Here is a 144179-nt window from a genome sequence, read left to right on the forward strand (position 1 = left end):
AGACCATTGGGTATATTCAGAGTGTGTGTAGTTCTGATAAACTGTTTTATATAAACAATCTATAAATACCCACATCGCCAATTAATTCTCTCCTCTCATCTCTGGTGTACCCCTGGTAGAAAAAAAAACAGAGAAAGAGGAATGATAGGACCTAAGAAACCCTATATATATACATCCTGGTGGCTATCTCTCCTAAACAGCAGAGAGAATCAGTATAGTAGGGCTTTCATAACATTTCAGAATGTGGGTTTGGGCTATTCACAAAATAAATTCCTTTAATATGTAAATCTTCAAAAATGACATTGTATTTATTAAACTGTTTTAATAGATGTCTTACGATTTGAACTGGAAATACTAAACACAGAAAGAAAATGCTGTTAAAAATTGTAGAATTTAATCCTTTTCTGAAGAATCTAGTATTAATGTTAAGGTTAAATGCTGCCTAATTTAAATGGAATGGCACCCCTGGCTTCTCGGTACTGCAGCTTTCCATTTCTACAAAGTAGCTGTGTACTGAAGGAATGACAGAAGTTTGGAATACTGAGATAACTTAATCTTCAGAGCTTGGAAAGTAGTAAACAAAATAACTTCTTTTAGTACTTTTCAAAAAGAAATCAGAGTGTTAGATCCAATGTCATGCAATGTGGCATTTGATTTTGTGTCATTATCCAGTCTTCCATTAAATTGTAATGTTCCCACTTATGGAGACATTCAGTGAAATTAAGGTTCATTTCCTACTTCCAGGAATATCAGCCTAGAAATTCATACTCATGAAGATGATTCTGTTTGACTGAGTGTTAAATGAAAATGTTATTGAATGAGAATTCTTCAACACTAATTTTCATAATTTTCTTTCATAGCTTACCCATTTGGTTTCTGTAAATATGGTTTCCCCACAGGCTGGTTGTGTTTCCAGGGGTGAAAAAAAGCAGTTTGTATCAGCTTTTGGGTGATAGAAAGATGAAGATAAACATACAAGTTATAACTAAGGATTCACAAGCATGTAAAATACTTGGTAGAACTTTTGTAAGAAAATGATAAAAACACATAGATAACTTTTTGAAAAAAAATATGAAGTAAAGGGAGCAGTGTACTCCAAATGGCTATAAATAGGGCAAAGATAAAGAGCCTAAAACATGTGTATTTTAATAGTTAACCAGTACATGAATTAAATTAAATACATCAAATGTTTTACCTAGTGGTTTCTGAAACTAAATGTACTCAATTGTTTAAACTCAGAATTCAGATTTTTTAGAAGGCAATTCATGCTTTTTATATGAGTTTTTGCCTTATATTTCATTTATTAGTCATGCATGCATGAGTCGAGTAAATACTTATTGTGTATCAGTTATGTACCAAGCCTAGTTCTAGGTATCTGGCATATATTAGTAAACAAAACAGGCAGAATTTGCCTTTATGGAGCTTACAAGCGAGTAAGGAGAGACAGACAATAAAGAATAAACATAACGAATAAGTAAATTATATAGTATAGTAGAAAATGAATAGTATACAAAATAGGATAAAAGATTGGGAATAGGAATTGCAGAATATAGTATTGAATGCAATGGTCAGATTAAGTCTCACTGAGAAGATAATATTTGAGAAAAGACTTGATGGAGGGAATGGAGTTATTTAGAAGAAATCACACTCACACTCAGAATTTAACTATAAAAAATTTAAAATAATTTCAACAAGATATGTATTACATAATATGATATTGATATAATGTTTTTTGATGTATCCTTTAAGATTTGCCATGACATTTTATTATTTCTAACTTGATATAACAAAATTGAGTGTAGTGATTGACTCTGTAAGACAGGTGTTTTACTATTATAATATACTTCTAAGACACAGGTTAATTTCAACAAGATGTTTGAAAATACACATGGAAAAAAATTGCCAAACAATGAAGTCTTTAAAACCACAAGAGCATATATCTCTCGTGTGATTCTATATTCTCTTCCAAGAATAGACCAGATCAATAGTAAGTAAAATTACAGTGTCTTCCTCAACTCCAGGAATGCATGTGTTCAAACATATACATTACTTAAATATACCTGAATATGAATCTGAAATAATTCTAAAAGTAAAAATTCTATTTCTAATATTCTTTTATGCACACCTAGAGTAATACATAGTCTAACTTAAAGTACCTGTCCTAAAAAAATGGAAAATCCTTAATTCCATGTTTAATTTCTCTCTCCTTTTCTGATACTTTAGAAGTGTTAGGCTGAATTACAAACTCATTACCTCAGAAGTCCAGGGATTGAATTTCTGCTCTACCACTTACCAGATGTGTGTCCTTGGCATATAACTAAGCCTAATCAGGCCTTTTCCTCAAGTGCAAAATGAAGGCTCATAACTCAAAGTTGTTGAATAAAACGTGTTCAAAGAGGTTGCTATATTATAGGTAATCATTTATATTAAAGTAATATTTTATGCTTTTTTTAACTGGTCAGTATTAGAATAAATACTGTTTACAATATAAACAGCTAAAGACCAGTCCAACACCATATAGAATATCAGGCATTATAGTATGATGGTGAGTTTTTAAAATAAAATATCATGGTGATTCTGAGAAAAGAAAGAGCTTTGTGGCACTCTGTGCCAGGGAAGTTCTAGAAGCTGTTAGAAAAAGGTGCATAACTTTAATTGGACCAAAAAGGAAGAGTAAGATTTGGGATGGAAGAAAAGATGATCCCCAAAGTAAACTAGTGATTATGGTGATGTCAGTGAACAAGGGATTTGTGGGATACAGTTTTGAAAGTACCTGAATTGTCCATTCTTTTGTCATAATAGAGGAGTTCAGTATGTGTCATGGTGCTTTCACTTGTTGCTATATTCCTAAGACACACTGTTTACTTTGGAGTCACTATTTATTTATTTAAAGCCCATAGAAAATGTCCTGTTCTTTCTAAGGCAAGTATCCCCTTAGGACTCATTTATTTAACAAACACATAGTCATCATAAGGCTTTCACTTAAGCAGCTATGGTTACAGGACACATTTGCAAAATATATATTCATATAAGAACCCCTTTGCATATTGTTCACTGTAGATCCTAGAATTTGTGGTAAACAGAGTTTCTAAACCAATAGCACAATAATCTTGTTATTATGATTATTACTGAAGTATAACTTACATTAATTAAATACACACATCTCCATTGTGTGCCACCCCACCGTGTCAATCATGAATCCCGCATTAAGAAGGTTGTTGTACTTCCTCCTAGTTAACACTGTCTTCCAGCTTAATCCTGATAGAGGTAAACAATATTCTGATTTCTACTTTTGAATATTAGTTTTGTCTGTTCCTGAACTTTATACAAATGGAATAATACAGTATGTATTCTGCGTTTGGTTCTCTTACTCATCATTATGACTATGAGACTAATCTATGTAGTTGTATGTACAGTAATTTTTGTGTGTTTTTCTTCATTTCTTTTTTCTGAGTAGTAATCCATTATGTGAAGGTACTACAACACATTCTATTGTTGATGAGCATTTGGGTGGTTTCCAGTTTTATGCCATCATGAATAAAGCTACTCAGAAACATTTTTGTAAATGTGTTTAGGTACATATATGTACTCAGTTCTCTTATAACTCTCTTATTATTTCTTTTGGACTATGAAATCATAAGATAGACATACATATAGTTTAACTAGATATTGCCAAGCAGTTTCAAAAGTGTTCATGTTAATTCACATTCCCACCAGCAATATATGAGAGTTTCAGTTGTTTTACCATCATAGTTTTCTTTTCAAAACCTGGAGAGCTCTTTATTCCCAACATAGTTCTTCAAGTGTAATGAGATTATGATCTGATTAATTTAACTAGAAATTATTTTTCATAATAGCAATTAACATGACACTTTCTAAAAAAGAAGTTTGGTTCAGTTTACTTTGGTGAAAGTATGTGAGCAACACAGAACTTTGGGTACTGTCATTTCCTACGCATACTAGGTTGTAATGGTATACAAACCTAAATGTGGTCTTTGAGCTACCTATTTCACTAAGTTGCTGCACCCAAAGTAAGCACCCATATCTCTCTTTTTCCACTTATATCACTAAAATAAGTCCTGATGAGTAAAATAAAAGCACTGGTAGAATAAAGAAGAACAAGTGTATATTATTTTTAACATTACCTGTGAAAATTTCCAGTGAAATACAAATATTCTTGAGCTTGAAAACCATGCACAATCCAAAACTAATTTGAAAAGTATTTTGTTCTTACATTTGGATAAGAATATAAATTAATTTTAGAGAAAATCATCACCATAAGATTTAAAATGAAATTGTGGAACCAAATTTTGATGAAGATGACTCAGAAGGATTAAAGCACGATTCAAGAGCAACTGGAAAGTGGTCCAGTTAGTTTATCTCACTTTTCACCCTACTTGCTTAGAATACATTCATCCTTCCCACTGGAGGCCAAGTCTAATCAAAATCACAGTGAAGATGTTAAAGGTGATGGTGGTTGACCCATATATCAGTATGCTCTTTGCTTCCTTATAAACATACTTAATATTTGTCATTCATTCTCAATCTAAGTTCAATTTGGGGTCAGGAGTCAAGTGATTCAAAGCTTTTATTTTTGAGGGAAACTTTTGTACTTCAATAATAAATCTGCCCATCATCTGTTCTCAAAATCCTTTACATGAGTTTCTCAACATTTTTGTTTTATTTTTTATAAAGGAAAACTCAGCTTTGTTAATGGTATATAGTTAATTTTCATAATCTGCTATGAAAAAAATAATTTACATAAACTTATCCTTTTGATGCTTTAGTGATTGTCTTTTAACTTCTAACCAGTTCTTATTCATCTTACAAAATCAGAGATCCCCAAAGTATACGCGTTTTATTGATATTATTTCGTATGTATTTTCTGAGGAAAAAAGTTTGTAATGAGATCTAGAGACCTGCTATTGAATTTGTCAAGGAATTCAAGAAACGTTTGTAGAAGACTTTCAGGTCCTCAAATGTACCATACATAGAACCTTGTGGTTTTAGAAGAAGTCAATAGCTTTTGGAAGCATGCTTCTAATAATTTTTAATATTCTGAAGGGTGCCACAGATTAAATTTTAAACATCATATTTCAATTGGTGGTCATTGAAGACTTGCCCTGGAGACTGAGATAGTTTGTATAACTTACTCTTCTCAATTCTGCATCCTTCTATAACTTTCTCAGGTGTTAGATTGAACCATTTAAAAAAAGTAATAGAATTTCAACATTTCATATAATTTAGACTAATATGCTAATTATGACTCTTTCATTCTTTGTTTGAAACGTATATCACAGTATACTTTTGTGTGGACCAAATTTGTTGGAAGAAAAGATGTCATGTATGGTAAGCAAGGCAAGACAGTGTTCAGTGAATGTGAGTATCATAGCAATTTGTGAAATACTCTATTTGCCAATTATATTTAGAATAACAATTTCAAGAGTACTAGGTAAAAGTGTAATTACTTCTATTATTACATTTTTAAAAGTACAAATTATAGTAATTATAGTCAATTTATAGAAAGTCATGTCAAAGCATTTTGGCCATGAGGCAATATTGATTTATTAATCTAATTTTTAAAAATAATCCAATGATTAAAATGTAACATATTTTAACACTAATACAAGTATAATTTATCAAACAGGCTCTTTCTCAGCATTTAAGAGCTGATAGCTCCCTGCTAAGTGCTTTGCAGAATTCAAAGGAAGTAGGAGACAAGTCCCTATTTTAAATAAATGTCTATCCATTAATGGAAATTACAAAAAAATACTGATTCCATGGGAAAAGATGATTTATAGTACAAATAAAAAAATATTCAAAAGGAAGACTGAATATATAAAACAAGGAAGTCAATACAGAATTCAAAGACTTCCTTGTGCTTAAACACTTCTAATTCATCCACTAATGTCGTGATTTTTCCCACTTACTCCCTTAAAAAGATTTTTGAATGCTAGTGTTTCAGGCTCTGTTGTAGATGCTTTGGATATACCAGTGTTCCAAACTTATAAAGAGGACTTCCCTCCAGCACACTGAGGCGTAATAAATAGTGAAATGATAAATAAAAATGTATGGTATGATGGAAATTGGTAAGTGCTAAGGAAAAGGGAGAAAAATGCAACAGGGGATGAAGGGCTGCACGAGGGATATTGTTGCAGTTTTCATTGTGGTAGTCAGTTGGGAAGACGATTATATGACCAAAGGCAATAAGTCTATTATTCGTTCCTAAAGAGCATAAAGAGTGATGTGCAAATATATATACCAATATATTTAAGAAATGAAACTAAGGGTCTTATGGAAGAACCACAAAAGTGAGCTAACTGAATGCAAGCATAGAGTTAATCCGATTTTTAAAGATCAGGATCTTAAACGAAGCAGATATAACAGGGGGAGAGACATAGTGTTTCCTCAGAGAGAAAAAGACATGTGAAGTTAGGTTCCATGTCCCTTCCACTATAATTGAAGCTCCCCAAGGAGGAAATATTCCTCTTTTTCCCACACTAGGACCTATTGAATCTCTGAAATATATATGTGTATGTCATCAAAACTGGTTAAATGAACTGGCAAGAGGTCCTAAGCTAAGGTCTAGAATCTTGTCAAAGAGGAAGAGTAAGGAAGACAGTTTAGGTTCATAAGCATAAATATACAAAATATAAAAAATCATGAAAGTCTATCAATTATCTGCCATCTTCCATTCTTGGAATATAGCATAATTAAATGTAGGTATTACAGTGTTTATTGTATAATGGACATGTTTAAGTAATAGTTCCTTATACTAACAAATGGAAGAAAAAAGAATATACCAACTCATTTTTATTTACTGAACCAGGTTTCTCCAAATATTAAGTGACTCCCAAAGAATATGACATTTATTTGGAAGTATGCTTCTTTAAACTGACCAGGACCACTATGTGTGCTTTATGCATCTTGATAAAATGCAATCCATGCTTCAAGAAATGACAATCTTATGCATCATTTTTTGTACTCAGAAGTGAATAATATATTAAAACAAAATATTTGTTTTAAAAAGTAACAGTGTCCAAAATCACTGAAGGAAAATAGACAATTAACAGAGAGAACATATTTAAAGGGACCCTTTTTGGAGAAGAATCATCACCAATAGTAGGATTAACTGAAACCTGAAATCTCTTATAATTTACCTAGGGTAATCATATTTTTTAAATGTGATTTATTTATTTGACAGCTGACATGCTGGAGCAGAGAATAACAGGGGTGACAGCAACTGTACTTTAGACATCAAAAGAGGCAAGATGACCTTACCTACAGATGAATTAATCTAAAGGCAATGAGTCATAAAAACTGAATATTGAGAGACTATTTAGAAAGGAAACAAAAATTAGAACCTCAAGGTCAAAATCCTAACACAATTTTTCCAAACTCAATTTTAACAAATATTGCGCCACCCAGTGGTTTTTTTTTGAGTGACTTCTCTCTATCTCTCCTTTCTCTCCCTCTCTTTCTCTCTCTTAAAACCTGGGTTCCAATTTCCACCTTCATTATTTTGGGTAGCTCCAGGAAGGTTTACATTGTCTATAACTAGGAGAAATCTTGGGAGGGCAATTCAATTTGATTGCCCGATTTCATCATTGCAGAAAGAATGATGGCAGAGATGATAGAGTGCCTAGTATACAATGATTAAGTTCAGGCTCGACAACTGGGTTCACAAAAGGGCAATCGGGGTTGCTCCATCTGATTGCCAGACTGGAAATGAAAGAAAAGCAGTGACATGATTACCCCATATTTGCCAGACCTCCAATATAGTGCAGCACACATATATTAAGCAAAGGTGGTCCTCAGAATGATCACAGTGCATTTTAAAGAGGAATATCACTGCTTTAGCAAATAAAAGAAGGCTCACCAGATCAAAGACAAAGTATGTTTCTGGAATCTGCTTTGCTTACAGAGAGGATGGGAGACAGCATGGAAAGTCACTCAGTGAGAGAAGAAAAGCAGGGAACCTGAGTAAGGAAACTGGGATAGTGTCTCTGCTGGATTTCTAGCCAATTTGGTGACCTTGGTCAGATTCCTGGTCTTCAGCTTTTTCACCTATGAAACAAAGGATGTGGATAGGCTGAGTGGTGTCCGTAAACCCAGGATATGGACAGAGGCAAGGAGTAGCAGTAGGGCCATCACGTACAAAAGAACCATACTTTGAATATTTATGAAAGCAAAATTAGCTAGTGATCAAATAATGGAGAGGAAGGGTGGCTAATGGAGAATGTAAATTTATCTTAACGCATTCTAAATGTAGTATAAAACTGGTAAAGATGATTCTTTCCAGAAGGAAAAGAATGAAGCATAGCCTTCTGTCTTTAAATTTCCTGCACTGTAGTCTCCTTTCCTCTTCTCTATCATCACCTTATTTTTCTCCTGTACTTTCTGTTTCTAGTAACCATGGTGATGCTCCCTCCCAGCAGCCTTCTTCACAGCCAGCCCTTTTGGTACACTTGAATTTTGTTCCATTCACTGATGCAGGCTGCTGACAATGCTGTAAAAATTGACTTATTTGTTGACATTTTCCCCAAACTTTTTGTCCAGGAAATAAATGCAGGGAGTCATTCTACACTTACCCTCGCTGCATAAGGGGCACTGTATAACAGGGATATTCCAACTGCTAATTTCAGCTGCTAACATGAAGGGGTACTGATTATACCAGAGATTCAATTCCCTGCCTTTGGCCCTCCGGGAGTGTAAAGTCCCAGTGCTTGAGCTGGTTGCCACCTCTTTTTGCTTTTGTATATAAACGGAATAAAATAGATTACCTAGAGAAATGACACATTAACCTTGGTTTCCTAATCTTCTTTGTTTCTTGCTGCATTCTCCCTTGTAAGAAAAATATTGCCGAGTATGTAATTATCACAGTTACAAAGGGATTGAATTTTCCACCAGAAAATATACGTAAATCTACAGACGTCTCTAATGAGCACAGTTGTTTATTTTAGAATATAAAAAAGGCAATATGGGAGATGCTCAGTTTTAAAAATATGTAGTTATTTGCCAATGATAAAACATCAAAGAAATCTCTGATGTTATTAATGCAGATAGTAATAATTCCCATAAGCTGTCATTTAGTCATGTCCAGTTTGTGTACCCTAACTTATTTGTAATCCTGTATGCTGGCAAACTCTGTTTAAGCCCTGTGTGTGTGTGTGTGTGTGTGTGTGTGTGTGTGTGTGTGTGTGTGTGTGTGTGTGTGTTTGTGTGTGTGTGAGTGTGTGCGTGCGTATCTGGCATTAACACAAAGGAGACTAGATGATGACATTCATAGGCTTATAGACTCGACTCCTGGGGACACACTTGGATGGAGGCAATTAAAATGCCTGTCAGGCATTTGATACCAGAAGCCCCTATTGCAAACCGCTAAATCCTAAGCTAGGGGCTGCATCTTCTGTCAGTGAATGATGGCGGAGCCGGGTGGCTTGTCATCATTCTCAAAAATTCTGAGGCTAGTGAGCTCTCTCCCTCTCCCACTCGCCTTATTTTCCTTTTCGCCACTGTGGGGACTTTTTCTAATTTGCAGCTTCCTTTTCCCCGACACACACAGACAGGAGCTGGTGGCTTGCAGACTGCGTCTGTCTGGAGCTAGAGAACCAGCAGAGATAATGCTCTGGGAGAAGGATTCTGCAGCAGTCCTCAAAGGCTAGACTTGGGTATCGCTGCATAAGCGCTGGTAATGGATTGGGGCTTTAACATTTTTGTTTTGTTCTATTTAAACATTTTTCAAAGGACCTACCTTATGTGATCTTGAAGTGAAATGCTTTAAAATTCATTACTGAGCTTCCTAAAAATTCAAGTACTGCGTTTTTTTGTGCTACAGACCTGAAGACATAGATTTATTATCTGGATAGAAAGAATGCATTTGCTTATTGGTGAGTTACAATTTTCAATATTTAGTTAACAAATCTATATATGTATTGTTTTGTTTTGTTTTGGTTTAGATTTTGATTTGTTTAGATTCTTCAGCTTGTCTCTAACCGAGGAAGCTGACTGGGAACTACTCATTCAGAAAATTAAAAGGTACCACATGTTTTGTTTGGTTGTTTAAATGAGGAAAAACCAGGGAGGATTTCAAATGTTTTTATTTAAGTCCATCTTTCTGTCGCTGGTCTTTTATCGTTAAGTCTGTGTTGATAATTGTCCATAGTATGTACGATTTCCTATGCAAAGAATGCCATTATCCAAGGCTGTTTTCCTCAAAAGATGTCTAAAGAATTATGTTTTTTGCCTGTGCTGCAAGTTGTTAGCAAACATCAATATGCTTGGCTTATTTTTGCATTTTTATCATTGTCACAGTTAAAAATATGTTGAAAATTCTGTATCATAATGAAAATTCAACCATTTGAATTTAAGAGACATGTACTAAGTAATGATTTTATCTTAGGGAATCCTGCTAGGAAGTGATATTTTAAAATGGCTAAGTGAAATGGCTTGCCCTACCCAGGCAGAATGAGCCCTAGAGACGAAAGCCCAGCCATGACTCAGTATTGTCAGGTTTTGTAAATAAAAAATTGTAACTTCTTCACTGAAGCTTTAGTCTTTAGCACAGGATATATTTAAAGGCCAAGGTTAGTTTAAAAAAACAAACAAACAACTGGTTTACATATGCTTTATTCAGCACTGACAGTATAAGAAAGTAGTCCTTCATCTTGCCATGAAAGCAGTTGAATCCATTGATCCTGGGCCATATGCCTTACATGAAAAATATTAATTTTCAAATACAGCATCAGGATGTCTGTTACTTGGAGATGGCAATCCCGGGTATTGCCGTTTCTTTAATTCTTTTACATTACCTTTGACTTCAGTATATACATATGTCAATAAAACCTGTATTTGTAATTTGCCTTTAAAATAATGAAAGACAGTTTTTTCCTTGCTGAGAACATCAATAACATCTTTTATCTTTCCTTGGCATTCAGACAGCATTCCCCTCATGACTATAGGTCCAAAATATTGTATGCAGTTAAGGTTAGTTTTTTTCTAAATGTACTTTAAAAATGGCCAATGTCCAACAACTGATCCTGAAATATCAAAAGTATTGAGTGTGCACCTGTGAATGTGAATATTTGTAGCAGTTGAAGGAGACGAATGCGTGGTCCTTGTTTAATTTTGTCCGCAGTGTGTAATTATGAGAACCTTAATTTATTCATTCCACAAGCACTTATTAAGAGCCTTACTGCTGTGGGTAGTTACTGTGGGAGAGAGGGAAGGGCAGATGCCACTGGCACCACCCTTCCCGAGTGTAGGAAGCAGTACATATTTTTGAACAGGAGTATGAATTCATTAAAATAAGCCAGTGTGTTCTAAAAAAGGAAATTGCATTATTTCAGATACTGAACAAAATCTAGTTAACTAGTCTCAGAGATACATGAAATATATTGCATTTTTTCCTCAGAAATTACTCAGTGGAATCATATATGAAATCTCCAAATAGGACTTTATATTCCACTTGGATATTCTAAAGCCCTTGGGAAGATTCTCCCTTTAGGTTTCACTCAGAGTAAGTGATACATTTCATATTTGGTAAAAAAAATTCTGATATTTTCACACCTGACTTAATCCACATGTTACATATGTGAGAATCTGTTTCCTAATCTTCAGGATCATTTAGCAACTCATTATATTAATTTTGAACTTTGGGGTATTTACAGGAGTTGGAAAAGAATGAAGTTATTATTTAGCCACTAAAAAAAAAAAGATATATTCAGTATCTTGTCAATAGGAACTAATCAGTTCTGTGGCAGTTTATCTGGGTACTGGAAAAAATGACTTAATACCTTACCAAAAGCCTCTCGGTACCTAAATTTTCTAGGACCATTTTACAATTTGCCCAGGGGTCTGTCGACAGATTTTGCGTAATAAACCAGAATTTATTCAAATAGTCTGTTACATCATTAAATCAGAATTCAACTATTAAACTCTTAGAGGGTCAGGGATCAGAATCACGGATTTTCTAATCAATGTCATCTTCATGTTAGTTAATTCCTTTACTGATTTTTCTCACTCATGTATTCAGAACATAGAATAGTGCCTGGACCACAGTAGGCATTCAGTAAATATTTATTTAATTATTTGATAGATGAATGAATTCATCAGCATTTTCCCCAATAACTTTTTTGTTCTTACTTTTCATGAGATTACACACTTATAAAACAGACATTTGGTACTTTTTAAAAAAAGTTACTCAACATATACACTATATATTTCTAATTAATAATGATTAACTAGATAATTATTATTGGGTAGAAAATCAGGCAAACCATGTGTAGAAATTCCTCCAGGCTATATGGAAAAGGATTTTTCCAGTTTTAGGTTAAGATGGAAAGAATTTTTGAAATGTCCCTTTTCACTTTCATCAACTAGGGGAAAGATGCCAAACTGCAGCATGAGTTTTGTTTTATGGATGCTTCCTAACTGCTACTCCCAGTCTTGACATTGTTTATTGGTCTTCATGTCTTCAGCCAAGATTTTGCTGCAGCAGAGGGGAGGAGGCCTCTCTCTCTCTCTCTCTCTTTCTTTCACTGTAATACTAGAAATGATGTCATAGTTTTCATAAATGCTTTGTTGCTCATTATGAACTATTAAGTGTGGTATCATTTCATACATATATATATACACACACGCATAAGGGTACTTATTTATAATGTGTAAAGAAATTTCTAGAATCATAATAGCTTTAGAGGATGCTATTCTTTCTTGTTGTCATTTATTTTTATTAATAAAGCTATAGGTTTTTGTTACTAACTATGTACCAGAGAATATTCTAAGCCCTTAATGTACATTATCTTACTTTAAGTTACCCTACAGTCTTGAGATGTGGGTATGGTCTCCATTTTACAGATGAATGAACTGAGATTTCAATTGGTCAGTCGGAACAAATCTGGCCACAGTCCTTTATATTAATTACAACATACTACATTTTTTTCATGTAGGTTTTTTATGTTTATATTCATTGTTTTAGTGTCTTTTTTATGCACATGATATATATTTTATTGAAATAAGGTTAAAATGGTATGCTTGTAGATTCTTATTTTCATTATACATAAGGTAGGAGTAACTATATCTTCTAATTTGCAACTGTCATAGTCAAATTCTGGTGTATCTTATATTTTAATGTATATTTTATATTGAATCTGAAGAAGTTTATTCTTTTAGGAGAAATGTCAGGGGTAAATTAGGAAGTTTTAAAACAAATGAATTCATAAAGCATCCCTTTTTTCATTAGGATGGTGTCGTATTACTGAATTGCGTAATCTAAGAAAATTCAGGTGCTAACTGGCATGACTGATGCTGTGTCTTGCAAAAGTTTTTAAAAATCGACATAATGGGAGAAGTTTCAAGTGGCTGAAATAAACAAGCAGGGAACAGTGTCCTATACAATGTGAAAATACCCATTAGAACTTAAATACATCTTACTTAACCCAGAAAAATAACTGAGGGCACTAACAACTACACAAACATGTATGAAGATACTCTATTTGCAAAAAGTATATATAATGGAACACTCTCAGAGCTCAGCTGGGTGCAGCAGAATAAACCAAGCAAGTAGCACCAAGGTTCATTGGTATGATAAAAGTCACATGAATGATTTCTTATAGGACTTCATCTCAGGGCAGGATTACCAAAAATTGGGAAGGGACTCAACAGGAAATATTTCATGGCAGATGAGCCTTTTCAGGTGGAACTTAGGGATGAATGGAATTATTCAAGGGGAGCTCCAGGAAGAACAAACATCATGAGCAAAAGAACCAAAGGAAGTGAACGTGCATGGGAAGTGTAGACTGATCTCATCTGTATTCCAGAGTGCAGGGCAGAAGAAAGGCAGCCTTAGAAGATAAGGATGGAAAGGTGTATGCATACTATCAGGTTGTGCCATATGAAGTGGCTAATTGCCTACTCTTTTTGAACTACAAAATAAAAATTTCTTTTCGTTCAAACTAATGCATTGGAAAAGGATCTTAAATGCCAAATTTAGGAAATTTTTCAGATTCAATGGGAAGCTATTGGCTGTATTTTCAGTAGGAGCCCACAATGGCCTAAACTGTGTTTCAGATGACTTATTTTATAGCTCTGGGTGAGAGACAGTTGTGTGTGAGAGCATGTTAAAGAAAGCATCACTGTGGAACCTGTCATAGGATAATCTGAGGGGAAAAAAGGGCTCAAAAAGGGTGTTGAAAGGGGGCATAAAAAAGAGGTCACGAAAATGAAAGATGTTTGTGAGCTCAAACTCACTGACTACAGCAACTGCTTGATTGGTAGGAGGAATGAAAAGCAAAATGACTCAGTGGTGACTGTAACATTTGATTTTGTAACTGGAAAAATAGGGGAGAAAGGTAGCTAAAAGCTGCTGGAGGAAAGAGGCCCTCTTGCTCTTATTGTATTCCTGGTCTCCAGCAGACTGCCTAGGATGTAGTAGACAGTCAGTAAATGCCAACTGAATGAGTGAGAGAGTGAAAAAAAAGTGAAGAGCAAGTTTAGGCCACGATGGCTGGATTTGTAGGTGGACTGCAGAACGCATAGACTCAGAGCTAAGAGAAGAAATTAGGCATATGGGACATGGACGCCATTATCAAGAAAGATGAGAAGAGGACCAGAGAGAAGATTTTTGGCAGCACCCACATTTAGGATGCCGAATGAAGGTCAGGAATTGACAAAGTTAAAGAAAGAGTTTTATTTTTAAGCCAATAAAAAGGAGGGACAGTCAAGTAATAGAAAGCAAGGCTGAAACTCAGATTCTCTAGAAACAAAAATCAAAATAAATAAAAAACTGCTGAATTATTTATTTCACTAATGTCTTCTGTTATTAAAACTGTATATCCACATTTTATAAAATTTAGAAGAGTATAAGGAAGGAAATAATAGCCATCCATTACACAATTCAGAAATTGTGGTTAACACTTTATGAATCATTTAGCTTATTTTCTTTCATCTATTGCTTTTAAATTTACGTAATCAGGATCAGAACTATGCAATTTGAATTCTGCTTTTTTTCCACCCAGAGTATCTTAAACATCTCGTACATTTTGCCACCTACATAATGTTCTATCCTGTAGGTGTTGGACATGTTTATTCCTTACTGTTCCTATTTTTTCACTATTATATTGCTACAATGAAATAGTTTGTACATTACTCATATAAGGTATTTGAAATTATTTCCAATGGGTATTTCCTAACAACAGAGTCATTGCATTCAATATTGCCAGATTTCTGGTCAGATACAATGTGGTGGTTTCAAAATTGGCCTGAGCTTTTAAAGGGAATCTAAGATTCCGTTAGCACCTGCATGTGCCAGCCTCTGTGACAGGCACTTTAATAATTATCACAGTGATTCTGATGTAGATTCTATTATCTCCATTTAACAAATGAAGGAATGACTGGAGACTCAGAGAGTTGCACAAATTTTAGGAGTAGTTTTTAGTCTGGGGCTGACTCCAGACAAGTCAGACTCTGGGGATAGAAGCAAGATATTGAGAAATGAATAAGTAAGGATCTGAAAGCAATAGGAAAACACTTTTATAGGTCCAGTTTTAAAAGGAAAGAGAGACTACAGGTAAGGCAAGAAGGGCGGTAACTACAGCAATAAGGGTTTTTCTCTTATTAACATGGGATATCCTAAGCCAAAGGGAGGGGTCAGAAAGAAAGGGGTACTATGTGTATAATAAGAAGGATAAATTGATAGAACAAGATCCTAATGGAAAGGAGTTAAAGAGCACAGACAAGGTTTGGGCTTGGAAAGCAAAATTCATCTTCTCTGTAGATAAAAGCAAGAGGAGAAAAGAGAGTGAGATCTTTTTTAGTGTTAAGTAGGATATGGGGGACCCTACATATCAGCCGGACTTTATTTCAGACTGTAGGAAAATTCATTTATTCCTTCAGCGAATATTTATTGAACACCAATTTCATGTCCTTCCCCTGACCTAATGGAACTTTCCTTCTAGAGGGGAAAGCAATCAGTAGATAAACAAAATTAAAAGGTGGCTGAGGCAGCTATGCAGAGACTAGGTGATAAGGTGATAAGAGCTTCTCCAACTTTAAAGCAAAAATGAATCAACTGGGAATCTTACTAAAATGTAGATTCAGAATCAGCAGGTCTGAGGAGAGGCCTGAAATCCACATTTAACAAAGCTCTCTGTTGATGATGCTGCTGGACCACAGACCGTGCCTTGGTTCCCAGGAAGTTAGATAGCAAGTGTCGAGGCAAAGAAACTTAGAAATCACTGGAGAAGTTGTTACAAGGAAGTCAAATGTGAGCCCTTGGGGGTGCAGAACTACATACTTCTACCCCTCTTTGATGGTGAGAGAAAATCATCTCTATACCTCTGAGCTTTTTCAGTTCCAACCAGTTGTTTTATGAAAGACCCACTAAGCCAGCCCTAAGGAGTTACTGGCATTTCATATTTTCTGCCCATGCACAACGCTTATTATGCCAGATAATAAATTCTTGTGGCTCATGCTTGGGGATGTGATTCCATATAACACTGTGCCAGTTTCTTAACTCCAATTCCATTCCCTGCTTTATGATTTCTTTGGACGTTTTAACCTCCCCTTCCTGGATGTTCAGCACCCTACCAATCTGCTGAATTCTCTGGCCTCCTGGCTTATGAGGCCCTTCACATTCCTCTCTACTTAGCGGCAATGCTTCTGGGTGTCCATGTCCCATGTTTGTGTCACCTACATCCTAATACACACCTTGGGGGGCTCTGCTTAAAGCCACAGTGGACTATCATGGATAGTTTCTGCATTTAAAAAAAGAATGCATTTTTTCCAATAAAATCATTTCTCTGGTGGACTGTCTCGGTTGGTGGCTACAACCTGCATTCCTCTGAAGGAAGAATGCATGTGTTTGTATATGATTAGAATGTTCAGAGGGGTCTGTTCACAGGAAGCCTTGACAGACTGTCTGGAGCAGTGTTATCTTTCTGCCTCCACTGCTAGGCTTTACCTCTCAGCCTTCCCCAAAAGCTACAGGAACTTGAGAGCATTTACCTGTTTGATTCCTCCCACACCACACTTTGCAACTATAAAATATCTTAAAAAATAAGAAATCAAATAAATATGAAATACTTATCCATCAAGGAAAAAAGGCTTAAGTGCATATCAAACATCTGCAGTGCCCTCATACTTGTTAGCATTTATCCTTTGCTTAAAGGTCTGGTTCTATCTCTAGGCCATTCCATGACCCGATCTCTGGACCTTTTCAGAATCATTTTGTAATTTGGTGTTTACTTAAACAGTCAAGTAGATGTGAGTGGTGTCATTAGAAATTTTAAATTAGCAATTCTAGGAAAATTTTAAATTAGTTTTCGTATGAACAGAAATCAGCCTCAATTGATAAGCACATTTCTTCAAGGAGAATGCTTAGGAAAGGTCCTTGAGGAGAGAAGCTGTGTCACGGGCATCATCTTTGCACTCCCTATGCTCTCCTCACAGAAAATGTCCTTGATGCATATGCCAAGTTAAAGCTAATAAGTGTGCTGTGTGTGTGTGTGTGTGTGTGTGTATAACTTTCTATAATGGATAGCACTAGGCTTCTCTGCATAGTCATTCTGAAATTGACAAAATTTTTAGAATTTGAATACTATGTCTATCCCTTTACACCATTCATTCAATAGTTAAGAATCTCAGAACCCTACATGATAATCTTTGGTCTTCCTGACAATTTCTCCCTTTCTTTCAAAAAAAGGTCGAGTCAATCCTCGTTTTTTGTGGATCCCATGTGAGTCTGCCTCAGATGGTTCAAATTAACCTTTCTTCAGGTTCTGTCCTGGTGTTAATGACTCTGGATTATGACCATTTACTGCAGCCAGATGTACATTGATCCACATCTGGCAATTGTTAAAACAAAACTACTCTATTTAACACATTACAACCAAAATAAATTTTTTTGCAATGGGCAGGGCCTTAAAAAATTATGCTTTTTTCCAGGAAGAATCTTATGTTTTATATCCAAGGTGAACAATATATGCACTTAGTTTTCTTTAAAAATATTTTCTCACCCATAGTAGGATTTTCTCATGATAAGATTAATATTTCATAGTTATGTATATACAGAATAAGATACAACATGTAGGCATTAAGGATTATTTTCACACAGTGATTAAGAGCAAATGGCTAGTGTGGTTCTGAGCATAGCTGCAGATGAATTTGATATTATAGAGTTAAAAAAAAACATAACTGGGCTATCTATCCTTCAGTGAGTGTGGATACAGAAATCCTGAAATGACTGACTTTCCACAATTGCACAGGTACTTGAGGAAATACAAAAACTAAGAATAAAAAATTTTAAAAATCGTACAAGAACTCATGGTCTTGAGTAAGTTATATGACTTTGATCAGACTACTATACTTGTCCTCTGCAAGATGGTAGATAGTCTGACAGATCAAAAGGAAGTAATAAATGTAATATATAGGTTAATGTGTATATGCCCTTTTAGTTCTGCTCCTATGTTACGCTCACAAAAACACCCAGAGGTAGACTTTGGATTATAAAATTGTTGGAAATACAATCAGTTAAGAAGTAGTATTTGGACTTTAAGAAAAAATTATTTCTATAGCACTTTTTAAGTCATACAAAGCATTTTCTAATATACGACACCCAAAGCTCATAATAATCTCTGATATGGAAGTGGCAGATCTTGTTATATTTATTACAGATGAGAAAATTGAAATTTGAATATTGCAAATGACCTACCCAAGTCCCTCAAAAATGGTCAACCAGGAGCCCTTATCCTTATTCTGACTTCAAAGCTTTTTCTTTCTGCTACTATGCCCCCAAAGCAGATAAATGACTGTTTTGTCCTAAATATGGAACTTTTTAATGCACTGATTTGATTGTTCAAATAAAGAACCCATTCCAAGGCAGTCCTTACCTCCAGTATAGTCCTATCTACCAAAGACTCCTGCCCTTCAGAGTCCTGGAGTAATGTGGTGTGGAGCTCAATACATACGAGTACAAATAAAAGTTATTACTGAAATGTTTTTAAACTTTTCAATTTGAAAAGGAGATAAGACTAAATATGTCACAAAGAATATAATCTTACTGATTTAAAAAGCATTTGACAGAGAAATAGATTGGTTAAGAATCCATTGCTCAGTTCCAAGTTCCAGAGAACTTTAAGCAAGTGGTAAATAACTCAGAAGGAATCCAGAGTGACAAGGAAAATGATTAAAGCTTTAGAAAATTGGACTTACGGAGAAACATTTTTTAAAAGCAGGCATTGTGTCTCGACTTACCTATTTTTAAGGTGATTATAAGAGCTTATAAAGAATTTTGATTGGAAGCTGTGGAATCCTGGTCATGAATTCAGATGTAGAAACTGAAAAGTCACATATGTAAAGAAAATGTTGACCTCAGAGGTCACCAAGTAGGGTTAGGGTTGATTTAGGTGTCTCAAGGCAGACACCAGTAGGAATGGGTCCAGTGGGGATATTGCCTTTGTGGTGGCCCACCTCTTCCCCAAATTCTCCTTCCACCAACTTCATCCAGTCTCTGATTATAACATGCCAGAGTTACTGAAATGCTCTTAGATGTCTCCCTGCCCCAAACACCATCACTCTGTTCATCTCCCAGACAAACAGTGACACACACCGTTCTTTGTTGCCATTTTTTCCCTTCAGTTGCTCTGGTTTGCTCTCTTGAGCTGTGCTGTCCAGTAAACATGGTAGCAGTTAGTCACATGCAACGATTTAAATTCAAATTAATTAAAACAAAAAAATGATTAAAATGTCAGTTTCTTAGTCCTACTAAGTGTATTTCAAGTGCTCCATAGCTATATTTTTTTACAGAATGTTATATATCCTAGTACATTTCAATTATCAGTTAGTCCCATTGGAGAGTGCTGATCAGGAGCATAAGCAGGCCCCTCACCCAAGCATGTAAGACTTACACTGACTTCTCCTTATCCTTCACTACCCTTAGCACACACCGTACTCCTCTCTTCACCATCAGAACTACAATTATAATTAAAATAACAGCTGTTATTTATTTAGTGCATATTATGTGTCAAGTACATACACTTCAAAAGAAGAACAAGAACAAAAACAAGAAGATGACGAGGAGGAGAGAGAAAGAATAACCCTGAGGAGTAGTTTTTTTATTTCAATCCCCATTTCTCTGAAGTGGAAGATAAGGTTTAGGGAAGTTAAGTATATTTCCCAAAGATAAATAGCTAATAGTGACTGGAGCTTAAAGTGAAACCCAAGGCTGTCTGGCCCCAAAGCCAAGTCTTCCACCCTGTACCAGTGGTTCTTAACCATGGGGAGTTGGCCTCCTTTGCCAGGGCACATTTGGCAATGTCTGGAGACATTTTCGATGATCAAAACTGGGCAAGAACTACTGACATCTACTGGGTAGAGACCAGGGATAGTGCCAAATATCCTACGGTGGTCAACCCCCTGCAACAAAGAACTGTCTGGCTCAAACTGTCAATAATACCAAGGTTGGTTGTTTTCTGTTTTCTCCCACAAGAGTTTAAAGTCTGAAAGTATTAGGACTTTGGTTTGTCCTCTATGTACCAAGCACCTTGAAAACTACTTACCATAGAGTAGGTATGCCATGTATATTTTTGCATGAGTGGTGAATTCATTATTTTTTACTTAAACTAGTACCTGCACAGGGTCAAAAATCAAGTCAAACAAAGGGGCCAAAATAAAATGAAAGTCTTCCTTCCTAAACCCATCCCCAATCTCACATCCCAGTGAAAACCATTTTAATAATTGCTGTTTTCTACAAATTCTTCTGATTACCATTGTAGTTATGTATAATAATTCAATTTCTTAACTTTTGACAATATCTATTGACTTATGACAATAAAAAGTGAGGAATTTAGCACATTAACACTATCCTCATGTTCATCTGCAGGTTTTTTTTACAGTTCACTTGATCATATTTGACTTTATAAAATTACTTGTTTATTTGTAAATTTATTTTACTTTTATATTGCATAACAGCCACAGCTACAAGGAGTTGATAAATATGTACAAATATAAGATATCTGAGTAAAATAAAAACAGTTTTTCCAGTGGGACCCCTCTGGGCAGCTCCCACATCCACATCCTTGGGTGACCTCACAGTCGTTGAGCACATCTTTGCTTGCTGGTACCACTTGGTGTTCAAAGCTCACCTGTGCCTTCCTTTCCCAGGACAGTAATAAGGCATTTCTCCAAAGATGAAATTCAGAAAGCAAGATCTGGGCACTGAGTAAGGTAATTGTTACTGTGGTGCCATTGCTTTTATATCCTTTTATTGGACATAATTAAGAAATATATTTTTTAAACATCATAAATTCATACTGACATCTCCAATTCAAGTCCGTTAACACTAGATTCTTCCTTACCTTCTCTATTCGCATTGTTCTTGTTCCTTTTTCCTGTAGCAAGAACCCTCATTCCCTACATCAGTATACACCCCCTCACAAACACTGTTTCTAAATTGTCGAGGCTTGTAATGTTTGTATTCTGTCCTGTAATTAAAATTAAGTAATCCGTGTTTTGTTTAAGTTTGTTCAGAAAAGTAAACCCGTATCAAACAACATTACAATTTTGCTTATCGAAGTGTATTTCCCTATTGAATGAAATTCTGTTACCTGAACCACCGTAGTCCCATGTTTTCCCAACTCCTGTTTTCAAGGGCAAATAACCTGAGTGTCAAGGTTTAGGGGCTTTAGTCTTCTGCAACCTGATTTCTTTCTGGTAGGAGGGTCAGAACACTTTTTCTATAAAGGGGCAGATAGTAAATATTTTCAGGTTTTGGAGACCACAGAGTCTCCATTACCCATATATACAGTCTTTCATACAGTTTCTATCACAGCTCTGATGTGCTCTGTCAGTGTAGCACAAGGAAATGGCCCATGCGACATAGTTTGCCAGCCTTCCTTCTAGGCTGCATTTCCCTCTCCCTGTGCTTTCTCTCTCATGTCATCTTTTGTGGTGTTCCCTTTCTGGTTTATTGAAGTTTCTTCTAAAGGCATTTTTTTCATATGTGGCAGGTCATTGATAAACTTGAGTCCTTACATGTCTCAAACCATGTCTGCTACAGTACTCATACTTGATCGATAATGTGACTAGATATGCCATTTTGCTCTATCACATGTTAGCATTCAATATTATGAACAAGAAGTCTGATATCAATCAGGCTCTCATTCTTCTGTTAGTAATCTTGATTTTATCTCTTTCTTTTTATAAAGATAGGAGTTTCTTTCTTAGGAGTTTGGTGCAATTTCAAAATGATGTATCTAGATGAAGGATTTTTATCATTTATCTCATTTGGCAATAAGACCATTTTAAATTATACCTTTTAAACTCAGAAATTTTCCTCTTCTTCTTGCTCTTCCTTCCTCTTTTCTATAAGGGATTCCTATTGATAAATGCTAGACTTACTGGATAGATTTGTTTCATCTCCTTTTTCACATATATTTAAAGTTGTTTTCTCTTTGCTGCATTTGAGGAGGTTTTTTCTTGTTCTTATCAACTCAATTATTTGCTCTTAACTCCTGCCTATTCTACTTTTTAATTGATTCAGTGAATTACATATTGGAAAATCATGTATTCATTTCCAGGAATTTTTTTTCTTATTCTCTGATGGACACATTTCTGTAATTCATTTTTGGAAGGAAATTAATTTTTAAAGTATGTAATATTCTTTCAAATCTCAGAAAGACTTATAGCTTATAATTGTAGGTTCTCATTTATTCTCTGAATCATCTCTATTTCCTCAGGAGTCATGTTTTGAAAGTATTTTTCTTATTCCTGCTGCTGGTTTTTCTCAAATTACTTGATTTGGGGTTTTTTGTTTGTTTGTTTTTGTTTTTTGTTTAATGAATGATGAACTAGGCTGAAGATCATAGGTAGCTGTTGTATGTTTCGTCTGCAGTTATGTGGATCCGTACACTCACTGCGAAGGCTGACTGCAGGTTCTGGGTAACTGGGCAGCGTCTGTCAGGAAGCAGGCATACCAGGAGGAGGATGGGGATGGAATTGGCAAGTGAGCAGGTTAGGATCCCCACAATTCCGTGATGTGTTTCAGTTTTGTATGGATTTATCTTTACTGGACCTGGTTCCAAAACTGATCACCTGATTTCATTAAAGGCTAGTTTTTATTTTCACCATTAAGGGCAAAAGCTTCTGTCAGCCAGACGTGTAGTAGCAAAGATCCCAATTCTTTTGAATATGTTTCTTAATAAACTGCCATGATATTGGTCTCACAGGCGCCCCAGACTCGGTATCTGAAGACGGTAAGCTTGGGCTTTCTCCAGGCTTCCTTGGGATGGACCTGCTGTTAACCCAGGTGCTCCTGGCAGCAATTTCCCTGATGTTTTTCTCTTTCTATCTCAGCCTATCTGTATTCTGACTTCTAAAATATCTTCAAAATTTTTGTTAGGGTTACATTATTTTTCAACATTTTTATCATTTGAATAATTAGGAGAAAGGAGGACTGTATGTGATAACTCCTCCATCACTGATGATATTTAATTTTCTTTACTATGAATTTTTATAACTTACAATATATGTTTGTACTCTTGCACTTCTCTTTGCATTATCCTACCTTTCTTATTTACTAGCGAGTTAGGAAAAATTATTTCCCTTTCCTGGGATTTTTTAAATGTAAAATTAAGATCTGATTTTTTGGGGTTGGGGTGGAAAATATGAATGGATATTGGAAGCTGTGAAGTAGAGTGTAAATATAAGCTATCTTTACATATAAGATTTTGTTATGGATTCAGAGTAACAAATGAATGCAAACCTGGAGATTAGGCATAGTTACAGGAAACCCCCACTCTACCCAATAGGAATTGAAAGCCGATGCCAAATTGAGTCTAGGACTAAAACTCTATATGTAATGCATAAGAACCAGACAATACTAAAATTAGTAGTTGTTCATGGATATATTTTTCACCTAATGGAAAGACAAAGATAAAAGCAATCCGATAATAGAGCTGATATACTATAGTTAAACTAAATGTGACTTTTAGCTTGTCATGTATGACTAGAATATATGACTTAATGTTGTGTGCTCCTTTTGCTTTTCAAAAATAAGCATGTTAATATTTATATTAATAATGAGGATAATTTAGTGCTGCTAATTAGCTGCCCTAAAAATATTATTGATTTCATATGGCTTCAGTTAATTGAAGGTTTCTGCTCTTTCTGTGAGGCTGGGATGTGAAGCACCCAGTAAAAGGAAAATAGAGAAAATGAGAATAACAGTAAAGTGCCTTAACTATAAAAGCTGAAGAACTACTAAGAGAAAACTAAATGTAGAAAGAATGTTAAGAGTCTCAGCAGCCTTTTACTTCAGTGTACTGGGAACCATTGGTGGATAAATAGTAAATGAGTATTTTCCCTAAATTACTAAAACCCAGCATCTCCTGATAGCCTTTATTGTTAGAAATTGAGAACACAACAAAATAAAAACAAAATGAATCAATGTAAATGTATACGGAGTGATGCATATACAATTCACTATTTGACTGCTTTTAATTCTCACTTTCTGCATGCAGCTATTACATCCAAAAGTTTCATGTCTGTACAGGATAAGTCACCAGCCATTGTAAAACATGTTAATGGATCCAGTGACATAATTTAAATTCAAAGCCTCATCCAAAGAAATAGGGAAAAAATGCATTTGTTTGGCTTTTTATGGTCACTTTTAAAAGTAAAGGAAATGAAACCATCAACAACTAGGCTCAAGTATTGGCATCGCTGAGGCTGCTTTTTGGCAGCAAAAACCTTATTTATTGACAGGGAATCTCTGTTTAACTTATCCAGCCCATGTAGATTGTAATTGTGGTTAAAAAATGTATGTGATGACGTAGGCAAAATGTGGAATGGCAATTCAAAGTGAATTCATTTTGATGTGTTTTAATTTTCTGTTGTTGTAAAGGGCCAGAACAGTTCACAAAGTTTTATTTTTTTTCTAATCTGTACCTAAGGCCTTAGCCCATAATTAATGTTGTATGGATTATACCTTTGCCCGCAATGTCATTGATCTCTTTCTTCCTCAGTAGTAATAGGATCCCTGCATTTTGGAGGGTTCACTGACACATGCCCTGCAGAATGAGATCCAGAATAACAGCCTCCCTTGCAACTAGGTGTAACCACATGACTAATGTCTGGCCAGTAAAATTAGATCAGAAGTATGAAACTTGCACCAACTGCAAGGAGTGTACTTTTCATCACTCTTTCCTCCTTTCTGCTGGTAGGAATTTGGACTTAATGGCTAGAGCTGCAGTAGCCGTTTTGAGTATGATTCAATTTTGTAATGAATTTCTATTTTGTTTAAGTCACTGTTACCTGAAGTTTTCCATTACTTACAGCTCATCCTAGTCATCATTTGTATAACAACTTTGCAACTTTATATTTACTTTCAAAGACTGAAATGTCATTTTATCAAGTATCTTTGTTATTTACATAAGTAACATTTGTACTAAAATTGTTATCTAAAATATTACACCAGTCCAATCACTTACCAAGTTCTATCAGTCTACTTCTTAAACATTATTAAAATCCATCCATTTCTTCATCCCCAAGGACTGTGTTAGTCTCCCATCATCTCTGATCTTAACAGCTATAATAGCTTCTTGCGTCAACTCTTTCTCCAGTCAATCCATTAGACATGTAGTAGCTGGGCCTATCTTTTAAAAATACAATCTAATCATGATATTCCTGTGTTTAAAAGCATAGAGTTCACAATGAAGTCGGGAATCTATAAACTGTGCTACAAGCTCATCCGCGCTCTGTCCTCTGCCAGACTCTCCAGGCCTGTGCAGTGTTGATTGTCTTGGGGCTGTTGCACATGTTTTTGTTTCTGCTTTTGGTTTTTCCCTTTGCCTAGAACACTGTCACTCCACTTCTCCCCTCCCACTCCACTCCCATCTCCTCGGCCCGTCTACTTTCTTAAGTCCTGCTCCTTGCTTAGGTCTCAGATTTCATGGTTAAGCCTTCTCTCAGCTTCTGGTCTGCCAACTACATGCCCCCGCAGCACTCTGCATTTCTCTCACTTACATTTGTCAGTTTCATGCTTGTCTCCCCCACATATGTGGGACCTCCGTAAGTACCTGTCCCATTCTAACCAGAATCCCCCAACCCACTAAAGGGACTGGTATAGAGTAGCTGCTCAAAGAATGTTTACTGACTCACAAGCAGATCTTTATTCTCTTCTCTTTCACTGAAAGGCACCACTAACTGACATCACACCCAGAGTTCCACTTACCAAAATCCCATCTGCCTCTGGGCCATCAAAAACATGTATACATTCTCTCCTTTTAATTAGGTATTTATTTTTCCATCATTATACCCAACCCCTTTTTTGAAGACTTTATTTTTTAGAGCAGTTTTAGGTTTACAACAAAACGGAGAGAGGAAGGCACAGAGATTCTCCATACCCACTGCACCTACACGTGCATAATCTCCCCCATGACCAGCATCACTTACCAGAATGGTGCATTGTTCACCAAGGATGAGCACTGACACATCCTAGTTACCCACAGTCCATAGTTTACCTTAGAGTCCACTCTTGGTCGTGTACATTCAGTGGGTTTGACAAATGTATAATGACAAATACCCATCATTACAGTGTCATATGGAGTAGTGTCACTGCCCTAAAAATCCTTTCATTCACCTTTTCATCCTCCCCCACTGATATTTACTTTTCCTGTGATCATATACTAGACTTTAATTACAGTTATTTGTTTATAGAATTCTAAATTACTTTTTGAGAACATATTCTAGAAAATATGAAGTGTTTTAGAAAAGCTTCAATAATAACAGGCTGTATTTAAAAAGCCATTTATTATAATTCCTTCTTGCAACAGACCAGGAATTTCTGGAGGCTATGGCTATTATTGCCTTTTGCAAGCAGTATGTAGGACACATGAAAGGCATTTACCAAATGCTGGGTTATAATGTAGAGGAATAAGTACAGACTTTGACATTGGATACCCTTAGGTTCAAGTCTAGGATGTGCCCCTCATCAGCTGTGAAAAACTGGGAATTTTCAAGCCTCAGTTGTATAAAACAGGAATGATAATAACAACCTTATTAGGATATTGCAAGAGTTAATGAAGATAATTTATGTGGCAGAAGCTTTACAATTGGTAGTGATTATTGTGACTTTCTAAGTCTATTTTTCCAACCCCTTAACAGATAAGGTAGGTGCTTGGTGTTTCCTTTATGTTGTTCTGAAGCTGAGTGACATTAAGTTTGATGAAGATAAGGCCCAATATTAAATAAAAGACCTATGAAAGTGTTGGTAATACTGCACAGTTTTGTTTACTTAGGCCCTTTCTTCCTCTCTGCCCACTCCACTCCTAAAAAAAAAAAAACAGATTGACAGGTGAAAAGGAACAAGACAAAAGATAGAATTATGTTAAATCACTCTAGGTCATCAGAAAGGCCTGGAAGTTATATACATTCTAATTTATACCACCTGAGGCCACTCTGCTCTCAGGAGAGTAGCTGGCTAGGGAAGATGTTTAGAGTTCAACTGTCTCCAATGAGGTTTATCTGCAATGCAGATTTTTTCTGAGCCTCTCCTAGCTATTCAGCCTCCAGACCTACCAGCTGCTCTCAGTCCTCCCAGCTGGCTCCACAGGATTTGTCTTCCCTGTAGACTGCTTCTGGGGTCATCCACCACCAGAACATATTCCAGATAAACACCTTTTCCTCCTAACTAACTTGTATTAAAGTCCCTACCAATCCCCAAAGTTACAAGGGTCCACTATCTCCTGACTCCAAGAAAGGTGTGTTATTGAGGAATTCTTTTTCACTTTCGGCCTCTGGCCTCAGAGATGGTATCTTTTGCAGGAGCTGTCTGTCAGTCCTTGTTGCAGAATGGAGTGGCATACCTCCTTGTAGGGCTGGGCAGCCAGGGCCCAGTGAGTGAGCTTGGAGGCAGCCACCTGGAACTGGCAGACTTCCCAGGGCCTCTCAGATACCGGATGTCAAATTCCCTGCTGTTCCTTCTCTGCAGGATTCCATCAGTTGAGCCAGGATTATGACTATACACCCTTTACTACAGAATAAGGTTATGCTTTCTTTACATGTACAGACTCGTGCTCAATTTTTTATGACTAAGCAAGCATATTGTTGAGAGGCTAATAGCTCAGATCTGTTCAGGTTTAAGCTTCTCTCACCCCAGCTGTGTGCTCATGACCAGTTACTCTGTAGGGAGATGTATCTATCCAGTAAATTTTAATAATCCTAAGGTCAAAGTTGTTTTGAGAAATAAATGTCACATTTATGAAGTACTTAGCAAGATTGTGAAGTAGTTAATAAATTTTAATTTTTAAAGGCTTACATTTTGAATCTACAAATTAAAATTACATTGTAAAACAGATTCTACTTAAGGACATTTCTACTACAAATTAGTACCTAGACATGGTTAGTAAATTATGGCTGGTATTCCAATTATTTTTATTTTTATTTATTTATATTTAGTGACAGACATTAGTTATAGGTGGCCAATAAATCTTTCCCAGTTTTTCCTTTTAGTTTTCTTTTTTGTCATGATAATGTAGAGTTTGACTTTCAGAACATTTCATGAAGTATCTCTTTGCTTTCTACTTCTCACATGAAAAAAATAATTCTCTTTTTAGGCTTAACTCTAGCCATGTTTCGTACTTCAGGAAAATGAATTTTTGTGTCTAAATGGAAAATGTATTTTCATAAGCTATTTAATAATCTTTGACATGTAAAACATTGCTTTAAAATAAGGTAAATAGCTTTTATTTTGTCTTGCCAATGGGTTTCAGCTCCGGGCAAGTTCACTATAGATTCAGTGTGACCAAAGAAATGACAGTAGAATGTTCTTGGGGTGAAAGGGTTATACCCAACTTTATTTCCAACGTGGCAGATCAATCACTAAAATCCCATCCACTCAGAGTGAGTCTGCACACAAGACGCCGGTCTCTGTCTCTAGGCCTCTCTGCTCCTGCAGCCATCCTCTGGGCCTGTCCTTGGCGCTGCCACCAGTCCAGCCTCTGCTCTGCTCTTCCGCAGCCTTGTAGCCATGCCCCCGTGTCGCCCAGAGCACTGGGCAGAGCTCTTTATATAGAGTCAATAGCAATGTACTGCCCACACTTGTGTAGTGAGCTAGCTAATCAGGACCTGGTGAGAAAACTGGCTACAGGAACTTTCATTTTATCCACATATTTATAGAGAGAATTTTTATGAATCATGTTCAAAATGCAGTGATCTTAGAAGTCAATATGCTATAGAGTTGTGCTCCTGGGAGTTTTTATTTCTTTAGTGTTTTTTCCCTTTGTGCTGCTAATGACTTATCAAGTGTGTAAATGGGAAGAATGTTGATTGATTTTGGTTCCATCAGTAATGATTCTTGAGTCTACTGCAAATCAGTTCTGGAGAGTTCAAATCACATTTGGCTGGGAACGTATTTTCTGCTAGGGAGGACCTGTAGATAAGAAAGTATAATGGACATTCAGCATCTTATTCTCCTTTGAAGGAGAACTACTTACATTTAAAAAATAAATCTTCACTCTTAAAGAATTATGCTTTGTATCTAGAATTGTGAAATAGATTTTCTACGTGACAACATTTAAAGAAGCTAGTTGTTTACTTGTGTGACATGCATAAACTCCTTTAAGATTCAGCTTCACAACTTTCTCTTTTCACAGATACTGTGTGAGAAAAATCTCCCAAACTAATTTATACAACATCTGACTAAAGCACATAACATAGTTGTTGTTTCTCTAAACTACTTGTTCATCTTTTGAATTTTATCTAGTCTGAAAAGGAAACTGACCGATATGCCTTACCTTCGGTTTCCAGCTCAAAGGTGGCTCAACTATTCATTTGCTTTTTATATTCCATCAAAATGAGACAAATCAACTCTCAGAGAAAGTTGGCAGATCAAAATATCATTGACTTTTAAAATAAAAATAAAAACGTAGAATATTTTTCTTCAAGTACATTAGGTAGAATTAGCAAAGGATGTGAAGAGGCTACCCGTTCAGTGATAAACTAAATATGTGTAAGCACTCATTGCATTTGATTTCACATGCTCCCCTTCAGTGGGGCTCCATGCCATCTTGGCTTCCCTTAGCTGTCCGAAGGATGGACCCTTTAATAGGTTCACTGGATCTGAATCCCAGCACTTGGAAGAGCTAGTATAAATAGGAAGCTGAATATAGAAAAAGCCTTAAAATTCTATTGCTGGTATTGATAATACCCATGACCATTAAAAATACATGTTCACACTGGGAATCTCCTTTAATCAGCTCACAGAACAGGAACTAGCACTCCTGGCAACTGAAAGAGACCAACAAAACTCAGGTTCTTATAAAAATCTTAGTGGAGTCTGAGCCTACCAAAACTGGACTTAATCTCCAATGGGTTTTTGTAAATGTGAAGAGGTTCCTATGGAGCTTGGTGCCACTTCTCTAAAATCAATATTACTCATTGGAAATTTTCTACCATTAAGATAGCTTCATAACTTGCCCTGTTTTCTGGAAATAAGAAGCAGACTGGCCAGAAACAGCCTGGCAGCCCTAGCAATGAGGCTAATGACTCAGGCAGACAACTCAACTTCAGAAATCAATGGCTTGAACTAAGCCCATTTATGAAAAATTTTTTAACCTTAAATATCGAAGAAAGATGAGACATCCTTAAGAAAGAGGATCACTGGCTGTGCACAGCCATTCTTTCATTCAGCTCCAACCAGGAGTCAAATTGGCTTCAAGTATGGGGACAGTAACAGTTGGTTGAATAGGACTGCCTGTCCAAACAGACCTGAAGCCAAGAAGTTTCTGGGAAAAATAAACTCCTTAGTTTATTTAAGGCTAGAGTACAGTGTGGAGACTACAATGTGGTGTGGCTATTATTTTTTTCTACATAGCATGTTTCCTGTGATAGATGCCTAAGAAGACCAAGACATTAATCGATAGTCAGCTGGGAAAGCTTTATCACCTCTCATGTACCCCTCTGTCTCTTGACGTAGTAACGTGAAAGTGGAGCTTAGCATAAACAATTGGCAGAATGTACTTAAGCAATATCCCTCCTAATGATTCCATGGACCTTTAAATGTAGAAGAGAGAAACAGGCACCGAGAAAACATTTAAGGGTATATTTTCAAAGCTTTTCTGTTAAATAGCGGGCAGCTCCTTTGCTCAATGTTAATAGCACAGTGGGGAGAAGAGTTACGCCCACTCTTTAATCCCTGCTTAACCTTTTCTCATTTTTTTATATCCTTCATTTTTAGCCAAATAATAGGACAGCCACAGCTTTGCACATTTTTGGCAGCATCTCAATTATGGGATACATGTAATGCTGTGAGAGGTCCCTTCTTTTTGGTAACTGTTCTGATCTTTCATCAGTGGAGCAATCCACAATGGCTGTTACTGGTTTCAAAATTGACCTAAGAGCTGTGTTTAGGTGGCAGAAAAAAAAAACATTTGGAAAAGTTTGCATAACACCAAGGTCAAGCCACAGATGTCCTGCTTTTTCTGGACAGAGGAATGTGCACATTCCCTGGGGGGACATGTTACACATTCCAGTGAGCTAAGAGTTCTGCCTTGCTGAGCTGTGGCAGGTCCCATGGTCTGCTGGAAGATTTTGTTTTGCATATTCTGTGCATTCACTAGTCTTCTGTGACTCACTGGCTCTCTCCGGCATTAAGGAGAGGTACCAAAAGGGAGGCTGTAAATGAGGATAAGGACCTGTAAAGGTTAGCAGACTTTATTCTTGGAATGATTGTTATTTGTTTAATCAGACTAGCTTCAGTCTAGCTTTCCTAGCAGGTACTGAGGTATTCAATAAATCTGTGTCCAGTGCTCTTGAAACAAGAATGCTGCACAAATCCATCTTAATCTGCCCTAATCCAGATGAGCCAGTTTGGTAGTTTGGCCCTTGAATCAACTAAAATGACTGTCACACAGGGAGTTCAAGTCCTATCTACGTAATCACAAATTGTATCAAAAAGGATTTTGCTCCTGGTCTTAAGAGTCTTTCCAACATCCATTTTAATGGTACATTTGTTCTCTGGTATGAACATCGGTAGTTAGAATATAATAGAAACAAAAAGGAGAAATTCTTAAAAGTGACTATTTTGCTTTCTCTTGGAAGTTTTCTATACAGGGTTTCCATGAACTTGGCCTTGGTGTCCCACTGGAGTAACTTACTTACAGTGGCAGTGGTTTACAGAGAGCAGCTGGGATCTTGCCATAACGTGCGGACATCAGGCCTATAATCTTGTGCATATGAGTCTTGTTTGTGAAAACACTGTTCAGTTCTTTTATTCCTTAAGCAAAAATGACAAACAATTATCCTGCAGTAAAAGAAAATACTGATAATTATAGTTTGCCAGGCATGTTGTATAAAGGGACAGGAAAGACAAAGTAGTTAGTGTCGGCAAATCTCAAAACAGAATACTTCTGCAGACTGAAATAAACTCCCACATCTAATGACCTCCCCACAGAAATCCTAAAAACACAAGACGCTGAACAAGACTATGGTTGTGGCATACTATGCATAATCAGAGAGATGGATATTTTAAACAGTCAAGAATTTCCCACTCTATTGTAGTTAAGTAAAGCAGAAATATACTGGGGGTGGGGGGCAGAGAGACTGCAAAGGTGAATAAGTAAGCTCTGAGAGGTAAATATTTAGGTAGAGGTAACTATACTGTTCTAGGAAGCAGTTTTTCAAGTGTAGTTTTTTTCTAGCTGCTACTCATTCTAGTCTTCTCCACTAAAATATTTTGGTGAGACTTAATTCAGTATGTTAGTTCTCTAAGACTTTTAGACAGCATTTATGGAAGTAGATTTGTTCAAAATGGGATCTTTTGCATGAAGCACATACCAGACTACTTCATTTTCTGACAATAATTGGTATCAGAAAAGGGGATATTTAATGTGAATTTTCCTCAAAGATCAAATTTCATTAAAAACATACTGAAAAACAGGAGAGGCAATCTTGCATTTACAAAAATAATAAAATGAGATATGATATAATAAGTTTATTATAGCTCTGCATAGAAATGTTTATATTACAGTTGCAACTATATTTTCATTCTAAGAGGAAAGAATGAATTGAGTAGTGTTTGGTTTGATTGGGAACTTCCCCACAAATTTTAGTAGAGTGTCCTCTATGTCACATTTGACTTTTCAGTGTGCTCCTTAAAAAGGCTGATTTTGTAAAAAAAATTCAAGGGCTTAATCAATTTTCCCTCATATCTTTATAATGATTGCAACATATAAATAATTATCTGCTAAAGTGAATATTATGTTCTCATCCTTATGGATTTTCACTTTTTCACTGGGAAACTGGTTTAACCATAACAAACCTTCATTTTGCCCTGATTGTTTTGCAAGACTTGCAGTTGCAATTTGCAGTTGAATGTGTTGTGTTGTCAGATACTGACATCTTCAGACAATCATCTGGGAATCAACTAAAGAACAAAGACCTTGACCTTTCGAGAAGCAGTAGAAGCTAGTGTTAACCAGGGGATAGATGCACATTCAAGTGGACAATCATTTTATAAATGTTCAGTTCACTAGCAACCGTATTCACATTGTGATCGATGTTCAGTTCACTAGCAACTGTATTCACATTGTGATCAGAGGACCTAGTGGAAAAGAAATTTTTCAAATTTTTAAAATGTTCTTCCTCACTTAAAGTTGTATATCAAGACCCTTCTTTTAAAAAGCAGTCATTTGCTTGACACCACTATGAAGGACCATTAGTAATATGTGTTCAGTCTTTTTGATTTCTGGCTCTTTCTGAAAGTTACTAGAAGACTATTTGTAAATATATGCCCATGGGAGAAATATAAAAGAAATGCAGAATTGCCATATGACTACACATACTTAGTTCTCAGGCACAATGAAAAGGTAGGTTGTTCCTCTGGGTATTAAGATGTTTAGAAAGAAATAAGGAAATTGATTTTTCAAATATACTAGATTCACCTCATGGACCCAACAGAAACTCTGGTTAAGTAGCCTGTATCTCTACAGTTGGGTATATAGAGAACCTTTAGAAAAGTCTGTAAAAATCCCTTTTTTTTAAATGACATTTTGAATGTAATAAGTAATTATGACATTTGATAGTTGAGATCATGTCTATGATTCATTTGCTTTTGCATCCAGGCTACCTTTCAGTTTTGGAGATAAGTAACTGCATAAGTAAATTATCATTTAAAGAAGCAATACCAACAGAAGAAGTGATACGTTAACTCAGGTGACATATGGTAAAGAAGGTCTGGTAACTGAAATTATTCCCTCCCTTTCAATGGTCTTAAGAGGACTGTAATCTTAAGAGGACTCTATGGTAAACTTACAGCATTAATGATATTAAATATGTGATTTACTGTTGTGTTCCTGTTAAACTTCAGAAGAAATATTTATTAAAGTTAAATGTCTTTTGAAGCTGTTTAATCATTAATGATCAGAAAAACTAATAGCATCTGCCAGTTAGTATAATAAAATAATAACAAATCTTACTCCATCACCAACACTTCTTATGTTACGCTGTGCATATCCAAGATACATTTCGAAGCAGGTGGCATTATAATTTCAAACAGAATTGGGAACTGATAATAAACACTGGATACAATTTAACATTTACAACATTTAAAAAAGTTCAGGCAGGTACTGAATACTTAATGTTTTTGTCCTTCCATTATATTAAAAAAGAGATACTTAAATACAGGGAGAAACAACTATTCTACTGAGTATGCCGTGCCCCTGTGACTGTGCTTCATCTCTGGTTCTGACGAGTTTGAAAGTCCCAGGCTAAAAACCTACTGCTGAAACTGCTCATATTTCTAGCTTCCATATTCTTCTCTTTGCTCTCCAAACTCCTCCAACATGTCCACTCATTTACTATCTCATTTCTTATCTGTCCCATTTTCTTCTTAGCAACTTTGCTACATTTTTCTTCACCCTACTACGCACTGAATATGTTTTTTGAGATATCTCCCATGCTGAACTTACAGAAAAATCAAATGGTTGCCTCTTGGCCTTTATGCCCAGTAACTTCTCTTTGCCACAGCAGTGATGCATTGCAAAGAAAACTGGAAACTTCATTTCAGCCTTGACTCTACCACCTGCAACTGACTGTGAGACCTCGTACAAGTTATAAAATATCAGAAGACTGTCAAAGATTAAATACTGTGCCTGTACATGAAACCTACTCTCAGTGGCCAGCCATTTCTCCTTGAAATCTCTTTTTCATAAGATTCTGCAATGCTGACATGTTGTTCATTATCACCTTTGCTAGCTCTTCCTCATCTTGCCTCCCTACCATTATCCTATCCCATGACTACTGATGTAGCCAAGACACTTCTTCCACATATATTTGCTGAGCTCATCCATTTCAAGATTAATCTTCCTTAGACACAACTTATTTATAATATCTTACCTAAAACCTCCAAGAAATCCCTGTTGCTGCAGAGTAAATATACTATCCTTCCAACCCGGATTCCAAGCTCTCTGTTTTATGGCCCCAACCTACATTTCCAATTCTCCCCAAATTCCCTGTGTGCCAACCACTTGTGGTTCTTGTGGCTCCATGCTCCCCTACTTCTGTTTTTTGCTTCTGCTGTTTTGTCAGTCTCTTTCTTCTATCCCTTATCCTCTGCTTGCCCAAATCATATTAACTTTATAAAACTCATCTTAAATACCATGCTCTCCTGAATAATTGAAATACAATACAGTCTTTCCTTTGAATCAGCATAGTTCCTGAATTGTGCTTTTTCTCCTGTACTCTCACCCTATGTTTTGTGTTACAGTTAATTACCATCCAGATAGGATTACATAAGCTCCTTGAAATCAGGGAGGGTGTTTCGTGCATTTTTAAAAAGGGTCTAAGTAGACAGGGTATAATTCAGTCTTTAATACAGAGTAACCAGTGAAGAAATATTTAGAGTGGATATTCTGAATATTTTGTTCTATTATAGGAATATTTTTCCACTGCTTGGGTTTAAATCTCTTTGAAAATGAACTTCTAAAAAATAATAGTAAATAATAATGATTTAGATTGTAGTATTAAAACCAGATGTAATAGTCACTGAGTCATTGACTTTTTTAATAGCAGCTATATTGAGATGTAATTCACATAGAAAAATTCAGTCTTTTAAATTATACAATTCAGTGATTTTTTAGTATAACCAGAGTTATGCAACCATCACCACTATTAGACATTTTGATCATAACCCATCCACCAAAGAAACCCCATACCACTTAGTAATCACTCCCTAGTTCCACCTCACATGTTCTCTGTAGGCAACTGCTAATTGAGTTTCCATCTCTATTCATTTGCCTTTTCTTCTGGATATTTCATATAAGTGAAGTAATATAATTAACGGTCTTGTGTGAGAGGTTTCTTTCACTCAACATCAGTATTTCCAGGGTTCATCCATGTTGTAGCAAGTATCAGAACTTCATTGCTTTTTATGACTGGATAACATTCTGTCAAACGGATTTGCCACATTTTATTAATCCCTTCATTGGTTGATCTCTATTTAGGTTGTTGGGTAATTGATTTTTAAAACCAAAAAGGAACCCAGTGATTATTTTCTAAAATACCCTCCTTTTATGCAAGTGAAACCCTTAGGAAGCTCTAAGAAGGTATTTCTAGACCCTTATTTAAATGGTTATTGAGTTTCTTATTATTTAGATGCTAGGTTGATAAAATATGTTGCAAACATTCATTCATTCTTTTATTCATTTTTCCGTATGGTTAATAAATAGAGCACCAAGTCCTTATGGTCTGGGTAGCAAAAACAGTTATGGTTCTTGTCATTATGAAATGTACAGTTTAGTAGGGAATCAGCTTTTAATCATATAATCACATAAATAAATGCAGACTTAGAACTAATGGTTCTGAAGGAGAGATTCAGGAATTGACTTGTCAGAGAAGACAATTTAGCTGTTATCTATGAATAAGTAATAATTCATTAGGCAAAGAGAACAGAAAAGAGCCTTCCAGGTTAGGCAAATGCATGTGCAAAGGCCCTGAGCCATATGGGAGCATGACATATAAGGGGGAAATGCCAAGAGGTCAGTGTAACAGGAGACAGCAGGGTGAGGGAAGCATGGTTTAGAGTGAGGCTGGAGAGATAAATAAAGTCAGGTGAGACAGAGTATTCCAGGGCATGGAAATAGTCTTTAGTCATTTTCTAAGACCATTGGACCACTGACTTATCCCTAATGCAAGCAAAAGGAAAATGCACATTGCCTTACATTTCTCTTCCTGGGCTGAGAGGCATTACAAAATCTAAAACTTGGTGGGTAATACATATTTTTGTCAAAACTTATGGTAGAATCAGCGGCATTTGAAGTTTGTTTTTATTGAATTCCTTGTTATCCAAAGTAGAAACTTGTATTGTGCTCACAGAATAAACAGCCTCCTTATTAGAATTCTCCAATTCAGTTTTGTAAAGAACTCTTCTTCCCAACCCTCCTACAGAATTAGCAATCAAAGCTACTTGAGGAGTAATAAATAGATATATAAAGGTCACATCTTTTTCTGTTGCACAACCATGTAAAATCTAGAGTACAAAAATAGTTGTGTAAACTGCAAATGGTTAATACCTAGTACTTTAACCCAAATTTTTTAAAACTTGAGGTCCATTGCTTCCAGGCAGTACATGAATGGGACCCAGGGAGCTTTTGTACAAATAAAGGTTATACCTACATGGATGTGAATCCTAAGTTTTCATTAAATTTTATAAAGAGTCTACCACATATCACATACAAAAAGCTAAAACAGCTAAATTCCTATAGTAGTGACCAGTAATGAGAAGTATTCCGGAGAATGAAATGAATGGAGTTAGATTACATGAGTCTAAGAGCCCCAGGCAGCATCTATGGAAATCCATGGTCATCAACAAAATTGCACAGTTGTGATGAAAACATGAGCCTCTCGGTTGTGATGAAAACATGAACCTCTCGAGCACAACTGTCTGACACGTTTCTAAAAGAAGCTTCCAGAGGTAACACTTTACAGGCAGAAATAGCATGAATATGAGAAAAGTGCTTTCAGTTGTTACAATTTAAGAAGCAGAGAACATAAAGGAAAACCAAGTATTACATTATGTCAAGTGACCCTAAAATCTACCAGCATGTCATAATTACCAAAACAGGAAGAGGATAAAAGCTCTATATAACTCCAACAAAAGAGCTGGAAGGCAGGTCCACTGGGCCTCTTCAAAACATGGAATTTTACAAGATTTTTTTCCCAAGAGAGATGGCTCTGTGATAGGTTTTTAGCTTCATTTCATTCAACGCTTTCATCAGACATTAATAATGAAATTATTCAGTTAAAAAAATTCTTGGCAGTCGTCTCTTTTATAGGTTTTTCTTCAAAAGAATTCACACCTCTTTGCCAATATAATAAACAGAATATAATCAATTCTTGCAATTTTGAATGACAAAAACAAATTACTTGTAGTTTAAAAATGTTTTCATTCAACTATGAAGTTATCAGAATAAGTTTTATCTGACTTTTATAGATGCTTTATTACAATAACAGATTTCTTTTAAAATATCTTCACAGGTGATTTCTTTTTGAGAAAAAAGGATTTTAATTATTTAATTATCTAAGAGAAATCACCATTTGTATAATGCTCAAATGTGATTCTCTGGGAAACTGGAAACCAGAAATTTCCCCTGGGTCTGTTGTGGCTGAGTGTGTCACCTGCCATATAATGGCATAAATGTGGCCCTTGTCAGAAACTGTCCTATTCAGTAGTAGGCAACTATAGCAAGGAATTTGTTAAATAAATGATGAGAACTATTAAGTAGACATTTTTATTTACACTGAAAATTTAAAGGCTATTAGATGCTGCTGCACTTGGTCAATACAATACTCAAGAACTTGGTGAGAAATGAATAGTAGGTGCCTTTTGTGATAGTGCATGGGCTTCTTTAAAGCATATGATGTTTTTATCATCATATTAGGACAGGTTTCAAAGGGCATCTTATTTAAGAACAGAGTAACTTAGAACTCTTTGGACACTGAAGGGCCCTTGTCTCTCGGCCTATCAGCAGTTATATGTGTTTTCTTATAGACAATGTAGTAGAAATCTATATTCCAGATTCTAGTGTTATTTATAAGTCATATCAGGATCAATATGTTGTGTTATTTCAAAATTTTATCAGGATCATAGACCCCTTCATGTCTATGCTCTAATGGTTTTTCACTGAATTACTGAAGGCTATGACTGCCTGTGGTCACCAAGAAATCTCCAACGTATGAGTGAGAGAGGTTTAAGGGTTTGAAGCAGACTTGTTGTGTGCAAGGAAAACAAATTCAGTTCATGCTAACTAGACAGCCACCCAAAATGAGAGGCGAAGAGGTAATCACAAATGGCTTCCAGTCTCTTAACTTTTTTTTTCTCTAGCCACGTTGAGTTTACTTTTAGCTCACTGAATTTCAATTTGGCATTACATTAAAAAATCAGACGGATGGAGATGAAGAAAGTAACATCATAAACAAAATAAAACCACATAAACATAAAAAAAAACATGTAGGATCTGCATGCTTCACTAAGAAGGTACTTCAAAAATCCTTAACGTCGGAGCTTCTGCTAACGGCAAAGTAATGCAAGTCACTAGGTGCCGGGGACACCCAGGGCAGGCCGCTGGCCTTCACCGTGCTGGGAATATCCTGGAGACATGCGGCGGCCTGTGGGAGTGGGGAGAGTAGCCCCCACGTGGAGTTAGACCACTCTAAGACACTAAGACTTTTGTAATGTAATTATTGGGAGCCACAGTTTTTCTAATACATCATTAAAGTCTCAGTAATTTTCTTTAAAGACTGTTGACTCTTCAATGAATTAGAGTAGCTCTAAAAACCATTCTCAGAGGGTGAAGGTGTAACCCTACCTCTGCAGCAAACTTCCGTGCTTGCAAATACCAAAGGTGGCTGATGTAGTCTCAGGGGAACCCAAGCAAGGCATCAGCAGCCCTCACATTTCTTTTGGAACAACAGTAATTAGAGCAGCTGGAATATTTGCAACCTCATTGGCTCACTTGCTGTGTTTTCTACGGCTTAGACTTTAATCTTATTTCGGTATGTGTTTGTCTAAATCAGACACATGTAGCTTGCTTATACACACTAAGTGGCCTCTAGGAGCTTTAGATAAAAGCCTTCCCTGAGCATGGAATGCTTCGGGTTCTCCCCCGTCTGGCCACAGCTCTGCAGTTCTGTCTCTCGGTGCCTCACCGCCTGTGTTGATTTCTTTACTCCTGTGTCGTCTGTTCCCACTGCCATTCATCTCAGTGGGGTCTGTAAACTTAAATCCAAGCCAATTAAATAAAGCATAATAATAGAACACCCTTCTGAAAGGAGTACAAAGGAGGGTAATTGCATGGCCACGGACAGAATAACAGAAGAGCGGAAAAATATTTTAAAGAACTCCCCAGCAGACAATCTGATCTGCCTCCTCCTTTGCTTCCTATTTATAGGGACCCAAACTCTTTTTTTTTCCTTTTCTTTTCAGTTACCACCATCTCTATGCAGAGTCCTCCCTTTCATTAGGTGAAGCCTTAATGAATATCTTTGTGCGGTTTAATATTGCTAAGATTACTGATGGGAGAATTATTGCATCATGCATTTAAGAATATTGTTATAAAATTACTAGAACATCTGGGAGTTCTGATATAGTGGATTCAGATATATATCAAAGCTAGCTTTTATTCTGGTGTATTTTCTCAGCCAATAAATAATATTCTCATTCAATTAAGAAATCTTCACTTTTTGAAGTGGATCATTATTGGCAATTTCTTTAGTAATAAAATGTTGACTTCCACTTTTAAGAAAATAACTTGGGGAGGAAAATAAGATATTTTAAATTTGCATTACAGAAGGGGGAGGGATGGATGCCAACTGAGTCCCCACTGTGCTAAGTTTAAACACACTGTCTCTTGAACAATATGCAACAAAAAATGAAGGCCTGCATCAGCTGGAAATCACCCTTAATTGTAAACTCTTACCCAAGACTCCAGTGAGTTGATGAAATCCATTGGCATCTAGAGCTTTTAGCTCTTCAAGCTAAAAGTACATTTGTCAGGATTTCATTTTTCCAGTCAGATGACTTCAGCAAGGTGCATATTTTCTTCTGCCAGGTGGAGTCCTCTTTTCTAAATGCACACCTTTTCAAATGATCGAGCCGTCAGAATGTCCTCAGAAAGTGCAGAAGCTCAAGGAAAGAATATCACCAGTGATCTGAATTCTGCCTGAGAGCACAGCTGGAATTTGAGTGCTCACACTGACCTCAAACATAGCCTGATATTCTAACACAGCCAAATGCCTCCTTGGTGAAACCTCTGTATCCTACTGCAGGTTGACAGATGGCTCCCAGCAGGTGACCTTGGGGCTATTAGTGAATGAGATGCTTGCTTTTTCTGGCAGAATCCTTCTCAAAGACACTGTATGTCCTAAGAACTTTTAAAAGACATTTGGCTACTAAACAAAACCAAAGAGAAGAGCTGAAGCTAAAAAATTATCTATTGACTTGAACTCTGCTGTATTTACACATAATCTCTTCACAAGGGTATACAGTAGTGCTGATAAAGAAATACTATTTGAACACTGATATTGACACATCATCAATTCTACAGTTGTCAAAGCACATTTCCATAGGTGGTTTTATTTAATTCTTGCAGCAACTCTAAAAGGGAAATCTCATTAATAATCTCCACTTTATGGATGATAAAACTAAGGATCCAAAAAGTTAAAAGATCTGCCCAATATTCTGTAGGTAGTAGGTGATAGGCCAGGGATCCAAATAGCCTCCATATGCAAAGTTTATGTTATTTTTATTTCAGAGGTCTAATTAATAAAATTCTTGGCATCATGATGCCAATAAAATTCATGGCAGCATGATGGATGTGGCCCATGGACCATAGTTTTCTGTCCCCTGGTCCATAGAATTCCATTTCTGTCCTTATTTTTACTAGGGTAAAAAATACATGCACATGTATATAATGTCTTGCACACTTGTACACATGTGCATGTGTACTTGAAAGTCATGAAGATAAGTATAAAAACTATGCAACATTAAGGAATTTAAAGAGGAAACATTTTCCTGATATTTTTTTTGTGATATTTTATTCAGCATTCATTGATTAAGTACCAAAGGACTCTTTCTATCTGAACAAGGTCCAGTGCTGATCTGCCATTTCAAATTTTTTTTAAGATCATATACAAGTTTTAATACACTTTTAATCAAAACTACCTTTAACACTTCTTTAAATAGTCTTAAATTATTGTATATAGACCTCTGTGTAATAATATTTTATGTATTCCAAATTTGAGAACTACTGAACTGGACTAATGGGGGAAAAATATCTATTCAGAAGTCTGGTTGGTCAAATTTTTTTCCCTAAAATAACTGTCAAATTATTTGAGGGAATGGAACATGCAACTGTTTGTTCTTGCCTGCAGGATTTTCTTTATTTTTTTTAATGTTAAGCTTCCTTAACTGTAATGTTCATTAATAGACTTTTGATGCTGCACATTCTGTGTGAATTCTCACAGATTAGGTGAACTAATACACGTCAAAGCACATAATACAGAACCTGGCCCAGATAATGTTTGTGACTTTTGAATAAACACTTGTCTGCTCTTACCCATATACACAGTTCTCTGAAGGGTCATAGAGAAGAAATGAGCCACCTGCTTCTTCCTTCCCAAGTTTACATTCCCTACTGGGTCACGAAGTATAGGTAATAGCTATCACCGTTTGAGTCTTAGGGTTCCTTACTTGTAGAGTAGTATCTTCCTTCATATGATGGGATCCACTGTACCGGGTGTGAAACAACACAGGCTTTGGCAAAAACACATAGAGATGCATAGATTTAGACACCTGTTGTAAGAGAGCAGGACTTCAAAGTGGGCCTCAGCTCTGCCCCTTGCATTTACTACTTATTATTGAGGATGACTATACCTTAATGGCTTGGAAGCTACAAGAAAAGCCTAGTGCCTTCTCATAATTGTGTTTATTTCTAGGTAGCACTGCAGTAAGAAGTACTCTGTGTTGTTCTAGTGGAATTTCTAAGCAGAACTTCTAATCCAGAATGACTTTAGGATTCTGAATGTCAAGATAATTTTAGTGCTATACAGAGAAAATTTAATTAGTTAAATTCCTCTGCATCCTGTGCTGGAGGGAATCAATACAAACTGGGCTAGAGGCCCAGTCTTCTAAAGCTTATTGGATATGATTAATGATTTAATAGTATGAGTATATTCTCTTGGGAGAGAATATAATTGCTAACTGTTTATTAGCTGAAAACAATTTACACAATTTAAAGTTTTGTTTTTCCTTGGATAATACTTATGAAGCTTCACTGGACTGAAGCTAGGAAGTAGAAAAAGCATACAACAGTTGACATTTTTACTTTATTCCAAACACCTGAAAGAGTGTCTAGCTGATTGTAAATGTTCACGTATGACTATAGAGATCTACCATGAAGTTCATCTCATAGTCTCATAGCTACCCAGTATAAAAAGAGAAAGCCATGAATTGAAATTGGTATGGATATAGATGACATAATTAATGTATATGGATTAGATATTATTAATTACTAATTTCCTAAATTCTTTTTTTTTAACAGAAAGAAGCCAGAACTCGTTATCAACCCTTTGAGAACACAGCATAACGGACTTCCTTTACTACTTCCTTGAATAGGTAAGACCCTGTCCTCTCTACATTAGAAGAGCTACTCACAATTCTGAAAAATAACTCTTTGTTAAGGAGATTTTTAAAAAATCTTTATAAATAAATATCAGTTCATTTTGATAAGGGAGAAATACACATGAATGCCACAGGTAATAGGTTTAAGATTATTAAAATAACACTGCATGATGTTTTGAGTGTTTTAACAGTGAAAGAATGAGAAATTCATTCTCCAAAATGAGGATCAGACTCATCCTGTCTCCCCTGCTATGGCTAACAATACCAGCAGTAGTTTCTGAACACTTACTATGTGCCAGGCATGATCCTACATGACTTACTCTACATAAACTAACCCATTAGTTCCTTAGAGCAGCTCTGTGAGTAGATACAGGGATCACCCCCATTTTACAATCAGGGGCATGAGGCAGAGAGAAAGGAGGCAGGGAGATTTAGGAGTTTGCCTACAAAGCTGTATACACGGGTCTGGGAGTAGCAGGCACTGGAAGGCCCTCCAGCCCTCGCCGTTATGGGAGAGCAGTTTCATGCTGTGGTGGAAATGCCCAGCCATTAGGCTCTCCTGTGTTCTGAGTTAGTTCTCTCTTAAGTTATAGAACAAAAAAATTCATTTACTGAAAAGCCATAGCAAGTAAACATGTATTTGATGTTTGTACTTGTTATTTTACAGTTGTTGCATTGAGAAATAATAAAGGAATGTATGTAAGTAAAGACATACGAAGGTATATAAGTAAATAAAGGAGTGTATATACTTTAGGTTAGTTTACAAGCAGAAAGAATATTTGACTTTATTTTACATCTTCCTTTAAACCCTAAATTCCTTGATAAAAGCAGAATAAAGTGACAAAAGGGATACAAATGAATGATTGCTTGGTCTAGGAAATGAAGACTACGTTTTCATTTAATTTCTCCTTATTAGAAGTACTGAATATCCAGTCTTAAATTGGCCACAGCAGTATGTTTCACTGCTTTTACTATTTCTTTATTATTTTGCTTCTATCAAGAACATTTGCAGAATTTTCAAAGCAAAATATAGAAAACATTGTAATAAATACCTAAATATCAGCCTCATGGATGAAACAACTGCTAACATTCAGTTTTCTTCAAATATTCATCTTTTCCAAAGAAAGAAACCATCACAGAAAAAGCAAAATCTCACTCTGCTCCCTTTCCATTCTTCCTAAAAGGCGTCACAATCCTGATGATGATATAACCTTCTTTTGCACGTTCTAATGGTTTAATGGCATGTTCTAATAGTTCTCATTATTTAATGTGTATAAAATATTATGTCATATAATTATTTTTACTTGAAAAGTTTACCCAAGTGGTATCATACTATAGATATTCTCCTGCAGCCTGCTTTCACCCACCGTTATATTTAGAGATTCATGCATATAGATATATGAAGCTCTGGTTGACTCATTCTGTCATAAAGTTGACTCATTTTAATGTTTCAATCATCTGGTGCTTACTATTATTAATTATTACTTCTAAATAACTTTCAGAAACTTGAAGATTTAATACTAAAACGATTTAAGTATGGCTTTCAAAGTATCTTTGGGATTTGTGTGAAAGAAATTTGAAGTTCTTAATATGTGACATCATGCCAATTCTGTTTATGTTCATTTTTTTCTATTAGGAAGGCATTTGCTATGGGCACTAAGGATCTTGGTAACTAATGGGACTTATGCTTCTGCTACTTTGCCATAACACAATAATTGAAATCTGTTTTATTTACCCACAGGTGAAATTCTGACTATTCCCAAATACAATGTAAATACTCCCTTTGAAATTTAAAAGATACTTAATAAAGACACTCTTGTTGGCTCATGGTAATTGCTCATATTCCCTTCAAAAATCATGAGAGAAACTTAAGGAATTTTTCCTAATTTTTTTGTAACACTGCAGTTAATTCTAGAATTTAAGGTAAAAGGCCAATATACACTAGGTAGATTTATAGACATAGAATCTTATAACGGTTTTATTCTCTGAAGGAAGTAAATTACTACTCTGGCAGAGCCAGGCCAACAAAGAACAGATAAACTAACTTTGCTGGGCTAATATAAGGAAATACAAGACTTGATGTAGGCCTTGCAGGTCAGAAGCACAGTGCAATTTTCATATGAGGAAATTGAGGACCCTATGTGTCAGCAAACCTAGTCAAGATCATATAATGATTATAGGGCCTAGATTCAAACTCATCTCTCCTAGACTCCAAAACTATACTGCCTACCAGAAAAAGAATTGGGAAAACCTAACTTATGTGATATATAAATAGCAGTTTCATTTATTCCACCGGTATTTTATGTGAGTTGAAAGAATTGATGTTAGAAAAGCAGGGAAGGCACAATATCCACACAGAGTGAGGAAACAGGCTGGCAATAGCAAAGTTCGCTTCAATGACACCATAAAGGCGACTATTTAATTAGAGATCTCTATTTTGCTCTGCTATCCTAACATTGTTTACCAGGAAATTACCTTTGTAGTCACCCAGCCATGCCGATTAAATTTAATTGAATGGGATAAGGGGAGTGCAAATGTTTTGTAAATGACCAAATCTTTGGAATCATTTGCGAATATTACTAATTATTCTGTAAAATTTAGAACTGAATTTTTCAAACCTAATACATTAATTCTAAATACAAAGGTTGATGTATGCCTCTGAAGTTTTATAGTATTAACTTCATATAGGATCAGCATCTCTGAACACAAAAGCCCCATGTAAACATTACAGTGTGGTAAACACCCTGATGATTTAGTTCCAGCCCCACCACCTTTTAGAGGCACATTGCTTAACCTCCTTAAGCCTCATAACAGATAATAAGAGTACCAAGTTCATGCTTGTTAAGAATCTGATCATTTCTCATGATCTCTACCTTTTTCATTGGAATCCACTCTCTCTCACCTTGACCTCTGCAGTAGCCTCATTTGTTCAATCTTGCTCTTCTGTAGTCTATTGTTCACATAGTGTGATCCTTCATTCCTCTAAAATCAATTGATAGGAGTATTTTATTCAAAGTCCACCAATGGCTGCCCATAATAGTCAAAATATAGCCCACACTGCTGCTGTGGCCAGCAAGGTGCTATGTAAACAGGCATCTTCTGTCTCCCTAACATCATCTCAACATCCTCTCCTCTCATGTGCGGCCTTCTGAGTTGTGTCTGTACGAGTGTCCCTATCTTGGTGGTCCTCACTTGTTGAAGGACTGTACAGGCATGCAAAAGTTACTGTGGAATGTACAATATCTTTAGTGCACATCATTGATGGTTATTGTTTTAAGGAATCTTTCAGTTTGTCTTAGTAGAATCCATCACTTCTGGAATGCTGAGGCACTTTCATGCATGTTTTTGACACATGATTTTTAAAGCATTACGACAGAACTTTACACTGAGGATATGTAGTTGAATCTTAATATATAGAACCAACACACAAGGCAAATTAAGGATAAATTAGCTGGGTGGAAATGAGAAAGCAATTTTAAGAGCAAAAAATATTTATTATTCCATGCCATCTTTTATCCAAATAATTAAGATTTGTCACAGCCTGACATTGCTTAAATTTTGCTTTGTCCTCAGAATAGATTGATGTCTTTTCATCATTCATAAATGGATGAAATTTATCCTTTAAGACCATTTTCTGTAAAATAGACTGACATTTTTGTTGTTGTTTTATATTTACAATATTCCTTGGGAGTAGCACTTGAGTTTTTACATTGTTGAAAACACTTGGCAAGAAAGAAACAAACAGTAGGACCACAATGCCCCAACAGTTAAAGAAAAGAGAAAACCTGGCATTTTCCCCATTCTCTCTGAAAATAATAAGTACCTTGACTTGTGCTGAGTGCTGTCTCATCAGGATTCAGCTTCAGTCCATGGCACACAATGTGAAAAATTTTGAAAATGCTCTAAGACAGATTTTGGGGGTAAATTAGGATATCAGATGTTCCCTTTATGAAAGCCTCTCCTAATCTATACTATCAGCTGGCAGTCACACCAGACCCCAAACTGTTCTGACTCTTACTGAGCAAGAACCTATTCCAGGGGTGAGGTTTTGAAGAGGGATGTCTTGTGGTTAACTAGAGACAGAAAGATGGAGAATTGCCCACAGACTCTGGCAGGAGTTAAAATAACAATAACAGTCCTCCTACTTAACAGGCTGAGTCATAAGCACATTCTGCTGATTTATCAGCAATTCCAAGCAGATTGTTTGGGCTGCAATTCTGTAGGCAGAGGTGGGTGCCACCTGCTGTAAAAGGCTCTAGTTCTTGTCAGGAGGGTGCTGTTATTCAGCCTTCCCTTTTAGCAGTTTGGTCAAAAGGAGAAAGGAAAAAACAAAAATGTATTGCTGAGGAGCACTTTTTCTAATGCTTAGAATTAGAAGGTGGTTATTATGCATATAGTTCTTGTACTGTCCATGAGGATACATCATTTAAAGAGGGCAGCTTATTATGGAAGGTCTTAAAAGTCAAATCTTGTTGGAAGTTTGACTTCAGAAAATTCTGTAGACCAGTTGCAATAATCTCATCTCAGTTAATTTGGAGAAGGGGTCAAGACCAATGGAAACCTACTTTGTGCTTATGCAGATAAGGGAAATTATTATGTGGTAACTGAGCCACCTCATAATCTGAGGGCTGTGCACTCTCACTCCCTCAGCCTAGGCCTCCAGTGCATGTACCTGACCCTTTCAGTGGCCTTTGATGAATCTCCCATTTCCTAACTCTTTTAAAACCGAGCTCTCCTGCATGCTGGCACCATATGATTTTTTTTTTCTTTTACATCAGATCATTTATTTTTCCTACTTAAAATTTTCCTATGATATAAAAGTCCAAACTCATTGAAGACCCTTCAAAACAGGGCTCCAAGCAGCTATTTCTAGACGATCTACAATTCCTCCCTCCTACTCAATTGCCTTTCTTTGCTTCTAAGCATGACAGACAACTTACTGCTTCTTCAAATTGATTCCTCTTTGTATACCATGTTTTTCTCATGTTACTATTGCCTTTGTCACTTTGGAAGTCCAGCCTAAATACCCATTTTCCCCTTGTCTGACTTACAAAAGCCTATGTCTTTTTTATTCAAATGTCGTTCCTTCTATGAAACTTTCTTCTCTTGCCTCCAAAATGGAATCAATTGTGCCTTGGGAGAGGAAGGGCTTCCATGGCCCTTTAAGCATGGAATAGACTACAGAAAAATCATCTTGGTGCACAGTTATTTCCATATCTGTCTTTCTCCCTAGCTCTGTGAAGTCTCCAACGGCAAAAGTTTTGTCTTTTCCATGTTTGTGCCTCCAGAACTATGTTATTAGATTTGAAACAGAATAATATTTAATAAATTATTGTTAATAGTTAACAACAATAAATAATAATTCAAAGAATGAGAATGTGGTAAATAAACAAGGGATTGATGAAGTGGAAAATAAATGAGTTGTAGCTCCAGGTAGGTTTATAAAATAAGTTTATGGTGGTGGTGGTGGTTTTATTGTCGTTTCTTTTGTGTGTGTGATTGCTTGTGTGTCTTGGATCGAAAAAAAAGCTTATAGTCAAAAAGTAAGGGAAGGAGCATGAGGCTGTGGGTCCACAAGGGGATATTTAAGGAAATAACCTTTGGAGGAGGCAGGAAAAGATATGATAGAGGATAGACAGAGTAATATTGTCAAAAACAAGGGCCACCTGCTTCTCTAAGTAAAGATGGAGACAATGAAGGAGGATAGAGACAGGGGAGACCAGAAGTGGACCAATAAAGTCTTTTATCTCCTGTCTCAAGAAAGACAGAGCTTCCACTTTGTCCTCAGCAAGCATCAGACTGTCTTCAGGTTTTCTGAAAGTGATTGCAAATTCTGTCTCCTCCTTGGCCACAAAGCGAGTATTACAAAAGGACCAACCCAAGGCTGGGCCATCTCTGCTCCAGCCACACCAGAAAAGTAGAGGGGTGTGAAGGGAATCATTTCAGGAGAGCACGAGGAAATGCTCTTTTCTCAAGTTTGCTCTCTCACTTCTCCCATCCAACACCCACAGGCTATTCTGGCTGCTGTCAGGGTTTGCTGCGCAGGCAGTAAATGTGGGAGAGTTAAATTTGTTTGATTTAACCCTGTTGCCTCTATTAGTCTCATCCTTTTTTCCCTTAATCTCATTATTCTTTTCTTCAAACCAGGTATATTAGTTAGGATTGGCTAATGGCTAAAACGAACGGATCCAGAAATGTGTCATAACTTTCTTTGATAGGCATGTGGGTTGGGAGGCTGTCTGTCCTCTTCATGGTCAACTAGGGATCCAGATTAGTGGCGCCACTTTCCGACAGAGGATACTTGCATTTGTGGCTTTCCTTGGCCATTGTTGCCCTCCAGGAGTAAAGTGGCAAAAACCAAGGAGGAGAACATGGGAGCTGAATGTGAAGCAACCCCAGGCGTAGACGTACCACATGTGCTCGTATCCCACAGGTGAAAGCTGAGTCACTTGACCACACCTACCTGCAAAGGATGTTAGGAAATAAGTCTCCTGCTGTGTTCTCCAGAAAAAGAAGGAAGAGATTTTGGTAAATTGCTACTAGTCTCTGTTACACCAAGGGAAAAATCCATAGAATTAATGTATTTGAACATCTCAATTGAACAGCTCAAACCCTGGCAAGAATTGAAGACAGTCATACCATAGAGATAAAACTGAATCATAATTTATTTCAATATTATATTAAAACAGTAAATATATTGGGTACATCAGTTTATCAAAGTTAATTCTTACAGAAGTACACAAAATATTTTTAAAACCCTCCTTATAAAATTGGTCTTGTGTCCAAACGTATAATGACTAAAAAAAAAAACGTAGTTCCTAGTACTACTATTCGTTTTCTTCAATGATGTCTTACTGAATGAATCAGTTGATTAGTTACTAGATCTAGAAAGCTTCATTGGGAAACAAAATAAATATTTGTTCTTCTATGAATTTCTAAAATTTGTTATAAGAGAGACATGAGTTAAATGGTCAAAACATCTTGAACTGAAGACGGATGTGGCCTTTTAAAGAAAAATAACAAGAAAAAAACATTGAGGAAAAAGCACACAATTGGTTCTTTTGAAAAAACTTTAACGACTTTTGATGTTTTTATGAATTAACAAATACTCATGCATAAGCCTCACATCATATTTTGTATTTGTTCCATCAATCCTATATGGACAGTCATAAATATTGATACTTATATGGAGGGTTAGCAGTGCATCTGATTATTTTTTCTGAATGAGATATTGTGTCACAGCACTGTATAAAAGCCATTCGATCAGCTAAATACTGATCTACAAAATCAACTTACCTGCTGAATAATTCTGTCATGGAATTTCAGTTCCCTATGACTAGGGAATGCTTGCTTTTTGTGAAAATACTGCATTGCATCAATTGGATGCTTAGTGGTTTTGGAGGTTAAAACTCCTTTTCCCTTTGCAAGCAGGCTGCAGTTGAGTCAAGCTTTCATGGCATCAGAGAACATTTTAAAATTAAGAAACCCTAATAAAAGTAGCTTTTGCTACAAGTACATAGGCAAAGGCAGTGTGATGCTTCAGCCTGTGTGAGAAGAATAAAGTGATGAGCAAAAACCCAACATGGCTGAATCTGAAGGCTGAGTCCTTCACAGTGTCTCTGTCAGATCTTTCTTCCTGAGAAGTATAATGATTTACTTAAACCTGCTAATTTCTTGCAACTATTTTTTTTTAACTCTTTTCCTTTTTTCACCCACCCCCTGCACTTTTTTTTTTAATGAATGTCAAGGACTCTGGTTGTACCATATGCTCAGTAATTACTACGGAAGGCAGTTTGATTCTGAGATAGTTGTACACTCTGTAAGAGAAATTTAGAATTCATTAAAGCAAATACTTTAGTGAGGGGGTGCCAAAGCTTGAGTCATTTGAAACCATTGTGAACAGAGCTCTAGGAAAGATCTGGTAGTAATCAATCTTAAATAAAGAGCAAAGAGCCAAAACGATCAAAAAGGCCTTTATCCAAGACAGACTGCTGTCGTCCTAGAAAGTTCTTTCTATGGGGAAGCAGTGTGTAAGCCTTTTGTTTTTGGCTTGTGTATTCCTTTTTGTCATATATTATGCCAAAACATCCAGTTGGAGTGGGTCGTGTTTTTGGAACCTGAGAATGCTAAAGAAAACTTGTCTTAAAAGCAAGAGGAATTGAAAATACAGCAATATAATATAATACGCATGTACACTCACGTATAATATACCTATACAGACATATATCTATGGATCATTTAAATATACACGGTAAAAGTGTTATTGAATGGAACATGAGGACAGGGAAATTCTTTGAAGAAGCTGTGTAGGGAAGTAACATACTGATGTATAATTTATATATAGTTTTCTCATTGCAGAGCTGAGTAACTATACGACAGAGTTTAAAATACATCTACGTAGGAAATACATAGAAAACTCTTATTTTTCACAATAGTTTAAGTCATGACAAGCCTATCTTGCAAATGTTGTTTCTGGCATCCAGAATCTACTGACCTTTCATCCTCTTAGTGCCCCTGTGATGGGGCTGCCATCATCTCTCAGCTGACTGATGACAGTAAGGTCCTCCTGTCTGGACTCTGTTTCCAGTTTTGCTCTATTTCCCATGTAGCAGAGGATTGTCTCTTAAACAGTTATTACCATGCTGCTCAAAATCCTGCACGGACCTCTCATTCTACGTTTTTCCCCCAGCTTTATTGTGATATAATTGACATTTAACATTGTGTGTGTTGAAGTCATACAGTGTGTTGATTTGATACACTTTTATATTACAAAATGATTACCATCATAGCATTGGCTAACTCCTCCATAATATCACATAATTACCATTTGTTTGTTGTGGTGAGAGAACACTTAAGATCTACTCTGTTGGCAACTTTCATAAACAATACAGTATTATTAACTGTAATCACTATGCTATACATTGGATCCCCAAAACTTACTGATCTTACAACTGGAAGATTATACTGATTGACCACCATCTCCTCATTTCCTCCCTTCCCATAATACTTAGAAAGAAATCCAGGCTCTTCACCAAGTTCTACAGGATCCTACATGACCTCGCTCTGCTTAGCTCTCCTAGGACTCCCTGTATCTTACTCCAAGTTAGCTTCAAACACACCGTGCTCATTATGCCCAGCCCAGCGCCTGTATACCTACATCACCCACCCCCTTCCTGGAACATCTTACCTGTTTCTTTGAATAGGTAGCACCCTCCCTATTACTTGAGTCTCTCCTCTGAGCTCACCTCCTTAGAGATACTTCCCTGACCACCCTATCAAAAATAGTGCCTTTCTCTTGCCTTTGTAAATTTTTTTCATTTTATATTATACACTAAATATTAGAAATGTTAAGTTAATGTAATGTTAAATGAACAAGTAATATTCTCGTATTAAATATTAAATTTTGTATTTTAATTATGTGTTTGGTTACTCTATACTTTATTAAAATGTAACTTTCATAAGATAGGAATTTTATTTGACCTGTAGCACATGGAGAGACCTCCCTGTGTCTCTAAATAAAGATCTTGTATCTTTTCCCATCTCCAATCTCACTACTACTACCTTAATTCAAACTCATATGTGCTCTCTTATTGATCATTGCGTTATTGATCATCTATCCACTTTTCCTGTTTTCTGACTATAACCTTCTACAAGTCTTTCTCTGGCTCATCTTACCATTCATTTGCTTAAAGTGTCTCTGTGGTCTGCCATTAATAATGATAATATTTATACTGCACAGTTTGAAAAACAAGATACTTCCTCATCTGAACACTTTCCTCTCTTTGCAGTATTTCCCACTGCTCCTCTTTCTGGCACTCTGAAACATCCTTGGTGCTTTCCAGCATGTTTCCAGTTCTCTTATGCCCTCATGTCTCTGTGTGGCTGTTTTGGGGTATAGAATTGGGCCATTGTCCACCATGAATGCCCTTCAAGATTGAAAGCAAGTTTTGACATTCTGAAGTCTCCTATGAACTTCCTAATTTCTGTAGAACATCCATAGAATCCCTTTATACCTCGACTAAAGCATTTATCATTTTGTCACCTAAATTTTGTTGATGTGTTGGTTTCTCCCAGTAGCTTCTTAAGACCAAAAACGGAGTCTTGATCGTATTTGCATATCTTCAGCATCTAGAACCATACCTGTGACATAATAGGTGTTCAGTAAATATTCTTAAATTTCACTGTCAGAAGAGAAAATTTCGCAACCTCGTATTTCTTTCTTTACTGCTCATGCTTAAAGCACTTACCTCACTTACTTTCTTTTAATTAAAGATGAATAAGTTAAGTTCTGTCTTATTTTTAAATTATTCCCAGAAAGACTTCTACTCTTTCCTAAGAAATTTTGGTTTCCTTCACATTTAACATCTTTGATGCCTCAGAGGAGGTATAGTTATGTACTGTAATTTGTGTTATCCTGAATTTACCAAGAAAATATTTACATTGAACTGAAATGTCTGTTTCCTTTGTTTTTAATGATTAAAAGGCTAGACATGGAATATAGTTTTAGTTCTAGTATTCCATTAGAATTTGTTTTTAAAAAACAATAAAGAGAGAAAAAAGAAAGATGAAATTAAATCTTGCTGCTTAGAAATTTTAAACCAAAATCCCCACTGGAAATATGGATCTCATGTGATGGTACATGACGTTTATTCGTGGCCGTTTGCTTGGAGAAAAGCAGTTATCTAGAGCATTTTTGTATCACTGAGTTTCTTGGTCTAATCTCAAGTTCACCCTTTTTTGTGTGTAACTGAACTTTCTAACCTAAATTTGGAGAATTTCTTTTCCTTTTGATTTAGCTCTTAGTTTAATCCAAAATAAACTTTGAAAAAATCAAAGCAAATATTTTTGGCCCCATTCTTTCCTGGGTGAAGAGATTGCTTTTCCATCTATTTCTGTCAGATACTTTTGAATACTCTCATCTAGTATCAAGAGAAGAGGCCCTAAGTGGAAATGATAGACTATTTGGTTTGGCCAAACAGAGATCTGTGAGCCATGCCCTGGAAGTCCCATCACCTGTGTCCTCTAGTCTGATGCCATATTCTGACATTCTCTTTTAAAATAGTACAGCCCCTCCTTTGTACACTTTTGGAAATAATAAGAAAAGCATTTCTCACTGTAATTACTGATGCCTCAGTGTCTTGAGAAACATTGGTAAATAGATTTTGTGATCTTTTCTTTGTTGTAAAACTAAAGCCTGTTGTTTTTAAACAAAACCAAAAGGTTTCAATACAGCCTTTAAAAAGGAAGATTATGTAGAATTGGTCCATATGCTTCCCTGTTGTTGAGAAGCCGTTTCTTAATTTCCAAATTTACTTCTGGTACCCAAGTTCCTCAGCGTGGAATTGAAAAGAATTTCAGAAAATGTTTTAGAGATTAATAGTGGCAGAAGCAGGAAGATGCTCCAGATTTTTCTATTCAGTATTTCTATAAAAACATTATGGTGAATTCCTGGATTTAAGGATTAAAAGTTTAAAAATCATGGAGTGCCAAATAAAAGCGCAGACAGAACCTGTCTGAATGAAGCAAGTTTCCTGCTTCCATGTGCCTCTTGCCTCATTTTATCTGGAGTCCCAGGAAGGCAAGCAGCTCTCTGCACTGGCCCTTTCTACCTTTTCAGGGATATTGTTATCAGTAACACCTCTAACCGGCCCAAAGATTTCTCTCAGCATTGTCTGCCACTTTCTCTCCCCTTCTCCTACTGGCATTAAAATAGCAGCATAAAGTTCCTACCCTTTATCCATGCAGTTGTTAGGATAAAATGTTAACAATGCATTGGGTTTTTTAAAGAGTAAGCACTGTACAATGAATATACTTTAAAAATTAATATCCTGCTCAAAATTTTTGTAACTTTTCTAGAAATATGTTTCATTTTAAAATGAATGTTTTTTACATTCAAAATCATGCTTTTATTTGCTCTTGGCCAGGTCCTGTTTGCCTAACTTGCCCATGATGGGTCTGGTTTTACATCAAAGTGTTTTTACCTATGGACCCACTGTATAATGTTGCCACTTCTGTGCCTATATTTCAGTAAGACTTTTAGATATGCAATTGGAATAGCTGTCTTTGTAGAAAAAAATTAATCACTGTTGGTATTTGTCTCCTCAAATATTATTTCCAGCTTAATTTTTCACCATCTCATAAACACAGACTAATTATATATATGTATTTCAGACCTGAGGATTTAGCAAACTCGTGTCACATGACACCACTCCACAAGTTTGGCAGAATAGAACTAGCAGGCCATAAAAATTGACCTGATTTCTAGAATTCACTCCAGGGTACACAAAGACATGTCTGCTCAAAGAGATAAATCAAATAGTATATGAAGACTGACCCAATTGAGTCAGACCTGAGTTATGAGGGAATTCTAAATGATAAGGAATCTGTGTGCTTCCTTCTTGGCCCAACTCTAAACGAATAGAGTGAACAAGGCTACTTTCGACTTAACTCAGAATCCCCCTGAGTCGCAATTACAGGCAGCCTTGCCATGGCATCGCATAGCACACAGCCTGCCCTAAGTCCAAAAGAAAAAAGGGAAGAAAAAAGAAATTGATCTCCCTTATATGACTCATACTTTACTTTTAGATGACTCATTTTTTACCTTTCTCTTGAAGAAAATCAGTATTTAATACCATTAACTAGATTTTTGGAGTCTCCATAGTTGTAGAAGTTTGCTGTATTTATAAATACATATCATATAAACGTTCTGCAGTCATCTATTTTTCTTTTTCAATATGTGTGACTCAAAAGGTTTACATTCATGGGGCATTATTGCATTTACTGTGCTATCTTGTAACATACTTTTCAAATATATCTGCCTTCCTCAGTGTAGTGTGAGCTCTTTGTTGCCAGAATCTATATCTTAACCGTCATTGAGTTCCTAATACCTAAAAGAATTCCTGGTATAAAGCTGGTATTTAATAAATGTTGACTGAATGAGATATTAGAGCTCTTTATCATTATGTAATGTCCTTCTTTATCTCGTTACTTTCTTTGTTTTGAAGTCTATTTTGTCTGATACTAGTACTGCAACACCTACTTTTTTCTCCCTAATGTTTGCGTGAAATATCTTTTTCCATCCCTTGACTTTTAGTCTGCGCATGTCTTTGGGTTTGAGGTGAGTATCTTGTAAGCAGCATATAGATGGGTCTTGTTTTTCTATCCATTCAGTGACTCTGTGACTTTTGATTGGTGCATTCAATCCATTTACATTTAGGGTGATTATCGATAGGTATGTACTTATTGCCATTGCAGGCTTTAGATTCGTGGTTACCAAAGGTTCCAGGTTACTTTCCTTACTATCTAAGAGTCTAACTTAACTCACTTAGTATGCTGTTACAAACACAGTCTAAAGGTTCTTTTCTGTTTCTCCTCCTTCTTTATTTATGTATTAGGTATCAAATTCTGTACTTTTTGTCTATCCCTTGATTGACTTTGGGGATAGTTAATTTAATTTTGCATTTGCTTTGTAATTAGCTGTTCTACTTTCTTTACTGTAGTTTTATTACCTCTGGTGACAGCTATTCAACCTTAGGAACACTTCCATCTATAGCACTCCCTCCAAAATAGACTGTAGAGATGGTTTGTGGGAGGTAAATTCTCTCAGCTTTTGCTTATCTGGAAATTGTTTAATCCCTCCTTCAAATTTAAATGATAATCTTGCCAGATAAAGTAATCTTGGTTCCAGGCCCTTCTGCTTCATGGCATTAAATACATCATGCCAGTCCCTTCTCGCCTGTAAGGTTTCTGCTGAGAAGTCTGATGTTAGCCTGATGGGCTTTCCTTTGTATGTGATCTTATTTCTGTCTCTGGCTGCTTTTAACAGTCTGTCCTTATCCTTGATCTTTCCCATTTTGATTACTATGTGTCTTGGTGTTGTCTTCCTTGGGTCCCTTGTGTTGGGAGATCTGTGGATCTCCATGGCCTGAGAGACTATCTCCTTCCCCAGCTTGGTGAAGTTTTCAGCAACTACCTCCTCAAAGACGCTTTCTATCCCTTTTGCTCTCTCTCCTTCTTCTGGTATATGCAAATTTTGTTCCGCTTGCATTGGTCACACAGTTCTCTCAATATTCTTTCATTCTTAGAGATCCTTTTTTCTCTCTGTGCCTCAGCTTCTTTGTATTCCTCTTCTCTAGTTTCTATTTCATTTATTGTCTCCTCCACCATATCCAACCTGTTTTTAATACCCTCCATCATGCTCTTCAATGACTGGATCTCCAACCTGAATTCATTCCTGAGTTCATGGATGTCTTTCCATACCTCCATTAGGATGTTGATGATTTTTATTTTGAACTCCCTTTCAGGAAGGGTCACGTGGTCCATATCATTTAAATCTTTCTTGGGAGTTGTTTTAATAATTTTACTCTGGACAAGGTACCTTTGGCGTTTCATGGTTGTATATGGCGCCCTCTAGTGTCCAGAAGCTCTATTCTGGAGCTGCTCAGCCCCTGAAGCAATGTCAGGGGTTGCAGGGGAGCGGTACTGGTGCCTGGGGGTAGGAAAGAGCTGTTCCCCGCCTCCCGGCTGCTGTGCCTGTCTCCACTGCCTGAGCCAGTGGGCCAGTCACACAGGTATACGATTTTGTCCCAGAGCAGCCGGATATGGATCTTTTCTTTCCACAAGCGGCCGGAATCCCAGTCTCCTCAGGAACTCTGCCCGTATTAACTTTCCAACCTGGTAGTCATGCGAGTCTCATGAAAGCACCATGAAATGTAGGTTTGTGCTCCCAGAGCAGATCTCCAGGGCTAGGTATTCAGCAGTCCCAAGCCTTCCACTCCCTCCCTGCTCTGTTTGTCTTCCTCCCGCCAGTGAGCTGGGGTTGAGGAAGGGCTCGGGTCCCGCGGAGCCACAGCTCTGTTACGTTACCCCATTCGGTGAGGTCTGCTCTTTTCTCCAGGTGTGTGCAGTCTGTTGCCGCTCTCTTTCCTGTTGCTCTCTCAGGTTTAGTTGTGCCAACTATATTTTCTAATTGTATCCAGTTTTAGGAGGAAGCCTCTGTCTCTCTTCTCACACCGCCATCTTTAATCCTCTCCCCTGAATGAGATATTAGAAAGCATAATAAATATACTGAGGATTGATAACAATCTGAAAATTAGATGAAGTTGATACATACGCACTAAAGCAATTTACCAATAGTATTTCTCAAGAAAATAATCCAGTTCTTAAGCCACTTAGGCTCTCTATCTTTTTCTGAACATTTGCTATTTCCTTCTTTAAATGTCTCATCAGAAGAATGCAACCTGATCAGGTTGTGTGTCTTTGTAACCTACTGTAACATATCAAAAGGAAAAAAATTTAAAAAAAGAATTCCATCTTATATGACTCATTAAACATCAAGGAAAATATTCCCTAATACTATACAGATTAATGAAAAAGAGCTCTTTATAACATAGTACGTAACTAGACCACAAACTGAAATTAATAAAATAATTTAAATCATTTTAGATCAATGAAATATGAGCTCCTTTAGCATAAGGGCTGTATATTTTTCTTCTATTCCCAATCATTCCCTATTACCTGTTACATAGAGCCTTTCCATTAATGGTTTGGAGACATTCTTCAACAAGTAATTGTTTGATGAATAAAGATTTGTAGTTTTATAGTTGAAATTCATTTTAGAGGTAATATAGGGCAATGTCCTATCAGTCAAAATCAAGCTTGATTTTATAATTTTCATAACAGGATGGTCTTTGCTTGATCTTATCTACTGACAAGAAGTGCATTGAGTTCAAAGGAATATAGAAAACAAGGTCTATGGACTGATTATGCTGTAAGACTATATACACTTACTAAATTTGGAATAAATTTTAATTGAAACATGTTAGAGGCAAAGCATCAGTCACATGGCTTACATTTGTGGAAAGAATTGTCCATCAAAAGATAAAGGCCCTGAGCAGCTCAGATAAAGTGGCAAGAAACAGAGTAAATGATATCTTGCTTAAAATTCCCCAGGACTTCATCCCCTCTTCTGCCTTAATTAGCCGAGAACAAATCCCATTCAGGGAAAATCATTAAGTATTTAATTTTTGAATTTATGCTTTTACATACATTCCTCACTTCCAGTTCACCATCATTTTTTTTTTTTGGTTTCATTAATATACAATTACATAAGCAACATTATGGTTACTAGACTACCCCCATTATCAAGTCCCCACCACATACTGCATCACAGTCACTGTCCATCGGCTTAGTAAGATGCTAGAGAATCACTACTTGTCTTCTCTGTGTTATACTGCCTTCCCCGTGCCCCGCCCCCTACATTATGTGTTCTAATTGTAATACCCGCTTTTCCCCCTATCCCTCCCTTCCCACCCATCCTCCCCAGTCCCTTTCCCTTTGGTAACTGTTAGTCCATTCTTGGGTTCTGTGAGTCTGCTGCTATTTTGTTCCTTCAGTTTTTTCTTTGTTCTTATACTCCACATATGAGTGAAATCATTTGATACTTATCTTTCTCCACCTGGCTTATTTCACTGAGCATAATACCCTTCAGCTCCATCCATGTTGTTGCAAATGGTAGGATTTGTTTTCTTCTTATGGCTGAATAATATTCCATTGTGTATATGTACCACATCTTCTTTATCCATTCATCTACTGATGGACACTTAGGTTGCTTCCATTTCTTGGCTATTGTAAATAGTGCTGCAATAAACATAGGTGTGTATATGTCTTTTTGAATCTGAGATGTTGTATTCTTTGGGTAAATTTCTAGGAGTGGAATTCCTGGGTCAAATGGTATTTCTATTTTGAGTTTTTTGAGGAACCTTCATACTGCTTTCCACAATGGTTGAACTAATTTACATTCCCACCACAGTGTAGGAGGGTTCCCCTTTCTCCAAATCCTCACCGACATTTGTTGTTGTTTGTCTTTTGGATCCTAACTGGTGTGAGGTGATATCTCATTGTGGTTTTAATTTGCATTTCACTGATGATTAGCAATGTGGAGCATCTTTTCATGTGCCTGTTGTCCATCTGAATTTATTCTTTGGAGAAGTGTCTGTTCAGCTCCTCTGCCCATTTTTAATTGGCTTATTTACTTTTTGTTTGTTGAGGTGCGTGAGCTCTTTACACCCATTCATTTTGGATGTCAACCCTTTATTGGATCTGTCATTTATGAATATATTCTCCCATACTGTAGGATGCCTTTTTCTTCTATTGATGATGTCCTTTGCTATACAGAAGCTTTTCAGCTTGATATAGTCCCACTTGTTCATTTTTGCTTTTGTTTCCCTTGAAGATATGTTCATGAAGAGGTTGCTCATGTTTATGTCCAACAGATTTTTGCCTATGTTTTTTTCTAAGAGTTTTGTGGTTTCATGACTTACATTCAGGTCTTTGATCCATTTCAAACTTAATTTTGTGTATGGGGTTAGACAATGATCCAGTTTCATTCTCTTACATGTAGCTGTCCAGTTTTGTCAACACCAGCTGTTGAATATGCTGTCATTTCCCCATTGTATGTCCATGGCTCCTTTATCATATATTAATTAACCATATATGTTTGGGTTAATATCTGAACTCTCTGTTCTGTTCCACTGGTCTGTGGCTCTGTTCTTGTGGCAGTACCAAATTGTCTTGATTACTGTGCCTTTGTAGTAGAGCTTGAAGTTGGGAAGCTATATACCCCTGCTTTATTCTTCCTTCTCAGGATTACTTTGGCTATTCGGGGTTTTGTGGTTCCATATGAATTTTAGAACTATTTGCTCTAGTTCGTTGAAGAATGCTGTTGGTATTTTGATAGGGATTGCATTGAATCTGTAGATTGCTTTAGGCAGGATGGCCGTTTTTTTGACAGTATTAATTCTTCCTAGCCAAGAGCATGGGATGAGTTTCCATTTGTTAGTGTCCTCTCCATCATTCTTTTTTTTCTTTACATGACTGCCATTTTCTACTCCAACTTTTCAGGTTTTATTTGTTTTTTTTTTTTTTCTTTAATTCTAGCATCTTTTTGTGATAAATGGCCCTGCCTTCAAGTTCACCTGGGTTGTGGCCCTGTTCCCACCACCCGTAAAGAAATCTCTGAAGCATCACTGAAGATTTCAAGCTGGAAAAAGTTTGAAACAAGATCATTAATTGTCAAAATCCAAATTACAATTTCCCTCTTAAGCTTTTGATCCTGAAGCTTAAATTTATTCTAAAAGAAAATTTTATTAAAGTTATTATGATGAATTTCTTATATAGGAAAGAAAAATACTGATCTAGGGGTCAAAACTAATTTGTTCATTGGTTGTAAATTTAGTCACATGGTTATGAAACTAACATTCATATTTAGCACCATTTCTGTTTACAAGTGGGAGAGCCAGGATTCCACTCTAATTTTCTCTCATTTCCTGTTTGGAAATCTATTACTTATTCCACCATATCGCCAATACCTTAGTGCTGTTCCTTAGTTAATATCATCAGTAGAGGCTAAAGCTTTGGAGCATTTTAAATGTAATTTATTTCTGATATGTATATAAGGTATTTATTAGTCCTCTTACATAATGTGAAAAAGTGCTGAGAAATAATATAAAGCTCTGACGTATAGGTTATGCACCATGGTCACATCAAGCACCTTACCCAGTTAAATGTTGCTATCAGTGGAACAGGCTTTTGGAGTTAATGTGGTTATATTGATTGGATTCTCTTTTTTGTTCCAGCCCCATTGCACCAGTCTCTTTACTTGGTGAAAGAGCAAGCAATGGACTGGGTACTAGTGGATTTGGCTTCTCATTCCACATCTCCCTGGATGTGTCTAACTTGGTCAGATAATTATTCTCTCTGGCCTCAGTTTTTCAATATGAAGCAAACCATGCATGTATCCTATTGCTAAAAATGTTCAAATAAAAGGCATTAAATGGTAACAAACAATAGGTACCATGTATTGGACACTTCCAACTTGCCTGGAATTATGCCTTATTTGTGTTATCTAATTCTGAAAATAACCTAAAACTTTCTCTTTTTGTACTCTGTATCCGTCATCATCAAAAATAATTAGGCACCCACCAACTTCCTTCATACAAGTTGTTTGTTATTCATGGTGTCTGATGGTGAGTCATCCTTATAGGTATTTTACAATCAGCCTAAAAGGGGCAGAGAAGACATGAAACAAATATATGGATTTTCAACTTAACTTTTTCATGTCATGAAGAACTTTTTCCTCAGTTTTATATAGAAGACAAAGAAAAGGAGTACAGCGTTATAGTTGGTTCATCAAGTATTTAAGCTCTGAATGCCTCAGCATTTATAAGGAAGGATATGGATTATACATAAACTTCTAATACTGTTAGGGGCCAACACAAAAGTTTCTGCTTCGTATTACTGGCATGGAAAGTAATAGATTAAGGCATGACTGAGCCAACTTAGGAAAAGGAAACAATATTCATGTGCTTAGTTGTATTATATTACAAGTTGTTTTATTCTTTTGCTCATCTTTGGATATGCAGCAGTACAAAATTATAATCCCAGTGTTTTTATTGAACCGATACATTACATGATAACAGGGCAGAAAATATAGAAAACATTCTATAACTGTCCATGCCAAGTGCATTATAAAAATGGAGACATGACTATCTGGCATGCAGTGTATTTTTCCTTTAGATTTTCCAAGCTTTTATTATTTCTCTTTTTGCCAATTTTTGAGAGTATTTAGTGCTGCCTAGTAGTAACTATAATCAGTGACAATTTCTGTGCTTTGTGATCTTTCTAATATTGTAACCCAAAGGAAAGCAATGAGGTCTGTGGTTATATGGGAATCCTGAGAGAAGAAATTCTACACTGCTAAATGACATTTTCAGCATACATTTCAGTTATCTAGTTATCAAATCATTCAGTTACTTCTTTGAGAGTTCTGAATAGCACGTATCACACCATGCCTATTACTGACACTCATCTCCAAAATGATTTAGCGGGTAAAGACAATTATAATTGGATTTGAGATATTTTAAGGAAGTGTGTTTGTGTCCTAAACCATTAATGAATGCCAAGGAGTATCTAAAAATGATATTCTAATGACAATTTGAAGACATAGATAGACTGTTCAAGGACTAGTCATCATTTTCACAATATGAAGTAGGTTTATGACCACAGATAGTGGGTAATTTTAAACATTCTTCTGAGACATTTCTGCTTCCCTCAAGTAGGATTATATACAACAAAGACCTGGGTATTCCCAGGAAGCTGATTAAAACCAGTCAGTCCTATGATTGGTCTCCATCTTCTCATCATAAATGTCTTGAACTGAGGAAGTCAAATGTTCAGCTCCTATTTGTTAGAATGATCATGTGACCCATTGAGATAATTGTCTTAAACTCTTTCTGCAGTGATTTTACAGGGGTGTTTCATATGTGTGTTTCTATCACTCTCTGTACTCTTCTGAAGTCCTGTGCAGCAGGCTTGCCTGAAAACACATCTTCAAACTTTAGCATATCAGAAACACCTGTCAAATTTTTAAAATATCAATTTCCAAGCCCCATACCCAGAAAATTCTAATTTGTTAGATTGACGTTGGAGGTAATTGGCTGAAAACACCTTAAATACATTGGAATGGATGATCACCGAGGATCATTTCACTTTCAACTTTTTCTGAAATGGGATGAAATAATTTATCTTAAAGATATATAAACCCAAATGTCACATGGTCTCTATAATGTATACTAGTATTGAGGACCTATTAATTTATGTGAGCTGGTGTTATTTTTCATATGGTCTCAGTGGAGTTAGAACTTCAGTCCCATTTCTTTTACCATGCCTGAAACTTACATTCAGAACCATTCTCTTCTCACCCGCTAAGCTAATGTTGGCCAAAAATCCACTGCTGGCAGAACCTTTTCCCATATGTTTATTGTGAGGTAGGAGGTTGATGTTTAATTCATTCAACATTCAATAAATACTTGAAACCCAGCTTAAGACTAAATGGTGTTTTGGTCGGTTTGTATAGTATTACAATGTTTCAGTTGTGTGCATCTTAGTTTTGCATGACCCTTTTCATACTTGGAAGGAAAAAACCTCCAACTAAGTAGATAGAAAATTAGGAAATGGCTTCTCTTTGAGTAAAATTTATCTCTGATTTGCATCTTTAGCCCTGAATTTGCCCTGAGAAAACAAATCCATCAGTAGCTCAAAGACAGCAAAGTTGTCAGGTACATTTTCTTCTGAGCATTTCTACTTACCTCGTATCCTTTCCCTTAACTAGTGGAGGAAATGTGACAGCTGCATCTTATTTTCTTGTATCTGTAAGTCCTCAGGGCATACCTACTCAGGAGCTAATCTGCTACACTTAAATATATCTATTTGCTACTTGCTCTAAAGAAAGAAAGTGCAGGAACTATCAGAGTATATCAAACTATTTTTTGTGTATAATATTCAGACAGTCCAATGACAAATGAGGGTCCAAATGAAAATGCTTCTCTTTTTAAGCTGACCTTTAAATGCATTAAATGCATTAAATTTTAATGTGCACATATTAGAACCCTTAGAGAGAACCAACGAAAGCATGTTACTTGGTAGCCTCCAATATGTTAAGTCATTTGTCATTTAAAGTTATCATTTGCTGATTAGCAATGCATGCTTGGGTGGTGATTAAAACTATATTCTAGGGAAGATGGATAAAAGAAATATTTTTTTAAAAACTAATTTATGTTATTTTTTCCAAGAAATCATAATTTGCACTAGCATTTGTTAACCTATAACCTACTTGAAAGATCTAAAATATTGTTAGGTCTTATAAAACATTTTGTATAGAAAAGGTTGATGTCTATTTTCTATTTTATTCTTTTTGTATACATGAAGGACAACATGAGAGTTATTGTGTGCTACATAATATTATATAACTTTCTCAAAAGAATGATACCCAAAATAAAACGTTGGAATTGTGTATAAAATAAGATATAGAACACAAATTTGCAAATTCTTAGAATGAAATAAACACTGCAGTTAAGCATTATGGTTCCTAGTAATTAAAGGAAAATGTGGGAACAGATATTACCTAATTGTCTAAGGAATATCAGAAATCAGCAAAATACAAATTTTCTTATTTCTAAATTCCAATGTAAATTAACTTATTTCATAAATCCTAATGTGAGAGATAATCATACACAAAATGCAATGTTTCCAAAAGTAATTTTATAGATTAGGAGGCAGGCTTTTGGGTTGCCTGTATTTAGACAAGTACAAATTTTTCCTCAACAAAAACAAATACATATATGAATTTATGTAAATACCTGGACAGGCATGCTAGTAAAATCCCAGAGTTTTGAAATATAGAGTGTTACAGTCTTAGGTCTGGAAAATTTTTTAAGCAGATGTGTTTAGTTATAAGAGATTCTCAGTATAGTAGAAATATTATTATTGGTGTTGTAATCAATATTCTAGAAATCTGATAGTAACAATAACAGATCTCCCATGAGCTACAAAATGTATCTCCAAGAGCTTACAAAATTATATAACTTTTTCTATTTATTAAAAATCACCTAATATGTCTTTCATGAACCAGGGATTGAGTTTTGCCATATAACCATGTTTTATATTGAGTTGGATTTTTTCCTTTTTTCTGTTCTTCCTTTTGTTTTGTTGTTTTTCCTTCCATTCTTTTACTTGTTTTATCTTTCTTTGGGTTTCTCAACTAGAATTATCTAAGAGATTTGGCTACTCGTAAGGCTCCTGATTCATGGTACTAAAGCCTTTAACTCAATGTGGGAAAAAGTACTTATTTCACTCTACAGCCTTAAATATGTATGCATCAAATCTATCTAAAAACAATATTGAATAATTGTACATATGTTAAATAGACAAAGAATTAATCCATGTACCATTTCAAATTGGAATTTAATGTGTAGAAAGACAGCTTTCATTCTGGTTGTATAATCATGATAGAGGTTGAATCTTCATTACGTTAGATACATAATCAGTGACAAGTCGTATAGTTCAGCTCATGTCATTATAATCGAAGGTTGATAACAGACACCAAACACTAACAAACCTTACATTTTTCATAATTATCCATCAGTGAAATGAAAAACATGAGTGTTCTTACTAAGGAACATTCGATTAAGAGAACCAGATTTAAAGTTTATTGATTGAAAAAGCTAGAATTTTAAGAACTGGAATTTGAAAAGCTGGAATTTTGAGGAAAGAAGAGTAAGTCTGTCCTTACAGACCTTTCAAATATCAAGAGGAAATTGTTTAATAACAAAGGGTAGCAAAAATTGAAGCTCACCACTCAAGTACATAACTAATGTGTACAAGATCTTTTAGCTTCTTTTTGCAGCTGTGTATCTTAATTGAGAAGTATACTGGGACCCTATAATATGCAGCATAATAACCATGGCATGATAAAGCCAAGTGAAGTATCTCATTCTGACATAAGTAGAAATTTGAATCACTCCGATTTCTTTTTAAAAATCCACATTACAGGTAACTGTCTCGCCATTAATATTGGCATGTGTGTTCAGTTCTAACAGCTAAAACCCCCATTGCAATTTATTATAAACTGTAAAGCAGTATCTTGGACTTAGTACATTTCTTTTTAACTTTATAATTTTCTTGTCACATTATCAAGATCAGCTTTAGAGAAGGGAAAAGGGAGAAAAGTTCAGGTAGTTTTTGAGCTTAAGTATCAAACCAGAAGGTTGTGTAGCAGATCCCCAACCATTCAGCAATTAGGAGCAGTTAGAATCTGTCATCCTTTGCAGTATGGGGAGAAGAGTCTTTCCGTTTACACAGTAGGAGTAGACTTACAATTTCTGGTACCTCACAAATTTCCTTTTGTAGACTTGGAGGGGATTGGCCTTTATCTCAGCTTTCTTATCTTCTTTAATTCCATATTCTAGGTTTTCAAAGAAATTCAGGTAAAAATAATATTGTACATCAGGAAGAAGAAATTAAAGGAAACTATGATCACTTTTAATTATGTTGTAATACCATTTTGAAGAGTGGAGATAACCTGTGACCCCAAAACTTTGATTAGGAATTTAAGTGAAATTTACTATAAATGGTTGCTATTTTAATAATATCATGTTGTGATTATAAGTGAATGTGGCCTAATAGTGTCTCCTTTGATTCCAGCAGCTTTTCAGTAGAACAGAAAGAAATATTTCTGTCAATGTAGTTTTGTCAGAGCAATGCCAATTCTAGCCTGAAATCTCTAAAAATGATTGTAACTTAATAGACGATTAGACTGTGTAAATTCCAAAAACTCAGTAAATTAGAAAGTGATAGCTAATTAATCTGCAAACATTTTAAAGTGTATTATCTGAGTAGTCTTATCAGAAAGTCAGCTGAAGCATTTTAAGTAATAAATTCACTTTACTTTTTACCCTTGATATTAGTTAAAATCAGCATGGCCAGCCAGATTTTTCTTCTTACAAAATTAGTTTTTATTGATTCATTTAAAAAAGAATGCCATACTGTAAAGTATTGAATACTAAGGAGTTTACTTTTTAAAAGACTGGTCTCTTGAAAACAAACTATCTTAATATTTTATGTGGGTGCTGATAAGTTGACACTCTCCCTTGTTTGTTTAAGCATTGTGTTTTTAGGTTAAAGATGAGGATTTTTAGTCACTGACAGATCTTTTCCAGAAGCCTTGGGCTGGAAAGGAAATTGTCAATTTTAGTTGGGAGTTGTGAGTACTCAAATTAAGTACCTTGAATATCTATAGCTAGAGCTCCCACAGTTAAATATGAGCTAAAGTGAAAACCTTAGTTCTTTCCCAAGCCGTTTTGGAAATGCTAATAAACATGGCATCAAAAAAAGGGTTCTGAGGAAGACTGGTCAGGCTGCTTTGCCCATCACTGCTCCTCCCTGAGATCCCTGTGCCCAGTAGCATATCAGAAGCTCTTAGGAAGCTCATAGTATACATGCCCAGGTAACTCCGCACTTCTCAAGGTGATTCGAGCACTTTTCCCCTTGTGGTCTTCCTCCCAAATACACATAATGCAACTGAAATTATGGAAAAAAAAAAAACAGACGAATGTCAGTAGAGTGGCTTCCTACAATTTACCTAACTGGTACTCTCAGGGTTTTCAAAATCATGGAAAGTCTGAGAGATTCTCACAGCCAAGAGGAACATAAAGAGACATGAAAACTAAATGTAGTGTATCCTAGTTGGGATTCCAGAATAAAATAAAAGGACATTAGGTAAAAACTAAAGTAATCTAAGTGAACTATGGACTTTAGTTAATAATAACATTAATATTGTTCATTGATTATAACAAAGGTGCCATATTCATATAAAACATTCATTAGGGAAACTGTGTGTACAGGTACATGGGAATTCTACAATCTGTTCAGTTTTTCTGTAAATCAAAAATTCTGTTCTAGAGATAAAACACCTATTAATTTAAAAAAGGGACATTAACAAAGCATGTACCTCTTATAAATTTTTTTTTTATTGACGTATAGTTGATAATACAATCTTATATTAGTTTCAGATATACAACACAGTGGTTCAACATTTACCCACATTATTAAATCCTCACCCCTCTAGTACAGTTACTGTCTCTCAATATAGGAAGATCTTACAGAATCATTGACTATATTCTCCATGAGGTACTACTATCCCTGTTACCAACTTACATTATGATTGAGAATTTTTATGCTTCTTTATCCCCCTCGCCCTCTCAACCCACCCCAACCCCTCCCCCATGGTAACTGCCAGTCACTTCTCAGTGTCTGTAAGTCTATTGCTATTTTGTTGATTTTGTTTTGTTTTGTTTTTAGATTCCACAAGTAAGTGAAATCATACAGTATTTGTCTTTCGCCTCCTCGCTTATTTTGCTGAGCATAATACCCTCTAGGTCCATCCATGTTGTCACATATACTTCTTTATGTGAAACTTTTTTTAATTACAAGTGTTCAATCTGTGCACAGAATGGATTGAACCGTATAAGAATATGGAAATTAAGCTATTCTGGTAAAATAAAAGTAATCAGAGCGTGTGAACATAAGGATACTGAGCCAAGAATCTCACTATCAATAAAATATTGTGATCTAGAAGGTCACAATTTGAATCTAGATAGTTTCTTCAGTCCATCAGACATGTGAAGTTGCCACAAAAACTCAAAAGAAATATAATCCTTAGACTCCTGAATTAGGTCCTTTGATATTTGACTGGAAGACATGACAAAACATCTTTTGAACACTGCAGAATCATCTCTAGGAAAGGTGTATTGAAGTTTTCAGAGGGAGATACACAGGCTTGACAGTTAATTCCGAGGATGCGCTCCTCTCATGAGTCTCAAGACATTTGCCATGTCTGTCTTGGAACATTCCTTCAGTCCTACACAATATCTGGGGACAGATTCACAAGTAACTCTTGTTATTGCACTTACCAAGTTTTCAGTCTCTTATGCCAGCAATTCCAGAAAAACTGGAAGTGTCAGTATTTCAGACATGATGACTTTGTATAATTATAATAACAATAACAAAGGTAGTGACTTCTATTTTGAGCATCACTAGCCTATAGTACTTATTGGTCATGCCATCGACTATGCTGAGCCCTTTAGTTTTTTCTACTGAAACTTTGTAACAAACCAATGACTCAGGCATCATTGTCCTCGTTTTACAAGTGAGGAAACCCTTCTGTGCAAATGGTTCTTTGCACATTGTCAGTGATACAGGAATGCTACTTGATCTATTCACAAGCCCTTCAGTCAATGTTTTAAAAGCTAAACTTCTTACACCCTGCTTAACTACCTTCTTAGGGACAATCAATAGAACCTTTATGGGAAGCAATTTTGGGAGAAGTTTTGTGTTTTCATCAAGTTAGTTTGAATGAGTTCACTCCTCTAGCTCTTCCTGGTATGAAAAGAAAACTAGAATGGGCACCTGAGGACAACATCCAAAGTCAGTAAAAAACAGATGATGCTTGTTAGAAATCTGGTAGGAAAACTTACTTTCTTTACAGCTTAATTGGTTTGTGACTATCTCTAAACAAACCTTGGTAGCCAGCAGTAAATTAGTTTCAATACATTTTTTTTTCTTGTTTGGAGGTTTTTGCTTGAGTTACTGTGTTTGAAAAGAGGAAGTGTTCTTAGTTTCCATCAGGGATAGTCGCCTGTGTCATCACGTATGTTACCATCCTCACTGTGGGGACAGCAGGCTCTCAGTGAGACTACATAGCTGCCAACAGCTTTACAAAACCGAGTCATGAATCACCTCTCATCAACTACACCTCTAAACTGAGTGGCATCAGCATATAAATGAAGGCTGTGCAAAACACCTACTCCACAACTTATTCAAACTTTAATTTACACCTATATGATATATGATCTATGTCAGTGATTTAATTTTTCCAGATCTGATTTGACTTAGTTGTGAATTAATACCATAAAGTAGGACATAGTTCTAATACTATACTTTGTGTCCTTTCTCTATGTAAGATTTATACTGAGAGAAAATACCATGCCCCCCTAATCTGTAGATAAGGTTCAGGGAAATTCACTAAAAAATATTAAGTCAAAACTATCTTTTCTTGTAATACATAACATCTGGAATAACATACCCACCTCTGATTTGAACTGAACACTTTGAAACTGAAAGGGCTAATATGTTGACTACGTCCTTTTCTAGGTTTCAGGAAGAGTTTTGTTTTTAAAAGAGTACTTGGAATAATTTTCCATAATCCAACATTTCTCCTCAGCCATTCCTTTTCCCACCTTTTTCTACCCAGTTTTCTCATACTGCAGGTTTTCCCTCTACTGAAGGATTGTTTGACTCTACAGTCTACTTGATGTCAGTGAAAGTTAACTAAAATGTGTCCTTAAGTGCCAAGCAGTAGCTTTAAAAAAAAGGATATATAGATTGATAGTGATATTATATTGAAAGAATAGATATGTCATAAATGATCTATATAAGACAAGGCATTAACAAGGGTTACCTCTTGATTTTGAAAGTGGATTATTGGACATGTTTACTTTTGGTCATAGCAAACCACTTAGCTTGCTATAAATTTGCCCTATCTTGGTACTGCTAATGTCAGATCATATTTCGCCAAAATTAATGGCTACTATTTTTCTTTTTCCAATCACAGGAGAGGTCACAGGGCATTAAAGAATGGCAGATGATCGGAAAGATGAAGCAAAGGTGCCTCACTGGACCTCAGCTCAACTAACAGGCGTCCACACACCCACATCCACCTGAGATTAAAGATCAAGGCGGGGCAGGGGAGGGACTGGTCAGAAGCGCCAATGGATTCCCGTACAGGGAGGACGAAGAGGGCACCTTTGGAGAGCACGGGTCACAGAGCACCTATCCAAGTGCCAAAGAGAATGGGATCAATGGAGAGCTGACCTCAGCTGACAGAGAAACAGCAGGTAACCGAAGGCTCTTCTGTCACCAGTGCTTACTTTGCACTTTGAAGTCTTTTTATTCTGAAAGCAAGTTGATTTATAGCGCTGATCCTGTTTCACTGGTGCCAGGACTGAAATTCCAGTTCGTCAGGGGAAATAGACACCAAAAGGAGAGAGAAAACATGGAAACTAGTCCAACTTACCCCCAAATTAGTTGCATTCTCAATTTCATCTCCCTATTTAGTTTTTACCTTTAACTTTAATAGACAAATGGCTCTGTGTGTGTGTGTGTGTGTGTGTGTGTGTGTGTGTATGTTTTGCTAATAATTATCAGCATTTTAATTCATTCAGAAATAACTACCGAGTCGTATTGGACTTAAATCCAATTGATTGATTAGCATATTTACTTTTTTTGGGCAGAAAGGAATGTCAAGTCCATCTCTTGGCCTTTAAAAAGAAAAAAGAGGGCACCATGTAAGAACTTATTCACTAAAAAAAAGAACTTATTTACTATGTAAGAACTTGTTCACCATGTGAGAACTTGTTCATTATGCTTCAGAAGATTGGAAACTGTTGAGAATTAGGCTTGGGGTTGATTAATGATTGTGCATTGAGTCCCCTATACAGAATTTTATTGTTGTTAACAACCATTTGATCAATAAATATGAGAGATGCCCTCTCAAAAAAAATAAAATGAAAGAAAAAAAGAGAAAAAAAAAAGAAAAAAGAGGGACTAAAAGGAAAAGAAAGAAAACAAACATACACACATACACAGGAACCATTTCATACTTCCCCAGATAGCTTTGTAAGAAGTAATAGGCAGCTAATTTAAGAACATAATATAATGTGCATTTAAGTCCTTTCTTTCAAAGTATAATTTCTACCAAGAGTTCTTTATTCTAACTTTGAGAATATTGTCATTCATAGTATGATCATTACATAGCATTAACGGCTTAGAGAAACACTTAACTTGCACTGTAATACTCTTCACCATTACTTTCCTTCTTTCTGTAATTTAGAATTTAATGCATTTGAACACAGTAACTTGTACACATGCTAAGTAAATTGCAAGCAATAAGAGGCTGTGTCTCTTCAGAGTCATCCCTTACTTATTCAAAGACTGGTTTTCTACACTCAATCCTTAGCAGCACTTATCAACTGTATGCTCTATAAAAAATCTATTTAAATTTTAGTGGGGGAATATGAAAGCCATTTTAAATTACTGAAGAGAAATTATGTAAGTACACAGTGTAATTTATTTTTAATCCATTCATTTGACAAACTACTGTTGAGCATTTTCTATATGCAAGGTATGTTAGGTTCTGTGCCAGGGCATATGCAAGGAATGGTCTCTAAACTTCGTGGGATGGATGAACTAGTAACAGACAGAAGACCTTTGTGTGCAATTATTCAAATACAAAACATAATGTGTTAAACACCAAAAGAGCAGCATGGAAAAACTAAGTTGAAAGGGCATTATTTCTACTTAGGCCATATTTCTCAAATTGTGTACAGTTCAGCCTTGAGACATTACAGCAAACAGGGATGTGGCAGAGTATTTTAAATACTCAAAGGAAGCAAAGCAATACTCAACATCTGTCAAATGTGACATAAACTATTAGGTCAAGATAATTCACAGTTTCAACTTTAAATCACACTACATTCCTTTTGTAGTGCATAGCACCCAACACCCCATTAGTAAGAAAGCATGGCTAAGAATGAAATTAAAATACTGTTTTTACTTTTCATGGTTACAATGAGGATTAAATGAGATAGTGAAATGAACAAAGTGAATGGCTCAAGAAATACTATATATTAATTACTAGTAATACTATTATTGGTGGTTGTAGTGGTATCAAAGTGGACAACACTCTTGATCAGGATTATTTTTCTACAGTTAAGTATAATACAGCTTGAAGAGGGTGGTGATGTCAGGAGTACTGCTAACTAGGAAGATTTTGAAGGAATTGAGGCTTGGGATGGGGACATGTTAGAGAAAAATGGTTGTGGGGATGGAAACAGATAATGTGATAGACCCAAGATTTTTCTCAGCATCATATCCTGCAACACCTAACAGCACACCTCAAATACTCTCCAAATGTGTGTTGAATGAGTGAATGAATGAATGCAAAAGAAGAAAGAAAGTCCTCAAATCAATGCTGAAAAGTATTAAAAAGTCTTCCTTTGTCTCTTGGACTCTTGCCAGTTGACTCCATCTGACTCTTATGGAGGCTTGTAATGCAGTCAAGAAAAATATCACCACAGCATGTTTGGTCAAGCAGTGGGGAACCAACATTACTCCCTATTTCATTTTTCAATAGTCTTAATCAAGTATTTAAGAGCATCAGAAAAATCTGTTTGCCAGGTCAGTGTGTCCTCACCAGCTTGAGGAAATAATATAAATTAAAAAGAGACTGAGATGTTTCTTTTAAATTATGGGTTCAGGACCATTCAGAGTTAATTTTTAATTCAGCTCAACATAATTATATATGAATCTTAAATTACCTTTGGGAGACTGATTACGAAAGTTGTATGTGTATGTTCCTGGTGACAAAAGCTGTAAAAAGCCAGCTGTTGATCACCAGAGCGACGTGTCCAATGCAAACTATGGTGTGATTTTCAACTAACGCCCTCCAGAAGGAGCACGCCAGGTTATTGAATCCATAAGATATTCATACGTGAAAAGCTGTGGGAAAGGAAAATGTAAAACATTGTCTTCTTATACCTACAATAAGTTACTGTTCAATTAAATTTCTCTCCAAACTTTAGCTTAACTAAGTAATACCTTTTATTATTGATAGTTTATATAAAACTGTTTCAGAAATTACACACAAGAATCATCCCTAGTAAAAGAAGTGTTCTTAAATCTCAAATATGGTCTTTAAAAAATGCTCTTTGATGATGAAGACTACTGATAAGAGCTGCCATTATATTTTGAGGTGATTATTTAAAAGAGCACCAGGGAGCTATATACCACCCCACTCGTTTATCATGCACTTATGATGAGCTATCCGTGTCTTGCGTTTTTCCCCTGTAAGGGATGCTCTCAGGGCATTTAACGTGCAGCATTGGCCGGTGACATCCGGTCCTCAGCGGTGTGTTGTGTCTCGGTCATTCCAGGCTGAATCCAAAGATCTTTCTTCTGTTTTCCTTCTTTGTCATAGTGCTCCCTTCATTTTGAGAAAGAAAGCTTTTCCCCAGGGTTGTTTATTTTTATCCATCTCTAAAAACAAGATTACCTGATGAGTGAATCTCAGTCATCCCATCTCTGTCCTCCCCCGTTCATCAGAGTGGGCTTACTTCAGCCAGAAACCCTACCTCATTCTCACTTCACCCACCCGTTTTCAATGTTCACCTTCATTTCTGGGCTATAATAAATTTTATTCTTTAAATATATAAGCCAATAGTCAGCTTCTCTCTGAACTTATACACTGATACTGGGGGTGGGGTTGGGCAGGGAAGGCTGAAAGGAAACAGTATTTTAAATTATATTTCTTTACAGCTTATTTTTCTACATTTTGTTTCTTTCCCTAATTTAGAGTTAATCCATAGAAAGGTAGATAGAATTATTCACTCACCTCTTACGGCATAACTACTGATACTCTTAAAATTTTCTCTTGTATTTATTCATTCAGTGGTCCTTCTTTAGAAGGCATACCACAAATGCTTGAAAAAAGAAACGAGAAGCCATTGAAAAGCTAGCACTTAGAAAAGTTTTTACTATGATAAGACTAAAGCAGTCATTTTAAAATTGTTTTGCAGAGCGGGAGCTATAAGACTATAAAGGTTGATAATAAATCTTTCCTGTCTTTTCCAAAGCAAAGGAGTGCTTTCTGCCCCCCGCCCTGCCCTCCAGAGTTCCAAAACTGAGTGAATATTAGGAGCTTTATCTGTAAGTTTCTTATCTGAGGGTTAGGCCCAAACTCATATTAGAGTTCCTTTAAGATAATAGCATGAAGGTAACTGGGAAGAACCAGTAAAGCAACCTTTCATAGTCCTTGTGTTTGAAGGACTAGTAACCTCTGCAGGGTCACATGACTATAGCCAGCGTGCAGGTCTCCTGCTGAGGAGCCCAGTGCGCTTTCCAGGCCCCACACTGCCAGATGCAGAACAGCACAGCCAGTTGCAACAGTAAACAGTTAAAGCCAAAGGAGACCACCCTTCTTCTCTTGCAGAACTGCCACTTCCATGTACCTTACTTTTAAGCATGACAGAAAGTTGTAACGTTCAACCAGTTTCAGTATGAATGGACCAAGAAAGGAGGCAATTCTGAAAAGTTTATAGGTGCTAAAACATTGAAATATTTAAAATCAGGCTTTCATGATTTTGACCATCCTAGGGTACAATGCTTAGAACACTAGTAAGAAACACTGCTCAGAATATGTAGTGCCTTCATAACAATCAAAAGCCAGTCAGCTACCACTGTGAGTAATAGTAAAGATTAAAGGGCATTTTTTCAGTTAACTACCCCTTGTTTCCCCAGGAATGCTTTGTTTCCCCCACATTTTGGGGAGTCTCCCCAGGTGCACTCCCTGCCAAGGCAGGGAGATATGTGAAGGTTTTGCATTGTTACAGTGGAGTTAATGCCTTGGCCTGGGCTTCAACAGCCAGGTATCTCAAGCAGCCAAGGATGAACACATTCAGATGTAAGTTTCTCGTTGCTGAAATTGCAAATTTAAGCATGAAAATACAAGATGGAGGAAGAGTTTGTCATCACACATGTAAAAGCTGAATATAACTTTAAGCTTCTGTTTCTCTTCTCAGTCTTAGAAAATTTGAACCTGCCTTTTCTTACCTCTCCATTGTCCCCTGCCTCCATTCCTAGATAAGTTTACTAGTAGGAGTCCTCATCCCGTTTAAACTGTGGCATGTCGTATATCGTATTATATTAATGCACACAAAGCAAAAGAATACAGTACCACCTCTGTGAAGCCACGAAAGGCATCCGCACCACCCCCCACAGCAAGTAAACAAGCTAGCCTAATAAAGCAAGAGGTTGCAGATTTTCCTTTCCTTGTTGCCATGCCAACCACTCATCGCTCTGGCTGCCATTTCCCTGAGCTCCACAGAGAGAGGAGGGTGCAGAGCAGAATTATTTAGCATTCAAGGGTTGATCTGCAGAAAAGCACACGGCCTCACTGCAAAGCATCTGGGGCTGGCGGCGCCGATGGAGGAGCACAGAAAACGGGGATCTTGTCAATGTTTTCCTTCAAAACATGGTAGGCATCTGGGGCTAGAAAGAGTGAGAAAAACAAGGACTGATAGAGAAGGCAATTCCACGAGGTTTGTATCTGTCACGTCTGCTTTGTCCTATGTGGTCTCTATTCCGTTTGAAACAGGTTTGGGCTATTCGCTTCAATTGTAATATGTGGCTTGCTTGTTGGTAAATAGAAGGATCTGAGACTGAGGGCTAGCTTATGTGGGCATGAAAGAACTGCATCTCTTGCTTTTGGTAAGGTGTAAGTTTATATATAGTAGCTTGCTAGCTAGACCTCATAGTATTTTACAAATTGGAGGAACTGAGAGGCACCAGATAAAGTTTTTTATTTAAAGTGTAGTTATGTGGTGTTTCTTTATAAAAATCTGCCTCACATCTATCTTTGCTCTTCAGCCAAAGTCTTAAAGTAGGATGAGAATGTCTTAAGCCAGTAATTCTGAATCAAAATATAAAGAAAATTTGGTTTCTCTAGATTTCCTTTAATTAAACCCAGTGACTCAACAAAACATTCCTTGGAATTTATTCCTTGGAATTTTAATTGCCTACAAACACTTAAAGGTGTGAAGAGAAAGGCTCTATCTAACACAGTCGAATATGATATTTAAAAACAGTTTGATTTGCATACACATTTACTCCTATGTGTGTTCAAAAAATTCCTCCCATGCAGTTGTGGAAATCAATTTCATTTCTATATTTTGTGCTAAATGTCAGAACCATATCACAATCTCTTAAAAAAAAATGTTTTATCAGTCTCTTTGGTCCACTGACATTTAGAAGCATTACTTTGTTGAATTTGAATCTTAATCAATGTAACAGATTGAAGCTAAGAACAATTCAGACCTACTTGTAAAATTATTCTGTCAAGCATGTTTTTAAATATAAATATAATTTCATAATCATTGTATTTCTGTTTGATCCTTCCTCCTGATCATGTATTTTCCAAGACCTTATCAGATTTTCCCTTCTCTAATTTGCTGTCATTTAGTCATCATATTTTTCTTGTAATGTATTCCATTTTTTTGAGTGTTTTTTAAATCTCCATTTAGGGAAGAATTCTAAACCTTTTGTAAATCTCTTTTCTTTGTAGTGAGCAGATGAAAATAGTCATGGAAGCCAGTCTTCTTGGATTCATTTTTAAACTGTCTAAGCCTTTGTTTTGGCTTGAATTATGCACAGCTTTTATCTGTCTCTTATTATATTTCTAAGAATTCTCTCCTCACAAAAGAGAAATAAAAAGATAAGAGGAAAACATAGTAGTAATTTGAAACAAATAAATTGTTCTAATATCTTGAGAATATATTCATCATCAGTCAATAATATATCTCTTCAAAATTATGACATATATAAAAATTGACTATATTGTTTGTATATACCTGAGAAAACTCTGCCACTGTATAGCAAATACCACTTTGAAGGCTGGCTTGGCTTTGTTTTTATTGCTGTTGAGAGGTGAGTAGACCGGAGAGAACCTAGCAGTCATCTCTTCTTTCCTCCCCAAGCTACTAAGATGAACCAACTCTTTCTGCTCTAGTGTATCAGGCTTTTCTCTTTTCCTCTCTTTCCTTCACACTTCACTGCCTCTTAGTGGAGTACATAAAGCATGTGCTTTGATTGTCAGGGGAGTCTGGAAATTCATATCAGGGGCAGATGAACAGAACAACTGGTACTTCATCGCATGCCTGGTAGTTGAAGCATGATCTGACTTGGCATCATGAGTCCTGAGGGGAAAAAGGCACTGAGCTGCTTGCTGCCCTCTCACTGTGTGGCTCATCTCACAGAACAAGTCACCACTCAGCAACAGTCAGAGAAAATACAATTCAAAACCCAGCCAAACTGATGAGCAAGAGGGAAGCATAGGTCCTAGGCTCTCATTGCAACTTTTAACAAGTATGCAAATGGTAGGCGGTTATTAGAACACAGGAATGAAAGACACTTGCTTCTGCAATGGATTTCAGCACTACTCGAGATGACATTAGGCAAAATGAATCATAAAGGAGCAATCAAGGTTCAGAGAAAAATCATCTTTAATAGAAATGATTCAGCTTCAGCAGCCTGAGAATTAGACTCAACATTTCAGTCCAAATTTTCTAGTTGGAAACACAGGTCAAGGCATTGTTGAGATATGAGGACCTCTTATTCTTGTATAAGCAACTCTAGCGTGAACAGTCAGTCCTCTGATTGAACTAATAATCTTCTCTTCTGCAAAACAAATCACATTTACCCAAGCAGTGTCTCATGGTTCCATTCCCATGCAGCCTTGTGAAACAAGTAATGGAAGAATATTTTGAAAGGATGAGGTTTTCAGAAGTCCATGATCAAAGCTTCCAGAACTGATGTTGATTTTATTCTTTCAAATGAATTTCTTCCTCTTCTGAACACCTTCACACATGATGTTTATAACTTGATACTAGCATTGATCATATGGAACATTTTACTGAGGTTACTTGTTAGTTGTTTTAATCCTCAGCACTAGGTTCTAAGTATTTTGAAGTGGAAGCTGTGCTTCATTCATCTTTGTATTCCTTTTGCTATACAGTGTTCATTTTATATAGTAGGTACTAATAAATAGTTTTTGAATTAATATAAAGAGGAGGGAAAGTTCATATCCATATGTGGTTTTGAGATTGAAAATCACAAATACAAAATGGGGCTACAAAAATTATACTGTAGTGTGAGCAATGCATGTGTAGGAAGGCTATGTTAGAAAGAATACTGGAAAGAAAGAAACTATGAGAAGAAGCTAGATTAAAAGTAAAAAGTATAGAAATGTTGGCTAGAGCAGAAAGGAATTAAGTAGAAACTCTGAAATACTAGAGTAAAGGAATGTCGTAAAAGAATATTGCAGAAGACTTGATGTGGTCTGAAAATAAGAGTGAAAGTCTTAGAGTTAAATATATCTGACTTAAAATAGCAGTAAGACATCTAATTACAAGTATTTTATTGGTGGAAAATTAATGAACTGGGAAGAATATAAAAAGACAGGATAAATGATCTTACTAAGATAAATATCTATAATCTCATAGCTAAGAAACACATGGATATTGAATAACTTTTGATGCTCATTCCTGCAAAAGTGAGCCCAATGTACTAGTTGGCTTTGATTTAAAATGCCACTGAAATATCCTGCAAACAAAGCCCTAAAATGCATGCCTCTGTTAATCCTCTGGCTATAAGGTAAGGATTGCTTCAATGTTCTAGGTCAGGAGCTCAGATATAAATGTCATTTCCAATAAATGGACAGTCTGAATCTTAAAGCAAATGATTGTCTTAAGTCAAATACTTAACTATATTTCTGTAAAGGAATATACCAGTATTGTCCTGGAAAGATGTTATGTATCTTATTTTAGAAGGTAAAAAAAAAGTCATTATCTCCCTTTTTATGTCATCTTTGAGTTATAAAATGATTTGAAATAAATTCTTAGGTAATGAACAGCATTTCCCTCTCAAATAATAGGGGTATCTATTGATTAACTTTAGGAAACTGTTTTAATTTCAATTAGGTGTATTTCTTTAGTTTCATTATTTTATTTTAATGAATTATAAAAGCTTCTTGTAATTCATAGTTCTGTTTCAACATATTAAAATGAAACATGTTCCATTTACATTTTCTAACCCTAATTATTAAATATTTCAGTACTTAAAGGATTTTCTTCTTCAAGAGGGAAAGTAACAATATTAATAATAATCTATTACTTTTATAAGCAATTTTTAAAATGAATCAATTTACTAGATACTTTTTCTCACTGCTGCCTTTTGTGTATTGCTATCCTTTATCTTAAAGCCTGTGTGCATTTTTCTCTTGCTTGAAAAATTGACTAATGGTTGTTCTCATCTGTTTAAAAAATAGACATTAGTGACTAAAACATTGAAAAGATTGGAATGAACCTGCTTTCCTCAGAGCTTTACTGGAACGCAAATACTGATATGGGAAGACTGCTTTTTCTCAAGAAAACTGCACTAACTTGGCCTAGATGACAAAGCATGTAAGATATTTCCTCCAGGCCAGCTATCACCCAATTCTTCTAAGTCTTGACTGCAATAAGAAAATAAAGAATTGAATTTGAAGCAAGTACAGGTGTCACTTTCAGAAGTCGCATTTTAAGAGGAGAAGTTCATTCAATCAGAATAAGAATGGTTTGTCATGAAAATATACATTTTCATATATTTTCCAGGAAATTGAATTTTCATTGCCATATTTTACTGAGAATGAATTGAAAATTTATGAAATCTGATTTACCATATTGTGGAGATCCCCCATGTATTTCTTCCTTAAAATTGTGGTTTTCATGCCAAATGAAGTGTTGTGTTTTTAGATACAGTATAACTGGTAGTTACAGTGACATCTGCCCAGCTGAGACCTGCCCTAAGCAAAATAATGAAGTAAATGGAACTTGCCTTGAGCACCTTGCTATTTGCTTCCCAAATCCCCTCCATTTTCTTCGGGTTGTCAGCAGTCATCTGAAGCAACATCATATGCTCAAGATCCCACTCTAGACCCCAGTCACCTTGCCCTATGTCAGCCTACCTACCTAGACAGCATCCTGTTCTCCCATTTTTCTCAACTCTTCCTCTCTCTCTTTCAAAAGTGATCTGCCTTTCTCTTTCTGCTGGGCTCCTACAACAGAGCAACCATAACTGTTGCCATAATCAGTTACAGTTTTATGTGTTCTAGATATCATTTGCATTCTGATACAAAATGTCAATGTCTTCAAGTAAAGAGTGAATACTGTGGCAGTTTTAAATACAATGTAGATGGCACCCACATTTCGCAACTATTTTTATAGATGTACTTGGTAACAATGACACCCAATACACAATGGAGAGAGAGATTAGCATAGTAAGCAACCTTCAAGCAAAATCATTAATTTAAAATTGTGTTCTACAGACCACTAAGAGATATTTTCTAAAGTTGGATTTGTATGTTATTTGCAAATTTCTATTTTCTGAAGTTGGATTTGTATGTTATTTGCAAATTTGTTCGTTGATCCATTGATTATTTAGGAGCATGTTGTTAAGGCTCCATGTGTTTGTGAGCCTTTTTGTTTTCTTTGTAGAATTTATTTCTAGTTTTATACCTTTGTGGTCTGAAAAGTTGGTTGGTAGAATTTCAATCTTTTGGAATTTACTGAGGCTCTTTTTGTGGCCTAGTATGTGGTCTATTCTGGAGAATGTTCCATGTGCACTTGAGAAGAATGTGTATCCTTTTGCTTTGGGATGTAGAGTTCTATAGATGTTCTATTAGCTCCATCTGTTCTAGTGTGTTGTTCAGTGCCTCCGTGTCCTTACTTATTTTCTGTCTGGTGGATCTGTCCTTTGGAGTGAGTGGCGTGTTGAAGTCTCCTAAAATGAATGCATTGCAGTCTATTTCCTCCTTTAGTTCTTTTAGTATTAGTTTCACATATGCTGGTGCTCCTGTGTTGGGTGCATATATATTTATAATGGTTATATCCTCTTGTTGGACTGAGCCTTTTATCATTATGTAATGTCCTTCTTTATCTCTTGTTACTTTCTTTGTTTTGAAGTCTATTTTGTCTGATACTAGTACTGCAACACCTGCTTTTTAATCCCTGTTGTTTGCATGGAATATCTTTTCACATTCCTTGACTTTTAGTCTGTGCATGTCTTTGGGTTTGAGGTGGGTCTCTTGTAAGCAGCATATAGATGGGTCTTTCTTTTTTATGCATTCTATTACTCTGTGTCTTTTGATTGGTGCATTCAGTCCATTTACATTTAGGGTGATAGTTGAAAGATATGTACTTATTGCCATTGCAGGCTTGAGATTCGTGGTTACCAAAGGTTCAAGGTTAGCTTCTTTAGTATCTTACTGCCTAGCTTAACTCGGTTATTGAGCTATTATAGACACTGTCTGGTGATTATTTCTCTTTCCTTTTTCCTATTTCCTATTTCCTATTTCCATTTCCTTTGTAAGTATTATAAAAACCAGTGGCTGCTGGGTGATTTTCTTTTCACTTAATTAAAAAAAAATCTCTACGTAGATTTATTCTCTACATATTTAAATATGTTTATTTAACTGTGTATATGTATTTCTCAATCCTAAATTACACTTCATCATGGTAAAAGATATCTTTTGGTGTAATGTAATTTGGAGAACACGTAATCCTTATTATATAGTAGATGAGGATGGAAAAAAAAAGCATTAACTAATGTTGCTTAATGCTTATGTTTATTGTTTCTGAAAATAATTGCTTATATATATGAGGATGCTATTACTGACCTAATAATTTATTGGGACATGGTACTTTCTGTCAGTGGTGATGAGTTTCAGTGACCCATATGAGTTTTCATGTGATTTCGTTTATACTGGGCTCGATGAGTAGGAAAGAAAATAGGCTGGCTGTGAGAGTTTGTTTTTCTTCTACTGGCTGATCTGTGGAACTGTCAGATGCTTGATACAGGGTACAAGTGTGTCGATTTGGACATTTGTTAATAAGGACCTTTGTTCTTTTTTTATATTATTAGTATTTTTTATTAAGGTATTATTAATATACAATCTTATGAAGGTTTCACATGAGCAACATTGTGGTGACTACAGTCACCCATATTATCAAGTCCCCTCCTTACCCCATTGCAGTCACTAGGACCTTTGTTCTTAACTAACTTATGGAATTATTTATTCAGTCAATATTTAAACTTACTGAGAGGCAGTTCTAGTGCTCCAGGATGTAGGACAATTAATTAAGGAAAAATCACTGCTCTCAGGAGCTCACAGTCTTGAGGAGGAGACAGTTTAGACTCACACCATAAGTAGTATGTGATACATTCTATAATAGTAGCATGTAAAACCCTGTTTTCTCTGAGTATCTGATACTTGAGTATCTTAGTATCTTGCCTGGTTTATGGTCCCTCCTGTTTCAGCACCTTTGCACATGCCCTCACTTGCTTCTTTGTCATTAACTCCTTTGCATTCTTTCTAAGGAAAACTTTGTTAGCTCCCTGCCCCAACCAGATTAGTTCTCTTGTTATATCCTCTCATGATTCTCTTATGGCACTTGTCACAGAAGGTGATTATATTTATTTGTAGGATTATTTGTTTCTTTACCCTGCTGTACTTTATACCATGCCTGTCTTTTTCACCACTGTTTTGCTAACATCTTGCACATGTTAGGTGCTTAGTAGTAGTTTTTGTTAATATTATGTCTCTGGCATCTTAGGTATTTAATAAATTGCTGTTCCACAAATGAATGAATGATACCCTTGGGTTTAGAGTAGAAATTGAGAGAGCAAAGTTTGGGTTAAAACTCAACACTGTTGAGCTTCCATGTGCTAATAGGAGAGTAGCTGTGCTATGCTACTTCTTGTCGGACTAGTAGTAGTACATTTCCACAGTTCCTAGAATTTCCTTTCAAGCTTATAGTAGAACAACAATCTTTTATACTTCTGCTGTTCATTGTAAATTCTGTTTGAGATGAATATGGTTTAAAGTCTTAGCACTGTGGAAAGCCTTGTTTTGAGTGACTATTCCAAAACCTTCTGATCTGAAAGCTAATTCTGATAATTTTCAATTGCCTTAAAAAACTTATATGTTTTCCTTGGCTGTTTGGTTCAAGTTCTGTGTACATTTTGGCTTAATTATATTCTTATAATTGTACATTTGTTAATTTAAAATTGAGATTTGCTTGTGCTATGTCAGTCGTTTGCACTTTCTGCTAATTTATTTCTTATTCATTTATGTATTTAAAATTTTTGAACAGCGATCCAGATAAACACTACTTAATGTATGAACATGAACGGGTGCCCATTGCAGTCTGTGAGAAGGAACCCAGCTCCATCATCGCTTTTGCTCTCAGGTATTCTTCATGGGACTTTTTCACCTATGCTTATATCTTTATATTTTATGTATATTTATCAACTGCCTTATTGTTGAGACCTTTACACAGAGTAAAGCAAAATGATTAAGTATAAGCAAATATATATATTCTTTGGGTATAATACCTTGTTCTCTTACTTTTTCTTACCCAATAATTATAAATATTCTTACCCAAATAATTACAGGATGATTCTTAAGCAAGCTTCTAATAACTAAGTTGATTAGGCACATTTTTTTTTTTTACTAATCCTTGTATCCTGGAACTGTTCTCAGTATTATGCTCTGCATTCATTGTACCCCTTCCTTCCATTCACTTACATAAAATTTGGAACATATCTGCCCTATATCATCTGAGTATCTTTTTTTTACTCTTCATTTCCTTCCTGCTTCCTAAACGTAGCAGGTAAAGTTTTCTGACTTAGAATAATGCCATTCTTACGCCTTAATCCACTTACACACACAAGTTATCATGTGTCTTAAAGAAGCATCCTTCTTTTCAAATATTTTTATATTATGTCTAAAAGAACAAAGCCTTTTAATTTTTACCATATCTTGGCAGTGCTAGAACTTAGTTTAAGTAGAATCTAGGATGTTTAATTTTTTTAAATATTTTTTTCTTTTGGAAGGCATTTAAATTAAAATTTTTCTTTTTATATGTTAGTTGCAAGTAGTCTACTTATTTAAAGAATCTTTAAATGTCTACAATATGTGGTATACTAGGTATTTGATATATAGGAGTGAACAATGTAGATTTATATTACTCAGCATTTATGGAGTTTAGAGTTCACTGTATAATGAGAAATTTCTTTCCTTTAGAAGATTTCATGTGATAAATTTTTTGTCTTTGCTTTTGGCCTTTATTAAGGTAGTATTTCTTTTCACTTTCTTGCTTAGTCATACTACATGAATAGGTAAGAAAGATAGCAAAGCAAGACAAATAAAAAATTTTTTTTGTACTATTAGAAAGTAAGTATTCTAGTAAAGGTTACTTTTTTTTAATGTCTTGGGAAAATAATATACTCTGCTGGGCTCCTCTTGTTCTCTCACATCTGATTTGTCTAGATCAGGGCTCACAGACTGCTAGTCCAAGAGTTGATTTTTTTTTTTACCAATGGAACATTAAAAATTTTTTTTCCTTACAGTTCAGTACCTTTAAGTAAAAAAGAATTCTCAAGTTCTTTTTCTGTTATACTAAACCTGAAGTTTCATACTTTTAAATTACCTGTTCAACCCCTGAAGATATTTCATCTTAATGTTAATATATAGGCTTTCACAGTCATTGCTTAGGATATTGATACTCGTTGGTATGTCAGATCGTATTTTGTATTCTCTTTTTCTTGAATCTTCTTGATAACTTCTGTTGGTTCAACTTAAATGTGTTTAATTCTGGACACTTAAAATGACTATTTCTGTAATGCAAAGCTTATCCTTAAGCATTTGATTTATTTTAAAAGAAGAGCTTATTGTAACATTTTTCAACCTATTTCTGCCTTTAGCTGTAAAGAATACCGAAATGCCTTAGAGGAATTATCCAAAGTAACTCTGAGGAACAGTGTGGAAGAAGGGCCTCCAGTGAACAGGTGAATTGTGATTGAGTAGAATTTCTTTTAATTTAGCTGTGTCATCACTTTTGAAATACTTATACTTCTGTTTTATCATAGCATATTATCAGTATGAAAAGTAATTAGGATATTGACAGTGGTGGTCATATTTTAGTCAGTAATTGATAGAACAAAATTCACATATAGCAAAAAGCTGTATCAGTCCCTTTGGATACCGTTTTCTGAGAATTCCATAGAAGTTCAATGTATATTGTAGATTCATTAACTTTTTATTGTTTTCCTTCAAAAAATAGTAACATTAGGAAATTAGCTATGGCTTATTACCTTTGTAATTTAAAGTATTTGTGAATTTTCCATACTAACTAAAGATCCTAATAGTTAAAAACAACACAAAACCCCCAAACCTAGTTCTTTAGTGTGTTTAGTATTTTAGAAGTTTATACAGAAATTGTCATAGGCTCATTATTTTGATTCTTACTGAAATAGGTTTTTTAACTTTACTAACATGATAAAATTTGATCTGAATTGTATGTTACTGTGGTAACTAGATCAGAAATGTGAAATTGATTATTTTCTGAAATTGTTTGACTTGTAGGTGCCAATATAGCTCTAGTGGGCTTGGGGAAAATACTATAAAAGCCTCTGCTTTCATGTATTTCCATACACTTTTAAAATTATAACACTTTGCTTTCTCCTTCTTAAATTCAGTAGACATTTCAAGACTCTCTCTTCCATGTTGTGACTTTTTAAAATATAAATTATGAATCCGTTTTCTCATATTGTGGTTGGGGTCATGTGGGGAGTAGATTAGTATAGGAATCAAGAGTACTTGCTAATTTCTGTCTGAATAGTATTAAACTAACTTTTCCTTTGTTCTTCATTTTAGTATTTTAGACAGCAGACCAAAGAGTAGCAGTCCTATAAGATTACCTGAGATCAGTGGAGGACAGACAAACCGTGCAGTAGAAACAGAACCACAGCCAAGTAAGATTACAAATGGAGTAGTAGTTATTAGTAGTTTTATTTTTGATTGTGCTTTGAAGAAGAAAACCTATTAAATAAGAAATGCCATCTGGCAAAAATTTATTACTTCTGGTCTTTGAAATAGAATATGCTTTGAAAATTTTTATATATACTCTTTTATGTGTATTTTGCTTTTCTTTGATTCTAACCTTAAGTTATTACTGAATTTGAAACTCCTAGAAACTCATAGGTTTCTGCAAAAAGAAGCAGTATATGTCTTCCTAGACCTCTCAGTTTAAAATGTACAACCTAAGAGCAAGTTCTTAAAGGAAGTTTTTACAGTATTGTTGACATTGTGAAAAAGAACCTTTCATGCATTACCTCCTTTAATGCCAACAATAACCACATGAGAGTTATATGACATACCCCATTTTTTAGAAAGGAAGTTAAGACTTAGATTAAGGAACTTGTTCAGGATTATGGAGTCTCTGACTTTGTCAGTTAGGAGTGTATTCGCTACAAGTAATAGAAAACTTAAGTGACTACACTAGGGCTTAAACAAATGATGGTATAGACTTTTTCTAAAATAGCAACGTCTAGAGGCAGGCAGTTGCTGACATTGATTCAGTTACTTGGTATTGTTATGACGATACAGGATAGTTTCTCTATGATTCTCTTATGTTTTCCTCAGGGCCAAGATGTTCCATTTCTGTATACATTTGAGGCAGAAAGAAAGAAGTATAAACTATTGCTGTTCACTTTTATAGGGAAAGCCTCTCTTCAGTCTCACTGGTTAGAATAGATCTCATGGCCACCCCTCCCTGCAAAGGAGACTGGGAGGGTAGTGAGTAACATTGTCCTGGTTGGCTTATACAGAGCATGATTCATGCTTAAGTTCTAAACGTTGCTTCCCCCACAAAAATTTGGAGTTCTTTTAGAAGGGAACAAGGTGGGATTGGATATTAAAGAGGCCATGCTGATGTCTGCCAGTCCTAACTAAGCATTTTATGATTGATGTTTTATAGATGGCATTTCTACATTTTGTTAATGCCAAATGTACAAGACTAGAATTATATATACTAAGCTCACAGATCATACATAGATCATATATATATATTAGGCTCAAAACTAAGAATGAAAGTAGAGAGAAAGCTTTAGTAGTATTTTTGGCCATCTTAAACTACTTTCTCAACACTAGACACAAAATCTTATATTTTGCTGTTTTAAGATGTTAGTACAAAAATATAAAGATACTACCTTTAACTCTGAATGCTGATAGCTTAATATTGTGTTATATTAGCTTAATTAATTAACTGTATTGCAGTACTGCAAGACCTCAGCCTTTAATCTTGTTGCTTAAGATATTCTGACTGCCTTAGAAAGATATTTTTGCAGACTTTATATAGAATTTTTCACATTTTGATTTTTAGCTGTCTGAACATTACACTGCTCTTCTATGATTTTGGTAAGAGTGCTTGACTAGCCCCCACCTGCAATAAATAAAACGTGTGGGTTAATAATTTGTATAAATGAAAGTATTACTCATATTTCTTACCCTCATATAATGGTTACTGCTAACCAAGGAATGAGTTGAGAAGTTTTATTTTTCCACTTGCAGTGAGTGACCTGTACTTAATATGTTACCTCTTATTTTTAGCCAAAAAGGCTTCTGGAATGTTGTCCTTCTTTTGAGGGACAGCAGGGAGAAGCCCTGATCTCACTTCCCAGAAGAGAGAGACCTTACGTGGAGCAGATAGTGCTTACTACCAGGTTGGGCAGACGGGCAAGGAGGGGACCGAGAATCAAGGCATTGAGCCTCAAGGTGTGTGAAAGGAGACCATATGTACTTCTCCTAGGCTTTCATTTACTTATTTTAGTTGCTTATGTTCCTTAAATCCTTAAGCAGATAATTCTTAACTCCTGAAACCAGGGCATCCCCTCTTCTCACACCTCAGTGTATAGAGTGGGGAAAAAAAGCGCAGTGCTTGGAGAGTCCAACTAATTTTGGATGCCATTGCTGTCACTTGCTGTGTGGTAGAATCACAGATCCTTAGTTCCCATATCTGTAAAGTGGCAAAAGCAATTTTTCCCGAGGTGTATTGAGGACTAACTGATATAACACACGTAAAACATCTGTTTCACCATGTAAATCACAGTATACATTCAAAATATTTTCACTGCTCTACTCCCTCAGATGTTTTCTTTTCCATTCTCTATGAGGTTCAGGTTGTTAATGTCCATCTTCATTTTGGTGTTTAAAAAATATGCCTACTTGATTGTGTTTGAGTATGAGGCTAGTCAGGTTTCAGCAAACGATGCTGACCTGTTTCTGTAAATAAAATTGTATCGGGATACAGGCACACAGATTCATTCGCTTACTGTCTGGCTGCTTTCACATTGTATTGGTCAGTAGTTGTGCCTGATGAATGAGTAAAATATTTACCCCCTGACTCTTTACAGAAATAGTTGTGTTCCTGGGGTAAATCATGAATTAGTAGTGCATAAGTTTTCATTATTACTTAATTACTATTCTATAGGCTGCTATTGGTCTGTGATCCTTGGAAGGCACTGGTGCTTTGGAAAAAAAAAACTTTGAAATGTGAAACTCAGAGGATGGCTTATTCTTTTAGATATTAAAATGTATTCTAAATCTGTAGTAATAGAGTGGATAGTAGGTTTGCTGGACAAATCAAATATAAAAAAATGGCTCTGAGGTAGACACTAGTATATTTTATATATTATATGTTTATCTTTGTATATGATAAAGCATCTCATATTGTGAGGGAGGTATTACACATGGGGAAGCTGGTCATAAACTGGATGTAAAAGTTGAGTTAGTATATTGCTATCATAGGATTCACTTAAATATGAGAAAAATTATTCTTCAACCTGAGTTCTTTGTTTTTAATCAACAAATTGATCTTTCAAAAGGTTCGTACATTTCATTGTAAGTAGTATACAGTTTCATCATATACCTAATGTTTGCTTGAGAGTGACTTGACTGGATAGTAAGAGTCGACTTACTAGTTTTTATTGTTATATCAGGGAAAAAAGAAGAGACAGAATGAACTGATAAGTAAAACTTTGGCTTTACTAATGATATTAAACCTTTTAGATGAAGTGGATGGAGGAGATACACAAAAGAAGCAACTCACAAATCCTCATGTGGAGCTTCGTACGTATGAGATAAAATATTGTTGGTTTGGGAACAGGGACTTCGAGCAAAAACTCTATTTTTTGAGGTTTCTAGCTTCATACTTGATAAATATCCTTTTTCTTGAAATGAGTATTAAGTCTGTGTACTGGCATAAGGCTTATTTAATCTATATTTAGTTCATATAAGTATCAATTTACAAAGAAATACAATGTGATTAATTCATAAATTTACTTGAAACTATATAGTTATGAATTACAATGTGATTTAATTTCTAATGTTTAAATAATTACTTACTGTATTATCTAGAACCACAGCACCTTGCCAAGGCATCTAGAATTGTGTGTGTGTATGTGGGTGCCAAACATTTATCATCCAGAATAATATAATGTTCAGTAAAACATATGTGAAAATACAATGATGAAAATGCAGTAACCAGTATACAATTAGAAATGGATCTTATTTAATGTCTGATTTTTCTCTACATGTGTAAGGGGTCATAAGGTGCTCTTTAATCCTCAGGATCACCTTGAGCAGTATTGTGATAAATAGGGATGTAGCCTTAACATAAAAAATATTATCATAGAGAAAAGTAAATGGTTGCATTTGTCGGAGGATGGGGAGTATGCAAGAAGGAAGAGAGATTTCTGATGTATAAAGCTTTTTTAAAAAAAACCACTTCTATTTATAGAATTTTCTGATGCTAATGCCAAGTTTTACTCTCAGCTCTACTATGCGGGAGAGTTTCATAAGATGCGTGAAGTGATTCTGGGCAGCAGTGAGGAAGATTTTATGCGTTCTCTTTCCCACTCGTCACCCTGGCAGGCCCGAGGAGGCAAATCAGGAGCTGCCTTCTATGTAACTGAAGGTAAGTCTTTGTAATCACTTACCGATTGAGTAGTATCCATCTTTTTCCCTCAGATAATTTATGAGTCACTTGAAGTGAAGTAGTATGATACTGCTGTCGGTTGGCAAAGTTTTCTGTTTTATTTTTGTTTGAGAATATGTGATAAAAATATTTGAGAGAATATACATGTATGTGATATATAAGTAGAGACAGACATGATCAAATCCTTACCAAACTCTCTCCAGTCCTGAGTTCTCCAAATATAAATAGTAACAGAACACTTCTAGAAAAGTCAAAAAGGTACTTCAGAGCTGATGAGAGAAAGATAAAAGTAGAAATATTTAACCTGAAAATGGGAAGGCCAACTTCTTAACCTATGAAGGTTTACAGAAGATCATGGCCATTTGTACTTGACATTCCATTTTCCATGCCCACTGAGTGAAATTATTTGAGAAAATGCAGTAGGAAGGAGGTTACTTAATAACTGTAATAGCTGTGTCTTACTGGATTGTTAACAAAAGAGTTTATAAAATTCTTTTAGTTTTAAAAAGTAGATCATCTAGCTATGAATTTAGGTCTGGTATTGTCAAAACTGGTTGGGTCTTTATTCTATAATCCTCAGGAGCCCTTCCAGCCCTTCAATTATTTGAAGACTGTTTTGATCAAATTTTTCTCTGTGACATCAGGAAACAGCCCTTAAAAAATGTGAAGCAAGCAAATCATTTGGGATCTTTGGAATGATTTATTATAGATTCCCTCAGTAAATAATTGTGATTGAATAAACACATGAACTTTCTGCCTTTTCGATGATAGATTCATTTTGAAGCAAATGCCTCATCTGGAAGTCCAGTCTTTCCTTGACTTTGCACCTCACTACTTCACTTATATTACAAACGCTGTTCAACAAAAGGTAGAAATCCTGAACCTGGGTATATAATTAGAGATTCCAGGGCTTTTTCACATCCCCAGAGTTAGTCCCAGTGGCAGTTTTCTCTGTGGTAAGATGACTGGACCTATGACTGGATCTCTTTTATTCTGTTTAGGTGTAATAGAATGCAATGATTTTCCCTTCCCTACCTTTGCCAGTGAGGGCTCAATGTTGAGCAAGTTGCATTTAATTAGTGTATATATAAAAGTCAATTAGAAACATTGAGATTGGTTGAAAGTAGTTGCACATTTAATAATTTATAATTTTATTGAGAAATTTGAAATGTGTTGAGAAATGAGGCTAATGGGTCCCTTAGGTAGAAAGAGAGGAAGCCAGAGGCTCAAATTTGCCACTTGTCATTGAGCAATGACTCCAGTAAGAGTATGAAGGAGTCACATGGATTTTTTTGTTCATTTATGATTTATTGCATGTTAATGGGGAAATTACATGTCATAATAAGACTCATAAATTGAGAAATGGTAAAGGATTATCTCTTGGGAGAATGTGATGGATCTAACATTTTTACTGGCATTGCTGCTTTACCTGCTTCCGAGATTCAAGGGTTTCTCTGACTTGCCGTATTAATAGAAAATCATGTTGGATACTACACAGATAATCCAGATACTGGTATTAAATTATAAATAATCCTTTTTGATAAAGTTTATTTTCACCTTTTCTTGATTAGAGGCCCACTGCATTGGCCAAAATTCTTGGAGTTTACAGAATTGGTTATAAGAATTCTCAGAACAACACCGAGAAGAAGTTAGATCTTCTTGTCGTGGAAAACCTTTTTTATGGGACAAAGATGGGACAGGTGAGGATACTGGACTATGCAAAGCATTTAGCTTTTTCCTAGAACCCTTTGCACTTCTGGTTCCTGAATAGAGAAAATCAGAAAATAACATCGTACTGGAGAGTAAATACTAAACTTGGGTTGTTAGGCCAAAGTTACTTTTGACTTACGAACCCTGTGGGAAAGAATGAAGAAGATACAGACTACTCCTAAAATTGAACATGTCCAATGTTCTAGAAATACAGAATTATAGAATTAGAAGGCAGATCTCCTTCTACCATTTCAGTTTTAAAGATGAAGGCACTGAGGCATAGAGAAATTAAGTACATTAGGGCAGTCACACAGGTGTTCCTAGCACTCAGGTTGGTCTGCATTCTAGAACAGTCCTCTTCAAAGTGCTGTCCTTAAACTGTTTCCAGTCTGTGGTGACATAAGGAGCTTGTGCTAGAATGTAATTCAGTGCCCTGCTATTTTCATTGAAAATGAATTGCTATGAGAAAAACATCAGCTGAAGTTAGGAGTGTGTTTAATGATGGAATTGTTTTACACTCTGGTGCCTGCTCTTTATCATCATGAGCCAGGCACAACTGACTAGCATTGGTCTGTGGAATACACGTCAGGTCACACTGGTCTAGTACCCAAGTTCCCTCACTTTTGAGTGTGTTGTTTTCCTACTGCCCCAAACTTCCTAGAATTGCTGTTGTCTCTACATTGCCATAAGTAATTACACAGTTTTGATATGACCCAAAGATACATTTGTGGAGTTACTTGTTAATGTTTCTTAAAGTTGATTAAATGGGTCAGTTGATCTCTGAAATGTTTCAGTAATTGAGGTCCTAAGTGTTAATTTCATGTACTACAGTTATATCAACATGTATTTTATGTATTATATAATTATAATGCATGTATTTTATGACTTATGTTATATGTTATGATTAAATTTTTAAATTAAATTTAAAGGTATATGTAATGATAGTGGCTACAAGGAATCTTTCTTCCTCTTTCGATTTAATTATATTAATTTATCATTTTTAGCAACTCTCACGTGAATGACAGAGAATTTTCTTTCTGCTAGGTTTTCGATTTGAAGGGTTCACTTAGGAATAGAAATGTAAAAACTGATACCGGGAAAGAGAGTTGTGATGTAGTCCTGCTGGATGAAAATCTCTTAAAGATGGTTTGTGACAACCCTCTGTATATCCATTCTCATTCCAAGGCTATGCTGAGAGCCTCGATCCATAGCAACTCTCACTTTCTTTCTAGCCACCTCATTATAGATTATTCTTTGCTGGTTGGGCGAGATGATACCAGCATTGAGCTGGTAGTTGGAATTATAGGTAAATCAAGAAGCATACCTTACTTAGAGTTCATGATTGAAACTGGATTAAATTATTTGAAGATTATACTGAACCTGGTCTAGTAGTTGAATATTTTCAATTACTAGTATAGAATATTTTCACCAACTTTCACTTAAAAACTAAAAAATAATCATTATTTAATTCTAGTACCTTCCATTCAGTTTCCTCATTCCTATTTTTATCATATTTACCAAAAATATGTTCAAAAAGTCGCTTATAAATGAAACCCTGTGAGGATTAAATGGATGCCTATGGTGAAAACCCTTAGGAGAGCACCTGGCATATTGTCAGCACTCAGGAAATGTTAACTATTATAGAAGTAATAGTAATTAGTGTTGTCATTTGTTTATATCTATTAACATAGCTTTGTTGGTAATATTGTCCCCTGCAACAGATTATATTCGAACATTTACGTGCGACAAAAAGCTTGAGATGGTTGTGAAATCAACAGGGATTTTAGGAGGACAAGGTGAGCAGAATTTTCATTTTGTTTACCCTTCCAGCTGTTCTCATATCTTCCTTATTAACATTTTTAACAATGAATACTTAAAAATGGATATATATATATATTTTAAGTGGTTTTCTCTGATTTTATTATTTCCAAAATAATCAAATAATAAAGGGAATTGTTTACTTGGGGAGATCTTGGGTTTAAATTTGTGTTAAAATGCCAGCGATTTTTAAAATTAAAAGTCAAAGAAAAAAGCCAGAGGGTGTCTGATTAACACTCGAAATCTAAGTTTTCTGAGCACTGCTGGCCCCATTTGTGCTTTCCTACAATTCTCATCTCAAGTCAAGGGCTAGTCTTTTAAAATAGAAACTCCTGCCAGGAAGGCCATGTCCCATGTCCTGTGGCACAGTGAGCACCCTTGCCTCCTTTCGGAGACTGCTGAGGTGTGTGTCTATGGCAGTTTACATGAAAGACAGTAGTCGTTGAAGTCAGATGCCTGCTCAGTTATGTAACAGCTTTCTTTTCCCTTTTCTATTTAATAATCTTAGGTAAAATGCCAACTGTGGTCTCTCCAGAGCTGTACAGGACTAGATTTTGTGAAGCAATGGACAAGTATTTCCTGATGGTACCAGACCACTGGACAGGCTTAGGTCTGAACTGCTGAAATGAAGCACATATTTTGAAATGGACTGTGAAGGAAGGGGGCTGGAACAAAGGACCAAAAATAAGTTACATGTTTTCTTTCTTCATCACATCACCACTGTATGCCAGGCTCTTTCATTCTATGGCTGTGTAGGTCTGTAACTGAAGGGTTAAAACGCCATGGATTTGTACTTTGATTTTGATACTTACAAATTAGCTATCCCTAGGCTGGGAAGTTGCCTGAACATTTTTTCACTTAAGCTAAAATACAGACACATTTTAAAAGCCTAAGAGATGGTTAGAGATGAGGAGATAGGGTGAAAAATAGGTTGTCATATTTGCTAACAATCCTGTTATAAAAACAGTCTCACAGATTGTGACTCTCTTGTTATGATGTTTGTCACATTCGTTACTTAGCATTTATAGAGCTGGTGATTCATTTTGCGTTTCTTAGGTAGCAGTTTAATGTTGCCTAGGTAGAATTTCTGAAACCTTGAAAAAATTCTGAATTATTCTATTAATGGCCAGTTGAACAGAATGACACACCTGTTCTTGTTTTATTTGAGGAATTTGAGTTAAATTGGGATTCCTGTCATGTTCCGTTTCTTGCCATTTTCAAGTATGTTTGATGTTTTCAAGTTCTGTTTTTATTTGTCTGTGGGTGACAGGAGACTATATCCATTAACTTTAGGCCTTTTTCTGGAGCTATTTTTTAAGCTTCTTTATAATTTAATATGTTACACTGCACTTATCTGCATATGCTCATATTCTAGGGTTTTTCCCTCACTTTTCAGGGAAACATTAGTATATGAGTCCAGTGAGTAAATACACAAAAGGAAAATTATTAATGAAGAATTTTTCTTAATGTTAAAAATAAATGAGACCCGATTAAAGACATTGGGTGAGAGGGAAGCACTTGCTTGCTTTTTTTGGTAAAGGTAAAGTCTTTTTCAATATAACCAGCAATTTAAGTGGCATCTGTAAAATTAAGTTTCCAGTGTGGACATCCATCCCTTAACTGTCTGTACCAGTTTCTAGGCAAGTTCTGACTATTGAGAAATACTAAAAGACAAAGTATTCTTAGTAAGGAACTTCTTGTTTGATAGAGTTTTCATTTGTTTAAAAAGTGATCAGAAGTACTAAAGTCTCTCTGAGGAAATAAGGTAACCCCAAATATTTCCTCTTGGCCTCTTTCCGTAACAGGGATAATTTGGGGATTTATAAAGTTTTCTAAAGTTCTACTCTTTTCAGGCTTCCTATGTAGCACATTTCTATGATAACTTTCATGTAGTAAGATAAAGAAATCTGGATACATTCCAGTTACAGACACTGTAAATACATGAAACAGGAATATTTTGGAAAGTTTTGCCTTAAATAATGGAAGTATTAGTTTGGTGTTAGAAACGTGGTTTGTTTTGAATTAGACCCAAATTGACCAAGGACTTATGAATGATTTGATAAGCACTTCTTTTAAGAATAAACAAAAAGATGTGGTGTGCCTTTTGAAAACCTAGAAAACACTGGTGATTTTTTTTTGAAATTAAAGACCAGTAAAGAAGTTGTACAGGAGTGAAAAATATGTGCAACATTCTTTAGAGTTCATATGTGTTCAAGAACAATGGATTTTGCATTTCATTTTGAATGCAAACCCTGTTTTGTCTCTGTTCATTTTTTCCTTCTAGACGCTTAGGGGTATTTATCCTGTCCATTTCCTGTACCCCAGTCATGAATACTTCAAGCAGGAAGTGTCTTCCCCTAGCTCTGATAAGGTTGTTTTTTTTTTTAATCTTAATACTGTGTGACTAGCTTGGGTCAGTCCTCCATTGGAATAGCTCCTGACAATAATGTGTCAGGTTGATTTTGTTTTCCTTTCCCGAACTTGAAGAACTGTTTTTTAAAGTAGTGCTGCTGCTTAGATAGTTTTGTGGCTAAAAACAGTTCCAGTCTAATTTGAAGCAATACTTGCTGCCTTGGAAGGGGGATTTGTCCTTTTACAACTATCTTAATGAAAGGGAAATACACAATTTAATTTGTGAGTGGCAGAACTATGTCCCTGGCCCCTTGCTGCTCTTGGTTAGGCCACTACCACATATGTAAGGTGTTTCAAATATTGTGCTACTCATTGTTAAGCTTTAACTCTCTTAAATTCCCTTTCAAGCCCTGGACAATAGTAATGCTGAAAAATTGAGAATGAAGAAGAAATCTTAATACTTTCTTTCTTAGAGTAAAATATGAATACTGAGAATAACTGAAAGCACAGAAAAGTTATGTGTACATGTTGCATTGTATAAAAGTCTTATTTACAAAAATGAAATTTTTTTGATGCTGTCAAAACTATTAAGAAGTGAAAAGGATATGCTTTTTTTTAACCCAAGCCTATTGAATATTTAAAATTTGTAGGTATTCAAAATTTCCTACAAAATGTCCTTTCTATAATTTTTTCCTTGATCCAGCAATGAGGGTTTTCTAGCTTTGGCTTTTATTGGGTATTATAAATAGTAGGGTTGTGTTGGTTTTTGTGGCAGCAGTTTCCCCTTGGCGTTTTACCCATTAGCAGTGGGCTTGTGTAAAACTGCCAAGGAAAGTAATCTACCTGTAGAAAGCTCGCTTAACTAGCAGAGTGAACACTGTTGTGAATGAGCCTTATGGTGAAACAAGCCATTCATTATTTCCCAAGTGTTAATTTAACATACTGATTCATGCAGTATTCAAACCATCTAGTGCAATGCCTTTTTTTGTTTGTTTTTGTAATACAGGTGCAGTGTATTATAGAAAAACAAAAATTATAATCATGAGCAGTTTTATTATGCTGCGTGCTAATTTTGTAAAAAATGTACATTATGTTTTTTGACAGGTTTAATTTTAACTAGAGAAATGACATTGTAAATCATAATAGCCTCTTTTAACTTAATATGAAAAATTCAGTTAACAATATTGAAAATACTTACTGTATTATATTGTATATATTTCTCTACTTTGGTTCCAGCTGTTTTTTTTTATATGATTGACATGTTATTTAAGAGATAAAACTGCCTTGAACTTCTGGAGACTGTAAATAAAGAGGACTTAAGCCTTTTCTACCCTCCTGATTTGTCTGTGTTTCTGCCTTCCTAAAGCCAGTGTTTCGTAGCTCTCATTTGTTGGGAGGTTTTGATTACTGATTCAATCTCCTTACTAGTTATGGTTCTGTTCAGACTTTGTTATTTCTTCATAATTTAATCTTGGTAGGTTGTATGTTTCTAGGAATTTAGCTGTTCCTTCTAGGTTATCCAGTTTTTTGGCTTACAGCTGTTTGTGGTATTCTCTTATGATCCTTTTTATTTCTGTGGCATCCTGTTCTAATGTTCCCTCTTTCATTTTCAGTTTTTAGTGTTCTTTCTTTTTTTCTCAGTTAATTCAGCTAAGCAAGGAATTGTCCATTTTGTTGATCTTTAAAAAAATTGGCTTTTAATTTCATTGGATTTTTAAATATTTTTTTATTCTCTATTATGTTTGTCCTATAATATTTTTTTATTAAAGTATCATGATATACAATCTTAATATGGTTTCAAATACACAACACAGTGTTGCAACATTCACCCATACTGTCAAGTTTTCACACCCTCCTATGTGGTCACTGTCTATCAACATAGTAAGATGTTAGAGTCATTAATTGTATTCTCTGTGCTATAATACTGTTGCCATGACTTACCTATACTGTGATTGCGAATTATAGTGCCCTGTAATCCCCTTTTCCCTCCCCACCTACCCTCTCTAACCGCTCTGCTTTGGTAACCACTAGTCCCTTCTTGGTGTCTGTGACTCTACAGCTGTTTTGTTCCTTCTGTTTTGCTTTGTTTTTATACTCCACAAATGAGTGAAATCATTTGTATTTGTCTTCTCCGCCTGGCTTATTTCACTGAGCATAATATTCTCTACATCCATTCATGTTGTTGCAAAAGACAGGATCTATTTTCCTTTTGTGGCTGAATAATACTCCTTTGTGTATATGTACCACATTTTCTTTATCCATTCGTCTATTGATGGACACTTAGGTTGCTACCATATCTTGGCTATTGTAAGTTGTGCAGTGATAAACATAAGGGTGCATATGTCTTTTTGAATCAGGGATTTTGTTTTCTTTGGGTAAATTTCTAGGAATGGAATTACTGGGTCAAATGGTATTTCTGTTTTTGGTTTTTTGAGTTTATTGAGACTCTTTTTGTGGCCTAGTATGTGATCTATTCTGGAAAACATACCATATACACTTGAGAAGAATTTGTATGCTGCTGCTTTTGGGTGGAAAGTTCTGTGGGTATCTGTTACGTCCATCTGTTCTAACGTATTGTTCTGTGCCTCTGTTTCCCTACATATTTTCTTTCTGGTGGATCTGAATATTGGCGTGAGTGGTTTGTTGAAGACTCCTAAAATGAATGTGTTGCAGTCCAGTTCCCTCTTTAATTCTGTTAGTCTTTGTTTTACATATTTAGGTGCTCCTATCTTAGTTATAGATATTTATAATGGTTATATCCTTTTGTTGGACTGAACCCTTTATCATTATGTAATGTCCTTCTTTGTCTCTAGTTACTTTCTTTCTTTTGAAATCTATTTTGTCTGATATATAAGTACTCCTGCTTTTTCTCCCTATTATTTGCACAAAATATCTTTTTCCATCCCTTCACTTTTAGTCTGTGTATGTCCTTGGGTCTGAGATGAGTCTCTTGTAGGCAGCATATTGATGGGTCTTGTTTTTTTATTGATTTTGAGACTCTATATTATTTTGATTGGTGCATTCAGTCCATTTACATTTAGGGTGATTATAGATAGGTATGTACTTATTGCCATTGTAGGCTTTAGATTTGTGGTTACCAAAAGTTCAAGGATAGCTTCCTTACTATCTGGCTGTCTATCATAAATCACTGATTACTCTATCTCAAACACAATCTAAAGGGACTTTTGCTTTTTTCCCCCTTCTTCTTCCTCCTCCACTCTTTATATATTGTGTGTCATATTCTGTACTCTTTGTGTATCCCTTGCCTAACTTTGTGAGTAGTTGATTTAATTTTGTATTTTCTTAGTAATTAATTAGTCTTCTACCTTTACTGTGGGTTTATTTTCTCTGGTGACAGCTGTTTAGCTCTAGAAGCATTTCCATCTAGAGCAGTCCCTTGACAATTTCTTCTAGAGCTGGCTTGGTGGTGGTGAATTCCTTCAACTTTTGCTTATCTGGAAATCATTTAATCCCTGCTTCAAATTTAAATGATTATCTTGCTGGGTAGAGTATTCTTGGTTGGAGGCTCTTCTGTTTCATTACATTAAATATATCATGCCACGTCCTTCTTGCCTGTAAAGTTTCTGCTAAGAAGTCTGCTGACAGCTTGATGGGGTTTCCTTTATAAGTAATCTTTTTCTCTCTGGCTACTTTCAGTACTCTCTCTTTGAACTTGATCTTTGCCATCTTAATTATTACATCTTGGTGTTGTCTTCCTAGGGTTCCTTTTGTTAGGGGCTCTCTGTGCTTCTATGACCTGAGTGACTATTTCCTTCCCCAGTTTGGGGAAGTTTTCAACAATTATTTCCTCAAAGAGACGTTGTATCTCTTTTTCTCTGTTTTCTTCTTCTGGTACCGATATTATATGAATATTTTTCCCTTTGGATTGATCATACAACTCGCTTATTATTCTTTCATTCCTGGTTAACCTCTTTTCTGTTTTTGGGCTTAATTGTTTTCTTTCTCCCTAATTTCCAGATCATTTACAAGTTCTTCAAACTGTGAGAGGCTGCTATTAAATTCCTCCATTGTATTTTTCATTTCAGATACTGTGTTCTTCAGCTCTGAGTGACTCTTTTTTAGGTCATCTGTCTTTGTTAAGGTCCACCCTGAGATCTTGAATGTATTTTTTGTAGATCCATGGGCATGTTTTATGACTTTTACTTTGAAGTCTTTTTCAAGAAGATTGGTGATTTTGGTTACACTCAGCCCTTTTTCTGGTGTTTTGTCATGTAGTTTTGTTTGGACAAAATTCCTCTGCCTCTTCATTCTTTCTAGTGTTTCCTATGGACTAACAGTTTTATGTAGGAGGCGCCCTCTAGTGCCCAGAAGGTCAGTTGCCGGTGTGGGAGCCCCAGCTTTTGGTGTGCAGTGTGGTGTGGTGCCTTTCTGTCTGGCTTGTAGTGATCTGATTTCAAGTGGGCTGTGTGGGCCATCAGCTGATCACACATGCAGGGAAAATACTTGGGGCTGTGCCACTCGAGTTGCTCTGGGTAGAGCTGCCCTCTGCCAGGCCTGCAGCAATGGCAGGGGCCGCAGGCAAATGGGACTGGGTGCCTGCCAGGAGAAAGGAGCTCTGGGGACTAGCTCCCACAGGCAGTTTCCTGGATGTCCCGAAACAGGGCCTGGAGGGTCTTCCTCTGCCTACCCACGAGCAGAGTTTGATTTCACTGCTGGTTGGCAGGCTGGGCACCACAGAGAGGAGCCTTGGTGCTGTTTTACCAGCGAGGGGGATGGAGCATCTGGGGCTCCTGAGAGTTCCTAACCTGTTGGGCCAAGGGCAGACTGGGAAGGTATTGTCCACCCGACCTTTCTCCTGAGCAGAGAGCACTGCGTATCCCATGCCCCTCTGGCGCCCCTCTTGCTTCTGGGAAGTCTTTCACACTGTCCACTTTGCTTTTGTCTCGCAGCCTGTAGTGTGTACCTGTTCTCCACAAGCATCTGGAATCTCATCCTCACTCAGTGTTTTGCCTGTCTTTATTGTCCAGCCCCACCAATCACCAGAGCTCTGTGGAATGTGGGTTCGTGTTCCAAGAGCAGATCTCCAGGGCCAGGTGTTCAGTGGGCCAGGGCTCCTACTCCCTCCCCACTTCGTACTTCTTCCTCCCTCACGTGGGCTATAGTTGGGTGATGACTTGTGTCCCACCTGAATGTGGCTTTGCCAGGTTACCCTTTACTGCAGGGTCTTCTCTCTTTCCCCAGATGTAGGTAGTCAGTTCTGCAATGTTCAGGTTTTTTTCAGGTTTAGTTGTATTTGCTCTATTTCATATTCTATGTTATTTTGGGAGGAGGTTTCTGCCTTGCTTTCTTACACCACCATCTTTTTCCCAGAGTACTCTCTAATCTTCATTGTTTCCTTCCATCTGCTAACTTTGGGTTTAGTTTGTTGTTCTTTTTCTAGTTCCTTGAGGTGTAAAGTTGTTAATTTGATATCTTTTTTTATATACACATTTAACACCTATTAACTTCCCTCTTAATTCTGCTTTCACTGCATCCTGTTAGTGTTGGTATGTTGTGCTCATGTTTTCATGTCTCAAGATGTTTTGTAATCTCTCTTAGGATTTCTTCCTTGACCTTTCAGTTGTTCAAGAGTGAGTTGTTTACTTTCCGTGTATTTGTGAGGTGTCCAGTTTTCCTTCTGCATTGATTTGTAGTGTCATTCCATTGTGGTTGATAAACATTCTTGGTATGGTTTCAATATTCTGAAAAATTTATTCTCCAAGGAGAACTTCTGTTTTAGAACATGTGTTCTGATACCCTAGGCTAAACAAGAGAGAAGAAAGATGAGGCAGAGATCCAAGTAAAGTGTCGTGAAACTGAATGTCATAGAGTGAGATATATTAGTAAATAAATAGTTGCTGCCCTAGAAATTTTTTCCTATTGAAAAAGGGTGTGTTTTTTAAAATCTCTATTCCTATTTTTTTAACCCGAAAATAAAAGCCACTGTCATAATATCCTTTAATGTATCCTTGGAGTTATCTCTTGAATTTGGCTCTGAATTTGTCTTCAATTTGATTAGTTGGTTGCTGCTGATTACATTTTTTAAATGTTCAAATTTTCCAGAATCTGTGTGACAGAGCAGAGGAAATTTTAACCATATAAATTCTCACCTTTAGGACACTGTTTGCACATATAAAGAAGTTGGCAGTGTGTCACAAAAGCTGCCCCTGCTCATGTGGTTGGGGGAGGAAGGTTTTTTCAGGGAGATGGCTGGGGTGAAGAATATATGAGAATGAGGTTGCAGTGGTGAGCAGTGGCCAGTAGAGGGCCCTAAAGTACTTTGCTCTAAGATTTCCAAATTTGCTCTTCAGGGTAGTAGAAAGCCCTAGGGGGACCACTGGTACCAGGGGATCCCAGGTCCAAAAACATTTACCAAAGTCATAAATGCCTTCCAAGTTATTCTTTTACAAGAGTTTTCAGATGGATGTTTAAATTAGAAATATTTTAATATTTTTGACTCAGAAGTATAATTCTCCAGATGAGGGTAGCACTAAAAGCTTTTCTTTTGAAAGAGCACACCCTTGATAACTTTGCTGTCCATACCACTGAAATAGTAACATCATGGCTGTACAAATGAGTGACTATCAGGAAAAAGGCATTAGGAAAAAATAGGGAAATCTCAGTAAACTGGATTTTAATTAACAATGTATCAATATTAGTTCATTAAGTGTGACAATTGTACCTTACTAAATGTGTCAGTAGTAAGAGAACCTGGGTGTAGTTTATATGGAAACTATCTGTACTGTCTTTTAATTGTTCTGAAACAAAAGAAAAAGAAAAAAAAAGAGGGATTTTATGTAGATAGGAATAGCCCCACTTTAAAGATGTTGATTTTATAACCAGTAATAGTATAATATCTTGGTATGATAATGGGGTAAGTACAGTTACTGTGGTGAGCATTTAGTAATGTCTGTAATTATTGAGTCACTATATTATACATCTGAAATCTACATATTTTATATCAATAATTCAATAAAAATACATAAACAAGTGAACAGGCAAAAGATGTTGATTTTAATGAAATTAAGTTGGAGAGTATTTATGTCTTTTATTTTTTTATCCTATTAAAATATTTTCCTCCTTCCCCAGTTCAATGAACCAACTAAGTTTAGAAAAAGGCAAGTGAAAAGAGGATATACCTCTATTCAATGGCTGTTTCCCCGCTGTCTTACCATGGATAGTGTCCTCGCATGTGTGTGATCACTGGACACCCATGCTCTGCACATCTCTGGGCACTCTCTGTGAATCTCTCTTCAGTACTTTGGCCTATGAGCCCAGTTGCCTGTCTTCTGGGCTCTCAGCTCTGTCTCCTCACCCCAAGGAACAGAAACAGGATCCTCTTCAGCTGTGCTTCCCTGGGCCTTCAATGGAAACTTTGTGGGCATAATCTGGGACAAAGAGAGCTCACCTCAGATGCTGCCTCAGGTTAAAGAGTATCACAGTATTGTCTATTTACATTTATATAATATTTTTTATGTATCTATTGTGTGGACTAGATGAGTTTCTCAATTCTTCTGTATTATTCTCAACCTCATCCTGAAACAGGAAGTGTCTCTTTTCCTCTCCAAGATTAACTCCTCTATCCTCTTTGATTCTGATCCCTTACTCTCCTGTCTCCTGCTGGAGCTTTCCTCCCAAAAGTAACCCTTATGTTTCCTGTGCCTTTAGCTTCTCCTGTTCATTTGCTCTTTTCTTTCAATATATTGGCTTGCTGAACTTCCAGTCACAACCACAGCCCTCTCCCTCAGCCTTCCATGATACAGTAATTCTCTTTCATCTTCCTTCTATTACAGAGCATTGAGAAGGGCTATGCCATGTTCATTGACAACTCACACTAACCTCACCTCACCCATTGCAGTTGGTTTTCTACTGCCACCAACTGCTCCTTTGAAAGTCACCTTTGGTTTAGTGTGCTTATGAAGTCTCAAGGCCTAAGAGTTTATCAAGTCTCAAGGCCTAGGCTATTGTTTCCACACCCGTAGGCAATAAGCTACTATTGACTGAGTCAGTATATGAAGAGCTCTGCCTAGTGCTCTGAGCAGAGGCAGAGACAAAGGAGGATTACAGACCTGACTGTTGGATGCAGACCTAATTCTAGTGCTTGACCTATTGCCGGGAGGACAAGTTGGGTAATAAACCGTTTTACCCCAAGAACATTCCATTGTCATTCCTCAGTCTCACTGAATCTGTAGCCAACTTGCCTAGGGCTGAAACCCATTGGCAAAACAATGTATCTTTTCGAATTAGTGCTTTTGTTTTCTTTGATTAAATACCTGGAAGTGGAATTGCTGGATAGTTTGGTATTTCTATTTTTTATTTTTTGAGGAACCTCCATACTATTCTCCATAGGGCTGTACCAATTTTCATTCCCAACAGCACACATGGGGCTCTCTCTTCTCCATATCCTTGCCAACACAAATTCTTGTCTTTTTGATACTAGCCATTTTGACAGGTGTGATGTGATAACCTAATTAGGGTTTTGATTGGCATTTCCTGGATGATTAATGTTGAGCGTTTTGTTCTTTGTGTAGTTGAACTTGAATACAAGGACATGACACTCTAGGAACAGAATGCTACTACTTATGAAGCCACAGATTCTTCTGTGTAAACCCTCATGTGTTTTGTCATGTAACTTGGTTATTATGACCCATACTAATTGACCCAAACCTTTTTTGTGCCCAAAGCAACTCTCCGCATAGCTAGATGTACAGAACCCACCAGTCTATGAGGTGGTCTGTCCAACAGAAGGACTCCATGATTGATGGTGCTTAGTGGATCTACTCAGATTCTTTCTTGATCATTTTGATTTCCGGGAAGGTTGTGGAAGCAGGGGCTGCGTGTGTAAGCTGAGATAGCAGTGGGAGAAACGGGGAGAAGCGGAGTCATAAGTATAGTGGGCTCAGTGGAGTGGGGGGTAAGGAGAGCTGGCTTCTGAGGGGATGGCGAGGTGCGTATATGTCCAGCATATTTGAGTTGTCACTCTCATGAATAGGGGTGACTTCTCTGGTTCTCCATAAGGCCCAAACAAGTTCTAGGGTTTTCTTTCTCATATGTGGGTAATAAATGCCCATTAGGTGACCTGGGCACAGCCTATGCCATACCTCCTGTGAGACTTTAACACAGTATTTAGGCACTAATAATTCTAAAAGTAATTATTAAAGCTTGTGTTGTCATATCACACATTATAAAAGCATGCCAACTTCACCATTTAGCCTTATGGTGTTTTTCAATCAGTAATGCTTGCATTTTTGCCAAGAAAATATAGTGTTAAGTGGTATTGCTTGAAATACTATGTTTTTAAATGTAAACCAGCACTTTGAAAAGTAGTACAAAAAAAAAAAACCAAGTAAGCTTGAGAAGGAATATTATCCATACTATTTTAGAATAGTTCTTATTTAAATCAAAATGCCTGCTGTTATATTTTAATGTATTTTGTACATATAAATAAAATCAGGAAAAATGATTTGTATCAGATAGGCTTTGTTTGAAGATTAGGTATTTTTCTAAAACTTGTCTGAAGTTGAAATTTCATATTACCATAAGAATTGATCAGCAGCTCATTTACAATGTGTAAATGGATTTGTAGAGTACTCACAGGGTTTTAGCTATTATTTTTGGACTTGCTGCCCAACCCACACATGCAATTAAGTAAGAGTAAGAAAAAAAACACTCATGAGTCATCTATTGAAATCTAGGTTCAACTCAATGACAGCATTTTACTTCTTGATCTCATAATGTTTAGCACATGCCTTGGTCGTATTCACATAGGTGGGCTTTACTCCCTGCAGTGCTCCAGTCCCCTTTCCCTCCTATGTGAGCCCACTCCCCTTTTAATGAAAAATGCCTCTTTCAGGTTTCTGAGGTCCATTTGATAGACAACTGCTTCAGCACCTGACTCCTCCTTTCCCCCCCAGGGGTTTGAGAAGATGTGGTTTTTTGTTTTTTGTTTTTTAAAAATATGTTGTCTGTGCACATAAAACCAGGAATTCAGATTAAAATGAGGGAAAACTAAATTTCCCAACATGTTTGGTGTCACAGACAGAGATAGTATCCTTCCCTAGTGCCTAAGATTGACTTGAGCTTTAACAGAATTCGGACCTGTTTTAGTTTAATCTGATTACATTATAAAGCTAACTCAGTGGCCAGGCCATTCAGGGGTTTCCAGGCAGAACTGACTTTGCAGGGCACCTGACAATGTGTGTGTGTTTCCTAGTTCCCATGGCTGTGCGGATTTAAAAGCATGTAGCAAATAATATTTTTTTGTTAAACCCAGACCTTTCATGCAAGTGTTATAATGAATAAAAAAAAGTATACATACTGGAAATAATAATGACTTCTTCATGAAAGTTTGAAGATTCCTAAGGGCATAGAAAAATACAGGAAGGCAAGAAAGTAGCCAAGTTTAAGGATTGCTGCTGGATGTGTATTAGGCTCCTATTTAAGACCTGAATCCACAGGTGAGCATTGATGACTAAGTAAAGATTATGGAAATTATAAACAGAGCCTGGTCTATGATTGTATAAATATTACTGGTTCTCCTTTTCTGTTTATTCTTTCTTTTCTTTTTTTGATCCATGGAGTTGGCAGACCTTCACTTACTGGAAAGAATGACACACATGTAAAGAAGACCCTCTTTTCCAATGAAAAGTTCTTTCTGTTTCAATAAAATTCAGTAATAACCACTTCCTCTCAAACAGAAGTAATGCCAGTACCGCATGACAGAGACACCTGTTCTCAACTATTCTCTTTGGATTCTAGCCGGTTGTTACTACACAGAATGTAAGAAGTTCCTTTGGTGTCGTCAAGATGATTATTTTGACAGACTGTCAGCCTTTGCAAGCCGTGTGTGGTTTTCATCTTAAATGAGAGGTAAAATCCTAGCCTAGTTGTATTAAAGTGTTTAACTGTTTTGTTTTCTTCTTGGAAAACAATTTTCATTTCCAGTTTGTTTGCTAGCATAATATTATACATCTCTAGAACGCACCTTTAGTAATTTCTCTCTTCTCTACACAGATTTATATTTATGTCTAGAAAAAAAAAATCTCGTTTAATTTAGGGCATCTACCAACTAGCCAGCCATGTTTCATTCTTTCCCAAACCAGACTTGAAGTGAGAAATTGGTCTCCATAAAGCTCTAGCAAAATTTTTTCAGTTAAAATTGTACAGCCCCCATTTTCATGAAGTCAGCACTATAGGAAATTGATTGGGCCTACTAAATATTCAAATATTTTAAGAAAACATGAATGGTGTTAAAATTGCTATGATGAAAATATTCGGAAAATACTGTTTACTTAATAATGAAGTATTGAAAAAGGTGTTACATTTTTCTACTTTTTAAGGTAAACTTCGATTTAAATTTTTTTTTTTTTAAAGAGGTGCCGTGATATAATGGAATGCCAGGTTTGGTAGGGAAAGGGGGACATCTCTGAGTTTGTTTCAGTTCCACTGCACATTAACTCTGTAACCTTGGGCAAATCACGTACTCTTTACAGAGCCCCAGTTTACTCATTTATAAAATACAGGCAATAATAGATACTAAGTAAATACAAAGGAGTGGAATTGCCAGGCCCTATGGTAAGTATATGTTTAAAATGATAAGAAATCGCCATACTGTTCTCCAAAATGCTTTTATCATTTAAAAAAAAGAAGTAAACTAGCTATTTTGGTGCTCTGTATCTACAACCCTAGAGAATCAAGTGTAGGAATTGTCTAGGTGATACAGGGAGAGTGTGGACGGAGCAGGTACCCAGGGCACTTGGGTTGAGTTTTGCTTTAGCTTGTCCCTCCCACCTTCTTCCTCAGTCTGATCTCTACTCCTCACAAGTGGATTCTCAGCCTTTAGGTCATTTTTTGTTCTAGTTACTGAACCATCAAACAGAGGCAGGAAGAACATAAGCTATGCCAGGCAAATTTTGGTATTACTCCGTACTTACAGATCCCAGGATGGCTTAACAGGTCACACCAGGTGCGAAGTCAACATGGGTTTGTAGCTTGCATTGACCAGTACCCCCCGTTAGTGTCTCAGGGTTGCTTCCTGCTGCCCGTGAGTCCTGGGTCATAAGGCTGGGCCTGCAGCATTGCTCCCACTCCAAGCTCCTTGCTCTGCCTTCCCATTGCTGGCCCGTTGGTAGGCTTGGGCTTATCGTTCTTACTAGTCTGTTCTGCCAAAGAACTGCACCTGTGTACTAACCCTTAACTCATTCTGTTACACCCGAATGGGCAGATCTAGGGCTGGCCCAAACCCTCCATTTCTGTACCATATCTTTCACAGTAACACTGTTAGGTTGCCTAGAAATTTATCAGTGAGGGAGTTAGAGGATGTAAGGTACTAAATATTTTTCTTTCTTTTTAAGTGTAATTTGGATCTAAGGTAAGGACAGTTTTCCATTTATTATTTGTACAATGTATACCAATTGATTCTTAGACCTTGGGCAGAACTGTGTTATGGAGTACAGATATGTGAAATAAGAGTGTATCTGTGTTGGTTGGAAACCTCCAGTGTTCCCTAGGTGAAATCTGAAACTGGTCCCCTTACACAGAGGATAAGGAGAGACCTAAGAAAGAGGGAGACAATCTCAGATTGGTAGGTGGCAGGTTTAGTAAGCAAGGGAACTTATATACAAATCTTAGCTTGGACAGCCACAAGATGAGTATATCTCTCTGCACCTGTCCACCAGAATCTTAAAAGTTTATATTGAGGCCCTAACCTGCATTCAGTCAAATATACCATCCACATGGTCTGAACAACACATTACACTCTCAAGGTTGCATCCCGGAAAATGCCTCACCTGTTGAAATAGGGGACAGAGCACAGATTCCAAGGACAGGGGAGGGGATGAGGGTCCAATTGCTGGGGTGCCGCCTAAGGGTCATCTGTCTGGGATCTCTGCTCAGCTGCTCACATGTAGCTATAAGGCAGAGATTTAGGGGATTGGCATATACAGACAAGGAGAAATAACAACATTGTTGGGGACCCCCAAATTCTTTAGAAAATGGAAGGAATTCCTTAAATTTTCTAGTAGAACTGTTTTGAAAGGTAGAAATGCTTGAATGTTTAAATAGATTTTTGTGAAACATATAATATGTGACAACTCAGCTCTTCAGTTTGATTTATCCTGGTCATAAGTGCAGCATAGAAAAACATGCGTATTTTTAGGCTCTTTACCTAAATTTCTTTTGGCCTACAAATATCCCAGGAAAGCAATATAGAAATAGAACATTCCACTGAAGTAATGAATGGGGACCATATAGATTGCCAACAGCTGAACTTAAACATAATGTATCAGTGTGAGGACTGATGTTGATCTGCAGTGAAAGCAGTTGCCTATCACATCCCTGCTGAGATTCCCATGTCATCCCAAACTGCAGCGAGCTTCAGTGGGGGCTCTTCATACTCTGGTCAAGACACATCTCCATTCTTTTTTTTTTTTTTTTAATTTTATTTTGGTATCATTAATCTACAATTACACGAAGGACATTATGTTCACTAGGCTCCCCCCCTCACCAAGTCCCCCCCACATACCCGTTCACAGTCACTGTCCATCAACATAGTAAGATGCTGTAAAATCACTACTTGTCTTCTCTGTGTTGCACAGCTCTCCCCATGCTCCCCCCCACTATACATGTTAATCGTAATGCCCCCTTTCTTTTTTCCTGCCCTTATCCCTCCCTTTCCACCCGTCCTCCCCAGTCCCTTTCCCTTTGGTAACTGTTAGTCCATTCTTGGGTTCTGTGCTTCTGCTGCTGTTTTGTTCCTTCAGTTTTCTTTTGTTCTTATACTCCACATATGAGTGAAATCGTTTGGTACTTGTCTTTCTCCGCCTGGCTTATTTCACTGAGCATAATACCCTCTAGCTCCATCCATGTTGTTGCAAATGGTAGGATCTGTTTTTTTCTTATAGCTGAGTAATATTTCCATTGTGTATATGTACCACATCTTCTTTATCCATTCATCTACTGATGGACATTTAGGTTGCTTCCGTATCTTGGCTATTGTAAAGACACATCTCCATTCTGAGTGTCTGTTTGCCAAGACAGAGATAAGAATGTGGGAGGAGAGAGAGAAGGGATGTGGGGACCTGGCTTTTCCCTCTGATTAGGACCCTCTACATAGAAGCCAAGAGTAGGGAATAAGTGTTTCTACTTAATTTGTTTTTGGAAGAGAAGATACGTGAAAAATAGCTAAAAACTGAAATGAGCATAAGAGCAGGCAATAGCATGTAGGGTACAGAACACAACTGCAAACAGCAGTTTAGCAAAGCGGGAGTATGGTGTAGGCTGGACTGGTTAGGGCAGGTTTCTGGATGAAGATGGGTTTGACCCAGCACTTAAGGATGTGGATTGATGGGAAGACACAGGGTGGATGTTTCATGCCCAAAACAGGCTGTGCCAACGGATTTGAAGAGATTTAAGTACTTGTGTCAGAAAAGCCGGTAAGAGTAGGACATGATAATGTAGAGAAATCCATCAAAGCTTGGAAGCATATGATACCTGTTTTGAGAAATGTTGACTAGGAGCTCTGGAGATTTGGAGAGAGATAATGAAAGCTTTTTAAAATCAATGTGGTAAGCAGAATGGGTAACCCCCAAGTGTCTCACCATTCTATTACCTCCCCCACCAAGAATAGTACCCCGGTAACAATTTAGCACAAAAAAGGTGATTGAATCAGTGTTGCTGCTGAATGAGCTTGAAACACATACAAGCACACATTTTTCTTTTGAGAATGTTTCTATTCTATTAGATATATGAATTATTATTGAAACTAAAAAGTTACATAGTCCCACAAAACAATGAAGCATGTGGGTGATAACCCCAAAAGGAGAGATGATTGTTATGTGTATATAGCAAACAGACTATTTCAGTGTTTGGCTTGAAATGAAAGAGCATGAGCAAACATAGCCTTAGAATTTGAAAACACCCATCTGCCTTCCACCACTTTTTAGAACAGAAATAAAAGTTTGTGCTTTAAAATATTGGATAGAAAAATTTTATTTTCCAAGTTACAATTGCTACTTGATAGTGTCAATACTTTTGTTTAGTATCTTTCTTTAAAAATTACAGGGAAACAATCTGTTCCAAGAAACTGTGTCCTTTAGTTGTATGTGTGCTATGACTATTTTTCAAATGGCCTATTGAGTAAAGGACATGAATAGGTCATTTAAAAAACAAACAGTGAAAGTGGTTAATAAACCGCTTGTTTTGTTATGTTAAACATAACAAAAGTTCCCTCACTCGTAGTCAAAGAAATACAAATTAATGAGATACATTTTGCCTCTCAAGTCATTGAAAATTATTGAGTAAATTTTATGGATAGGGTTATAAATCAGCACACCTTTTTGGCAACTGATGCACATCATAGAAACTCTCAAACTGTTCTTATGCTTTGACCCAGCATTTCCATATCTAGACTTTGGTGCAGAAAGCCCTGTGGTCATCTGGGAGAAAGCCTAGCAGATACAGAGGTATGAGAGCAATACAAAGTCAAGGAAACACTGCAGTTTTCTCCTCAGCTGTACTCTTTTTGTGTGTGGTAGTTCATTTTCTAATTTTCAACCACATATTACCAACCAGGTGCCAAAGTCAAATTTACTTGTACGCAGGCACTTAGTCTCAACATGGTTTCTCCCAGCTTCATAGTCAAAGACCTAGGAAGGCTCAGACACAAAAGATAAAAAACAAACAACCCAAGTTTGACATATGACTTGTTACCAAAATTACTATAAGGCCAGTAGAACTAACCTGAGAAATAACCCTTGCTTTTTCTTATGAAACAAAGCAGCTGTCCTCACCTGAAACACTTATTAAGAAACTTCCCACCCCTACCCTGACTTAGAGACCCAGAAATCTGGGCATTCCTTTTCAACATAGTCTGCGAGTATTTTAAGCAGCTAGATTACTGTTCTGCACTCTCAATTTTCCCATGTCTCTTCAGATACAAAAAGCCCTAGAAAATATTTGAGTCGTCAGATCTTCAATTTGTCCATGTATCTGGCACAAGAAGGTGCCCCAATTACCTTATGCCAAAGAAACTCAGATTTAGACTTAGGTTTGCCAGCACACTCATCTTCTGGACATGGTAAGTTAAGCCCTGATGAGTTGTGCTCACATAATTCACATTGGTAAGTGTATACATATATCACGTTGTGTTTGTGTTTGATGGATTTAGGTGTAAGTAGACACATGATAGAGATGGCTGTGTAGTATAGATATAGATACAGTGGAGCTATATAATTAAATTTACATTTCACATACATTTGTACTGTACATCATACCTTATTGAGTTATGAGGCATAAATAAGTTGATATATGTGAAGCTCTTGGCATAGCACTTGACCCATTGCAATCAACCAGTAATTAGTCAAAGAGACAGAGAAAGAGACCATCAGAGGGACAGATAGGACCTGCTAATAAGCATAATGTATTTGACCAATGCCTTGGTTTGGGCTATTAACAAAAACCACAGAATGGATGGTGAACACAACAGGCATTTATTTCTCATAGTTCTAAAACCTGGGAAGTCCAAGATGAGAGAGCCAACAGATTCAGTTGTTGGTGAAGGACCCCTTCCTGGTTTGCAGACAGCCACCTTCTTGCTGTATCCTTAGCTGCAGAGAGAGAGATCAGCTGTCTTTTGCTCTTCTAGAGGCTAATCCCATCATGGGGGCTACACCCTCATTGTCTCATTACCCCCCAAAGGCTCCATCTCAAAATTCTATCACATTGGCGGTTAGGGCTCCAACATATAAATGTTGGGAGGACACAAAATCAGATCATGACAGGTGAGATACAATATCTCAAGAGTTTGTAATTTATATGTAAGAATATGTCATTAATAATGGGCAGAATTTTAAGTTAAAATGGCAATTTGTAGTCTATGTTCTCTCTCAAATTTTTATTTTGCTTTTCAATTATTGGACTTTCATATGCAAAGGGACAACAATCTCAGTAAATGTTCTCTACTTTTTGAGACCTGGAATATTATATACACTACTATCATTGTGATTATCCTATATATAGCCTTATGTTTCCAGAGATAGCACTTTATATTATTAGAAACGATTTTATATGTAGCATCATATTTTTGGTATTTCAAAAAACATTCTATGAGGTAATAAGGACATTTATTTTTATTTTACAAATAAGCTATAGGAGAATCTGGGGTACCTTAGATTATACAGCTAAAACATTATGGTACTAAATCCTAAATAAACAGTACTGCTTTTCCAAATGCACATTTAGGTTTCCACACCAAATCACACCACATCACATACCACATATCACCTCATCCTATGACATGACATGACATTACTTTACATCATGTCAATCCAACAGGCAGTTCCTGACTTATAACACTGCCCTATCAAATGGCACACCCTCCTAAAAATTTCTCCCTCCTATACTCTGTTCCCATCTTCCCAGTCTCAGAAGTTACTTACTCTACTGCTTTGATTCCTTTAGGAAAAGTTCCTGGGGCCTCAGAAATGAAGAGCCACTTAATCACCATAGAATTTTTATCCCCCTTAAAAGTGTGCTCTGTTCTTTGCAATTAGATGATCATTTTCCACAATGAAAATGATTGGGGGAAAATAACGTTGGGATGACTTTGCCTCTATTCTCCCATCATACTGTTTTAACTAGAGGATGTCACAATATTGTAATCTTCATTTTACTGGACTGTTCTCTGAGGGGGAGTGGCCACATCCATCTCAATCTCTGATTGTGTCATTGCAACAACTTTGGTACAACGGTACCTCTCCCCACACCTTTTATTTTACAAAGAGCAGGAAACTGGGGCTTAAGGGCTAAATAACTTACTCCAGGATTACAGATGATCCTGGTGGTGGCAGAACCTGAATTTGGGTTCTCCCACTCAAGGCCTGTCCATAACATTGCATCATGTTCCTCGGAAGATAGGTTACACTGTCATGGATGTAGTCACGAATGAACTTACAACGGCTCTAGATTTCACCTTTTATTTGCATCATTCCCAACACCATCGAAGCTTTGATTTCACATATATTTGGAAGGTCTCAGCTTGGGTGACAGTCCATGCCATTTCTCAACACTGCCACAGATGTTTTTCTTCTGTTGTGTTCACTCTTGAATCCCATACCATCAACAGATTTGAGATAATCTGTTAGGTTGTATTTATCTCCCTATCTACCTGCTCTGTGTAGATATTGTAACTCCCCAAATGCTCTTTGCATACAATGCATCTTTATGTTTGAATTTCCAACTAATAGTAATTGCTCTGATATAGACATGTTGAGATTAGAATCATAAGGCAAAGTAGAAGTGGTGAAATAAACATGATTTTAGAAAGAAAGCTGTCAAAGATCCTGGCCAAACTATTAGGATATGAGACACACCAATTCACTGCCCATATCCCTGAACTTCTGCTTCTCCTGATGTTTGGTTGTAATTCCACCCCCAGGAGTTTCAAATACAATTTTTAGCTGGCACCTACAACATGGGAGCGAATACTAACCCAAGGTTTGGTATCCACTAAGTACTCGTGGGTGTAAACAGCAAATATCCTGTAGCCCAGACTCCTTGGAGCATAACACAAATATAAAAAAGCAATAGATTATTTGAACCTTTCATGAATATGAGAGAATACTAACACAGGGTCTGGTACCCAGTAAGTATTCATAGATGTAAACAGGAAATATCCTATAGCCCAGACTCCTTGGAGCATAGTACACATATGAAAAAAGCAATAGAAGAGTATTTGAACCTTTCATGAATATGCTGAGTAAAGTAACCTTAGCATCAACATCTTTGCCCCCTTGTAAAATCAAGAGATTCTGGTTAACAATAATAGGGTGTTCAGTGTAAAGGCGCTTTCATTACATCTGAATTTAAGAATACATTCAAGGTGTTGGACAAGATTAAATTTTTATTATTCTGAACATTAGGAATATGCCATACTTTATAGTGCTACATTAAAAGAAAATCCACATGTGTATGCATGCACACACACACAAATTTATTAGGGAAAATTTCTGGATTCTCTAGACTCCTTGGTGCATCTCCACAGCATTATGCACCATTACATTAAAATTCTTCCTTTTCATCATTTTTAGCTCTTGACAATTGTTCTGCTTAATTAACTCAACCAGTTGTGGATTACTGCCAGTTATGTTTGCAGAAACCATGGCAGTTTATTAACTCTCATAAATGCCAAAAGACAGAAGCACTGGAGGACTGATAATTAAATGCACCATTTAATTTCTAGCCTATAAGTGGAATTTAGCTTGTATTAGTTTTCAGGTTATTGGCAGTTGTAGACTCTGGAATAGCACCTTCCCTTGAGTCTAGGCAGTATGTGACCCACATGGGAATTCATGCATGAATCATGGCTAAACTGATTTTTCTATTGCCTCTAACAGTGTGCACAACATTGATGTTTTATTGTGAACCATCCACGAGCAAAATTTTAAGACCCTTGAAGATACTATAGTATCTTGAGAAGTACCTGCCAAAAGAATCTACCCAGTCATTAAATTAGTCATCAGTACTTATCTTTGTGGCCACTATTTTCTTTGCAATGGGATAGTCTTAATTTTTTAGGAATAGCAAGAGCTATTTGAATTCTCTTAGAACCTCCTTGTGTTTAAATGTCTAGTTTAACCTGGTAATGTAGCAAAAATAGCAACATGACTCAGGTCACAACGGGATGGTTCACAATAAATTGTATGTGTGGTTACTTTGATATTAGGTTTATTATCTAAAAATTTTTCTACAGATTCTATTTATTGATTTAATTTAGAGTAAATCATTTAAGACATGAAAAAAATCAGATACTAATTTGATTTAAATGTTTTTCAGATTAGGCCAGTGAGAGTTCAATATATAATTGCTAAGAATAGTTTCTTTAGTCTCCAAAGCCTATTCATGCTTCCTTGGAAATATGATGTATATATGTTATATTCAACCAATCAAGATACTCTTTTATCAAAAGATACTTGATGTCTAGACAAATATTTTACCAGATCTATTTGTATTCCTTGAACTTTTCTGTGCAAGCAAAAAAGTTTTGTTGAGAAAATAAAAGCAAATTGCATAATAAGACCTTAACACATATTTGACAAGTGTTGGCCTCATAGTTCCAGAATAGAAACCTACTGATAAGATATGAGAGTCAGTAGATCTAGCTTAGCAACATTATGCTCTTTCATTAATTGTACTCCAAGTGTCTGAAGGAGGTGTGCAATAAGATTATGTCATGCTTGGATATATTGGATGTGTGTATACATATTGTACAAATAAATCATTTATCTTCTCACATACATGGAGTTTCTTCAACTAGTTCATCCACTGCTGGTCTAACTTCTGCTTGTACCTTGATTACTCCTAAATTTGTCTTCAGCATCCTACTTTCTAATTTCATGTTCTCTTCAGTCCCCAGTTCACCAGTATGTCCTCATGTTCCCTGAAACGGAATACGAAGAGTCAATATTAGCATCTCTCCTTCCAAAGACAGTACCCTTCCCTGCCTTCCCATTTCAGCCAACACTATTCCCATTCTTTCGGTCCCCAAGACTTGCAAAAAGAAATGGTTTAAACTCTGTCATCCCCTTTACCTCCCAATGCCAATCAGTGACCAACTCCTGTTAATATTTTCCTTCACACTTTCTCTCAGCTTTGTTCCTTCCTGTGTGTTTCCCTACATATTATCATCTTTGGAGGTTGTAGCTGCACTTTCCCCTCTTAACAAACTGTCATGGCTCCTGAAGTCTTCAAAGTCTTAATCAATCTTCTCAAGGTTTCTTGCACTTCTTTTTTTAAAGAGATAAACAAATATATTGAAGTTTTCAATGTTCTTTCCTAACCCATCCCCAAGTTAGTGTCATTCCTTTCCTTATCTAGGTTATATTTCTTTTTTTAGTGTTATTTAGACCATTTCTGAGAGCATATGGCTCCTTGTGCTGAAAGACTCAAAGTAAATCACCCAGACATTTCATACTGCCTGCAATGTGAACAATCCTTTCGTATAACAAGAATCTCTCTTTTAAAAATGTAATTTCATGAGGAAGTTATCTTTGTGGGAGAAATGAGAAAATGAATGAGAAGGTGCTTAGTAGATCTGTGATGTTCTATATAAATGCTGAAGTGCATCTATAAGGGTAGCAGGGGGTAGTAGGAAAAGTAGATGTGGAAACAGACGACCCAAGCTGAAGTGTCCACTTGCTGCTGTGTGTCCTGCAAGTCACTTAGCTTCTCTGTGTTGCGGTTTCCTCACTTAAATAGGCCCCATCACTAAAATGGGTGGCTTAGTTTTCCTGTGTTAGGGTTGTTTGGGGGATGAGGATATTTTGCTGACACAAGTATTTGGGAAGTTGTGAATTAAAGAAATTGTAAAATTTGTAAAAATAGCATAAATCCTTAGAAAATATGAGTTTTTGTTATAGTCAACCCTTAAATCCATGGTGTTGCCTAGTTCAATCAGATGTTTCCCAAGTAAATCTCACAACCTACTGAAGTAGTTATTTTCATCCCTAGAATTACTTTTATTGAGGAAACACGGCAATAGATTTATAGAGGTGATTAAGTACTGGGAAGAAGTTGGAAGACTTTTCAAATAATAAAATTCTGTGGCGTTCCTTGAGAATCAAACTTTGATAATCAAAGTTCTCAGAAATTCTTGACAGAAGAATGAGTCAACTCTGAGAAAGCCATATCGTTTTGGAAGGACAAAATTGCAGTTATAAGGGCAGAAGGGGCTATGTGTCCAGTCAACATTTGGACAGGGTTGACTCCTGCTCAAAAGTGACCTAATGTTGCCAACAAATTATCCTCCTATCCTATGCCAACAGCTAGAGAAGATGATTTTTTTTTAGAAGACTTTTTTTTTTTTTTTAAAGAGCAGTTTTAAGTTCACAACAAACTTGGGAAGAAGGTACAGTGATTTCTCATGCCCTCCACACATGCAGAGCCTCAGTTTGTGCAGTGCTCCAGTTGTGGCCAATTCTAATAGGTGTGTAGGGATATCTTGTTTTAATTTGCATTTCCTTCTGACATAAGATGTGGAGCATCTTTTCATAAGCTTATTTGCCATCTTTCCATATGCTCATTTGTATATCTTCTTTGGCAAGATGTCTGTTAAGGTCTTTGGCCCATTTTTTTAACTGGTTACTCCCAGTTGTTGAGTTTAAAGAGTTCTTTGTGTATTTTGGGTAACAGTCCTTTGTCAAATGTGTCTTTGAAATATTTTCTCCCAGTCTGTGGCTTGTCTTCTAATTTTCTTGATATTGTCTTTTGGAGAGCAGAATTTAAAAATTTTAAGAATGTCCAGTTTATCAATTATTTCTTCCATGGACCATGTCTTTGGAGTTGTGTCTAAAAAGACATGACCATACCTAAGCTCATCCAGGTTTTCCTATGTTTCTAGGAGTTTTATAGACTTGCATTTTACATTTAAGTCTATAATTCATTTTGAGTGAATTTTTGTAAAGGGTGTATAATCTATGTCTTATAAAATAAAATAAAAATTGAATAGATTCAATTTTTTGCCTGTGGATGTCCAGTTGTTCCAGCATCATTTGTTGAGAGACTGTTTGCTCCCTTGCGTTACCTTTGCTCCTTTGTCCAAGATCAGTTAATTGTATTATTGGGGTCTATTTCTTGGTTCTGTGTTCTGTTGATCTATTCATCTGTTCTTTCACCAATAACACACTATCTTGATTGCTGTAACTTTATACTAAGTCTCAAAGTTGAATAATGTCAGTCCTCCAACTATTTTTTCTCCTTCAATATTGTGTAGGCTATTCTGGGTCTTTTTCCTCTCTATATAAACTTTAGTAGATGGGATCTTGAGACTACAGGAAAAGCAGTTTGATGCTGGGATGGTATTCAGTTATAATTGCTGCATAACAAGCTAGTGCAAAAACTTAATGACTTAAACTATAACCATTTGTTAGCTCAGACATCTATAACTGGGCAGCGCTCATCTCTGCTCCGTGGAGCATTAGCTGAGGCAGCTCAGTTGGGCTAGAGGATCCATTTTTGACATGATTCACTCTAATCTGCCGATTTGGTGCTGGTTGTTAACCTGGAATATCAGTTGGGTTTAGGAGCTGACTCAGAGTTGTCCCTGTGTGAGTTTGTTTACAGGCTTCTTGGACTTCTTCAGAGCACGGTGGCCAAATTCCAAGAGTGAAAGTGAATCCCTAGGAGTGAAAGTTGCGAGTTACTTAAGGCTAGAGTTCATGTCCATGTATTTTATAGGCTGAGAAGTCATAGACCCCAAATCAAGGAGAGGAAACTCCCCTGTATCTCTCAAATGGGAAGAGTGTCAAATAATTTTGGGTACATATTTTAAAACATCTGCAGATAGAGAATATAAAAAGAGAACAGAGGGCAGAAGTCTTAGATGGCAAGGTCAAACTGGGGTGTTGGCTATTAGGGAAGAAGTTCTTAACTAATTACTCAAGAAACAAATGAAAAACACTGGGTATTTAACAAGCCAGGGCAAATAAAGACTTAAGAAAGAGGAAGCCGAACAGTGCCAAACACATAATTGTCCAACCTCTTAATTTTTTTGAGGCTTAATCTTGACTGAGGTGGGCCTTGAGTTTATTATTTTCTTTAATCCTCAGTAGGAAAAATTTTAAATTTGTTGTTGCTTCCTTTTCATTATTTTCCCTTAAGCTACAAATCAATTACTGAGTATTTTATAAGACTTTGCATATTAACAATTATAAAGTGAATGTGATAGTAGTATATATGAAAGTATTCTGTAAATGCTAAACTTCCTGTCGTTTGTGAAGTTTTGTATAGGTGATAAAACTTTCTCTGCTTTTGTCATTATCTCATTTAATTCACACACAAACACACAGTAGGCAGGTTATTATTAATAACAACCCTTCCAGAAAAAACAGAAAAACAATTGTGTATGAGCCAGTGCACATCAGTTTGGGGCCCAGACAGAAGCCCTGTCGTTACAGAACACCTTTTCTTTTCCGTGGTAACTGACTAATCCCTGTGTTTAAGTGGCCAGGTTTTCCCTGCTGCTATCTGCCTCTGCTTCCCAAGTTCCAGCCACAAAACCCTCCGGACTGAGCTTTGGAGGCCTAATTTCTTCCAGCTTTCCAAGTGTAACAGTCAGGTACTCAGCAGAAACATTGCCAGTAGTTTGATGTAGGCCTTTGACCTCTGGGTTTGATGAATGGGATTCCATCCTGGGATGGAAATGGAAAGTTGTTCTATTAAACCATCTGCAAACTCTGTTTTAATTTCTAAACCTCTTCGAGCATGGCAGCCTTATGTGGAGCTGGAGATGTGATTTTAGAGCCATCAGCAAACTTTCATCCTCTATCTCCCTTTAAAATATCTTCCCATTAAAGAGATGGAATCTTTAATGAATGATGCTGTGTGAACTGGTTAGGTATTTGGAAAATTGTCAAATAGCCATTAAAAACAATTCAACACTTTAAAAAAAAAGGGTTAAATGTAAAATTATGAAATAGTAGGAAAGAACTAGGGAAAGATCTGTTGAAAAGATATTCTAATATTTAGTGTGCAATTTCTTCTGTTGGCACAAAGCTAAGGAAGAAACTGTAAAAGAAAAGATTGATAAATTTAGATACCTAAAAAATTTTAAAAACGTCTGTACTGATTAGACATTACAAAGGTTTAAATGTACAAATCAGGTTAAAAACAAAGTTGGAAAAATATTTTCATATTTATACCAGAAAAAGAATTCATATTATAAATACAGACAGTGCTTTTCTACATAAATAGGAAATACTCAAACTCACCATAGTCCTTTGCTCACTCACAGACTATGGTCACAAGACTAAAATAGGAATAAAAATGATGATGGTAATAGGAAAACAATACTACTTTTAATAGCCAACATTTTTTTTTAGTGTTTCCTTGGACCAGTCATTGTTCTTACAGCTTTATGTTTATTTACTCATTTAACTTTTTCAACAAACTTTTGAGGGAGGTACTCTTATTTTCTCCATTTTACCACTGAGATTAAGACAAAGAAAGGCCATTATGTAATTTGTTCAAGGTTACACAAATAGGAAGTGGCAGAGCCATATTTCAAATCCAGGTTATCTAGCTTCAGATTATGAACCACTTCAATAAGAATAGGAGATTTTAAAAACAAGTGATATATTGGCCAATAAGTGGATACAGTAGTTGACGTTATTAGTAACCAATGAAAATTAAAGCAATAATGACATGCCATCTTTCCTTAACTGACAAGATTCTAAAAAATGCTGATGAAAGCAAGTTTAAGAAAATGCTTCACTGAGACCGTAAATAGTTTCAATTTATAAATATCCACAATAAGTCTTAAATTTGAGCATATCATTTAAATTTTGATTTTTAAAATTTAAGACAATGCAATGATTTACATAAAAACACATTCAAGAAAAGCATCACAGTGATTTTTTTACAATAGTTTTTTAGAATAGTTTCTAGAATTTTTTGAAATTTTTTGTTTCCAGAATATTTTATCATATAATAAACATACGGAAAGTACAGAAAATTAAATAATAAAACCCACCCAGCCCAACAGTCTTATTGAATCTCTTTGTTTCCCATTCTTTAAAAAATATAGGACAAGTCCAATTTCACTTTAAAATTAAATTGTGAGTAGACAAAAGATTAGGTAAAGGAATCTGGGCTGATCTTTATTCTCCTCTGCAATTTTCCCACATTTTTAAGGTTTCGAGCATGTATTATAATAAGAAAAAGGGTGACTAAGAATTTTTTTTAAATGTTTAATTTACCTTGGGTTTCCAGAGATGGGGGGACTGGTAACACATTTATTTCTATTTCCTGTTTAAAGGCCCTGTTGAAATGAGAGAAAATGTTATACTTATTTAAAAGAATCACTTTACAATAATGGAAACAACATTTAGTACACTAAAACTTCTGAGAAATTTCTGGAATGTTAAAGCAGGTACAACTACAAACACAGAAATACAGATGCATTCACAGACACACGAAGCAAAAGCAGTAAAAATCATACATAAGTTTGGGATCAAAATGCTTGAAAAGTCTTAGAGAAATCATCAAGGCAATTAAATTACATTGATGATTAATCTATTAACCTCAAATGAATAGATTTTAGCATTTTAGTTGCCCTTCCCCCACATACGGAGCAGCAGATAGCAGGGATTTTTGCTCCCAGTTGCCCTCCAAGTTCCTCTTTAGAGATGGCGTGGTCTGCTCCAGAGAAGCTCAACAGGAAGTGGAGCCTAGAATGAAGCATAGCAGAGCTTCAGACCTTCAGTCCTTCCCAACAAAGAGAAAGAAGCACACCACTAAAACGAGGAAAGATGCCTATATTCTGAAATGGAAAAACAACCACAGAAACAAAAGCAGCCCTCTTCAAAGTAAGGTCGTCCATGAGCCATTGTGGGGTGGTCAGCCTAGCAGCCTGCTTGTCCCCATATCTTCACCTTTCAAAGTAAGCTGCCTGTTGACACCCTGCCCCCTCATTGCAAAGGATAACACACTCTTCATTGAAGAGAAATACTGGGCTAACAGACCTCCCAACCTCCCATGAAGTCCACTCCAGCTGCATGTACCAGTCCGTCTAGCTAGTGGTACCCAAACTTGATCTTATATGAGAGTTCCCCAGGAGCTTGTTACAAATGCAGATTTCTGAACACCCAGCCCTGGAGACTGGGATTCAGCAGGTCTGAGGTAAAGTCCAAGAATATGCATTTTAACATACATGCCAACTAATTCTGATGCAGAATGTCATTGTGTGACACGGTGGACCTACAAATGATAAAACTCGAATGAATGAAACACAGCAAGAACCTAAACAAAACTGCCAGAAATAACCAGATTAATTTCCTTGGAGCCATGATTTACTTGGGAGTTAGTCTCTTTATCCTTAAGATCCTGATTTTCATTTGTGAATGGGGATGATCAGAACTATCACTTTTCACTGGTTTTAAGGATTGACAAGATCTTATTTGCAAAGAAATTCGGTGGGTGAGTCCCTTATCTTTGCATAATTTTTTGAGTTACCAGTTTATAAATAATATTAATTAATTATTCCAAGTTTACCTGTCTTACAAGCAATTACGTATTTTATGGCAAGAGCTACAAACATTCTGATATCACAGCAATACTATATTGAATATTATCTTTTTCACTTTCCTTAGTTTAATGTCTTTAAAACTTGTAATGTTTTAGTGTAGAGCCAGTGGATTTACACCTGTTTGTATGGATAGATCACTTGAATAGAGTAAATTTTAAAAATATTGATCATAAGGTGCAGTATATGGCTTATTTTAGTTCATAAACATCTAATAGTTTGGGGTATCCTTTTTGCTGTAGTGCGTGGTTTCTCAACATTGTCGCTGTGGCATTTCTGTCAGAAGCAGCTATCCTGTGGACTGTAGGATGTCTAGCAGCATCCTTAGCTTCTACCCACTACATGATAGTAACATACAATGTGACACAATGTGACAAAATGTCTCCATACATTGCCAGATGACCCCAGGAGAACCCCAGGGGAACAACTCTGCCACTAGCCCAGCAGCCCGGGACAGAGCGCCGGGAAGCAGAGACGTGCAGGCTGGCAGCGGCGGCAGCGGCGCCCCGAGTCCGTCGCCCTCGGGTCCGCCTCGAGGGCCGTCCCAGCCCCTGTCCCCGGAGCCCCGCCCGAGTCGCGGCGCGCAGGACGCGGGGCCCAGGAGCGCGGACGCTGGCAGCCCGGCCCCGGCTTCCTCGGCCGCCAGCCCGGCGCCCGCCGCCCCCGCAACGCCGCGAGTTCGCCCCACGCCCGCCGACGTGCGCGTGAGGAGCTTCCCCCGCTCCGCGCTCCGGCCGGGCCGGGCATGGCCGCGCCCGCGCGCCTGGGCCCCGCGTCCTGCGCGCCGCGACTCGGGCGGGGCTCCGGGGACAGGGGCTGGGACGGCCCTCGAGGCGGACCCGAGGGCGACGGACTCGGGGCGCCGCTGCCAGCCTGCACGTCTCTGCTTCCCCGCGCTCTGTCCCGGGCTGCTGGGCTAGCGGCAGAGTTGTTCCCCTGGGGTTCTCCTGGGGTCATCTGGCAATGTATGGAGACATTTTGTCACATTGTGTCACATTGTATGTTACTATCATGTAGTGGGTAGAAGCTAAGGATGCTGCTAGACATCGTAAGGTTCACAGGATAGCTGCTTCTGACAGAAATAACTGTCCTCAAATGCCACAGCAACAATGTTGAGAAACCACGCACTACAGCAGAAAGGATGGCGTCTGGGGGTGGCTGCTGCTCGGCGGCTGCGTCTTCGCCGGAGCCCAGGTAAGAGCCCGCGCCCGTGCCCCGCGCGCCACGCCCCTCCTTCCCGGAGCCTCCGGGCGGGCCGGGGGCCGGGGAACCGGAGAGGAGAGGAGGGCGCGGGGCGCTCACGCCACCCCCCACGCTGACACACCCCCACTGACACCCCCATTAACACCCCACACGCTGACACACGCCCACTAACACCCCCACACTGACACACCCCCACTGACACCCCCATTAACACCCCACACGCTGACACACGCCCACTAACACCCCCACGCTAACACCCCCCCCACTAACACCCCCACACTCTAACACCCCCACAAACTAACACACCCCCACTAACACCCCCACACTAACATCCACTCACACACGCACACACTGACACCCCACACGGACACACTAACACACGCACACACTAACACATGGGCACGCATCCGGCAGGGTGTAACAGGCATTTAGTGTTGCTGTAAAGGTACACTTTAGGTGAGTGATGTTCTGGGGTGGGCACCGTTCAGACCGGCTTCTCGGCATCTACAAAGTAGGGGAATATTTATGAACAACGAGGTTCTGGATCAGGAGGGCGAGACAAGGAGGTGAAGGAACTTTTCTTACTCTTAGACTCCTTGGTCCCCATTTAATCCGAATTTTTTTTGTCTGCTGACAATTTACTGCCATTTTTGAGCAGGGCGAGACAAGGAGGTGAAGGAACTTTTCTTACTCTTAGACTCCTTGGTCCCCATTTAATCCGAATTTTTTTTGTCTGCTGACAATTTACTGCCATTTTTGAGCACATAAAACTTCCAGGGTGGATGGCGGTCACCGTCTGAAAGGATCACTGGCTCTTCCCCATACAGAATCACCTATCGCTAAAGCGAAAAGACTAGACCGAAAAGTTTGTGTTAAATAAAGCTCAGTTGTTAAGAATAAGTGGTAGTTGTCATTTTGTACTGCTGATATCGTTTAGAGATTTCTGGGTTATCGTTCACAACGGAGCCTCTCTAATGTCAAGCCATACTTCCTCTGCACATTTTCTTTGAGTCTAATAAAATGTAGGGTTTCCACTCAGCTTTTCAGAGGAGCTTGAAAGAGATGCGTGTAGTGGTGGATGTAATGCAGTTTCAGAGCTCTGTGAATTTAAATTCAATCAACGTTACTCCTCGATCCTGTTCAGTAGGGGGCGCAACGTGACCGTCCTAGGAAGCCCTAAGTGGGGTTAGTTTTTGTTGCTTTTTGAATTCTTTCACCATGAGAAAATCAAGGCATTGATTTATGCACTGATACTACCTAAACTTAATACTATGTTCTTGTCTTTCAGGTGACCAGTTTAAATTTCAATTATTCTATAAGCAAAATTGTTTTTTAATCACATAACCACCTAACCACATAAATTAAATAGTGCCCTGCTAAATATTGGGCTTTACCTATCATGACTAGGATATTTCCTGTAAACTTTTTCTGTTAAAACAATCAAATGATATGTATGTTACACGTTGACTGATTAGCAAAGGATGAGTAAAAGTAGGGTATGTTCAAACCTGAAAATTTCACCAAGTTAGCAGAAAGAATATTGAATGAGTGGGGAAAACAAACCAACGAACCTAGGAATTTGGTGACAGTAACATAACTCTGGGATCTCTAATGTATTTCATGTATTTTCTATCTCATTAGATATTTGGGCAATATGTTTAAAAACACTGTTTCATTGTATAAGGGGCAAATGAAAACTCATTAATTTTATTCTGTGTTCTAAATTCCTGTTTCTAAGGAGATGGGAAGATATTGATTAGTACCACAGAAACAAAAATCACTATGAGGTTGTGTGCAGAATATTTCCTTTCCTTTTAGCTTTCAGTAAGACAGTCAGAACATTGAACACTTTTTCTATAATTATGAACCAGGTTTCACAACTTTGGCATTATTGGCATTTGGGGCTGTGTAATTCTTTGTTGTGGGGACTGTCTTGTACATTGTAGGTTATTTAAGAGCTTTCCTGTCCTCTTTCCACCGCACGCCAGCAGTACACCTGCTCTCCCCCTCCTGCCCAGCTGTGACAACCAGAACTGTCTCTAGATATCGCCAAATGTCCCTTGGGAGGCAAAATTGGTTGAGACCCACTGTTTTAAACTGACTTCCATTTATGTTTGTAGATTAAGAATTATACGAAGTGACAGTTTGTAATATATATTACATTTTTGGCACTTTAAACAAAAGCTGAAAGTTAAAGTGATTTACACTAATACATTGAAGCCTCTGATCTTCATTTTCTTCATCTTCATTCCCAGCTAATATATATATCAGTCATTTAAAAATTTTTGTTGATAGAAAAACAGAGGGAACTCATATAAGTAGCTTGTGTGTAATATATGTTTAATATCCAATAAACATTGGATCACATCACAAAGAAGATAATATAGCCTAGTATTCATCAACTGTTTTAAAGATCTCTTTGGTGACATCTTTACCCAAGGGCAACCTCCCTGGGTATGAAACTTGACCTTTCTACTCTTAATCTGTGCAGTGAGGATGATGAGCTTCCAGTGTTGATTCAGAGTCGAGTGGAAAATGAGAAATCTCTTGGTGGCAGGTGGTGATAATCAGTGATGGTGTCTACTAACCTACTAAGTACCAATACTGTGCTAATCACTTTAATCTATTATTATTTAATTTTCATAGTAACTTTACAAGATAGGCACTTTAATTGGAGAAAATGGGGCTAAGAGATGTTAGATAATGTTCTCAAGTCACACAGCTAACAAGCAGAGTAGCCATGATTCACACTCTGGCTTCAACTCTGCAACCACCCCTCATATTGATACCCTCATTATATAGATCACTTGGACACTGCTTAGTTAAATTATGTATTTAATTTAACACATACCCTCTGTCCCAGCAATATCCACCCCTGAATATATACTCCAAAGAATTTCTCACATAGGTCCATCATGATTATTGCAGGAATTCTCTGCTGTTAGGAGAGTTGGAGACAATCTGGCTGTTCATAATGGGCATCTATGTAGTAAAAGCAATAGAGTCAATGTACATAAAGCAACACGAGTGACATCTTTCAAACAGGATAAGATATGGCACAGAAACATGAAATATATGATGTAATGTAATATCATCTACATATATTAAAATATACACACGTAACACAGCAGTATGTATTGTGTAAACATGAGATAAAAGATGTATGTATATGTATTTCATATAAATGGTTGCAGTGGGAAGGTAGCAGAGTAGGATTGGGGTGCAGAGATAAAAAGGGATAGACAGATAAATAAATAAATAAATAAAGCAAGTCAGCCTGCATTCTGTATCCCAACCTCTGTGTTAATTGGAAATTGTGGAGATAATACATGGAACTACCAACAAGCCATTAGTGGTAGATTTAAGAATGAGGACATAATTGGACACGGGCAGCTTCTCCAAGGCGGTAAGCTAGAGGACTGTTCTTAGCAACACCAATCGGAAACCTGACTGCTGACTGTCTGTATTGTGCTTATTTCCACAAGCATTACTTGCGAACCTGTTGGTTGCTTGGTTCTTTTGTATTAGCATCAGAACAGTTTCCATTTGCCTTCTAGTTATAGGACAGCCTTGTATCCCTGAGGTGGCGGACTTCTCAGTGACTATGCTAATTGTGGGTAGTCTCTTCAGCCTCTTATTTTAGAAGCAGCAGGACGCCAGATGCAGCCTTCTCTTGGCAATGCACATAGAGAAGGTTTCATTTCCTCAGAACTTCCTCAATTCTTTGTGAATAAAAATAGAACATTTTCAGCTAACATTCATACCTTCCCTTTATTTTCTTCCTGAGCTTCAATTAGTTTTGTCATATACTAGAATCCGTGTCCTTTCTTTCCCCTCTGGTTTTTGCCTTTTCTCTGGGTTATTCTTGAAATCTTTAAATGACGATGTGACTTCAGGCAGCTCATTTCACCTCTTTTAGTCTCCATTTCCTTCTTTCTAAAATGAGGGCAATAATGGCATTTACCTCATAGAATGTGAGAGTACTGAATTTAAAAATACACAAACAAACAAAAGCCTTAAGGGGGCTGGCGATGAAGATGTCAACTCTTTTCTTCTATTCGTAGATAAGTAAAGGCTTTTTAATGGAACGATTATTAGATGAGATTATTTCTAAACAACGGAGAGCCACTGAAGGCTTGTAAATGGTGTGTGGCGTGAGTTTTGCAAGGCTATTCTGTCTGCAACATTCTTCTATTTCTTATGGTCTCTCCTTCAGAACCCATCTGCATTTTGACTGCAATTGGATATTTTACTCATAATACTGATAGATGACAAAATTTTACATTTATTAACATGAGTACTTAATATCTATCTATTCCTTTGAAGAAGTCATTCTGAAGACAGCAACTGATCAGAAAGCAGTTGCAGCCGTCCTGGTAATTACTGGTGTGTCCTTAAAGAAGGGAAGATGCAAGAGTGCAGATGGATTCAAGAGATATTTAGAAGGTACATTTAGCTGAAGGAAGAGTGGATTGGGGCAGATATGACAAATTAAAATTTTAGCTAAACTGAGTGTGGGGGTGCCTGTGAGATATGTAGTAGATGGTGGGATATTGGATTTTAGAGTTTAAGATTTCGTTCTAGATTTAGCACCATCACTTTATAGGTACCTGAAACCACATATGTGAATGATATTCTCAATGGGAGGATAATGGAATTAAAAGGGCAGGCTAACTTGCTTAAAAAAGGGTATAAAGATTGGTTTTCTATAAGATTACCCCTGTATTGTAAATTCACTGGGGGAAGTGGGCTAATAAACAATTTGAAACCTTCTGTGGCAGTTAGCATGGTATTTGGGGTAGTAGGTTCTCCATAAATGTTTGAATAAGCTAATTTGTATTTCTTTTGTTTCAAGAATATTCATCCTCTTTGAGCACACTTGGAACTCAAGTCTCTAACCATTTACTTCCGTTCTAATTTTAAAAGCGTCATTCTATTCTAAGGAGGAGAGGTGGCTGCCCTGCGTACAAATGATGCAGCACCACCTGCATCTGGTTATGAAAATGGAGAGAAGAGCGCTGCTGGTCTCTAAGGGAGTTTGAAGTTCTCAGAACTCTCTTGTCTTAGTAAATGACAAACAAGCAGGCTAAGTGTTGAGCTTATCAGGTATTCCACTGGCTGATGGAATTTTGTAGACTATCAAAGAAAGTAAACCATAGCTTTCTGGAACAGGAGAGCACTTTCCACAATGGTTAAGATTATGGACTTTGATATCAGAACTGAATTTGGAACCTGCAATTCCTACACTCTAGCTGTTACTTAACATCTCAAAAACTCAGTTTCTTCATTTGAAAAATGGGGATGACCTAAGGCCAAAGTCATTGAGTTGGTATGTCTGGATTACATGAAACATCAGCAAAAGCGTTTACTATAGTGCCTGTTCCAGAGAGTGCTCCCTATGTTAGCCATCATTGTCAGCATCACCATTGTGGCTTCTACCATATTTTCTAATTAGCCATTGCTGGTATAGTGAATCTATTATTTTTATTTACTGATTCATACCAACCAAGTTTATTCCTACACAGTAATAATTTTGTCCAATATCCCTGTGTTATTTCTTTTTACCTTGTCTTATCGTATTAGCTAAAACTCCCAATATAATGCTGAATGGTAGTAATTATTGCAGCCATTTTGTTTTGTTTCTTACTTCAATGGGACTGCTTCTATAGCTCTACTACTAAATATATTTGCTCATGCTACATCATTGCTAATTTTGTCAAGTGATTAAATGTAAAGCTAATATAGACAGTTCTGAATTACAATATGTATGATTTTTTTATTGAAGTATAATTGAGATACAATATTATATGGGTTTCGAGTAGACAATATAGTGATTCAACAATTATATACATTGTTAAATCTCACCCCAACTAGTGTAGTTACTATCTGTCAACACAGAAGGGTGTTATAGAACCACTGACTATATTCTCTATGCTGTTCTTTCATCCCAGTGACTGATTTATATTATGATTGAGGTTTTGTCTTTTTATTCCTTTCATTTATTTCATCCACCCACCCCAAACCCTCCTGCATGGTAACTACCAGTCACTTCTCAGTGTCTATTACTCTACTGCTGTTTGTTCATTTTGTTTTGTTTTGTTTTGTTTTCAGATTCCACAAATAAGTGAAATCATATGGTATTTGTCTTTTCCACCTGGCTAATTTCACATAGCATAATACCCTCTAGGTCCATCCATGTTGTCACAAATGACAGGATTTCTTTCTTTTTTATGGCTGAATAATATTGCATTCTACATATGTACCACTTCTTCTTTATCCATTCACTTATTTACAGGCACTTTGGTTGCTTCCATATGTTGGATATATTGCAAATAATGCAGCAATAAGCATAGGGGTGCATGTATCTTTTTGAATCAGAGATTTTGTTTTCTTCAGGTAAATTCCTAGAAGTGGAATTATTGGGTCATATGGTATTTCTATTTTTAGTTTTTTAAAGACCCTCCGTACTGCTTCCCACAGTGTCTGTACCAATTTACATTCCCACCAACAGTGTAGGAGGGTTCCCCTTTCTCCTCATCCTCACCAACACTTATTTCTTGTCTTTTGGAGTGACCATTCTGACTGGTGTGACAAGATATCTCATTATAGTTTTGCTTTGCATTTCCCTGGTGATTAGTGATGTGAAACATTTTTTCATTTGCCTTCAATGTGTATGGTTTTATTTTAAAGTCATAAATGACATATTATTTCTTTAAAAAATATGTCACATTAGTTGTATTGATGTTTGCCAATGATATTGGACTGCTTGGGGGCAAGAACTGATTCTGAATACTTTTTCTACAGTGTATAGTACCCAGTAGATACTCATTAAATATTGATAAGTGCATGGTCATTGCTACAAAGGTCATTTGAATTAGCAAGTAAGTCAAATATTCTTAGTAATAATAAGATACATATTGATAAATTAACATATCTAGCAAACACACAAAAATTTTGTTTAATACTATTTGGCCAATTATTTTTATGACAATATTGGAACAGACTTATATGTGTAATTAAGATAATTAAGATAAACTTCTATTTTTTCATGAAACCATTCACATCAAATTGCAAACTGGATGAAATTTCCTAAATAAGAACAATTTATACTACTTGTCACTTTCCTTACCTATATAACCAGGCTAAGTCTATTTTCTCTGAGAAAGAAATTTTCAGTTATTTTTTAAATACATTTTTCTGAGAATAAAGATCGAGTTTAACAATGCATTTAAACCAATTTTGTGGTCTCTAAGCCTTTCATATTCTGCCTACACCACAAGAGAATCTGCCTTCAGGAAAGTGCTCATCCATATAAAGAGTACTAAGGTGGAATTTCTCTTTACAACATGTATTCTGGCACATTTTTTAGATAAATGAAGTCTGTAAGACACAGCATCCAGAAGCTTTTGATATTCATGTAAGCAAAACTTAAGCTCCATTTTCATGTTGATTAAATTGAGCTTAAAGATATCTAAAATTTGTAAGAAATCTTGAGTAAACATGTGAGGCTTTCTTGGAGTCTCAAAAATGCCTTTTAAAATCAACCAGAAACACATAGCATACTTCTGTGTCCCACTAGATTGGTAATATATGACATTTTGTTTGTGAGTCTATTGCACTTTTTACCACCCATGATAATTGTGTAATAAGTGGTGTCTGAGAGCCACATTATACCTCCCAACCTACTGAAGGGCCCGATCCATGGCTTGGATTTATTTTATATCTGTCTTCTGCTACAGTGTCTATAGATAGGGTCTTGCCCATGAAAGGTCTCAATAAATACCTGTAGAATAAATAAGCTCAACAATCCTTGCTGCTAAAACAGCAGTCACTGTAGAATGAGTAGGTGCCCTCCAATTAATATTCTTTCTCTCTAGATTTTCTCATTTTCAATTCAGTAAAATCACATTGGAGTACTAAGTATTATGTCTTCTATGCAGGCTCTTAAAGTACTGAAGACATGGCCCTGTCCTACAAGGAGCTTCTGTTCTAGAGGAAGAGGCAGATTGCCAGTAACACGAAGGGGAGCTGTGTTCTGACTTCTGTCTCCCTTTCTACCACCTCTGTTTATTCTCCTTCCTTCTAATGTATCTCGTCTGTCTTATATTCCCGTATTTGTGCAGTGTAGATGATAGATCTCCAATTAGAGTGGGACAGGCCTGCCTGGTCTCCGCCAAAGCTTTCTCATGCTCAGCATCCTTTTTTACTTTTTTCTTCACCTAGTTTATTTTAGTCAAATATATTTAGATGGTGATGCAGTGGTCATAATAGCATTTATATGGTGCTCACTGTATAAAGGAATGTAGTGAAATACCCTATACGCATTACTTTCTTTAATCCTTACAACAACCATATGAAGAAAGTATTAAGCATTTTTATTGGCTCTTCAACAGTCATTCCATTCCTCACCAATTTTATGGTAAACAAGGACTGTGGTAAAGTAAGGATACACTGTGAAAAAAAATTCAAAACTGAAAATCCCTTCCTTTGTGAATTTTATCTTCTCTCATTCTCCTGAGGCCGGCTCTGCCTGTGAAATCAGGTACATGTGCCAAGAAATTTCCTCCTATTATCTAGTTAAGTGTATAATTGGCACAAATTTACCTTGAAAACAAAATAAGGTTTGCACTTGAATTACACAGATATGGGAAGACAAAGACTACCTTACCTATTGAACGACATCTCCCTATTTAAGTTGAAGCTGTGCTAGATGAGTAAGTCCTAGAGGCCTGCTGTACAATATAGTGCTTATAGTTAGCAATGTAGTATCGTGCACTTCAACATTTGTTAAGAGGACAAATCTTATGTTAGCTATTCTTAACACCACAGAAAGAACAAACACACAAATAGGAAGGCTCACAAAGGCACTTTGGGAGATGTTGGAGACATCCATTACCTTGATTTTGGTGATGGTATCATGAGTGTTTGCATATGTACAAACCCATCAAATTGAACACATTAAATATGTCTAGTTCTTTGTATATCACTTATACTTCAATAAAGCTGTTAAAAAAATAGAATACCTTACCTAACAACAGCAATAATAAAACCCTAAAACAGGGTGAGGTGGCAGAAGGTGGTCAAAAGGTATGAACTTCCAGTTGCAAAATGAATGCCCTGGGATGTAATGAGTAGCATGGAGACTATAGTCACAATACTGTATTACACATTTGGAAGTTGCTAATTAAGTAGATCTTAAAAGTTCTAATCACAAGAAAAAAAATTTTGTACCTGTGCATGGTGATGAATGTTAACTAGACTTATGTGATTATTTTACAATATATACAGATATCATTAAGGCACTCTACAGATTCAATGCAATCCCTATCAAAATACCAACAGTTTTCTTCAATGAACTGGAACAAATAGTTCAAAAATTCATATGGAACCACAAAAGACCCTGAATAACCAAAGCAATCCTTAGAAGGAAGAATAAAGTTGGGGGGGATTATGCACCCCAACTTCAATCTCTACTACAAAGCCACAGTAATAAAGACAATTTGGTACTGGCACAAGAATAGACCCATAGACCAATGGGACAGACTAGAGAGCCCAGACATAAACCCAACAATATATGGACAAATAATATATGATAAAGAAGCCATGGACATAACAATGCAGAAATGACAGCCTCTTCAACAACTGGTGTTGGCAAAACTAGACAGCTACATGCAAGAGAATGAAACTGGATTATTGTTTAACCCCATACAAAAAAGTAAACTCAAAATGAATCAAAGACCTGAATATAAGTCATGAAACCATAAAACTCTTGGAAGACAACATAGGGAAACAAAATAAAAAATGAACAAATGGGACTACATCATGTTAAAAAGCTTCTGTACAGCACAGGAGACCATCAGCAGAACAAAAAGGCATCCTACAGTATGGGAGAATATATTTGTAAATGATATATCCAACAAGGGGTTAACATCCAAAATATATAAAGAACTCACATGCCTCAACACCCACAAAGCAAATAACCCTATTAAAAAATGAGCAGAGGAATGAACAGACACTTCTCCAAAGAAGAAATTCAGATGGCCAACAGGCACATGAGAAGATGCTCCACATCGCTAATTATCAGGGAAATGCAAATTAAAACCACAATGAGGTATCACCTCACACCAGTTAGGATGGCCAACATAGAAAAGACTAGGAACAACAAATGCTGGCAAGGATGCAGAGAAAGGGGAACCCTCCTACACTGCTGGTGGGAATGTAAGCTAGTTCAACCATGTGGAAAGCAGTATGGAGGTTCCTCAAAAAACTCAAAATGCAAATCCCATTTGACCCAGGAATTCCACTCCTAGGAATTTACCCTAAGAATGCAGGAGCCCAGTTTGAAGAAGACATATGCATCCCTATGTTTATCACAACACTATTTATAATAGCCAAGAAATGGAAGCAACCTAAGTGTCCATCAGTAGATGAATGGATAAAGAAGAGGTGGTACATATACACAATGGAATATTATTCAGCCATAAGAAGAAAACAAATCCTACCATTTGCAACAACATGGATGGAGCTAGACGGTATTATGCTCAGTGAAATAAGCCAGGTGGAGAAAGACAAGTACCAAATGATTTCACTCATATGTGGAGCATAAGAACAAAGCAAAAACGGAAGGAACGAAACAGCAGCAGAATCACAGAACCCAAGAATGGACTAACAGTTGCCAAAAGGAAAGGGACTGGAGCGGGTGGGTGGAAAGGGAGGGAGAAGGGGAATAAAGGGCATTACGATTAACACACATAATGTAGGTGGAGGGGGGCCACGGGGGAGGCAGTACAACACAGAGAAGGCAAGTAACAATTCTATAGCATCTTACTATGCTGATGGATAGTGACTGTAATGGGGTATGTGGTGAGGACTTGATAATGGGGGGAATCTAGTAACCACAATGTTGCTCATGTGATTGTATATTAATGATACCAAAAAGATATATATATATATATATATATATATATACACATACAGATATCAAATCATTATGTTGTATATCTGGAACTAATATAATATATGCCAATTACATCTCAACTAAATTCAAGAGCAACAAAAAAACACCCCAAAATCTCCTAACTGTCTCTTCATGACAATTCAATTCAGCAAGTATGTTGAGGGCCTCTCTTGTGACAGACACTGTGATAAACACTGGAAATACAAATACAGTAAAACACATGCTCACGTTTTCAAGGAGATCACGTTCAGCATTTTTAGAAATGTCTCTGAATTTGAATTAACATTTAAAAAACCTTCGAGTGACAATGGTTCCTTGGGGAGGGGAAATCAACCTGCTTTGTGTCTCTTCCTCATCTATCCAAAAGTTTGTGTCCCAAGTCACACTGATCTCAATCTTGTCAAATATAGCCTTTCCCCTCCCCACCTCCCCCCTATACTAGGTTATGTTTTCCTTTGTCTCCAGTAAGATCATACAGACTCTCACTTCTTACCCATTTTGAATCTATTATTCTGAGATCTATTGACCAAATTGCCCACTACATCTTACCTTTTACTACTTTTTTCCTATTATTCACTCAATCATCTAAGAACAGTTACACCTTGGCCTCCTCTTTTTCATCCTGAAAGCTAAATCTTACCTGATAGCCATATCTTTACATCAGAAATTAGGGAAACCAAACTTGAGTTGCAGTATTCACCCCTTTGTTGAGAGGCCATAGAAAATTGTTTAATTTGCAACTTCTCATAGTAATTTTCTTTTATCCTCTTAGTATACATGCATATTGTTACAGCTAATGAGTGCACAGAATTTCAACTATGTGAAACTTTACATTACAGCTCGTTGACCTCATTATTAATGGTGACTTTACCTCATTGCTTTTGCTCAAAATTAGCCTCCTCGTTGCTGATGGATATCAACAATGTTACTTTTCCCAGCCACTCTTTCCCAGGATCCCACAGCTGTGCCAAATGATGGATGTGCTGCCCGTGGTGGTGACACTAGATGCAGATGGGTGGAATGCTGAGCACTGCACTTTGACCCACAGCCTGATATTCTGTAATGTCAAAATTTCCAACTGCCTGAAGGAAATCATCTAATTGGTGATTTGTTATATCCCCAAACAGGTCGACACTGGTTTTTCTTTTTGGGGGTGGGGAGGTTAGAGGAATTTACTTTTTATTTTCAAGATTTTTTAGGATGTACAACGTGATTTTTAAAAGGCATCTAATGTGATAATTTAATATACATACACATTGTGAAATAATTACACTATCAAGGTAATTAGTACATCCATCACTTCACACAGTTACCTATTTTGGTCATAAGAACACTTAAGCAAATTTCAAATGTACAGTACAGTATTGTTAACTATAGTCACGGTGCTGTACATTAGATACCCAGAAATCATTTATCCCGTTACTGAATGTTTGCACCTTTTGACAGACATCTCCTCACTCCTCCCACCCTGAGCTCCTTGCAACCACTGTTCTAGCCTCTCTCTGGTCCTAGGAGTTTGACTTTTTTAGGTTCCTCATGTAAGGTCATACATAATGTGTGACTTTGATTTTGATATTGGTGATGGGTATATCAACAATACCCCCAAACAGGGCAAAATCATCATTTAACAGTATGAATTCTTCCAATGCATGAGCATGGAACATCTTTCTGTTTATTTGTGTCTTCTTCAATTTCTTTCATCAACACATGAGGTCACATATATGAGGACATTTGTCTTTCTGTCATCACAGTTTTGACAGCACTAATCATTGTCCTCTTTCCTTTCCACATGAAATCTATTCCATTATAAAGCAGTGGTTCTATAGAATAGACTTGAATGATAGAGGCTGTACTGTGGGAGAACATTGTACTGGAAGACAAGAGACCTGGCTTTTAGTCCATGTTTCACTGTAAGTGAGCTGGGTGGCCATAGATATATGAAACTCTGGGTCTCATTTCTCTGTATATGAAGAATAGAAGGTTTTGATCTCTAGTATATGCTAGAAATTCAGATTTCTTGAGATTATCAATACAGTTTTGGTATTAAAAATAAATTTATTGAAAAATGTATGTAAACATGAGTCCAAGTCAAAAACTGACCATTTTCATTTAGTCTTTGTCTATGTACATATTCAGTTAATACATACTCTTAGTTATGTGATAAATGAAATTTTACATGTTACTTTTTCACATGACATACAGACCATATTTTTCCATTTTCTACAACTTTTTTCCTGTTTTACACATTTTTTTCTCTTTCTTACTTCTCACCACCATCCGCCATCTCTAATCACACTCAGGTAACATGCATCCTTCTACCCCTTTCTCCTAAGTCATTTGATCATACAAAATAAAAACATATATGTAGGGATGGCATAACATTTTGTTGAGAGTTTCCTTCGTTGTACAGTTTCCTTTGTTGCATTTTATCTTGATGTAGTCCCGCTTACTTATTTTTGCTTTTGTTGCCTTTGCTTTTCGTGTCAAATAAAATCATTGAGAAGACTGATGTCAAGGAGCTGACTCCCTATGTTTTCTTCTAGGAGTCTTAAGGTTTCAAGTCTTATATTCAAGAGTTTAATCCATTTTGAGTTGATTTTTGTGTATGGTGTAAGAGTGGTCCAGTTTCATTCTTTTGCATATGGCTGCCCAGTTTTCCCAGCATGACTTATGGAAGAGTGTGTCCTTTATCCATGTATATTCTTGGCTCCTCTGTCATTTAATTGGTCCTTTATGCATGGGCTTATTTATGGGCTCTTTATTCTATTCCAATGATCTATGTGTCTCTTGTTATGCCACTCAATATCATACTGTTTTGATTATTGTAGCTTTGTAATATAGCTTGAAACCAGGATATAAAGCATGGACATTTTAATGATATTAATTCTTCCAATCCATGAGTATGGAATATTTTTCCATTTATTTGTGTCTTTTTGAATTTCTTTGATCAGTGTCTTGTAATTTGCAGTGTACAGATCTTTCACCTCTTTGGTTAAATTTATTACTTAAGTATTTTATTCTTTTTGATGCCATTGTAAATGGGATTATTTTCTTGATTTCTCTTTTGGATAGTTCATTTTGAGTGTATAGAAACAACAGATTTTTGTACATTGATTTTATATCCTGCAACTTTATTGAATTTGTTGATTAGTTCTAAGGTTTTTGGTGGAGTCTTTAGTGTTTTCTATGTATAAATTACGTTATCTGCACATAGAGATAGTTTTACTTCTTCTTTTCTGATTTGGATGCTTTTTATTTCTTTTCTTGCCGAATTGCTCTGGTTAGGACTTCCAGTACTATATTGAATAAAAGTAGCAAGAGTGGATATCCTTGCCTTGTTCTTGATCTTAGAGGGAAAGTTTTTAGCTTTTCACCATTGGGTATGATATTAGCTGTGGGTTTGTCCTTCATTTCCTTTATTTTGTTGAGGAATATTCTCTTTTTACCCATTTTGTTTAGAGTTGTTATAATATATTCATAGACTAGAAAAATGCTCAGAAATAAAAATTAACCAGCTGCTGATCCATGCAAGAACATAGACAAATTTTGAAAACAATGTTATATGAAAAAAAGATAGAAATAAAATAGTACATAATGTATGATTCCATTTATATAAAGTCCAAGAATAGATGAAACTGATCTGAGGTGACAAAAGTAGTTGCCTCTGACTGGTGTGGGAGTGGGAATGGGTAAGAGGGGAACTGATTTGAAAGGGCACAAGAAAAATTTCTGGAGTGATGGAAATGTGTGTAAGACTGTTAAAACTCAAACCAAAGGCTTAAGAATCTTATTATTAATTAATTTATTACTTTTGTTATTTATATCTCAATAAGAAATGCTAAAGGCAACTGCAAATTATTGAGAATTGTTTTTACGTATTTCACATACACTCACTTAATCCATAAAACAAGATCTGGACCAAATATTTATCTAATTTTACAAATGAGATAAGTCAAGTTCAGAGAAATGGAAAAATTCTCCCAATGTTCACATCTAATAAAAATTCACATCCAGGTCTGCCTGATATCAAGGCACATGTTCTTATTTACCATGCTGTCCTCTTTTCCAAAATCTGGGAAAGCAAATCTGCCATTGTCTTCCATAGAGTCCAGGCACTTGGCTGAATACAGGTGGATTATTTTGCTTTAGCTTCTTTTGCTGTGCCCCAAAGAAAAGGCAATTGTAATCGCACAATCTTGATCTAATCCTCTATTAAACATGTGGATAACCACCCTTATCATGTGGAATGGAAGCTGTGACACCAACCTCATCATTTATTTCAGTAATATTTGAAATTATGTATTTATGCATAATTGCAGGGACCCCATTCTTAGTTTTTCTATTTCACAAAAAAAACCCTCAAATTCATATCATGGCTTGGTTTGGAATACTATTTTAGATGTACTAGCTAATTAGGTTTATAAAGCAGTTTTTAAATAAGAACTAAAAGTCTCAGGCCAAATTTGCTAGGATAGGAAAATGGAATGTTTAAGAATTGAATGCTTCATAAACTTTTTTGATCCTGTGTGCATAATTCTTAACTTAGCTAATTTTGGATTTGTGTTTTGAAGGCAACTTTTTGTAAAATAAGTAAATTACTTTTTGAGGAAGATACAGACAGTTATTGCATTTAACTGACAAGGGAGTTATTTTAAACTGGTTGGTGATTAATAGAGCTTGCTTAAGAGATCTGGTAATAGGTGAGAATTTAAAATTCTCAGTTCTGACTGGTGTTCTTGTTTTCTGAGAATATGGGGAATCTTTCATATTTATAAAAGCCTGTATGTTAGGGGGAACCAGCTAATGCATATTTCTTTTAACCTCAAATTCTTTGCCAAGTAGTCTTAATATTCTTGAGCTTAATTCAGCTCAGATTAATAGATTATACATATTGTAGTTAATATATGCTTAATTTAAAATTTAGTTTGTCTTTCTTATGGTTATAGTCATTAAACTAAATAATTTATGGAAAACTCTTTATTACATGAATTAAAAAACTCCTTATTTTGAGAAAATTGTTGGTTCACATGCAGTATAAGAAATAATACAGTGACACTGTATGCCTTTCACCCAGTACTTTTTTTCCCAATGGTAACATCTTTCATAACTATAGTACATATCCTAAGTCAGAAATTGATATTGCTACAATCCACCTAATGTATTCAGATCTTAGTGGTTTTACATTTACTTGTCTGTTTATTTAATTTTATGCAATTTAATCACATGTGTAGATGCATATGACCACCACTAGTCAAGATACAGATGAGTTTCAACAAGGAATCCCTCCTGCTATCCTGTTGTAGCCAGCCACTTCCTTCTCTTCCCTTGGCCCCACTCTCACCAATACCTGGCAACTGAACTGTTTTCCATCTTTATAATCATTCTGTGACTCTTAAAATATTAACTATTCTAAGTATGAATACCTACTATAATAAATTTGTGTGGTTAAAGGGAAAGGGAAAGGGTGAATAATAGGTATGAAGGATGATAGTTCTAAATAGCCTAATGCTATTTTAACTGTTTATGAGACATGCCATAATTAGATACATTTTATTCTTAAACTGTTTTCAATTTGCTTCTCACATGAACAGGGTCATAAGTTTTACAGTTCATAACCAAATGTGTAAAATGGACTGGTCTTCAGATTTAGTTCTGGGTTAAGGTCACTTTGTGAAAGGATTAAAAAACTTGAGAAGTACACACTTCTGGTGTGTGTGTGTGTGTGTGTGTGTGTGTGTTATTCTGTGTATTTTATCTATATAGTTTATTTTACTCTGAATTAAAAAAGGACAAATGGAGAAACAATTTCATAGTTGGTGGTTTAATTAAAGGTAGCTGGTTCAATAATGTTTTCCAGTTTCAAAGAATATTTTAATAAAATAATCTGTTATTGTAACAGATTCCTTTTCTCTGTTCTAACACAATATTGCAGACAATAAATTCTGAATAATTGAAAAGATATTTCATTTGCAAGCTCCCTTCACAATATAAAAAGTTTGGCTACTCTCAAGGGAATCACACTCTTGAGAGTGATGTTATTATGTAGGTAAAATAAAATATTTTAATATGTCTGTAAGAACTCTTTTGAGGCCTGTGTGAAAACATGAAGTAGAGAGTTAATAAACCTGATTTATTATTTGGCTCTTCAATACTATATTGTATGAAAAATCTGAATTCCAAGCAAAATTCCTTATTATAGACCAGCTTACCTTCCTCTTGGTCTATGGAAAATAGAATGCCTAACATAAAAGAGAATTCATTCTCCTTAAACATATTGTTTTAATCCTTTCCAAATTAAAGTCAAATTTGATATATGAATATTATAATAACTTTCCAAGTGGGCATTATGTACATCAAAGAAACTTTACTTGATGAAGGAGATATTTTTGAAAAATTATAAAATAATCATATTTAATGATTCTTATTTGCCTTTGTTTTTCAACAGCCACCTTGTAGCAAATCTGCATGTACTAGACTGAGGTAACATTTTAATATGTTGTGGTTTTTCAAATTAGGACAGAATTCTTCTGTTAGTAAATTGAACTTACCGAGATAATTGTTGACTTACATGAAGTTGTGAGAAATAATACAGAGAGAACCTGTGTATTTTTCTGTGCAGTACCCCAGTGGTAACATCTTACAAAACTATAGAACAATATCACGACCAGCATATTGATATTAATACAGTAAGGATGAAGAACATTTCCGTCCTCGAGAGGATCTCTTCTGTCGCCGTTTCAGAGCTACACTCACTTCCTTTCCAGTTCTTACTCCTCCTCAGCTGGGGGCAACCACTAATCTGTTCTCCATTTCTGTAACTTAATTTGTGCTTTCTCTCCTTATATCATTGCTTGCTAGAAGTTTGCCAATTTTATTGTCATCTCAAAGAATCAGCTCTTTGTTTCATTGGTATTATCTATTGTTTCTCTGTTTCAATTTCATTGATTTCTGTTCTAATCTTTATTATGTCCTTCTTTCTACTTGCTTTGGTTTTTGTTTGTGTTTCTATTCCTAGGCCCTTGAGGTGGGAGATTATGTTACTGAAATGAGACTTTTCTAATGTAGATAGTTCTATACATTTCTCTCAGCATTGCTTTAGCTGCGTCCTACAAATTTTGATATGTTTTATTTTCATTTCCATTCAGGTCAGTGTATTTTTTGACTTTCCTTGAGACTTCTTTTTTGGCCCATGGATTGTTTAGAAGTGGGTTGTTTAGTTTTCAAATGTTTGGAGATTTTCCTATTATCTTTCTGTTATTTATTTATGGTTTCAGCCCACCGTGGTCTTGGAACATACTCTGTATGATTTCAGTTCTTTTAAACTTGTTGAGATCTGTTTTATGGCCCAGGATAGTGTGACTGCCTTGGTATATATTCTGTGAAGCACTTGGAAAGAAATGTGTATTCTATGTCATCGAGTGGAAATGTGTATTCTATGTCATTGAGTGAAGTGTCCCGTAAATATCTACCAGATCTTCTTGGTCGATGGTGTTGTTGAGTTCTTCTATAGTTTGTTGA

General features: G+C 36.4%; 1 protein-coding gene and 1 long non-coding RNA gene across 3 annotated transcripts; both read left to right on the top strand.

Moving 5' to 3' along the window:
• Window positions 1-9614: 9614 nt before the first annotated feature.
• LOC130684052 (uncharacterized) lies at window positions 9615-71760 on the top strand. 2 transcript variants are annotated; one of them, XR_008998180.1, is made up of 4 exons: window positions 9615-9691; window positions 9976-10038; window positions 43590-43663; window positions 71676-71760. It is a non-coding gene; the product is annotated as an uncharacterized LOC130684052 (long non-coding RNA). The 2 variants fall into 2 exon arrangements; XR_008998181.1 differs by lacking the exons at window positions 9615-9691; window positions 9976-10038 and adding an exon at window positions 11439-11518.
• Window positions 71761-84400: 12640 nt separating this feature from the next.
• LOC130684053 (1-phosphatidylinositol 3-phosphate 5-kinase-like) lies at window positions 84401-98754 on the top strand. Its single transcript, XM_057503622.1, has 8 exons — window positions 84401-84960; window positions 86477-86560; window positions 87429-87526; window positions 90621-90680; window positions 91351-91527; window positions 93120-93248; window positions 94980-95054; window positions 95585-98754. Exons 1-6 carry the CDS (start codon window positions 84842-84844, stop codon window positions 93167-93169), a joined length of 588 nt encoding a protein of 195 aa, XP_057359605.1. The 5' UTR covers window positions 84401-84841; the 3' UTR covers window positions 93170-93248; window positions 94980-95054; window positions 95585-98754.
• Window positions 98755-144179: the final 45425 nt, after the last annotated feature.

This window comes from Manis pentadactyla, chromosome 6, assembly GCF_030020395.1.
Source record: "Manis pentadactyla isolate mManPen7 chromosome 6, mManPen7.hap1, whole genome shotgun sequence".
Taxonomy (NCBI): Eukaryota; Metazoa; Chordata; class Mammalia; order Pholidota; family Manidae; genus Manis; species Manis pentadactyla.

What these genes read in the sequence shown, in the direction of transcription:
- LOC130684053 (XM_057503622.1), top strand. Translation starts at nt 84,842, where the DNA reads ATGTATTTAAAATTTTTGAACAGCGATCCAGATAAACACTACTTAATG. An exon ending in GAAGGGCCTCCAGTGAACAG is followed by an intron (nt 86,561 to 87,428) that starts GTGAATTGTGAT and finishes TCTTCATTTTAG; the next exon opens with TATTTTAGACAGCAGACCAA. An exon ending in TGCCTTCTATGTAACTGAAG is followed by an intron (nt 91,528 to 93,119) that starts GTAAGTCTTTGT and finishes TTTCTTGATTAG; the next exon opens with AGGCCCACTGCATTGGCCAA.